Source organism: Somniosus microcephalus, chromosome 10 (assembly GCF_052327205.1).
Source record: "Somniosus microcephalus isolate GS21.2 chromosome 10, FLI_Smic_1.0, whole genome shotgun sequence".
NCBI classification, from domain to species: Eukaryota; Metazoa; Chordata; class Chondrichthyes; order Squaliformes; family Somniosidae; genus Somniosus; species Somniosus microcephalus.
The window spans coordinates 210,474,541-210,618,719 of NC_140996.1; the positions used below are offsets into that span (position 1 = coordinate 210,474,541).

Consider the following 144,179-nt stretch of genomic DNA (forward strand, 5'->3'; position numbering starts at 1 on the left):
CATGATCTCAGGATGCACCAATGTGCCTTACAGTGAATTAAACATTTTTGAAGTGCAGTCACTGTTGTAATTTAGGAAACTCGGCAGCCAAGTTGCACACAGCAAGCTCCCACAAATAGCAATGAAATAATGACCAGATAATTTGTTTTAGTGACGTTGTTTGAGTGATAAATATTGGCCAGGACACCGGGAAGAACTCCCCTGCTCTTCTTTGAATATTTTTTTAAAAATTCGTTCATGGGATGTGGGCGTCACTGGCAAGACCAGCATTTATTGCCTATCCCTAGTTTCCCTTGAACCGCTGCAGTCTGTGTGTTGAAGGTACGTTTTCAAATAGTGTCGTGGGATGTCTTACACCCACCTGAGAGAGCAGACGGGGCCTCGGTTTAACATATCATCCGAGAGACGGCACCTCCGACAGTGCAGCGCTCCCTCAGCACTGCGCTGAAGTGTCAGCCTAAATTTTGTGCTCAAGTCTCTGGAGTGGGGCTTGAACCCACACAACCTTCTGACTCAGAGGCAAGAGTGCCACTAGTGAGTCACAAGGATGGGGATGGAATCAATCGCATGGTGCGGAGTTTGTGGCTTCAGTTTTCCTGATGTTTAGCTGACAGCACTGTGTCAGTGAAGGGGTTGGCAGAGGTGGTGGACAGGTAGAGCTGAGCGTCATTGACCTACATATGAGCATTGATCCCATATCTGTGGATGATGTCACCAAGGGGCAGCATTGAAATGAGGAAGAGAAGGGGAACACCAGCACAGACCAGAGCGGAAAGAGAAGCCATTGCTGGAGATGCTCTGGCTATGGTTGAATAGATAAGAGTGGAGCCAAACAAGGAAAAAACCCATTTGTACATTATGTAGCACTTTAGCTTAATGTGATGGATTTCAGGATAGGGCTACCCATCTGTGGTAAATAGTTTCTACTAGCTCTACATCAATACATATTTGTATGGGAATAATGGCCCTGAATTCACACGGCCCTAGCAGTGTGCTCCAGGGACTTGTATACACTGGGTCCCATGCCTTTCCTGGGAGTGTAGAAGGGCCTTTACCTGTGGAGGATCTCCGACTGCCCCCAAGCATGTTCACCCATGTCAGAGAGGGGTGGACATTCTCTATGCTGGGCGTTCCCGCTTCCCCGACCTCAGTAGGACCCAGCCTAAGCTTGGAGACTGGTACACCAGTGGGAGAAGGCGGGAAAGCGGCCTAAACACTCAAAGAAGTGGTAACATTTTTTTATTATTGTGCAAAACTGCAGGCACAGGATCAGGAATATCTCCTTCACAAACCTCCTTATGATTCGAATTATGACATAGAATTGCATAAGAGTCTACAGCACAGAAACAGGCCATTCAGCCCAACTGGGCTGTGCTGGTGTTCATGCTCCACACGAGCCTCCTCCCACCCCACTTCATCTAAACCTATCAGCATATCCTACTATTCCTTTTTCCCTCATGCATTTATCTAGCTTCCCTTAAATGCATCTATAATATTCGCCTCAACTACTCCATGTGGTAGCGAGTTCCACGTTTTCACCACTCTCTGGATAAAGAAGTTTCTCCTGAATTTCCTATTGGATTTAATCGTGACTATCTTAGGAATTATGCTGAATTCCTATTCTTGTGTCAGCTGTGGCTCAGTGGGTAGCACACTCGCCTCTGAGTCAGAAGGTTGTGGGTTCAGAGTCCCACTCCAGGGACTTGAGCACATACAGCTAGACTGACACTCCAGTGCAGTGCCGAGGGAGTGCTGCACTGTCGGAGGTGCCGTCTTTCAGATGAGACGTTAAACCAAGGCCCCGTCTGCCCTCTCAGGTGGATGTAAAAGATCCCATGGCACTATTTCGAAGAAGAGCAGAGGAGTTATCCCCGGTGTCCTGGCCAATATTTATCCCTCAACCAACATAACGAAAAAACAGATGATCTGGTAATTATCACATTGCTGTTTGTGGGAGCTTGCTGTGTGCAAATTGGCTGCCACATTTCAGCAGTGACTACACTTCAAAAGTACTTCATTGGCTGTAAAGCACTTTGAGATGTCCGGTGGTTGCGAAAGGCGCTATATAAATGCAAGTCTTTTTCAAATCAAGTCCACCGCAGTTCTAACGTAGTGCCATGTTATATGTTATTTAATAACTGTCACCTCTGGATTGGTATCTAGAAATGAAAAGGATGATGATCTCCAATGAGCCAATGATGAAGCTGCTTTCTGATAGCTAATGTAGCCAGTGTGATGTGAGTGAGTGTCAAGGCTCTTTCCAGTGAGGCAGTGGAGTTTTAAATCGGCAACAATAAATTTTCCACATGGGTATGAATTTTGTCAGAAACTACAGGCCCAATTTTAATCTGGGGTGGGAATCGGGCGGGCACTGAACCATCCCCCATTCCTTCTCCGCCCCCACCCACCACCCGCCCCCTTAACCACGGCAGCGTGATGCCCTGACAATTTTAACTCCTGGGCCTCATCCTCACCCATGTTTCAGACGGGCAGATAACCGGCAGGCGTGAGCAGAATTTCAGGCAGCTGGCACCAAAGGGAGACTCGCCGATACTGAGGTAAATCGCAGGGAGGGGGGGTTTTTGGGGCGGGGTCTCGCAGGAGGGAAGAAGAAGAGTCCAGGGCAGGGGAGGCATAAACCTTCTTCGTGGGTTCCTGAGGTGCACTCCTGGCCCCACTAGGAAAGTTTAAAAAAAACGCACCTGTTTAGGCCTCTTCTTGTCCCAGATCCTCTTCCTGCCATCTTCACCTGGCTTCCGCACTCAGGCCGCGGTTAAAATTGCGGTCGGGGCCCGTGTATTAATCCGACCCCAATCTGCATAGTTAAAGGGCCCTGCCGGCTTACGACGGGTGTCCTTGTCGCCTGCTCGGAAGAGCACCTTATAATTGAAGATGGCTGGCTTCGTGTGGGATGTTGGAAGGCAAGTCAGCCCAACTTATTTGATGTGCCTGCCCGCCCGGTTTCTGACAGACGGGTAGAACATAAGAACATAGAAATAGGAGCTGGAGTAGGCCATTTGGCCCTTTCGAGCCTGCTCCGCCATTCAGTGAGATCATGGCTGATCTTCTACCTCAACTCCATTCACTGGCCCTATCGCCATATCCCTTGATGCCCTTACTAGTCAGAAATCTATCGACTTCTGTTTTGAATATACCTAGGGTTAAAATCATCTCTTACATGTCGTGGATATAGAAGAGGATTAAAAGAATGTTTAATTTCATATGAATAAATCTTTAAAGAAAAACTGCCTTTACATACCACTTCTCTCAGGAATGTCTCCGAGTGCTTCACACACAGTCAATTATTTCCAAGTGCAGTAACAGCTGGCATGTAGAAATATGGGCAACCATTTTGCCTACAGCAAGTTCTCACAAACTGCAATAAAATGAATGATCATTTAATTCATCTTTGCTGGTGTAGATTGAGGGACGAATCTTGGCCAGGAAAGTGGGAGACTGCTGTATTCGTCTTTAAGTAGTGCAATTGGTTCTTTAATATCTACCAAATTTGGCTTTGACATCGCATTCAAACAATGGCACTTCTGACAATGACCCGTATTTTCCAATGTACGCGCTGTGTACACACCCATAGGGATATCGGAAATGCCGGTTTCAGGCATGCGAAGTGCATGCGCTGAAAACCGGCATTTCCGATCTGTCAAGAATCCTCAGGGACGCTTGCGAACTGCCTGCGCCCCTGGGATACGTGGGCCCTGCGCATTTCGTTGTGGAGAGGCCCAGGATTGGAACTGGCCGGACCTCGGGAGCCCTCAGGTAAAGGAGTAGATTTTTTCCCGATAGGAGGCATCTGCACGCAGGAAGCCTCCTATTGGAAATTACGGGCCAATATATTACTGCCACAATAGTGCACTGCAGTGTCACGCATTTGAAATTTTCTCTTTGTGGAAAGAGCTCATCTAGTCAAAAATAATGTGGATTTAATATGCACGGGCATCAAAAATAACTTTACACCTAACCAAGATGTGACTGACCCATGACCCGCTCCATTGCCACATTGGCATTTGAACAGCCCTGCTCGTTGAGTTAATCCTTTAATCTCTTCACACTTTCTGAATGATATTTCTCCAGCCTTCTGTCTCATGTCTGTATTTGGCTTTCTTCCCCTTCTCTTTGTTTTCCTGTTTATATCTTTAGCCGTACATTCGTTTTTATCTTTATTATGATCCCACTGCATGTCACGCATTGTGTTCAGTTTGATAGGCCAAGCGAGCATAATAATTGGAAGCCTTTGCAGTAGAATAATATAATAGCATACCAAGAACATCGGAATGAATATCTGCTGACAGACCATTCTAGTGATATAATTAAAGGATAATTTGGATAATTATTCTTCACTATTGTGTAAAGAAACAATATTTCTGAGCAACTATTCATTTTTACATAGAATTACATAGAATTTACAGCACAGAAACAGGCCATTCAGCCCAACTGGTCCACGCCAGTGTTTATGCTCCACACGAGCCTCCTCCCACCCTTCTTCATCTAACCCTATCAGCATAACCTTCTATTTCTTTCTCCCGCATGTGTTCAGCTAGCTTCCCCTTAAATGCATCTATGCTATTGGTCTCAGCTACTCCCTGTGGTAGCGAGTTCCACATTCTAACCACTCGCCGGGCAAAGAAGTTTCTTCTTAATTCCTGGATTTATTAGTGACTATCTTATATTTATGGGCCCTAGTTTTGGTCTCCCCCACAAGTGGAAACATCATCTTCTCTACATCTGCCCTATCGAACCTTTTCATAATCTTAAAGATCTGTATCAGGTCACCCTTCAGCCATGCCTTTTCCAGGGAATAGAGCCCCAGCCTGTTCAATCTCTCCCGATAGGTACAACCTCTCAGTTCTGGTATTTTTATTTTATTTTGGCAGAAAGTCCACAATTTCTACAGTCCTGCTATTTAGTTTGAAAAGGACAGTGACGGATGTTTGCAGACACCTGTGTACCCAATACTTACATCTGCACAAAGCAAAATGCATTCCTTGGAAAGCCCTTGGAATTGTATTCATGTTGCATGTAGGTCTCACTGACTTGGTGTCTTAGTGTCGCAAAAAACAACGGGAGTAAATTTGCGGATCCCACGATACCAGTGGGGCAGTCACCCTTGAAAAGAGTGTGGGTCAGAGAACGGGGGCTGGGTGCTGTAGCCCTAACTGGAACCTGTGCTCCTTTTACGAGGTTGATTCCGGAGATGAAGGGGTTGTCTTATGAAGAAAGGTTGAGCGGGTTGGGCCTATACTCATTGGAGTTTAGAAGAATGAGAGGTGATCTTATTGATACATATAAGATTCTGAAGGGGCTTGACAGGGTAGATGCAGAGAGGATGTTTCCCCTCGTGGGGGAATCTAGAACTAGGGGGCATAATTTCAGAATAAGGAGGCACCCTTTTAAATCAGAAATGAGGAGGAATTTCTTCTCTCAGAGGGTCGTGAATCTTTGGAATTCTCTTCCCCAGAGAGCTGTGGAGGCTGGGTCATTGAATATATTTAAGGTGGAGATAGACAGATTTTTGAAAGGTAAGGGAGTCAAGGGTTATGGGGAGCGGGCAGGGAAGTGGAGTTGAGGCCAAGATCAGATCAGCCATGATCTTATTGAATGGCGGAGCCGGCTCGAGGGGCCAAATGACCTACTCCTGCTCCTACGTCTTATGTTCTTCTGTCCTTATGAGCATGGCTCTCTTGCTGGGAGTACAGGATCGTTGCTCGACAATTGAAAATGCCATTAACAGTCTTTTTCTCTTAATCAGGAGAATATGTCGTCATGACCGTGTACTTCGATTTAAGTAGAAGAATGGGATATTTCACGATTCAGACCTACATACCTTGTATATTGACGGTCGTCCTATCGTGGGTATCATTCTGGATTAAGAAAGATGCAACTCCAGCCAGGACCGCACTGGGTAAGTTTTGTGTCGCATTTAGTTGTCAGATTCTTCATTCATTGATTCTTCATTAATTGGCAAAAGAACCAGAGGCATCATGGGGGTGGGGGGGGGGGGGGGGGAAAGATTATGCAGCGAGTTGTTACAATCTGGAATGCACGACCTGAACAGGTGGTGGCAACAGGTTCAATTATAATGTTCAAAACGGAACAGAATTTTTTTTTAAATTCATTTTTATGGGATGTGGGCGTCGCTGGCAAGGCCAGCATTTATTGCCCATCCCTAATTGCCCCTGAGAAGGTGGTGGTGAGCCGCCTTCTTGGACCACTAGAGTCCATGTGGTGAAGGTTCTCCCACAGTGCTGTTAGGGAGGGGGTTCCAGGATTTTGACCCAGTGACGATGAAACAACAGCGATATACTTCTAAGTCAGGATGGTGTGTGACTTGGAGGGGAACTTGGAGGTGGTGGTGTTCCCATGCGCCTGCTGCCCTTGTCCTTCTAGGTGGAAGAGGTCGCGGGTTTGGGAGGTGCTGCCGAAGAAGCCTTGGCGAGTTGGTGCAGTGTATCTTGTAGATGGTACACACTGCAGCCACGGTACGCCGGTGGTGGAGGGAGTGGATGTTTAAGTGGTAGAGGGGCTGTCAATCAAGCGGGCTGCTTTGTCCTGGATGGTGTCGAGCTTCTTAAGTGTTGTTGGAGCTGCACTCATCCAGGCAAGTGGAGAGTATTCCATCACACTCCTGACTTGTGCCTTGTAGATGGTGGAAAGGCTTTGGGGAGTCAGGAGGTGAGATATTTGATAAATACTTAAATACTTAATAATTGATAAATACTTGAAAAGGAAAAATTTGCAGGGCAATGTGGAAAGAGCAGCTGGGACTAATTGGATAGCTCTTTCAAAGAAATGATAGGCCGAATGGCCTCCTTCTGTTCCGTATCATGCTATGATTCTATGATTCATGTGGCACGATCTTTTCACAGTTTCTTGATTTGGGCTCCTTCTCTTAGCCTCGGTGATGTTCTACATTATAGGCTTGGCCTTCGCCTAAACTTTCCAGTGATAAATCAAAGGGTAGTTGAGAAAACTGTTTGTAGATATTTACTTGCTAGGCCAATATTTAGAAACCTCTGTTAATACTGCAATTCCCACCACACACAGTCAGTAATTTAAGAGTGTACTTAAAAAAATGTTCATTGCAAGTAACCACATTCTAAATTTTCCTATGCTTCATGGTTGACAAGAAAATTCAAGACATTTTACTTTTTATTGAGGCAAAACTAGGCCATCCCTTCAGGCGAGCTGCACAGCATAATGTCTGCAGGCCAAATCCGGCTCACTTGATTCTTTCATCCTGCCCACGATGAATCTTCAAAAGAGCTGGGCCAACAGTATTCCCTGTAGGTTGGTAGGATGTTGTATCTGGCCCCCTGGTGCTCATTTTAATAATTATTGTCAATATTTAAGAATCTTTTGTTTGTATTTCAATTTAGCTTTTTTTTTGTTGCATTGCTGTGGCTACATTAAGGGGTCTTTTTCCGGCCTCACATTTTTGGCGGGGGACTTGCCCACCGGAAGCTCATATTTGGAATTTCAAGAAGGCACCTCCAACAGTGTAGTGCTGAGGGAGCGCTGCACTGTTGGAGGTGACATCTTTCAGATGAGACGTTAAACGGAGGCCCCGTCTGCGCTCTCAGGTGGTTGTAAATATCCCACGGCGCTATTTCGAAGAAGGGCAGGGGAGTTTTCCCTGGTGTCCTCGCCAATATTTATCCCTCAATCAACATAACAAAAAAAAACAGATTATCTGGTCATTATCACGTTGCTGTTTGTGGGAGCTTGCTGTGCGCAAATTGGCTGCCGCATTTCCCACATTACAATGGTGACTATACTCCAGAAGTACTTCATTGGCTGTAAAGCGCTTTGGGACGTCCGCTGGTTGTGAAATGTAAGTCTTTCTTTCCTTCTTATAATCTTGGCGTCACCATCCATTGCTTCTTGACATATCTCATCTTCAAAATGCAGTAGAGTTGGGGATTTCAAAATAAAGTTGGCTGGTAGGTAGATTTAAGGTGAGGGTTGCCAACTTTTGGTGGCATGCATTTCCGTGAGGTTTCATCATGTGACCTCCTGCCTTTAACTGCCCCGCCCCCCACGCTCCCGCCATTATTCAACTCGTTCATCCTCATGTCCTTCCCATGCCAATTGAAAAGCTGATTGGAGGTCAGTCAAAACAACCTTTTTCCCATCTTCAATACTTTTATTAAATAATAAATGAAAGTGTTCTAAAGAAAATGAGAAAAAAAACACAGGTTTATTTTTTTAAATTCCCCTATGATTTTTCTCCTGGGTTGCTTATGACAACTCCAGGACAATTCTGGAGGGTTGGCAACTCTATTTAAGGTACACAATTGACGGATTTTGTAGGCCCAACTGATATCCTAGTTTCCATTACTGGTCTTGTATTGTTATTTTCCACCTCTCAGTAAATGTTTGAAATGTTGAAGATTGACAGTCTGGAAAGGAAGCATTTTAGAAAGCCCTGATTGAAGTGTATAATACTAAATGGGATAGATAAGACAAACATAGAACATTACTTCAAACTAAGCTACAAAAGTAAGACCGGATGCCATAAATTTCAACTAGAGCATCAAGACGGTCCTGCACTTTGAGCCCAAGTCCATCACTTTGGTAAAATGGTGTTGGTTCACGTCTGCAGTTATAGATAAAACTAGAGGTCATAAATATAAGATAGTCACTAATAAATCCAGTGAAACTTCTTTATCCAGAGCGTGGTTAGAAAGTGGAACTTGCTACCACATGGAGTAGTTGAGACGACTAGCATAGATGCATTCAATGGGAAGTTAGATAAGGGAGAAAGGAATAGAAGGTTATGCTAGAAACATAGAAGATAGGAGCAGGAGTAGGCCATTCGGCCCCTCGAGCCTGTTCCGCCATTTAATGAGATCATGGCTGATCATTCAAATTCAGTACCCTGTCCCTGCCTTCTCCCCATATCCCTTGATCCCTTTAGCCTTAAGAAATATATCTAACTCCTTCTTGAATATATTTAATGGCCCAGAACTTGGTGTCGGGGGCTTGCCGCGCGTGCAAGCCCCCGATCTGCACTCACCCTGCGCGCTGACATCTGAAGCCCAGGCCTGCTTGCATTTTCTGTCACAGGTCCGGTTCAGATGTCAGCGCGCAGTGCTTACCTGATCCAGCGGCGTAGTTAGTGCGATGTGCCGGCTGGGATCAGGTGAGCACTGTACAACCAATCAGGGGAGGGGAAGGTTCATTCATGAGTTTGAGAGTAAGAACTGTCAAACTCATGAAAACTACGGGGGCCCAAAACACTATTTAAACTATAAATAAAAATTTAAAAAACATCCCAATTATTAAATTAAGTATAAATAAGTAAAAAAAAAATTTAAACAATTTTTTTTTGAAAAAAATAAAATTTTAATAAAACTTACCTTATTGTAGATTCTTTAAAATAATAAACCTGTGGAAAAAAAATTCAAAATTACACTAAAACACCACTTACCTGTAAAAATAAATACTTATGTGTGCTTTTTACAAGCGTAAAGACCGGAGGCCTTTAGACATGCGCAAATCCCCCAAAACAGAGGAAATCCAAGACGCACGCGCTGCCCCCTACAGTGCACGCGCTAGCCTCTTCAACTCTTGGGTTAGAGGAGAGGAAATGCCGGTTTTCAGCGCATGCGCTATGCATGCTGAAAACCGGCATTTCCTCCGGCCAGACGCGCGAGTACCCCTTCCGTACTCACGCGTTTGGGGAGGAATTACTGCCCCAATGAATTGGCCTCAACTGCCTTCTGTGGTAGAGAATTCCACAGGTTCACCACTCTCTGGGTGAAGAAATTGCTCCTCATCTCAGTTCTAAATGGCTTATCCCTTATCCTTAGAATAGCAGAGCACTTGGAAAACAGTGACAGGATCGGACAAAGTCAACATGGATTTACAAAAGGTAAATTGTGCTTGACTAATTTACTGGAATTTTTTGAGGATGTAACTGGTAGAATAGATAAGGGAGAACCAGTGGGTGTGGTGTATTTGGACTTTCAGAATGCTTTCGATAAGGTCCCGCATAAGAGATTAGCATGCAAAGTTAAAGTGCATGGGATTGGGGGTGAAGTACTGACTTGGATAGCGAACTGGTTGGCAGACAGGAAGCAAAGAGTTGGAATAAACGGGTCTTTTTCCGAGTGGCAGGCAGCGACTCGTGCGGTACCGCAGGGATCGGTGCTAGGACCCCAGCTATTCACAATGGCCTAGAAATTCGGTGGGCTGCGCCACCAGTTAGTGCCTAAAGAGGGCACTCAGTGGCTTTAGCGCCACTGGCCACGCCTCCCGCGATATTTAGCGGGGCGCTAATGGCGGCGTTAGCCTGTAGCACTGCGCCGCCACCGATGACGTCATCGGTGTGCGCAGTGCCCCGCTACCGCCCCGAGCACAATATTGGGTCGCGCCCCCCCCCCCCCCCGGAGCGCTGGTCGCAAATCGAAACCGGTTCACGGGGCCTACCTGTGGTGGTAGTGGCGCAAATTAAGGTGGAGGTGCGGGGCCGCCTGTCAGCACCTCCTCGCGCCGCCCCCCCCCCGGGCAGTGCCGGCTGTGTCCCGAGAGCCCGGCACTTCTCCTCGGTGCCGGGCTCTTTTGCCGACACTCACGATCGGTGATCGAGCTGGTGCTGGCCCCTCCCCCTTAAGAAGGGGAGGAAGGCCTGCCGTACTGCAGCGCGCCGTGCCGCAGCATCTGGCGCTGTGGCACGTAGCGCTGCGATATTCAGTTTGAGCGCCCCAAGCGGGACGCGGGGAGCCTCGAGCAGCGCCCCGAGTCCCTCTTGGGGCGCTCCAACTGAATATTGGGGGGGCGCAAGCGGCTCCGCCCGGAGCGCAAATTCCGGCGCCCAGGCGAGCTTGGCGCCCCAAAAGCGGCGCCACCGAATTTTTAGCCCAATATATATTAATGATCTAGACGAGGGAATTAGATATAATATCTCCAAGTTTGCAGCTGACACAAAGCTGAGTGGGCGTGTGTGCTGTGAGGAGGATGCCGAGAAACTCCAGGATGATTTGGACAGGTTGGGTGATTGGGCAGGTGCATGGCAGATGCAGTATAATGTGGATAAATGTGAGGTTATCCACTTTGGTGGCAAAAACAGAAAGGCAGATTATTATCTGAATGGCAATAGATTGGGAGAAGGGGAAGTGCAACGAGACCTGAGTGTCCTTCTGCACCAGCCACTTAAGGTAAGCATGCAGGTGCAGCAGGCGGTTAAGAAGACAAATGGTATATTGGCCTTCATAGCGAGAGGATTCGAGTAAGGAGCAAGGATATCTTGCTGCAGTTGTACAGGGCCTTGGTGAGACCACACCTTGAGTATTGTATGCAGTTTTGGTCGCCTTATCTGAGGAAGGATGTTCTTGTCATGGAGGGAGTGCAGCGAAGATTCACCAGACTGATACCTGGGATGGCAGGAATGACATATGAGGAGAGATTGGGTCGATTGGGCTTATATTCGCTGGAGTTTAGAAGAATGAGAGGGGATCTCATTGAAACATATAACATTCTAACAGGACTATGATGTGGAGATGCCGGTGTTGGACTGGGGTGGACAAATATGAGAAGTCACACAACACCAGGTTATAGTCCAACAGCTTTCTTTGAGATCACAAGCTTTCGGAGCGCTGGTCCTTCGTCAAGTGAAGTGAAGAGATGCATATAGGCACAGCATATATAGTCAGAGAACACTGCCAGATGATTACAGGTAATCTTTCTAACTGCCCTTTATCACACCTCGGCAGAGCGATAATCACAGCAATCAAAGGTATGAAAGGTGTCCAAACAGGTCAGTCAGGAAAACATTACATCAAAGAACAATGAGGTGGGATCACGAGGGGTCAAATATTGCAGATGCTGGGGTCTGTATGAAAAACAAACAAAAAACAAATTAAAAAAAAAAAAAGTTTTTTTGCTGGAAATCACAGCAGGTACGGCTGCATCTGTGTAGCGAGAACAAGCCAACGACGACTCGAGTCTGGATATGACTACGTCAGGTGGGGTTACATGTAGCGTGACATGAACCCAAGATCCCGGTTGAGGCCATCCTCATGAGTGCGGAACTTGGCTATCAGTTTCTGCTCGACGATTTTGCGTTGTCGTGTGTCTCGAAGGCCGCCTTGGAGAATGCTTACCCGATGATCGGAGGCTGAATGTCCTTGACTGCTGAATTGTTCCCCGACTGGGAGGGAACACTCCTGCCTGGTGATTGTTGTGCGGTGTCCGTTCATCCGTTGTCGCAGCGTCTGCATGGTCTCGCCGATGTACCATGCTCCGGGGCATCCTTTCCTGCAACGTATGAGATAGACAACGTTGGCCGAGTCACATAAGTATGTACCTGGTGGGTGGTGTCCTCACGTGTGATGATGGTATCTGTGTTGATGATCTGGAATGTCTTGCAGAGGTTGCCGTGGCAGGGTTGTGTGGTGTCGTGATCGCTGTTCTCCTGAAAGCTGGGTAATTTGCTGCGAACGATGGTCTGTTTGAGGTTAGGCGGCTGTTTGAAGGCGAGTAGTGGAGGCGTGGGGATGGCCTTAGCGAGGTGTTCGTCATCATTGATGACATGTTGAAGGCTGCGAAGAACATGGCGTAGTTTCTCCGCTCCGGGGAAGTACTGGACGACGAAGGGTACTCTGTTGGTTGTGTCCCGTGTTTGTCTTCTGAGGAGGTCTATGCGATTTTTCGCTGTGGCCCGTCGGAACTGTCGATCGACGAGTCGAGCATCATATCCCATTCTTACGAGGGCTTCTTTCAGCGTCTGTAGGTGTCCATCACGTTCCTCCTCGTCTGAGCAGATCCTGTGTATTTGCAGGGCTTGTCCATAGGGGATGGCTTCTTTAACGTGGTTAGGGTGGAAGCTGGAGAAGTGGAGCATCGTGAGGTTGTCCGTGGGCTTGTGGTAGAGTGAAGTGCTGAGGTGTCCGTCTTTGATGGAGATTCGTGTGTCCAAGAATGAAACCGATTCTGAGGAGTAGTCCATGGTGAGTTTGATGGTGGGATGGAACTTGTTGATGTTATCGTGTAGTCTTTTCAGTGGTTCTTTGCCGTGGGTCCATAGGAAGAAAATGTCGTCGATGCATCTGTTGGTTGGAGGTCCTGTGCAGCGAAGAAGTCTTGCTCGAACTTGTGCATGTAGATGTTGGCGTATTGGGGTGCAAATTTGGTCCCCATGGCTGTTCCGTGTGTTTGGGTAAAGAACTGGTTGTCTTGTGGTCAAGGATGAAGCGGATGAGTTGTAGGATGGCGTCTGGAGATTGGCTGTTGTTGGTGTTGAGTACTGAGGCTGTCGCAGCGATGCCGTCATCGTGGGGGATACTGGTGTAGAGTGCCGAGACATCCATCGTGGTGAGGAGTGTTCCTGGTTCAACTGGTCCGTGGGTGCTGAGTTTCTGTAAGAAGTCTGTAGTGTCGCGACAGAAGCTGGGGGTTCCCTGTACGATGGGTTTCAGGATGCCCTTGAAGTATCCAGAGAGGCTCTCACACAGGGTTCCGTTGCCTGATACGATAGGACGTCCGGGTGTGTTGGCTTTGTGTATCTTTGGGAGGTAGTAGAAGTCTCCCACGCGGGGAGTAATGGGATGAGAGCGCGTAGGATGCTTTGAAGGTCTGGATCGAAGGTCTTGATCAGTCTGTTAAGTTGGCGGGTATGTTATTTGGTCGGATCTGCGGGTAACTGTCTGTAGTGTTCCTGGTTGTCCAGTTGTCGGTATGCTTCTTTGCAATAGTCCATTCTGTTCTGTATGACGATGGCTCCTCCTTTGTCTGCTGGTTTGATGACGATGTTGCGGTTGGTCTAGAGAGCGTGGATGTCGTTGCGTTGTGCTCGGGTGACATTCTGGACTGTCTTGAGTGCGGCTGATGAATCTGGCGTTGATGCATCTCCTGACAGCTTGAGCATACATGTCAAGCTTAGGGCAGCGACCCTCCGGAGGGGTCCAATTTCACTCTTTCTTCTTCGGTTGCTGCACTGCGGATCCCTCTGTCTGCTGTTCTGGATCATTGATTGTCCCATTGGGTTCGCTGATGACATCCTGGGATTTGTGGAAGAATTCCCGGAGCCTCATTCTCCTGATGAATTCCTCAGAACCAGGGGTCACAGACTAAAGATAAGGGGTAAGCCATTTAGGACTGAGATGAGGAGGAATTTCTTCACCCAGAGAGTGGTGAACCTGTGGAATTCTCTACCACAAAAGGCAGTTGAGGCCAATTCATTAAATATATTCAAGAAGGGGTTAGATATATTTCTTAAGGCTAAAGGGATCAAGGGATATGGGGAGAAAGCAGGGACAGGGTGCTGAATTTGGATGATCAGCCATGATCTCATTAAATGACGGAGCAGGTTCGAGGGGCTGAATGGCCTACTCCTGCTCCTATTTTCTATGTTTCTATGTTATGCTTTGACCCCTGGTTCTGGACTCCCCCGCCATTGGGAACACCCTTCCTGCATCTAGTCTGTTTAGTCCTGTTAGAATTTTATAAGTTTCAATGAGATCCCCTGCCATTCTTCTAAACTGTAGCAAATACAAGCCCAATCGACCCAATTTCTCCTCATACGTCATTCCTGCCATCCCAGGTATCAGTCTGGTGAATCTTCGCTGCACTCCCTCCATGGCAAGAACATGCTTCTTCAGATAAGGTGACCAAAACTTCACACAATACTCAAGGTGTGGTCTCACCAAGGCCCTGTACAACTGCAGCAAGACATCCTTGTTCCTGTACTCAAACACTCTCGCTACGAAGGCCAACCATAACATTTGCCTTCTTAACCGCCTGCTGCACCTGCATGCTTACCTTCATTATGCTAATAGGGTGAGATGAAGCAGGGTGGGAGGAGGCTCGTGTGGAGGGTAAACATCAGGATAAACCAGCTGGGCCGAATAACCTGTTTCCGTGCTGTAAATTCTTTGTAATTATATGTAAGTTAGTTTCCCATATAGTTATTTCCCAAGCTCGGTCATGCCATCAGCAGGGAGGCACTGAGCTTACAGGCAGGGCAGGCAGACTACAACAAGCCACTCTTTACCACTTCTAGCAATTAGCTGAGGAGTGAACTTGACAGAAGTTCAGGAGCAGGTCATTTGCCCGCAGTTTTGATCACGGTGGATGCTCAGGGAGGGAAATTTAAGAAAAGGGAAAAAAATAAATGACTTTAAAAGAAAAAAATCCTATTCTTATGGTAAGCCACCATTTTTAGCACACACCAACTTGGGAATTCCCCAGCTGCGTATTCATATCCCCATCAATCTGTGTTCTGACACCATTTCCCAGAGAGCTCGCAGTGCCACGAGGCAGAGCCAATAAATTTGAAGCAGTCTGCATCATTGCACCTGACTCAAGATCTAAATGCAACACCTGACTGCTGTACACAGCAAAGCATTTAAAGTGTGCAAACCATATTTAGAAAAATTAAAAGCCTTTAAAGGCCTTACTATTAGCCTGCCAAACACGGTTCTCTACTTTGTATTGGAAATGGATTTTAAAATTGTTGGCAAGCTGAAAGTTAAGTATCCCGGAATGCGAGGGAATGAGTTCATGTCACGGTGAGCTCCCAGCCTTAGCTGAGCCATCGAGGTCAGGACTGAGCAAGTGCAGCAGGCTTCTCTGTACAACACCATCTACAAGGCACAAGTCAGGAGTGTGATGGAATACTCACCACTTGCCTGGATGAGTGCAGCTCCAACAACACAAGAAGCTCGACACCATCCAGGACAAAGCAGTTTGCTTGATTGGCACCCCATCCACCACCTTAAACATTCACTCCCTCCACCACCGGCGTACAGTGCCTGCAGTGTGTACCATCTGCAAGATGCACTGCACCAACTCGCCAAGGCTCCTTCAGCAGCACCTCCCAAACCTGCGATCTCTTCCACCTAAAAGGACAAGGGCAGCAGGCGCATGGGAACACCACCACCTCCAAGTTCCCCTCCAAGTCACACACCATCCTGACTGAGAAGTATATCTCCGATCCTTCATCGTCACTGGGTCAAAATCCTGGAACTCCCTCCCTAACAGCACTGTGGGAGTACCATCACCACACGGACTGCAGCGGTTCAAGAAGGCGGCTCACCACCACCTTCTCGAGGGCAATTAGGGATGGGCAATAAATACAGGCCTTGCCAGCGATGCCTACATCCCATAAACGACTTTTTAAAAAAACGACAGATTTCAAGTCTAAATATTTGCTTAAAACTATGTGGCTTGCAGTGCATTAGTGATGCTTATAAAACCAGAGTCCTACAGTAAACCCACAAACATGCTGAACATCTGGTCTGGAGTGGCCCTGGAGAGGGTTATAGAAACAAGTTAAAGTGAATTAAAATGAATCAACCTGTCGCGAAAGGGGGTATTGCAGATGGTAGATGCATCACAACACGATGCCAGGTATCTAATTTTTGTGTTAATTTAGTCGAAATTAATGGTTTTTTAAAGTAAACCTAATTTAATGTAAAAATTTGCAAAAAGAGATGTAGAAAAGGATCTCGGCGTGATGGTCGACTCCTCACTTTCAATGTCTGAACAATGTGAGGCAGCAATGAATAACGCAAATAGAATGCTGGATTATATACCAAGAATAGTAAGAGACAATTCTTCAGAGGTTATGTCTGGTGTTTACAATGCTTTGTTCAGACCACACTTTGACTACTGCATTTTTTTTTTGGTCAACACACCATGAAAAAAAAAGTTCAAGTTTTGGGCAATTGCATATCTGAATAGTACAGGCAAGGTAAGCCAGAATATTGCTTCCAGTTAAGCCAAGAAAATAGGACCAGAGGACATAAATTAAATGATGTCATGAAGAGCGATATTAAGATGAGCTTTTTTACTCAAATGAGGTAAAATGGCACTTGAGGTATTAGCATGCAAACCCGTTTAAAATAACTGGGTTAACTCTTGTTAATGCAATGAACAAGGGAATCTTATACCTCTGCGTAAAGCATTTGTAAGCGATTGCTACATAAGGTAGCACTCCAAAAGAGTAATTTGTAATAATCTACTGGTTGCATGAGTGAGTAGGAGAAGAAAAAGTGTTAGGGACGTTCAAAATCCACTTGGATACTATAATAGGAGAATCTTTTTTTTAATTCATTCACAGGATGTGGGTATTGCTGGCAAGGCCAGCATTTATTGCCCATCCCTAATTGCCCTTGAGAACGTGGCGGTGAGCCGCCGTATTGAATCTCTGCAGTCCAGGTGGTGAAGGTACTCCCACAGTGACTTTGTCATAGTGGTTTGGTACAACTGAGTGCCTTGCTAGGCCATTTCAGAGGGGCAGTTAAAAGTCAACCACATTGCTGTGGGTCTGGAGTCACATATAGGCCAGACCGAGTAAGGACGGCAGATTCCCTTCCCTAAAGGACATTAGTGAGCCAGATGGGTTTTTATGACAATCTGGTAGTTACATGGTCACCATTACTTGTACTAGCTTTTTTAAAAATTCCATATTTATTTAATTAACTGAATTTAACTTCTGTTGTTGTGGAATTTGAACTCATGTTGCTGGGATTATTAGTCTAGGCCTCTGGATTACTAGCTCAGTAACATAACCACTATGCTACCGTACCCATATCACTAGAGAGAGGAGCTTCAATGGGCTGAATAATCCTTTCTTGTAATCTTTTCCTACATTTTTAGTGAATATTACTCTAGGCATTTAACTCATCATCTGCACTCTTTTTAACCTCCAGTGCAGTGCTGAGGGAGTCCTGCACTGTCGGAGGGGCCGTCTTTCAGATAAGACGTTAAACTGAGGTCCCGTCTGCTCTCTCAGGTGGACATAAACGATCCCACGGCACTATTTCGAAGAAGAGCAGGGAGTTATCCCTGGTCTCCTGACCAATATTTATCCCTCAATCAAGATGACAAAAAAACAGATTATCTGGTCATTATCACATGGCTGTTTGCGGGAGCATGCTGTGCGCAAATTGGCTGCCGCGTTTCCCTCATTACAACGGTGACTACACTTCAAAAAGTACTTCATTGGCTGTAAAGTGCGTTGAGACATCCGGTGGTCATGAAAGGCGCTATATAACTGTAAGTCATTCATTCTTGGTGGTGCCTTGTACTATGGCTCTTGGTCCTTCACTGGTGCTTTACAGTAATAAAAAAACGTAACTAAGTAAAATAGAAATAATATTTTCAACATGCTTGCCTGAGGAGGACCGAACTTTTTAATATTTTGATTTGGTCCATTGTGTTCCTTTGTGTGGCCTTCACAAAGAACGAAGGATTTGACATCAACGTCATGATTTTTGTTAACAAAACTCTCAATAATGTTTACTAATAAAATCTGTAAATGGAGAAAAAGGCAGCAGGACATGATATGACATGCTATGTTAGCTGTTAATTTCCTGTAGTGTAGACCATTGGCTGCTGGTAACCAGCAGTAATAGGCCTCCTCTTTTCAAAACTGCATTGGTAGGCAATTTCTGCTCACCTCATATAATAATTCTATTAAACTCTCTTGGGTAGATTTTTACCCAAAGAGTAGTGAGAATGTGGAACTTGCTACCACAAGGAGTAGTTGAGATGAATAGCATAGATGCATTTAAGGGGAAGCTAGATAAGCACATGAGGGAGAAAGGAATAGAGGGATATGCTGATAGGGTGAGATAAAGTAGGGTGGGAGGAGGCTTGTGTGGAGCATAAACACCAACATTGACCAGTTGGGCCGAATGACCTGTTTCTGTGCTGTAGACTTTATGGGCTGGACTTTACTTACCAAGACGAGTTGGGGGCGGGACTGCTGCCTTTCCGGTTCTAGACCCACCCCCAGTGACGTCTAATGAACAGACGCTATTTTGCCCTGATTGGCCTTGTTAAGCCCGCCCTGCATTGAGGTGCTGTCAAACACTGACAGTCACTGTACACTGGTGAGCCCTTCACCCAGGCTCTCCAATTACTCTCTCCTTAGGATAAAACAGATGGCAGCTACAGCTGAGATTGCAGAAGCCATCTGTCACTTCTCCCAATGTGATGAGGCTACACAAACACTTCACAGCTTGTCACCTGCAGAAACATCTAACCACATTAAAAATGACTTTCCCAACATTTCCTTACCTCTGATACTAACCAGTGTCCCATTGTATCCTTCAGACCACTTCTGCAGCTGTCATCCAAACACCAACATAACAACAGACCCACAGCATGCCTCACTTACCCTGGCGGGGTTCCCCAATGTCGGGAAGTCCGCAGCAACAGTCGAAAAATTGGGAAACACCTCTTAACTGCCTGTTAACTACCTGTTAACAGGCAGATAAGTGCCTATAATCCTCTTGCCGCCGCTAGCAGTCGGGTCCCTGCGCAAATCGGGGACCGAATCCTGGGAAGATTGGTTGGAGGCAGGTTGGGAGTGGGTTCAGGACCCGCTCCCATTCTTTTTGACTTTCCCAGCAGTCCTGGCCTCCAAACCTGCCTCCTCAGGGCTGGTAAAATCCATCTCTATGTAATTCTATGTAGTGCACACAATTATGTCAGGCAAAATAGCTCAGAATTTGATGCCATCCAATGCAGGTTTGCAACATCTTATGCATTAAATCAGTTAACTGCAAACGTGATTATTCTTGATATGCACAAAAGAACAAGCCTAGTCTATAATCTGGTTAATGTAAGAAATCTTGAAAATTGATCAAGACATAATTGAATGTACCAGAATCCTGAAGTGGCGGTAAGTGTCTCGAATAGGCAGGTTTTTTTATTCCTAATTTGAAGGTTTTATAAAATTAGTCAGTATTTTTTAACTAATGAGAAACATAGAAAAATAGGAGCAGGAGTAGGCCATTCGGCCCTTCGAGCCTGCTCCGCCATTCAATATGATCATGGCTGATGCTCTACCTCAATACCATATTCCTGCTCTCTCCCCATACCCCTTGATGCCTTTTGTGTTTAGAAATCTATCTATCCCCTTCTTAAATATATTCAGTGACTTGGTCTCCACAGCTTTCTGTGGTAGAGAATTCCACAGGTTCACCACCCTCTGAGTGAAGACATTTCTCCTCATCTCAGTCCTAAGTGTTCTACCCCATACCCTGAGACTATGACCCCTCGTTCTAGACCCCCCCAGCCAGGGGAAATATCCTCCCTGCATCCAGTCTGTCTAGCCTTGTCAGAATTTTATACGTTTCAATGAGATCCCCTCTCATTCTTCTAAACTGTAGTGAACACAGGCCTAGTCAACCCAACCTCTCCTCATACGACAGTCCTGCCATCCCAGGAATCAGTCTGGTGAACCTTCGCTGCACTCCCTCCATGGCAAGTATATCCTTTCATAGGTAAGGAGCCCAAAACTGCACACAATATTCCAGGTGTGGTCTCACCAAGGCCCTGTATAATTGTAGTAAGACATCCTTGCTCCTGAACTCAAATCCTCTTGCAATGAATGTCAACATACCAATTGCCTTCCTAACTGCTTGCTGCACCTGCATGTTTGCTTTCAGTGACTGGTGTACAAGGACACCCAGGTCCCTCTGTGCATCAACATTTTCCAATCTATCACCATTTAAATAATACTCTGCCTTTCTGTTTTTCCTACTGAAGTGGTGGATAACTTCACATGTATCCATGTTATACTGCATCTGCCATGTATTTGCCCACTCACTCAGCTTGTCTAAATCACCTTGAAGACTCTTTGCATCCTCCTCACAACTCACAATCCCACCTAGTTTTGTGTCATCAGCAAACTTGGAAATATTACATTTGGTTCATTCATCCAAATTATTGATATATGTTGTGAATAGCTGGGGCCCACTGATCCCTGCAGTACGCCACTAGTTACCGCCTGCCACCCCGAAAAAGACCCATTTATTCCTACTCTCTGTTTCCTGTCTGTTAACCAATTTTCAATTCATGCCATTATATTCCCTCCAATCCCATGTGCTTTAATTTTGCCACTGACCTCTTATCAAAGGCCTTCTGAAAACCCAAATACACCACATCTACTGGTTCTCCCTTATCTATTCTACCAGTTACATCCTCAAAAAACTCCAGTAGGTTTGTCAAACACGATTTCCCTTTCATAAATCCATGTTGACTTTGTCTAATCCCGTTGATATTTTCTAAGTGTCCTGTTATCACATCCTTTATAATAGACTCTAGCATTTTCCCTACTACTGATGTTAGGCTGTAGTTCCCTGTTTTCTCTCTCCCTCCTTTTTTAAATAGTGGAGTTACATTTGCCACCCTCCAATCTGCAGGAACTGTTCCATAATCTATAGAATTTTGGAAGATGACAACCAATGCATCCATTATTTCCATGGCTATCTCTTTTAATACTCTGGGATGCAGATTATCAGGCCCTGGGGATTTATCGGCTTTCAGTCCTATTAATTTCTCCAGCACAATTTTTTTACTAATACTAATTTCCTTTAATTCCTCCTTCTCACTAGACCCTTGGTTCCCTAGCATTTCTGGGAAGTTATTTGTGTCCTCTTCCGTGAAGACAGAACCAAAGTATTTGTTTAATTGCTCTGCCATTTCCTTGTACCCCATTATAAATTCTCCCGTTTCTGACTGTAAGGGACCTACATTTGTCTTCAATAATCTTTTAGCACGCATTATATGACATTTGCTAATTGTTAATTTAAACACTGATGTATTTTAAATTTTGTTCCTTCAGGTTATTCCCCTTTTCTCTTCTTAAATGTTTGCAAGGCTGATTGTCCTTTTTTTGCACTTTGGCATTAGCTTAAATGGATGGAAAACTGTCTGGGCTCCATTTTGGGCCTGCAATTCGCTTCACCCAATTTTCCCTGTAAGCACATCACTCAGGAAATTATATAATACGCAAGTGCAAATGAGGAAAATCTGCCCAAAAGTCTTCATCAAAACAGGCTGACACAAGTTGGTTTTGACAGATGCTTTGTAAGTTCTCCTACATAAGGTTTTACAAGAAGAATGATAAATATTCTAAGACGTGTTACACAGTTTGCAACGGTGCAAATGAAGAATGTAAAATAATTCTCTCCTGGCATTGGTCCCATGTACATGAAGCAATCAACATCACCAAATTGTTGGCTGTGAAGAATATAGTCAACTTAATGTAAATTATGCAGTAATCCATTCTGTTTACATTGTTTGTTTGGTTTAGTCATCCTTACTGTTTGTAGGAAAATACCATCACTACAATTGAGTGCATGTTTCACAAATTGTTGATGGGAGGAAAATTGCCGGCAGCTGCCAGTTTGATTGGCAGCTGTTAAAGTATTGGGATAAGAAAACTTCTATCTAAAAAGCGAACATATACCTGCTAGATTTTACATGCTGTCATCTAGTGTCATCTAATTTTCATAGACTATCAGCTACATAGAAACATATTTTTGCCTGTGGAATTGCTTTGCAATATCTTGTAATTAAAGTGCTAGTTGAGGAAAATGAGTAGCTTGAGGCATTAGTTTGGTCCCTGCCCCTGCGTAAACATCAGGCAGATGATAAATCTGAAGCAACTTCCAGACCCAGCATCGCTCTGAGCCCTGCCAACATCCCCATTCTTCTGGCACACACACAAGAAATTGTGAGACTTTGCCCGCAATGCCGTTCGACTGAGTCTCATAAATTGGAAAATTGGGCATTGAGGTTAACGTTTTTGATTAACGGCACTCTGGATTTTCCAGCCATAATCAGGCACTGTCATCCCCATGCACAATTCTGAGACCTGCACTCCCACTGAGCAAGACTCTGCTCCGAGAATGGAGTCTCACAATTTCAGGATTACAAGAGCATGTCCGTCTACAAATTATTATCCTCTGTCTCCAAATCAGTATACAAGGAATGTTTCTTGTATAGCTACACTAAAAATCTTACATCTGCACACCAATGTTCCCTTTAATTTTTTTTGGGTGCGTGACCCCTTTAAGGGACTGCGCGGCCCAGTCAAAATGCCGCACATGCGCGGTTTTTCCTATTTAAAAGCCAGTGAGCCAGCTGCGCGGGAGCTGCAAGATATTGCTGCACACACTTCCTGGCTTCACAGTTTGACTTTTGTCACATATTTGGGGTAGATTTTCAACTTGCCACTTGTGCATAAAACTGGCATTGCACCCATAATAGAAACTGCCCTATTTTCATTTCCATTGTAACATCTGTATCCCATGACAAATTCCCATGTCCATGTTTATTATGCTTTTGTCTATGTAAACTTATAACCCTGTGCCGTTTGGAAATCGGGTTCTCACAAAACATTCAAAATACTTTCTGAAAGTTTTTTCATCTGCCAGTTTTTTTCTCAGTAACTGAAATTTCTAATAGCCAAAATGAGGGGGTAAACAAAATAAAAAATGTCAAAAATTACTTATTTGGCAATAACATGATTACCATTTATTCAGTCTTTTGTATCCCATAATGCTTCTGTTAAAGTTTTTACTCAATGGCTTCAGCCTCTCCCAAAGGCTTGAATTTAGACTTGATAATTTTGCCTAGAGCTATGACTCTGTGAATTGAATTTGGATTGTGCATATACATTGTAATTAATTTTCAAATATTCCTCAGTACCTTTCAGTCAGCAGTACCAATGTAATATTTTTCTTTAGCTTCCAGCACTTTCTACTCAGTAGCTTTTCTTCAAATAACTTTGAATAACAAGGGGATATATGTCCAAGGATTTACTGAGGTAAAATGAATATAGAGTGTTTTTAAGCATGGAAGCTGTGTGTGTGTGTGTGGGGGGTGGTGGTGCAAGAGAGCGAAAAATGGCTTGCATTTGTTGATTTATTTGTTCTATGAGCTTCAGAAAGTGTATTAAACTGAGGGAGAGAGTGACTGGCATCATTGAGAGTGAGAGCCAGGGACAGATTAGAATCAGAGAGAGTGAGTGTGAGAGAAAGAAAGACGAGGGTCAGCAAAAAGAGTGAGAAAGTGGTGGGGTGGGAGTTTTTTCATTTAATATTCAATTAAATATTTTTTTAGAAAGCAACTAGTTTTGTGTTTTGTTTGCAGTTAGAAAAGGTCAATATTAATCACTTCACTTGTGAGACAGAAGTTTGAATTTCTAACATCTATAAGTTGAGGGAGGGAGAAAGAAAGAGAGAACGAGCTAGAGGCAGGCAGAGAGACAGTTCCTTTCCACCTTCTAATCTGTTTTTTTTTTTAAAACACACAAATTTGTAGATTGGACAATTCCACTGATTATGGCAACAACAATATCCATAATGCTATACGGCGGGAGCACACGTTTATAAAATTGTGGCTTGCGTTTCATTTTATGAGGTAACAGGCAGGATAAAAAAATTAAAATTCATGGGATCCAAGATGGGGTCGGAAATTGTAAAATGATTAGAAGCTAAGAAAAGTTTTAAAAACTCAGAGGGGACAAGCTGATTAAGATGGTGGCTGTTAAAGAACTGGAAGTGATCAGGAGACTAATAAAGAGATTTGCTACACTTTGGAAACACTTTGGGGGCTAAATTCGGTTGATTTGCGCCTCCCGTTAGCGCCCTAAGAGGGCAAATCAACTGGCGCCTGGGCACGGCGCGGCTAACGCCTCCCGCGAAATTCAGCGGGAGGTTAGTGATGCTAACTGTTAGCGCTACGCTGTGCCGCACCGCCGATGATGACATCATTGGCGTGCGCAGTGCCCCGCTCGTGCCCCGGCTGTAATATTGGGTGGCGCCCCCCAACTTACCGCCAGACGCTATGTCCACCAGGGTCAGGGGGGCCACTTTTGTTGCTGGCCACCTGCCAGCACCTGCCCCCGTTGTTGTCCCTGGCCCCCATGAAGCCCCCCCCCTCCCTGCTCTCTGTGAGCCCGGCACTCCTCTTGAGTGCTGGGCTCGTTTGCCGGCACTCCCGATCCCTGGTGGACCAGCTGGGCGCCGGGACGCGCTGCACGAGGCTCCTCCCCTTAGCGCTACAGCACATAGCACCGCGATATTGACTCGCATTGATGCATTGGAGAATGCAACGGCCATCTGTCATCTCCAACGCGGAAGTCCGAGACTCTCCGCTTACACACCGACTGAAGCCTGCAGGAAGAAACAAAGGTAAGTACACTTTTTCTAACACTTTCCACTTACCTCAGATACTCACCTCTCCACTCTTGCACCCATCTTCACTTCACTTCACTTAGCTTCACAGCACACTTTTGCACCCCGCAGACCCCCTACTCGCCTCGGTGACTTGGCGGGTTTCAGAGCCTTCGGGAAGCCCGCACTTGTGAGGGCAAAAAAGGGGATAATCCTATTTTCTGCCTGTTAACAGGCAGTTATTAGGCTTTAATCCCTTCCCGCCCCCAGATTCTGCCATTTTCCAGGCAGTCCCGCCTCCAAACCCGCCTCCCCAGAGCTGGCAAGATCACGCCCTTACTTTGTAAAGATCCCAAACATATAGAATTGATTCAAAAGCAAATTACTGCAGATGCTGAAAATCTGAAATAAAAACAGGAAGTGCTGGAGATACTCAGCTGGTCAGGCAGCATCTGCGGAGAGAGAAACAGAGTTAACCTTTCAGGTCGATGACCTTTCGACCTGAAACCTGTTTCTCTCCAAGATACTCCCGGACCTGCTGAGTGTTTTCCAGCATGTTCTGCTTCTATTTATCTTGTGTTCAGTCCCTAATGTCTCAAGCTCATAAGTGCAGGGGCAAATGAGCCACGATCAAGAAGTAGTCCAGCCAGCAGCAGTTTCAGGTCAGGATAGATGAACTGCTGGCCACTATCTCTATACTCCATGGGGGAAAAATTCAGTTGTTTGCGCCTCCCATTAGCGCCTTAAGAGGGCGCTAATGGGGCGCAAAGCAACTAGCACCCGGGCGCGGCGATGTTTGCACCGCTCGCAAAATTAACTAGACATTTTGCGGCGGCGCTAAACACTACCGCCACCATCTCCTGCGTCGGCAGATTGTGACGTCAGTCGAGTGCGCAACGCCCCGTTAGCGCCCCGGACCGGATATTGAGTGGCGCCCCCTGCCTTACCACCTGCCGCTAGCAACGATGGGTTGAGGGGAGCCTTTTGCAGTCAGAAAGGGACTTGGGGAGCGCTATTTAAAGGCGACCGCTTCCTGCCTTTTTTTGTTGGTGGCATTTTTGCACCACGCATTCTGAGAGAGAGAGAGAGAGAGAGAGAGAGAGTCTTCTGGAGAGATTCAATGCTGTGTGAAGGAGTTTTGGGTACTGAGCAGCACTTTGCAGGTTTATTTTGATTTGCCCTACCGTGCTTCGCCAGCGCTCTGAGGTAGCGCCTCGCTCCTCGGCCTTTGCGCCTTAAGACAGGTGTGAAGCGCCTGATTTAGCGCTCCAATCACCTTCAGGGACGATAAAAGCCAAGTTTGCCGTCGGAGGCGATAATTAGCGCCAGGCGCTAAACTTTGCGCACGGCCGATAATGGCGCCCCAAACGGGGCGATACTGAATTTTTCCCCCCATATATTTCCCATGCAACATATTTTTGTAAATGCACATCCAGCCCTTAGCTTTATAGCGATGTCGCTTTGTTTGATAAATATTAATGAACATATGTCAAATTCAGTGAAGAAAATAGCAGAAGACTTGTAATCCAGTAGGTAATGATTTAAGCAAAACTCTTTTTGTATAACAAGCCCGTCTCTGCAGCATGTAAATTTGTGTCATACACCATGCAAAGAACTGACATGTACAAAACAATAGGGGGGAATTATAGTGTGTGCTGCAGCTTTGTGTAAAGCAGGATCTTGATGTATAGTTTGATTTGTGACACTGCTTTAGTATTGTTCCAGTGAGAGATGCCCAAGTGTCAGGGACCATGGCTCTCCAAAAGCACCCCCAACCTCTGCCATAATGGTGTAAGATTTTTTGGTAGTGGAGTAAGTGGAGCTTTCAGTTAATTTTCACCTTGACTGCTACAGGGTACTTTTCTTGGTTGTCTTAACTCATTGCCTCAAGTCTCACTGAACTTCAACCTTTGAAGATGTTCAGCGAAGAGCCTTCAAGCAATGAATTGAAAGTGTTCTGGAATATGCTGGTCATTGCGCTAAAGATAAGAATAAGGTTAACCCATGCAGGGTTGTTAGAGACATGTACATTTGGTATAAGGTCATGGATGCACTGCCCTGGACAGCTCTTAAACACATGTTTCTGAAGTTTTATTGTGTATGGTACCTACAAGATGAGTGTAGAGCTTTGGGACCTCATAACTGTCGGAAAGGGAATCCTGACCAATGTAGTGAAAATGGTGCATTCTGGTGGCACTGTAGATTGGTGGGTTACTTGATGTGCAGTGCCAAGGAATGTTACAAAGCAGGCTCTAATCTATGAGATCCAATGCTGGAGAAGATTCTGTTTATTAAAATATGTATTTACGATTCAGTTATGTCGATTGCACAGAGGAGATTTTTCCCCATCGTGACATCACAATGTGCCATCACAGGAGATGCCAAATACAGGTCAACATTCTAACTTGTTGCTTTCTAACTAAAGGTTTACATATAATTTACAGCACAGAATCCACACGAGCCTCCTCCCAACCTGCTTCACCTAACCCTACCTGCATATCCTTCTATTCCATTTTAAGTCAAGGTATGACAAAATGTACAGTTTAAACCAACCTGAAGAATTCACTTCAGGTTCAATCTGTCCACATTTTGGAATTGATATTATATCATTGCAAACCAATGGTGATGTTGGAATCTTACTTTGGTGGCAGTGGCTCAGCAAACCTGTACAGCTCAATTCCTCACATGTAAGCTCAGGTATTAACGTAGCAAGATATAGACTTGAAGTAAGGTAATGCAAAGTGGATTTGAGTCCCATCTTCACTAATGTTCACACTGAGTTTCCTCGGCGAGTTTGTCAGACGCGGACAGGCCACTCAAGGAGGGAGGGAACCTGGCTGCCATTTCCTCACAGGGTGGGAAGGAGAATCTAAGGGAGCGTCACCTGTCGTCACTCTAATGCTCCTCCTGCTTACAGAACAACATTATCAGAGGCCTGGGAGCACACATACTGCCCTCTGTCTTACTTTCTGAGTATGGACATTGTCAGAAAGGTTGGGGAAGACCTTAGCAAAAGAAAAGGGGAAAAAAATTAAGAAATAACTTAGTTTCCCTAAAAATTTATATCTCAAGATTATTTGATATAAGGATGATGTTATATGATTCATATCCCCCTACTTTAGTTATTCAGTTTAATGCCGACCATCTACAAGGCTCAAGTCAGGAGTGTGATGGAATACTTTCCCTTTGCCTGGATGAGCGCAGCTCCAACAACACTTAAGAAGCTCTACACCATCCAGGACAAAGCACTTCACTTGATTGACACCACATCCACCACCTTAAATATTCACTCTCTCCACCACCAGCGCAACGCCGGCCTGGTCGAATAGTCTGGAGACATGAGTTCAAATCCCACCGCGGCAGCTGGGAGATTTAAATTCAGTTAATCTGGAATTTGAAAAGTAAAGCTAGTATCAGTAATAGTGACCGTGAAACTACTGGATTGTCGTAAAAACCCACTGGTTCACTAATGTCCTTTAGGGAAGGAAATCTGCCGTCCTTACCCGGTCTGGCCTATATGTGAGTCCAGACCCACAGCAATGTGGTTGACTCTTAACTGCCCTCTGAAATGGCCTAACAAGCCACTCAGTTGTACCAAACCGCTGCGACAAAGTCAGCATTGTGGGAGCACCTTCGCCACAAGGACTACAGCAGTTCAATAAGGTGGCTCACCACCACCTTCTCGAGGGCAATTCGGGATGGCCAATAAATGCTGGCCTTGGCAGCAACACCCACAACCCGTGAACGAATAAAGAAAAAACGTGGCTGCAGTGTGTACCATCTACAAGATGCACTGCAGCAACTCGCCAAGGCTTCTTCGGCAGCACCTCCCAAACCCGCGACCTCTTCCACCTAGAAGGACAAGGGCAGCAGGCGCATGGGAACACCACCACCTCCAAGTTCCCCTCCAAGTCACACACCATCCTGACTTAGAAGTATATCGCCGTTCCTTCATCGTCGCCGGGTCAAAATCCTGGAACTCCCTCCCTAACAGCACTGTGGGAGTACCATCACTGCACGGACTGCAGCGGTTCAAGAAGGAGGCCCACCACCACCTTTCCAGCAACGCCCACATCCCGTGAATGAATGAATTTTTAAAAATCAGTATGCTATGAGTATTAAATAGTGGAACTGCATTTATTTTGGGCTCATTGGATGAGCTTACTTGAGGAATTCTTAAATAATGCGATAAGGGAGGAAATTTCCTCCCCAGCCATTTCCCCTTCGCAGATCACAATGGCAGACTGGTCAGAAAAGTAAAAGCCCATGGGATCCAAGGGAAAGTGGCAAGTTGGATCTAAAATTGGCTCAGTGGCAGGAAGCAAAGGGTAATGGTCGACGGATGTTTTTGTGACTGGAAGGCTGTTTCCAGTGGGGTTCCGCAGGGCTCAGTAATAGGTCCCTTGCTTTTTGTGGTATATATCAATGATTTAGACTTCAATGTAGGGAGCATGATTAAGAAGTTTGCAGAGGATACAAAAATTGGCCGTGTGGTTGACAGTGAGGAAGAAAGCTGTAGACTGCAGGAAGATATCAATGGACTGGTCAGGTGGGCAGAAATGTGGCAAATGGAATTCAATCTGGAGAAATATGAGGTAATGCATTTGGGGAGGGCTAGCAGGGCAAGGGAATACGCAATAAATGGTAGGACACTGAGAAACGTAGAGGAACAGAAGGACCTTGGAGTGCACGTCCACAGATCCCTGACAGCAGCAGGACAGGTAGATAAGGTGGTTAAAAAGGCATACGGGATACTTTCCTTTATTAGCCAAGGCATAGAATATAAGAGCAGGGAGGTTATGCTTGAACTGTATAAAACACTGGTTAGGCTGTACAGTTCTGGTCACCACATTACAGGAAAGATGTGATTGCACTAGAGAGGGTACAGAGGAGATTTACGAGGATATTGCCAGGACTGGAAAATTTTGGCTACGAGGAAAGATTGGATAGGCTGGGGTTATTTTCATTGGAACAGAGGAAGCTGAGGGGAGACTTGATTAAGTTGTATAAAATTATGAGGGGCCTAGATAGAGTGGATAGGAAGGACTTATTTCCCTTAGCAGAGAGGTCAATAACCAGCGGGCATAGATTTAAAGTAATTGGTAGAAGGATTGGAGGGGAGTTGAGGAGAACTTTTTTCACCCAAAGGGTGGTGGGGGTCTGGAACTCACTGCCTGAAAGGGTGGTAGAGGCAGAGACCCTCGCCACATTTAAAAAGTACTTGGATATGCACTTGGGATGCTGCAACCTACAAGGCTACGGGCCAAGAGCTGGAAAGTGGAATTAGGCTGCATAGCTCTTTTTCAGCTGGCACAGACATGATGGCTGGAATTTTCCAGGGTGTCAGCGGGCGGGATCAATGGCGGGTTGGGTGGTAACGTGGAACCCGCTGTCAACTCACCGCAACGCGCCTTTCCCAAAGTCAGGTCTGCCAGCGCTGAGCAGACCCGACAGGCAGTGGCGGGCGACCCAGTTAAACTAATTGTAATGTACTTACCAGACCCTTAACAGGCTTTTTTAGCTTACTTGTTAACTTTAACTTCATGGCCACGGGAATCACGCTGTTTGGGGACCACGGCTGTTAAGCTGAGGCGGGAGTTCAGTGGCCATTGCTCCAGCTGATTACTTGACAGCTTCAAATATACAGTAAAAGCTCCCACCTGACAGATCATCACTTTCCTCAGCCACAAGCTGTTCCTCACTGCACTTCCACAACAGATTCACCATGCTGCAAATCTTTCCACAAGTCTCTACCCAGTCTCACCTCATTACCTCTCTCACTAGTCACAGATTGCTTCTGTCATCTTCATTCACAAGTCACCTGCCATCTATTCCATCAGCATGGGTGCCCTTTATACTCCCTCACCTTGGTCCTCAGAATCCCACCACAATCAGCCCCAACACCAGCAGCACCAGGCACACCAGCAGCACCAACAACACCACCAACCTTCTCCACAATCACCTGATGCTGTACAGGATAGAGGGCATCAGCACCCGACCACATTGCTGCCCGGGAGGCCAGGGATGGCCTCACCATGGCCAGATTTACTTAACATTAGGCTGTACACCCTGGCTGCCACATGATGCGCCAGGTTGACACCACCCCACACCAACACCATAAAGCATCCCTACAATGCCCAAGACATTCCTTTCACACTCATCACCATTGTGGGGGGTACCGTTATGTCTCACCATTCACTGCAACTCACTAAGCCACTTCCAAAGGTGCACACAAATCTGTCCAAGAATGCAAAGTGTTGAAAATAAAGATTGTTACGTTTGACACCACATTAACAGAAACTTTACATGAACATTAGATAAAACACCCAAGTGGCTACCCTTATGTGTTGTTAGTTGCTATGATTGCACTAAGATGAGGGTGAGTGTGAGGGGTGGCTAGTGAGATGGGGATGTGATAATATCGATAGAGAGTATTGGGTGGAGGTGCAAGGTAAGTTGGTGTGAATAAGAATGTGCAGGAGTAGGGTAGGGAAGGCAGAGTGATGGGGATGTGATGAGAGGTACAGCAGGATGAGGTTGAATGTGGCTTTGTACTAACTTTTCGTGATGTAATGATATCATTGAAATGTTTACGCCACTGCATACAGGTCCTCCTGACCACATCCCTGCTTGTGCCCTCCTATGCAATGTGCAACCAGGCTGTTTTGGTGTCCTGGGGACGTCTCTTCCGCCCATGGGAAGGGAAGAGGACCCCCTTGCATGCTGTGTGACTCCCTCCATAAGCATATGGTGGGAGTCATAGGAGAACCTGGGTGCAGCCCTCTGCCTCTGTGCAGTCATTGTCAGTGCTTAATGCAAAATTTAACGTTGAAAAGTGCAAAGTGATATATTTTGGTAGGAAGAACAAGGAGAGGCAATATAAAGTAAAGGGTACAATCCTAAAGGGGGTACATAAACAGAGAGGCCTGGGAGTAGATGTGCACAAATCACTGAAGGTGGCAGGGCAGGTTGAGAAAGCAGTTAAAAGAGCATACGGGATCCTGGGCTTCATAAACAGAGGCATTGGGCTGGATTTTGTGAATGGAGGGGAGTTGGAGGCGGGACAGCTGCTTGTCGTGTCAATGTCCCGCCTCCATCCTCACCTGACCAACCAGAGGGATTTTCCCCTGATTGACCTTGTTAAGTCCGCCCTGCAGGCTCAGCAGGCCAATTAGGGAGGAAGTCACTGACAGGTCATGTCAACGTCAGACGTGCTATGTCAAGACTTCTTGAAAGAAGAAATGTCAGCGTTTGACAGCTCTGTGAAGCTGTCAAACACTGACATTCTCTGTAGTTTGATGAGTCCTTGTGTTGAGGACTCGTCAAACCTTTCACATTTGTCAATTTCACATGGCTATTGGAAAGGAGGTTCCAACAGCCAGTCTGTGAAATTGACAAGCAGGATGTCGGCTCTCCCGATCCACCGCGGCTAAAGGCTGTATGAAGATAACAAGGTAAGTGCACACTTTTTTAAACTTATCACTCACCTTACATACTTACTGCTCCACACTTGCGCCCATCACTCACCTCTACACCTTACTTCCAGGTGCCTCCGGCCACCGCAGACCTCCTCCACGTCTCCTCTAACCCGGCGGGGTTCTCCAAAGTCGGGAAGCCTTCACCTGTGAAGGTAAAATGGCACGAATTCTTTTATCTGCCTGTTCACGACCTGTGAACAGGCAGTTAAAAGGATTAAGTGCCTTTCCCGCCTCCAGGAGACGGGACCCGAAGCTGCACATCTTCCCGCCTCCTGGCAAAAGGGCATGGAAGCGGGATGGGGGCGGGTTTGCCATCCGCCCCCACTTTCTCCGATTTTACCGGCTGTCCCGCCTCCATGCCCTCCTCCTCGGGGCTTGGAAAATCCAGCCCATAGAGTACAAAAGCAAGGAAGTGATGATGAACCTTTATAAAACACTGGTTCGACCTCAACTGGAGTATTGTGTCCAATTCTGGGCACCACACTTTAGGAAGGATGTGAAGGCCTTAGAGAGGGTGCAGAAAAGATTTACGGGAATGATTCCAGGGATGAGGGACTTCAGTTACACGGATAGACTGGAGAAGCTGGGGTTGTTCTCCTTGAAGCAGAGAAGGTTGAGAGGAGATTTGATAGAGGTGTTCAAAATCATGAGGGGTCTGAACAGAGTAGATAGAGCGAAACTGTTCCCATTGGCGGAAGGGTCGAGAACCAGAGGACACTGATTCAAGCTGATTGGCAAAAGAACCAAAGGCGACGTGAGGAAAAACTTTTTTACGCAGCGAGTGGTGAGGATCTGGAATGCACTGCCCGAGAGGGTGGTGGAGGCAGACTCAATCGTGGCTTCCAAAAGGGAATTGCATAAGTACCTGATGGGAAAAAATTTGCAGGACTACGGGGAAAGGGCGGGGGATTGGGACTAGCTGAAGTGCTCTTGCAGAGAGCCGGCACGGGCTCGACAGGCCGAATGGCCTCCTTCTGTGCTGTAACCATTCTATGATTCTATAATTCTATGATTTGCAGCACCTCTATGGTGTAGAACACTGACAGCACAAAAGAAAGTTAGCCACGGTCCCTTTGAAGGAAACCGGCTGATGACGCGTCATGAATGACGTCAGCAGATCCGCTTCCTCTAATTGGGCCGGGAAACGTGCTGGGCGGGCTTAATAGGCCCCATTAAGGTAAGTTCATTTTAGGCAGCGGTGACCCGCCACCGACATCGTCGGCCCCGCCCGGACCCGCCAAGGTGTGCAAAATCCCAGCACATGGGTCGAATGGCCTCCTTCTGTGCCGTAAATTTCTATGATTCGATGATAACTGTGGCCGTGTCTGACAACTCGCTGGCTCGAAAAGTCAATGCGAACATCAGTCAAGTTCGAGATTTTAATCTGGGTCACCTAACTGACAATCAATCATCTAGCATTTTATCCAGGTGTAACATCCATGCCAATCCTCTGTGTCTCACACAGGTATTCAGCGTTTTGAACTCATTGTCTGCGTATTTGCACTTGTAGCTGAACGTCACTGCCTTCTCACACTCAGTCCTGGCCTCCGACCTTATGCTGCTGTCACTCCCGGGATGGAGCTGTGTGCAGGAATTCTCACGCTTGTTTTGCCAGATGAGGAATTCCCGCCCACAGCAGAAGTCCATTCCCTGGGAGCAGCAGCATCAGGTTGGAGACGGGAGCACACACTGAGGGGCAGAGCCATGAGGCGGGTGTGGGGGGGGGGGGGGGGTGGCAGGGAGAGGAGAGGAAAGAGCCAGTAGTAACTGGGAGAGCGGGTCCGCAAGCAGGATTCTGTGAACTGGGAAGAGAGGATGAGGATGCTTCCGTGTCACTGTGACGACTGCAAAAATATGTTTTCAACTAATTTAACAATCAAATTTAGCATCAGGGAGTGTCCAGAATATCGAACAATTTCTACTCGTTCTGAACACAAAAGGGAAGCCCACGCTTCCTATGGATGGAGCCAATCAAACAATTAACCTTTTACCATTGAGGAATGCTTGTTGAAATGGTATCGGCTGCAGTCCGTCTCCTTTTGATCACTTCGAATTGGCACACTGACAGACCATATAGGTTAGGCTAAAAACTTGTTTTAAAACATCCAATCAAAATTAGAACAGCAGGGGTATGGTGACATAGTGGTTATGTTACTGGACTAGTAATCCAGAGGCCTGGACTAATGATTCAGAGATATGAGTTCAAATCCCACAACGGCAGCTGGGGGAGTTTTAAATTCAGTCAATTAAAAAAAAACTAATATCAGGAATGGTGACCCTGAAACTGTCGGATTGTTGTGAAAACCCGTCTGGTTCCCTAATGTCCTTTGTAATGATATCAGCAAATAGTGATGATATTTGTCTGTGTTTGATTACTTATGCCTTACAGCATATTTGTCTGTGTTTTTGATTACTTGTGCCTGACCAGCAGAGGTCATGTGAGAGACAAGCAGTCCAGAGGAGTTTTACTTTCAGTTTCATTCTAGATGCATCACAGCATAGTGTGTTCTGTAAAAAGCTGTAGAAAGTCTTGAACAAGACTTTAGATTAAACAACATTCTCTTTCAGAAATGAGTCTTTATTGAACCCAAAAAGAAATCAAAACATGATGTCAGAAGTGGCTGAAAGAGAAACAATCTGAAGTTAGCAACTTGATGAGACAGTGAAAGCAGTTGTGGCAAGTAAGCGAAATCAGCTCTCCACATATTAGCAAGCCAGAAGAGAACATCGTTGCTTACCATTAGAGAATAGCTAACGAAGTGAAAAAATGGAAGGTTTACTCCCACCGGCGACGCTTCAATTAACAGGTAATGTGGCTGAAAATTGGAGAAGGTTCAAACAACGTTTAGAGTTGTATTTAGCGGCAATCGGAGCTGACAAGAAAAGTAATAAACAGAAATCGTCACTGTTCTTGCATGTCGTGGGTGATGAAGCGCTGGAGGTATATAATAACTTCACATTCGCTGTTGATGGACACAAAATGAAGCTAGATAAAATAATGGAACAGTTTGAGGCCTACTGCATACCTAAACGCAACGTGACCTTTGAGAGGCACAAATTTTTCACATGTGTACAGAAAATCGGTGAGACTATTGATCAGTATGTGACTGAACTGAGAAACCGGAGCAAATCGTGTGAATTTGGGGGACTCACAGACTCGCTGATGAAAGACAGACTGGTGTGTGGTATTCGAGATAATGGTCTAAGGGAAAGACTGCTAAGAGAGCAAGATCTAGACCTGGGAAAAGCCATAGCACTGTGTAGGGTTACAGAGACTGTGAAGTTGCAGGCAAAGGAGCTGTTCAGTGACAGTAGCTGCAACGTGGATGCAGTGAGAAAGAACGGATACAAACCGTTTAACAAAGAGAGCGCCAATGTGAAAAAAGAGACGTGGCCAGCAAACGAAAATGAAAGAGACAATCGGAAGTCATGTAGTCGATGCGGTACACAGCATCCACCAAGAAAGTGTCCAGCATATGGTAAAACATGCAATAGATGCAACAAAAATAACCATTATGCCCGTTGCTGTAAGAACCAAGCGCAACAAAGCAAGGTCCATACAGTAGATGAAAGCGAGAAAGAGGAATTCAATGTAGATGTTGTGTCTGAAAACAAAAAAGAAAGAGACTGGATGTTGACACTAAAAGTGAACGACATACACTTTCCATTTAAATTGGATACTGGAGCACAAGTTAATGTGATATCAGAGACCGATTTTAAGAGAATTAGACCCAGACCAAAGTTACATGGAATACAAGTGAAAGTGACCGGATACTCAGGTACTGATATACCAGTGAAAGGAAAATGCATTGTCAAAGTAACACGCAAGGACAGAGAGCACACGCTAGCATTAATCGTGGTGCCAAAGGATGTGCAAGCCATACTAGGTTTAAAAGCCTGTGAGAGACTGAACCTGGTAAAGAGAGTCCTCGTTGTGGAAAGTGAAAGAGAGACAGTCTATGATGAACTGAATGTTGCGTACACACCGGGTAAGCTGATGTATACAGCAGACACGTTGTCCAGAGCTGTTGACCCAAGTGAGCCCGCAAACACCACAATGGATGAAAAAGTGAACGCCTACGTGGACATGATCACAAGTGCACTGCCCATAGCAGATGCAAAAATGGAGCTCATAAAGACTGAGACAAACAAAGATGAAACAATGAGACGACTGAGAAAAAGCATCTTGGATGGATGGCCCAACATGAAGCAAGACTGCTCACCTGATATAGCAGAGTACTGGAACTGCAGGGCGGAACTATCAGTGGTCGAAGACATCATCTACAAAGGAAGTAAAATAGTTATCCCAAAGAGTCTGAGAAGAGAGATGCTAAAAAAGATCCATGGAGGACATCTGGGAATCGAAAAGTGTAAGAAAAGAGCACGAGAGGTGATGTACTGGCCACGAATCAACCAAGATGTGACAAATGAGGTGTCAAACTGCACAATATGCCTGAAATATCGAGCAAGCAATCCGGTAGAACCACTAAAGCCACACCCAGCACCAGACAGACCTTACCAGAAGGTAGGCGCTGACCTATTCGTATGTCAAGGGAAGGACTATCTTGTCGTCACAGACTATTACTCCCTGTATCCAGAGGTTTGTAGACTGTACACCACCACTGCAGAAGCTGTGATAAGAAGTATGAAAGCCATATTCTCCAGACATGGCGTGGCAAGCGAGGTCTTCACAGACAACGGACCCCAGTTTAACAATGCAAATTTCCGACACTTTGCCAAAGAGTGGGACTTTGTCCACACAACGTCAAGTCCTCACTATCCACAGTCCAATGGACTAGTGGAAAAATCGGTCCAGACAGTGAAAAGACTGATGTACAAGGCAAAAGACAGTGGAACTGACTTCTACCAAAGCATGCTTGTATACCGCACAACGCCGCTCGAGTGTGGTATGTCACCAGCCCAACTCCTGATGGGACGTCGGCTAAGGTCAAACCTACCCATCCCGGAGAACCTCCTGAAAACAAAAGAGGGGGAGAAAGTGAGGAAGTTCAAAGAGCAACAGAAAGAAAAGCAAAAGTACTACTATGACAGAGGAACACAAAACCTACTTGAACTCCACACTGGTGACCAAGTAAGGTTGAAAGACAAAACAAACACATGGACTCAGAAGGGAACTGTCCTGAGTGAAGTTCAACCAAGATCATACACCATTCAGACAGATGAGGGTGCTGTTCTGAGAAGAAATCGTCGAGATCTTCTCATGGGACCAGCCACAGCAGGTCAAGAGACTGATACTGGTGAACAACCTGATCACACAGCTGAGAACCAATCATCTGAGGCAACAACTCAGATTCAAGGACAATCAATCAGAAAATCCTCAAGACACGTGAAGCCTCCTGAGAGACTCATTGAGCAAATTTAAGGACTATTGTTAAAGAAGGAAGTAATGTTATCTTATTCTTTCTTCAAGTTCCAGTGTATTGACATATTTCATGTGAACACACAAAGCAAGGGTAAAAAACCTTGATCATGATAATGATAATGTAAGTTCATTAAATGTTGTTAGTTAAAAGTAAAATACTTTTGTTTTAAGAAAGGGAGATGTAATGATATCAGCAAATAGTGATGATATTTGTCTGTGTTTGATTACTTATGCCTTACAGCATATTTGTCTGTGTTTTTGATTACTTGTGCCTGACCAGCAGAGGTCATGTGAGAGACAAGCAGTCCAGAGGAGTTTTACTTTCAGTTTCATTCTAGATGCATCACAGCATAGTGTGTTCTGTAAAAAGCTGTAGAAAGTCTTGAACAAGACTTTAGATTAAACAACATTCTCTTTCAGAAATGAGTCTTTATTGAACCCAAAAAGAAATCAAAACATCCTTTAGTGGGAGGAAACCTGCCGTCCTCACCTGGTGTGGCCTATATGTGACTCCAGACCCACAGCACTCTTGCCTGCCCTCTGCAAGCCACTCAGTTGGACCAAACCATTATGACTAATTCCTCCTTCTTCTTAGGCAGTCCCTCGGAACGGAGGATGACTTGTTCCACATTAAAAATGAGTTCGCAGGTGACTGATGAGTCCAATGTGGGACCTACAGTCTCTGTCACAGGTGGGGCAGACGGTGGTTGAAGGGGTGGGTGGGGTGCTTGGGTTGACATGCGCTCCTTGCGCTTGGCTTCCGCTTGCTCCCGGCGAAGAGACTCGAGGTGTTCGGCGCCTTCCCGGATGCTTATCCTCCACTTTGCGCGGTCTTGGGCCAGGGATTCCCAGGTGTCGGTGGGGATGTTGCACTTTTTCAAGGAGACTTTGAAGGTGTCCTTGAAGCATTTCCTCTGCCCACCTGGGGCTCTCTTGCCATGCCGGAGCTCCGAGTAGAGCACTTGTTTCGGGAGTCTCGTATCGGGCATGCGGACAACGTGACCCGTCCATCGGAGCTGATCGAGCGTGGTCAAAGCTTCGATGCTGGGGATGTTGGCCTGAGCGAGAATACTGTCAACAAGGGCAGGCATCGATGACGAAGTCAAACACCGCCTTCAGTGTACCAGAGCAGCCTTCGGTCGCCTGAGGAAAAGAGTGTCTGAAGACCAGGACCTCAAACCCGGCACTAAGCTCATGGTCTACAGAGCAGCAGTGATACCTGCCCTGCTGTATGCCTCAGAGACATGGACCATGGACGACTAATTCACCACACGGACTACAGCGGTTCAAGAAGGCGGCTCCCCACCATCTTCTCAAGGGCAATTAGGGATGGACAATAAATGCCAGCCTTGCCAGCGATGCCCACATCCCATAAACGAATAAATGAGAAGAAAAAAATGAGATACTAACAATGGCCTGGAATTTGCGGTGGGTAACAACAGCAACCGAACAGTGTTCGCTGTAATTTTGTGCCATGTCAAATTTATTATTTTTAATGAAAATATTTCTTTTAAAGAAACTTAAATTTTTAAAAAATAAATATAGTGAATAATTGAAGTCCCAGCACAGATCCTTGTGGGACACCACTAGTCACTTCTTCCAATTCGAGTACATACCCATTATCCCTACGAACCAATCGCCGAATGAGGTCAATAATTTGACTTCAATTCTATGAGCTTTAATTTTAGCTAACAGTCTCTTATGTGGAACTTTATCGAATACCTTCTGGAAGTCCATATAAACTACATTCATAGACATTCCCCTGTCTACTACTTTTGCTACTTCCTCAAAAAATGAGGTTCTGGGTCCCAGACCTGAAACGTTAACTCTGTTTCTCTCTCCACAGATGCTGCCTGGCCTGCTGAGTATTTCCAGCATTTTCTGTTGTTATTTCAGATTTCAAGCATCCGCAGTATTTTGCTATTATAGACATTGATAATTTCCTGGCTTCTCTCTCATCTTAAATAATGGAGTTACATTTGCAATTTTCCAATCTAAAAGGACAGTTCCTGAATCGAAAGAGATTTGGAAGATTATGGCTAAAGCATCTGCAATTTCCTTACCTACATCCTTTAAAACCCCGGGGGTGGAAACGATCATGTCCTGGGGATTTGCCAGTCTTTAGTGCCATTATTTTTTCTCATGCTGTTCTCTCGCTTACGTTAATTCAGTGAGTTCCAGTCCTTGATTCATTATTAGTTTCCCTGGAATGTATATTACCCTCTTCCTCTACTGTGAAGACTGATACAAAGTAATTATTCAGCAAGGCTGCCATTTGTTTAGTTTCATTTGCAATATTATTCCATCTGTTTTTAGAGAGTCCACATTACCCTTGACTACCCTTTTTCTTCTGGTATAATTGAAAAAACTTTTTGTGTTAATCTTGCTATCCCTTCGCAAGTTTCTTTTCGTATTCCTTTTTGCAACTTTTATGATCTTTTTTGTCTTCCTTTGCTGTTCTTGGATAGAGAACTGGTTGGCGGACAGAAAGCAAAGAGTTGGAATAAACGGGTCGTTTTCCGAGTGGCAGGCAGTGACTAGTGGGGTACCGCAAGGATCGGTCCTAGGACCCCAGCTGTTCACAATATATATTAATGATCTGGACGAGGGAATTGGATGTAATATCTCCAAATTTGCAGACGACACAAAGCTGGGTGGGAGGGTAAGCTGTGAGGAGGATGTCGTGAAACTCCAGTACGATTTGGACAGGTTGGGTGATTGGGCAGAAAAATGGCAAATGCACTATAATGTGGATAAATGTGAGATTATCCACTTTGGTGGCAAAAACAGGAAGGCAGATTATTATTTGAATGGCAATAGATTGGGAGAAGGGGAAGTGCAAAGAGACCTGGGTGTTCTTGTGCACCAGTCGCTGAATGTAAGCATGCAGGTGCAGCAGGCGGTTAAGAAGGCAAGTGGTATGTTGGCCTTGGTAGCAAGAGGGTTCGAGTACAGGAACAAGGATGTCTTGCTACAGTTGTACAGGGCCTTGGTGAGACCGCACCTTGAGCACTGATGCAGTTTTGGTCGCCTTACCTGAGGAAGGACGTTCTTGCCATGGAAGGAGTGCAGCGAAGATTCACCAGGCTGATACCTGGGATGGCAGGAATGACGTATGAGGAGAGATTGTGTCGATTAGGCTTAAACTCACTGGAGTTTAGAAGATTGAGAGGGGATCTCATCAAAACCTATAAAATTCTGTCAGGCCTGGACAGACTGGATGCAGGATGGATGTTTCTGATGGCCGGGGAGTCCAGAACCAGGGGTCATAGTCTAAGGATAAGGGGTAAGCCATTTAGGACTGAAATGAGGAGGAATTTCTTCACCCAGAGAGTGGTGAACCTGTGGAATTCTCTGCCACAGAGGGCGGTGGAGGCCAGTTCATTAAATATATTCAAGAAAGAGTTGGATATATTTCTTAAGGCTAAAGGGATCAAGGGATATGGGGAGAAGGCAGGGACAGGGTACTGAGTTTGGATGATCAGCCATGATCTCATTGAATGGCGGAGCAGGCTCGAAGGGCCGAATGGCCTACTCCTGCTCCTATCTTCTATGTTTCTATGTTTCTAACTATCTCAGTCCCCTGGATCTACAGTATTCTTTGCACTTTTGTATGCACTTTCCTTTAGTTTTATGTTATCTCTCACCTCTCTTCTCGACCGTGCCTGTTTTATTTGGTAAGCAGAGCTCTCGCTCCTTAGGGGTGTATACTGGTCCTGCATTAAGCTAAATTCTTTTTTGAACACCTCCCACTGTTCATCTTTAGTTTTACCCAATAATAGATTTGACCAGTCCCCATCCACCACCACCCTCCTCCGCCTGGTTGAACTTGTTCTCACATTGAACAACTTCTCCTTTGACTCCACTCATTTCCTCCAAATCAAAGGTGTTGCCATGGGTACCCGCATGGGTCCTAGCTATGCCTGCCTTTTCGTGGGCTATGTGGAACAATCTTTGTTCCAGTCCTACTCGGGTCCCCTCCCTCACCTCTTTTTCCGATACATTGATGACTGTATCGGTGCGTTTCCTGCTCTCGTCCCGAACTTGACAATTTCATTCACTTTGCCTCCAATTTCCACCCTTCCCTCACCTTCACATGGTCCATCTCTGACTCTTCCCTTCCCTTCCTCGACTTCTCCGTCTCCATCTCTGGGGATAGGTTATCGACCAATATTCACTACAAGCCCACTGACTCCCACAGCTACCTGGACTACACTTCCTCCCACCCCACTTCCTGTAAGGACTCTATTCCATTCTCCCAGTTTCTCTGTCTCCGCCGTATCTGCTCCGACGATGCCACCTTCCACACCAGTGCTTCAGACATGTCTTCCTTTTTCTGTAACCGAGGATTCCCCTCTACCGTGATGGACACTGCCCTCGACCGTGTCAGTTCTATCTCCCACACTTCTGCCCTCACCCCTGCCCCTCCCTCCCGGAACCACGATAGGGTTCCCCTTGTCCTCACCTTTCACCCCACCAGCCTCCACATTCAACGGATCATCCTCCGGCATTTCCGCTACCTCCAAAGTGATCCCACCACCAAACGTATCTTCCCCTCCCCTCCCCTTTCAGCATTCCGCAGGGACCGCTCCCTCCGAGACACCCTAGTCCACTCCTCTATCACCCCAAACAGCCCTTCCCCTTCGCCTGGCACCTTCCCGTGCAAGCGCAGGAGATGTAACACCTGCCCCTATACCTCCCCCCCTTCCCACTGTCCAGGGCCCCAAACACCCCTTCCAGGTGAAACAGCGATTTACTTGTACTTCTCGCAATCTAGTATACTGTATTCGCTGCTCACGATGCGGTCTCCTCTACATTGGGGAGACCAAACGCAGATTGGGTGACCGCTTTGCGGAACACCTCCGTTCAGTCCGTAAGAGTGACCCCGAGCTTCCGGTCGCCTGTCATTTTAATTCAACGCTCCATTCCCACTCGGACCTCACCGTCCTTGGCCTCTTGTATTGTTCCACGGAAGCTCAACGTAAACTCGAGGAACAGCACCTCATCTTCCGATTAGGCACTCTGCAGCCTTCCGGACTCAATATCGAGTTCAACAATTTCAGATCATAACCTCGGCCCCCATTTCATTTTTTCTTGTAATTTTTCCACTCCTTTCCCCCCGCCCCCCCCCTTTCCTTTTGTTTCGCTCTCACACCTGGCAGCTATCCCTTGCCCTGCCAGTACACTTTACACCCAATCTCAGCCTATTACCATCTCGTCTAGCTTCTAATACCTTTTATTGTCTCTTTTTTTTACTTCTTTTGTTTCTTTTATTCTTTTGTCCGATCGCAGCCCTGCCTCCGATCTATCTTTTCTTTCCAGTTTTGAAGAAGGGGTCGACCCGAAACGTCAACTCAAATTTCTGTCCATGGATGTTGCCTGACCTGCTGAGTTTTTCCAGCATTTTCTGTTGTTATAATAGATTTGACCAGTTTGTTGTCATCACTCTCAGTCTCATCTCGTTAAAATTAGCCATACCAAAATCTAGAATCTTAGGGGGGAATTTTTCGGGGGTTTAGCAGGTGCATTCGGTGGCGGGTTGGGTGGGGAAAAAAAATTTTTGACAGCGGGTCAGGAACCTGCTGTCAACCCGCCGCCATGCGACTTTCCCAGATGTTGGGTCTGTCAGGGCTGAACAGACCCGACACGCAGCTGCAGGGAAGGCATTTCAGGTCATTATGACCATGTTACCAGCCCATTAAAAAGTATTTTGAGCTCACCTTTACATTTTACGAAGCCGCCCACGGGGTCCACGTTGCTCAGGGATCAGGTCAGGTAAGGAGGTTGGGAGTTGTATGACCATGGAATCATCTCATTACTTGACAGCTGCAAATGTGCTATAAAAGCTCCCATCTTATAGCTGTTCACTTTCCAAGCTCAGAAGCTGTTGCTTACTGCATTTGGAAGACAGATTGAGCTTTATGCAGGTTGCAAGTGTTTGGAGCAAACACTCTATCCAGTGTCACCTCATTGGAACAATCTCTCTCACCATTGGCAGATCACTTCTGTCATCTCAAATTCATCTGTCATCTATTCCATCAGCATTGTTGCCCTTGAAACTATCTCACCTTGGTCCTCAGAATCCCACCACAATCAGCCCCAACACCAGCAGCACCAGGTACACCAGCAGCACAAACAACAACACCAACCTTCTGCTGCACAGGGCACAGGGCATCAGCACCCGAGCACATTGCTGCCCAGGGGGCCAGGAATGGCCTCGCCATGGTCAGATTTACTTCACTTGATGCTGTACACCCTGGCTGCTACATGTTGTGTCAGGCTGGCACCACCCCACACCAACAACATAGAGCATCCCTACAATGCCCAAGCCATTCCTTTCCCACTCATCACCTTTGCGGGCAGTACCATTATGTCTCACCATTCACTGCAATTCACTAAGATGCTTCCAAAGGTGCACACAAATCTGTCCAAGAACGCAAAGTGTTGAAAATAAAGGTTTCAATGTTTGACACCACATTAATAGAAACTTTACATAAACATTGGATAAAACATCTAAGTGCAGAATGATGGGAATGTGATGAGTGGCACAGCAGGATGAGGTTGAGTGTGGCTTGGCAGTAATGTTTCGTGATCTACTGAGATCATCGAAAGGTTTGAGCCACTGCAGCCTGGTCCTCCTGACGACATCCCTGCTTGTGCCCTCCTGTGCAATGTGCAACCAGGCTGCGTTGATCTCCTGGGGAGGTCTCTTCCACCTAGTGGAAGGGAAGAGAACCTCCCTGCCTGCTGTGACTCTCCCTCCATGGAGGGAGTCATGGGAGAGCCTGGGTGCAGCCGTGCACCTCTGTGCAGTGTTTGTCAGTGTTTGCAGCACCTCAGTGCTGTAGAACACTGACAGCACAACTGTCCAAATCAATTTGTGCTTGGTCTCTTTAAGGATACGGGCTGATAATGCGTCATCAAATGATGTCATCAGGCCCGCATCCTTTAATTTGCCGGAAAACTCGCTTAACAAGCCCAATCAATGTAAAATCATTCTACAGAGCGGGCTGGAGCCAGCAGCAGGGTCAGGTCCCGCCACTGACGTCGCCCGCCCCGGACCCACCTCAGTAGGGGAAATTGCGGCCTTAGTACTGTAGCTGTGTTAAGTTTCTCCTTTTCAAACCTAACATTGAATTCAATCACATTATGATCACTGTTACATAAATGTTCCCTTACTGTTAGATTATTAACTAAGCCTGGCTCATTGCTCATTGCTAAATCTTGTATGGGCTGCCCCATGGAATCTTTTACGTCCGCCTGAGAGGGCAGATGCAGCCTTGGTTTAACGTCTCATCCGAAAGAATCGAAAAGCACAGAATCAAGGGAGATAAAACAGGAAAAGTGTGAATTGTTGGAAATCTGAAATAAAAAGAGGACGCATTGGAAATACGTGGCAGGTCCAATAGCAGGATTGCTGACAAGCATTCTGTATATTTGCAGCATTTTCTATTTTTACATCAGTCTATTAATACAAGCGTGTGACGCTTTGCCAACCAGGCAGTTTTCTTGGGTACAGAATACACCAAACTCCACCCTGCAGGCACAATATTTGCTGCTTATGCTGCACATCATTTGGTATTCGATCAACACATACTTTCAGACCTAATGACAAATCCTCAGGCCTGTTAGTACTGTGCTCAATTAGTATCCCAGATGCCACGATAGAGGAATACATAGACAGTGAAAGTAGAAGATAAAATCTGAGCGGCAGAAGGGAAGAGGAAAGTGATGAGAATAATCGACACTCCACAAACGTGTGCTTTTCCTCTTTAGCCTCCAGAGTTCAGATAGGAGTCTTTGCCCAAGTGAGGAGGATGTTTTTGGAGTAACCCACCGACCGACATTCCCCCTAAAGGTGCACAGACGCGCGGCCGGGCGTCGCTCCAAAAGTTCCGCGCAGGCCGCTCACAAGCCGTTGCCGCTGGAAGAGATACCACTCAGCCAATTTAAAGGGACCGCGCGCAAAAGAAAAAAATTAGAGGGAACATTGACCCCAATCAATGATCGGGATATCTCCAAGCCCTTGCCCTCTGGGTGTGACTTATTCCATTTGCCAAGCCACCCCTGATTGAACCCCCAGTGTACTACGGACAGAATCATTTGTTTCCCAGGGTGGGCTGCCCACGGGTATGTTTATTCTATCGATTGTATAAAAATGCAGAGACTGGCATGACTTATTCAATCTTGGCTTCGTGGTTGATTAAAAACATGCCTTTGGGGCTGCTGATTAGCCAGTCAAAATCCATTTTGTTGAGAGTTGTTCTCACCTACAGAAAGAGTCTGGAGAAAGCAGGAAGAAAATAGGTCACATTTTAAAATTAGTCTTTTTCGATTAGATAAGCAAAAAATAAAAGTTTACGAAAAACAGTCAAACTAGGGAAGAAGAGAGAATAGAGGGCAAAGAGATAATTGGAGGGCAGTACTGTTTAATCAAAATAATTTTTTAGTGTTTATGTTTATGATAAATGCTTAATGGCCCAGGTTTTCCTGTTAAAATAACAGTGAGGCTGTCACAGTTTTATGAGCAAATGGTACAGCAACTTCAGGCGAGGGGTAGATGCTCAGTTAAACTCAAATATCCAAAAGTTGCTGTCCGGGTTGCATCTCGCTGTGAATGGTGTGAGGTTGCTGTATTTGCCTGGCAGATATGAACTAAACTTGGCACAGTAAGTTAAGTCTTGTCCACTCCAGTCTAAGTACCCTTTTAACGATGTGATAAGTGTTAATTACTGCCAACAACCTCTCTGGCGCTGAAAATGAACAAGTGCCTCTTCAAATTTTAGTTGTTGTTGGAGATTTTTTTAAATGCTGAATTTGAAATTTTAATAACTGTGCTGCCTCATTCTATGATTCTATGAAGAACAACAATTTTGTATTTATAGATCTCATTGAAGCATACAAAATTATTTCAGGGCTTGATAGAGTGGATGCTGGGAGAATGTTTCCCTTGGCTGGGGATTCTAGAACCAGGGGCCACAGCCTCAGGATAAAGGGTAGGCCATTCAGGACTGAGATGAGAAGAAATTTCTTCACACAGAGGGTGGTGAATCTTTGGAATTCTCTACCCCAGAGGCTGTGGAGGCTCAGTCATTGGGTATATTCAAAACAGAAGTCGATAGATTTCTGACTAGTAAGGGCATCAAGGGATATGGCGATAGGGCCGGTGAATGGAGTTGAGGCAGAAGATCAGCCATGATCTCATTGAATGGCAGAGCAGGCTCGAAGGGCCGAATGGCCTACTCCTGCTCCTATTTCTTATGTTCTTATGTTCTTTAATGTAGAAAGATGCCCCAAAGTAGCTTCACAGAGCCGTGTTCAAAAACAAATGGACGCCAGGCCAAAGAAGGAACTATTAGGAGGGGGTGACCTTAAAGTTTGGTGAAAGAGATGGGTTTTAAAGAGGAGAGGGAGATGGAGAGGTGGAGGGGCTTAGCGAGGGATATTCCAGAGCTGGAGCAGCTGAAGGCACGGCCGCCAATGGTCGGTTAATTGAAAGGTTGTTAAAAGATTCATATTTCTCTACTTTTTTGACGTTTAATCCATTAACTAAGGTGAGTGTTGTTCGGATGAGATTTTTTTGTGTTGCTGAAAGTAAAATGTATTCCCCCGCAATGAGGGGAATTTTTGTGAGGTGCTTTGATGCTGATCTTGGACATTATGAGCAGAGTCAGTTGACCAGTCAGACGTGTCCAGACCATGGCGAATGAATAGCTGTTCAACACGGTCGAACAAAACAACCCTGGGCACCGCTACACAGTTTCAGCAAGAACTGAGGGAGAGAAAACGGTCCTGAAATTTCATGAAGGATCTCCCGGTCTCCTCCCGTAACTCTGACGAGGAAAACAGGCACTTGTCGTCATTTATGCCATTTCACTGTGTGCTTCCCCAATGTCTCCCGTCAGTGTTACAGTGGGAGGACCTCTGCAGAATGTCCAAACCAATATCTTTTATACTCACGTGAATATGTCAGAATAAGAAGGAAGGGAAGAGGGAAGAATAAACAAAAACAACAACTTGCATTTTTAATGGCCCAGAAATTCGGGTCGGAGGCTTCCCGCGGGCGCAAGCCCCCAACCTGCACTTACCTAGCGCGCCTGCCATTGTGTTGTGGGCCCATGTGGGATTCTGATCCTGGGCCTCCTCCAGCTGCTGGCACGCAGTGCTCGGGTATCCCGGGGTGCAGTTAGTTCAAAGCGTCCCCTGGGATCACGTCGGCCATGGAGAGCATATCGTAGCAGGGAATCTCCATTCATAAATTTGACAGGAAGACCTGTCAAATCTATGAATAGAGAATGGCCCCAAAACCTAACTTCAAATAAAAAAAAAATTTTAATCATATTTTTAAAATAACTATAAATTACATAAAATAACTTTTAAATAATAATTTAAATTAAAAAAAAAAAATTAATTACACTTTTTAATGGGGCTAAAAATAAACTTACCTTTAAAGTATTTTAAAATAATAAACTTGTGGAAAAAATGTTTTAATTTTACTTAATTCACCACTTCCCTTGTTAAAAGCAGGCCTTGCGACTGTTTTTTAAACGCGCAGCTGCTAGGGACTTACCCTCCCGGAGAAACCTGTAAAAAAAACAGAAGTTCAAGGTCTACGCGCTGCCTCTCCGGCGCATGCATTTGACCTCTGAACACCTTCCTTCAAGGGAACGGAAGTTCCGGTTTCCTGCGCATGCGCAGTGCATGCACGAAATCGGCACTTTCGTTGGGCCTACGGGTGAGTACTGTAGTGTCCGCGCCTTAATAATACACGGACTGCAGGAGAACAATAAAACAGGTATTTACTGAACAGAGGGTACTCTTTTATTTGGACCCAAAAAAAAAAAACCCAATTCAACTGTAAACAAACAAAAGTTCAACTAAAGCTTAACAAATCAAATTAAAATTTGGTTTTCTGTGTTGATGATGCACTCCAGTCCCCGCGGCGCCCATCGGTCGCGGAAATACTCAAGCGCACCGGCGGACACCGCGTGCTCCATCTCCAGGGCCACCCGGGCGCGAACATGGCCGCGGAAGAGATGCAGGCAATCCGGCTGGACGACCCCCTCGACCGCCCGCTGCCTGGACCAATTGATGGCTCTTTTAGCCAGGCCCAGGAGCAGGCCCACAAGGAGGTCCTCCAACCTGTCCGCTCCCCTCCGCACCGGGTGACCGTAGATCAAGAGCGTGGGACTGAAGTGCAACCAAAAATCTAGGAGCAGCCCCTTCAAGTAGTGAAAGAGGGGCTGCAACCTCTCACAATCCATATAAACGTGAAACACGGACTCCTCCAGGCCGCAAAAAATGCAGGCGGCCTGGGAGTCCGTGAACCTACTTAAAACCTTATTGCACGGGACCGCTCCGTGCAACACCCTCCAGGCCAAGTCCCCGATGGAACAAGGGAGGACTCCCGCATAGAGAGCCCTCCATTGGGGACCTCCGCTACCGCCGGTCGGCAAAACGCCACGCCAAGGCGTGTCTGGACGGTAGACGAAGATGGCAAAGTGGAGAGTGTGCAGGAGCAGCCCGTACAGGAAACCCCTCTGTGGTAAACCACTGTTTGTATTCCTGTTTGTCCTGTTTGTATTCCACTGTGTACATGCCTGGACATGCCTCGGCTGACTCCTCCCACAGGTCCTAGTATAAAGGTGACTGCTCCCCAGCCCTTAGTATCATGGACCGGTCGACCACGCGAGGCAGACCTCCATTCTGTTGTTAATAAAAGCCTTTGGTTACTCTTCTAACTCTCAGTCTTTTATGAGTAATTGATATAGCATCAATTTTATTAACAACATTTTTATAATGGAGAAGATCCTCACACCAGCATGCCTGGACTTAGATCATCGGGAGGCGGACTCATCCACCAAGTTTACTCACTGGCTTAAGTGTTTCGAAAAATTCCTGACCGCCTCCGAAGCAATCAAATCGGACGAGGACAAACTGGATGTCCTGACCTCCAAAGTGAACCACCGAGTGTACTCGGTCATCCAAGACGCGACCTCGTACGCGGACGCTATCAAGCTCCTCAAGGACCAGTACACGCGCCCAGTGAACGAAGTGTACGCCAGGCACCTCCTGGGGAGTCGTAAACAACAACCTGGGGAATCGACCGTGGAATACCTTCAGGCACTGTCTGTGCTTGGCCGGGCCTGTGGTTGTAAGGATGTAAAGGCCGCCGTGTACACAGAGGAACTTATCCGGGACGCTTTTGTAGCGGGCCACAGATCCAATTACACCCGACAGCGACTGTTGGAGCAGAGTAACCTCGACCTCAACAAGGCCTCTGAACTCGCACTATCGTTGGATGCAGCCTACCAGGGCATGGATGCCTACTCCTCTGCACCGTGGACGCCGCGGGGAATGACAGCCTGGGACACGGTAGGACCGCCTCATAGCGCCGTGCCACCCCAGCCACACCCCAACAACGGCCCAACTACCGCAGCAGTGTCCCAAGGCCAGACAGCAGTGCCCCAAGGCCAGAAATGCTACTTCTGTGGCCAGGCAAAACACCCCAGAGCGCGCTGCCCGGCGAAAAACGCGATCTGCTCGGGCTGCGGGAAGAAGGGACACTACGCTAGCGTCTGCAGGGCCAAAGCCACCCCGAACCCCAGCAGCGCCGCGTGTGGGCCATGCGGGCCGCCATCTTGGACCTCCCCGGCCATGTGCGAATCACCGGTACAGCAGCCATTTTGGACGCCTCCAGCCACATGGGGATCATGGACGCCGCCATCTTGGACGACAGCCGGGACGCAGCAGGCCCCCGACACCGCCTCATCTGATACCCGCAGCGACACACCGACCCCTACGCTGGCATCCGTTACACTGGACCAAGCGAGACCGCACCAACTGGCCAGTTCCACAATGGACATTAAGGTAAATGGTCACGATACAATCTGCCTTTTTGACTCTGGGAGCACGGAGAGCTTCATCCACCCCGACACGGTGCGGCGTTGCTCTCTCCCAGTCCTGCCTGCGCAACAGCGGATTTCTATGGCCTCCGAGTCCCAGTCGGCGGACATCGGCGGCTACTGCGTGGTGACACTCGTAGTAGACGGGACCGTGTACGATCATTTTAAACTTCTGGTCCTGCCTGACCTCTGCGCTGCCGTCCTGCTGGGGTTAGATTTTCAGTGCCACCTTAAAAGTGTTACGATGGCGTACGGTGGACCCCTACCCCCACTCACAGTCCGCAGCCAGCAGCTTCCAAACTGCCCGCCGTGCACCAGGTGCAACCTCTCCACACTCAGAGTCACCCCCCCCCAACTGTTTGCTAACCTCACCCCCGACTGTAAGCCCATCGCCACAAAGAGCAGGCGATACAGTGCCGGGGACAGGGTTTTCATTAAAACCGAAGTGGAGCGGCTCCTGAAAGAAGGGATTATTGAGGGCAGCACCAGCCCCTGGCGAGCCCAGGTTGTGGTCGTTAAGACCGGCGAGAAGCAGCGCCTGGTCATCGACTACAGCCAGACAATAAATCGCTACACCCTGCTGGACGCCTACCCACTCCCCCGTATAGCTGATATGGTCAACCAGATCGCGCAGTACCGCGTCTTCTCGACCATTGACCTGAAATCAGCGTACCACCAGCTCCCCATCCGCCCTGAGGACCGCCAGTACACTGCCTTTGAGGCAAACGGCCGCCTCTATCACTTCCTTAGGGTTCCCTTTGGCGTCACCAACGGGGTCTCCGTCTTCCAAAGGGAGATGGACCGGATGGTAGATCAAAATGCGTTGCAGGCCACTTTCCCATATCTGGACAATGTGACCATCTGCGGCCGTGACTTGCAGGACCATGACGCAAACCTCGAAAAATTCCTCCGCACCGCCCAACTCCTAAACCTGACATATAACAAGGAGAAGTGCATATTCCGCACAAACCGCCTCGCCATCCTTGGCTGTGTTGTGGAACACGGAGTCATCGGCCCCGACCCCGACCGGATGCGTCCCCTTATGGAACTTCCACTGCCCCACTGCCTCAAGGCCCTGAAGAGGTGCCTAGGGTTTTTCTCCTATTACGCCCAGTGGGTCCCCTACTATGCGGACAAGGCCAGTCCGCTGATCAAGTCCACCTCTTTTCCCTTGACGGCAGAGGCCCGCTTAGCCTTCCACCGTATCAAGGAGGACATTGCCAAAGCCACCATGCGCGCAGTGGACGAATCCATCCCCTTCCAGGTGGAAAGCGACGCGTCTGACTTTGCCCTGGCCGCTACCCTCAATCAGGCAGGGAGACCCGTGGCCTTCTTTTCACGAACCCTCCAAGGCCCGGAGACCAGACACTCCGCTGTTGAGAAGGAGGCCCAGGCGATTGTGGAGGCTGTGCGTCATTGGAGGCACTACCTGGCCGGAAAACGATTTACCCTGCTCACTGACCAGCGTTCAGTTGCTTTTATGTTTAACAACAAGCAGAGGGGCAAAATCAAAAATGACAAGATCTTGAGGTGGAGAATCGAACTTTCCACCTACAACTACGAGATCTTGTACCGGCCCGGGAAGCTAAATGAACCCCCGGATGCGCTATCGCGTGGCACCTGCGCCAGCGCGCAGATCGATAGACTGCGGGCCCTCCACAATGACCTCTGCCACCCGGGGGTCACCAGGTTCTTCCACTTCATCAAGGCCCGCAACCTGCCTTACTCTATTGAGGAGGTCAGGACCATGACCAGGAACTGCCAAGTCTGCGCTGAGTGCAAACCGCACTTTTATAGACCAGACAGGGCCCACCTGATAAAAGCCACTCGCCCCTTCGAGCGCCTGAGCGTCGATTTTAAAGGGCCTCTCCCCTCCTCCGACCGCAATGTGTACTTCCTCAATATTATTGATGAGTACTCCCGTTTCCCGTTCGCCTTCCCCTGTCCGGACATGACCAGTGCCACGGTCATTAAATGTCTGAACAACCTCTTCACCCTGTTCGGCTTCCCCAGCTATATCCATAGCGACCGGGTCTCATCGTTTATGAGCGACGAACTCCGTCAGTACCTGCTAACTAGGGGTATTGCCACAAGCAGGACCACCAGTTACAACCCCCGGGGGAACGGACAGGTGGAAAGAGAAAATGCGACAGTTTGGAAGGCCGTCCTGCTAGCCTTAAAGTCTAGGGGCCTTCCAACCTCCCGCTGGCAGGATGTGCTCCCCGATGCGCTCCACTCTATTCGGTCACTGCTCTGCACTGCCACTAACGCCACCCCTCATGAGAAAATGTTTGTCTTCCCAAGGAAGTCCACATCGGGGACATCGCTACCGCCATGGCTGACGTCCCCAGGGCCGGTCCTACTGAGAAGACACGTGAGGACCCATAAAACGGACCCCCTGGTCGAGAGGGTCGACCTCCTCCACGCCAACCCCCAGTATGCTTACATCGCATACCCGGACGGGCGGGAGGACACAGTCTCCATAAGAGACCTTGCACCCTCGGGGGCCGCAGTAACCCACTACCCACTATCACCCCCCCCCACGATCCGATATCCAGCCCCAGCAGACGGCAGGCCTGGGCCCCGCGACCCGCTCGACATCTACGAGGACGACACGCCTGTGCCACAGCCTACGCTGGACTCGACGCCGGAAACTTCACTACCCCTGCCGTCGCCACGCAGATCACAGCGGCAGACAAGACCTCCGGAGAGACTCCAATACACTAACTTTTAATACACTTCACCCCGCCGGACTCAATTTTAAACAAGGGGTGAATGTGGTAAACCACTGTTTGTATTCCTGTTTGTCCTGTTTGTATTCCACTGTGTACATGCCTGGACATGCCTCGGCTGACTCCTCCCACAGGTCCTAGTATAAAGGTGACTGCTCCCCAGCCCTTAGTATCATGGACCGGTCGACCACGCGAGGCAGACCTCCATTCTGTTGTTAATAAAAGCCTTTGGTTACTCTTCTAACTCTCAGTCTTTTATGAGTAATTGATAGCGCATCACCCTCCGCGCGGAATGAAAAGGCACTGAGGGTATTTCCTCGAGACGGCTCAAGTTGTGAGGCGCCGGTTCCCGAGGGGAGTTTCGGGGCCGGGCGCCGATGAGGAATTCCGTCCGAACGGGGGTAAGCTCGGACGGGATCGCCCCACGTGCTTGAGCCGCCTCGATACACCTAGTGGAGTCGGGGCCCAGTGCCGCTTTTACCGATTCGATGGTTTCGACCGCGAGCCGGACGTTGGCCCAGGACAGGCGCCGCGCCAGCTCCTCCGGCGCCATCCAGCCCGCTCCTCCGCCATCGAGCAGGTCCCCGACTCTGGTCACCTTGCCAGCCACAGCCCTACCCTCCGCCAGCCGCCCGAACCCGTGTTCGTGGAGGTGCGGATTCCTGAGCAGCGGCTCCCGAAGGAAAGCCGCCGCTCCTGACGGGGGAGAGCTCCACCTGGAAGCGACGTAGTTCCAAACCCATAGTAGTTCCTGGTAGAAGACAGGCAGCTCCCGCAGGCTGGCACGCCTGCTGCCCACTTTCGCAAACAGGAGCTGCGTGTCGTAATTGAGGCCATGCAGCTGGCGGAAGAAAAACGTCGCCAGCGCACACCATCTCGGAGGATTCTCGACGTACAGGTATCTCTGCAGCGTCTGAAGACGGAAAGTCGCAGCCTGGGTGCGAAGGCACACCAGCGCCTGACCGCCCTCCCTAAGCGGGAGACACAGAACCGTGGCAGAGACCCAGTGCTTCCTTTTGTCCCAGAAGAAGTCGATGAGCTTCTTCTGAATCTTGGCGACAAACGCAGGGGGAGGGATCAAAGTGACCAACCGGTACCACAACATGGCGGCCACCAGCTGGTTTATGACCAGCGCTCGACCCCTGTAGGACAACACTCGGAGCAGTCCTGTCCAGCGTCCTAGGCGAGCGGTGACTTTGGCCTCCAGCTCTTGCCAGTTCGCCGGCCAAGCGTCCTCGGCAGGGCTAAGGTAGACTCCCAAATAGAGGAGGTGCGTGGTGCTCCAGGCGAAAGGCCTGAACTCCTCCGGCAGGGAGTCCACCCGCCACTGACCCACCAGGAGTCCGGAACATTTCTCCCAGTTGATCTTGGCGGAGGATGCGTCCGAGTAAATCTGCTGGCATTCCCGCATCCTCCGCAAGTCAGCGGGATCCGTGACCGTGAGGAGCACGTCATCGGCGTAAGCCGAGAGGACCACATCCACGCCCGGCCCTTGCAGAGCCAGTCCCGTCAACCTCTTCCGCAAGAGGCGCAGGAAAGGCTCCACGCAAATGGCATATAACTGACCGGACATGGGGCATCCCTGACGCACCCCCCTCCCGAAGCGAAGGGGCGCCGTCAAGGACCCGTTAACTTTAATCAGCTCCCCTCCGCCTCAGACGCCGGAACGACCGGAGAAACCGGGGAGAGAACAATTTCCAGCTCCTCCAGTACGTCCGGCACCAGAGACGCAGCCAGGGGGCCATCCTCCTCCCCGCCACCAACCTCCGACCCAGCGGACGGGGGGTTTTGAATTAAAAGCTCTACCAGGACGAGCATCCCCTGGGAGACGTCCGGGTTGCATTGGGCGAGCTCATTATCCTCGAGCTCGCCCGACCCAGCCCCCAGGCTGCCCGACCCGGCGAGGGGTAACGGCACCGATAAAAGGTCAATTTCAATTACTGCCGCGGGTTGTTCCGCAACCCCCCCCCACGGGCAGGGTCTCATCCCCATCCCCGGGAGGCACGTGCTGGACAGACATCTGCCTCAGCCTCCCGAGGGACAGGCGACCCCTGCCGATCGCTGGTGATGACGACAGCGCTGGGGGGGGGGGGGGCGCAGTACCCGCGGCGGGCGACGACCCCCCCTGCTCGGAGGGACCTTCCTCCTCCCGGTCCTCCTCCTCATCCAGGGGGTCGCGCCTTTTTAGCACGGAGGGAGCGAGGGAGACCTCCATGTCTGCAAAGGCCTCCTCCTCGACTCCCTCCGGCGGAGCAGGTTTGTCGGGTTCCTCGGGCCCGAGCCCGGCCGCAGGTATTGGCATTACCGCTGCGGCGGTTGCGGCCACAGGCTCGGGCACGAGGCCCCTCCCGCTCACATCTGCCCTGATCAACTCCGCGAGGAGCGCGGGTGTAAGGGGCTCAAGGGGCAAGGGCTCGCCATCCACGGGGGGACCCGCCCTAAGGTGCTTCTTTTTTCCCCGCGCCTTCTTTCCGGCCGGACACGCTCCCTCCCCCCCGCCGGAGGCCTTGGTGGCATCGGCCCCCGACGTCAACCGCGCATCAGATGTACTTGACGCGCGGGCAGATCCGGGGGGAAGGGCGGCGGCGGTGGCGCCAGCCTCGGCCGCACGAGATGATCTGGCGGCCTTGGAGGCAGGGCAGTTCCTCCTGATGTGCCCCACCTCCCTGCAGGCATGGCACCTCACACCGTCCGACGTCCAAAAGGCGCGGTAGGCGGTCCCCTCGTGGAGGACGACGAACGCCCCGTCAGTGTCCTCCTCCCGCGCCAGCTGGATAAACAGCTGGCGCCGGAAGGAGAAGACGTGGCGAAGGCTGGCCTCCCGGAAGCCGAGCGGGATGGGTGTGATCCCCGACCTCACCTCCCCAAGTTGTCGCAAATGGGGAAGGAGGAGCTCACCAGGAACATAGGGCGGGACGTTGGAAATAATGATCCTCTGCGCGGTGGCCTCGAGAGGATCCACCGGCAGGAAGGTCCCGCCCACGGTGAGCCCCTTGGCGACAGCCAGGGACACCGCCCGCTCCGACCCCAGGAAGAACACAGCCTTCCCATACATTTTCGAGGCCGCGACGATGGCTGAGGGGCCGACAACCCCAGCCATGGCCTTGACGCAGGCCTTGATGGTCATAGTGGGGTGAGTGTAGCTCTTCACCCCAAGCTTTTTTGTTATTAATCGAAAAGGTGACGGGGCAGCAGGAACAGCGGGAGCAGCTGTGGCTGTGGCTACCACTCTCGCATAGGTCCCGGCTGGCCCCGCCACCGGCGAAGACGCAGTCGCCATTCTGGGGTGCTTTTTTTAAGGGCTACACTCACCCCAAGTCACAGGCCTGAAGGTGTTAATGGCCTCGGTGTATATATATTTTTTTTGTCCTCTATTGAGCAGAGGGAGCTGATTAAAATGAGGACACACCTCTCTCCTTATTGATTTAAATTGGGAGAGGGGCCCTCTCCCCTCTGCTCAATTGGCAATTAATAAAATAGATGAAACTAAGGTGCCTTAGAAAGACAGGCAGAGAGAGACAAAGAGAGAGAGAGAGGTGGGGGGGTGGGAAGGAGGGAGGCCGCAAAGGGCAGTGTTGCCACTCAGGATGGTGGGTGGGTGTTGGCAGGGTTGCACTCTCCGATGGAAAAAGTCTTTGGTGGTGGTGGTCTTCTGGCAGGGGGAGAAGACGTCTTCACCTGGAAAAGCTGGAGAAGCCCAGGCTCAGTCCTGCAACAGGTCTTAACGATGTAATTAAATTAAATTAAGGACTTCACCTTGGGCAGCTCCAAGCTCTCCCAGGGCAGGCAATAGAAGGGATGCTAATTAGTGGTGTGTGTGGCCTAGCTTTTAACAAGAGACACACACTACACCCCTTGATGATCCGGCCTTGCTTCTTCTTTTCTCCCCCCACCTAAAATACAAAGCCTTGGGAGAGTGCCCCAAATAACACCCACCTGTAGATGTTCCGGATGAAGTTTTCTTCCCTCCTTTCAAGCAGTTGGTTTCTCTCCCCTCTCTCCCTCTCCTGAAGTGGAGGCCAATTTGGGGAGGCAGTGATAGAAAAGGCCTCTCCCCTGGTTGATGTTGATGTAGGCCTCCTTTCTCCTTCTCCTCCCCTGTCCTCTCTCTCCAGGCACCTCAGTTGATGTAATGATGGTGGAGTTGGTGGTGGTGGTGGTCCAACGTTCTCCTCCTCTTCCTGGTCAGGGGACCACCACTTTAATCCACTCTCCAAAGTCTGGCTGCTCCCTCTGCTCGTGCTTGCAGCTGAACAGAGGGTAACTTAAGACTGAAGTACAGAAGCCTGCTATGGCTTTATATACAGGGGTGGTCACTGCCAGTACTGCAGTATAGAATCAGTTCTTCTCTTAAAGGCACATACACAACAATTCCTCCCCTTTTAGATAAACAGTACATAACATTTGTTTAACAATTAAATGATAACTAATTACAATTACAATTTTCTCTGCACTATATACATCAACTGAAATGATCATTTGTAAGTTCAGTCTTTGAGGAGGCTTCCTGATCCTGACTGGATAGCGCCTTTCTCGAGTATCCTGTTCTTGCGGCGGAGTTGATTCTGGCTCATTGTCATTGGTTGGTTCGTCAGCTTCCAATACCACTGCATCTGAGGTAGACGCAATCTGTACTTCGGGTTCATTACCAGGTGCACCTGCTTGTGGTATGGGTTTGGCTTGTTCCTGTGACTCTAGAATCTGGTCAGCATGGCATCTCACGATGCTCTCTCCAACGTCCACTGTGTACATTAGTGGTCCCTGCTGTGTGCATATCGTTCCTGGCTGCCATTTTTCTGTTCGGTAGTCGCAGGCCAAGACTGGTTGCCCTATCTTGAAGCTCCTGGTTGGTTTCTCATTTATGTGCTGGAATTGCTTATCCTCAACATCTCGTCTTATGTTTGGTTTGAGCAAATCCAAGCGACATCTTAGCCTTTGGTTGAAGAACATTATGGCTGGAGCTTGGTTGGTGACTGCATGTGTCGCATACCGGTAAGCAAACAAGAAATTATCCACCTTGTGTTGTAGTGGTATGTCGTCGTTATACATTGCATTTATTGCCTTTTTAAAGGTCTGAACAAACCTCTCAGCCAATCCATTTGTGGCTGGATGATATGGGGCAGATGTGTAATGTTTCACCCCATTATTCCTCAGAAACCTCCGGAAATCCTCGGACACAAACTGTGGCCCATTGTCGGAGCAAATCTGTTCTGGCAAGCCATTCCTGGCGAAGATGGTCCGTAGGACTGCAATAGTTTTCTCCGTGGTGGTGGAGGACATTTTGATGACCTCTGGCCATTTCGAATGGGCGTCCACAGCGATTAGGAACATTGAGTCCATAAATGGACCAGCAAAATCAATGTGTACCCATTGCCATGGAGATGAGGGCCACGCCCATGGATGTAGCGGGGCCTGTGGTGGAGCGTTTTGGACCTTCTGGCATCCTGTGCATCTCTTGGTCATATCCTCGATATCTTTATTGATTCCCGGCCACCACACAAACGCCCTGGCTAGGCTCTTCATTTTTACCCCTCCCAGATGACCCTCATGAAGCTCATTGAGCACTCTATCTCTCAACTTGGGTGAAATTACCACTCAGGATCCACACATCAAGGTCCCCCGGCACACTGACAGCTGTTCTCTCCTTGGCGAGAATGCTGGTAACAGTGAGTCGCCATGTGCTGGCCATCCCTTCACCGTCAAATCATAGACCCGAGAGAGTGTCAGGTCATTTCGGGTTTCCTTCTCTATACTTGAGTTTGTAACAGGTAGACATTCGACTATGGTCGCATGGAATATCTCAACAGGGTCCACTGCAGGTGCTTCCTCTACCGTAGGCAACGGTAGGCGCGACAGCCCATCAGCGTTTCCATGTTGTTTCGTACCCTTGTACTCTATGTCGTACTGATGTGCCCCTAGAAAAAGTGACCATCTTTGCAGCCGTTGCGCCGTCATCACCAGAACGCCCTTCTTCGGGTTAAAAATGGAGACCAGGGGCTGATGATCAGTCAGTAGGGTGAATTTCTGCCCGTGCAGATAGTGATTGAACTTCTTCACCCCCCACACCAGGCTGAGGGCCTCCCTGTCAATCTGGGCGTAGTTACGCTCAGCCGATGTTAACGAGTGCGACGCAAAGGCTATTTGCCTCTCTGAACCGTCAAGGAATTTGTGTGACAGCACCGCTCCGATGCCGTAGGGAGACGCATCACATGCTAACCGAATCGGTAGTGTTGGATTGTAGTGGGCCAATACTTCTTTTGAAGTGATTAGGCATTTACATTTCTGAAAGGCACGCTTACACTCATCACTCCATTTCCATGTTACTCCAGTTTGCAGTAGGGCGTTCAGTGGGTGCAGAATTGTAGATAAATTCGGCAAGAACTTATGGTAGTAGTTCACCAACCCGAGGAACGACCTCAGTTGCGACACATTTTCCGGTGCTGGAGCCTTGACTACAGCCTCAATCTTGTCCGGCGATTTATGCAACCCTTCCTCATCAATCATGTGGCCACAATACGAGATTTGTCTCCTGAAGAACTCGCATTTGGGGCGGTTGGCTCGTAGCCCATATTCCTGTAATCTCGTGAGCACCTGCTCCAGGTTGGCAAGGTGTTCACTGTCATTTTCGCCCGTAACCAGGATGTCGTCCAAATAACACTGGGTCCCCGGGATCCCTTGCAGGACTTGTTCCATCGCCCTCTGCCAAATAGCCGGGGCTGATGCTACCCCGAATACCAGTCGATTGTACTGGTAAAGGCCTTTGTGAGTGTTTATCGTGAGGTATTTCCTAGATGCTTCTTCCACCTCCATTTGTAGAAACGCTTGGGCCAGATCAATTTTTGTAAAGCGTTTCCCTCCAGATAGTGAGGCGAAAATATCTTCTATCCGTGGAAGTGGATATTGTACTGTGTGCAGGACTGGGTTCACAGTTACCTTGAAGTCCCCACAGATGCGAACCTTCTTCGGTTCCCCAGGCGTGCTGCTCAATGATTTCTTCATTACAGGAACGATGGGTGTAGCCCACTCTCTCCAGTCCACCTTGGACAGCACACCCGAACACTCCAGACTCTCCAGCTCTGCTTCAACGGCTGGGTGGATCGCGTAAGGTACCGGTCTGGCCTTAAAAAATTTTGGGTTTGCGTTATCTTCGATTTTTATCGTTGCCGTTACTCCTTTTAGAGTCCCAAGTCCTTGTTGGAGCACCTCTTTCGCGTCAGTTAGAATCTTTGACAGTCGGCCAGGTGTGACGTCATCATCCTTTATTATCAGTCACAGTTAGCGCCTGAATGGAATGCCAATCCAATTGTATTTTTCGGATCCATTCACGTCCCAATAATGGTGGTCCTCCATCTGGTAGTGTATATAGATACAGTTTCTGTGTTTCCTTGCCGTTGTATTCAACTGGCACCCTTATTTTTCCTCTGGGGTAGACTTTTTGCCCCGTGTAAGTCTTCAAACAATGGACGTGTCCTTCAAAGGTATGTGTGAGAATAGCCGCTCATAGTCTCATCGATTCATGACAGTTAGGGCTGATCCTGTGTCCAATTCCATCTTTACTGGGGACCCTGCTATCATGAGCATGACCCAAATGGTTCGGTGATCCTCCTTTGCGATCACGTTGTGTAACTTTAGACAACTTAGTCTCCTGCTCCCGGAGTGCTTATCACTCTCCTGATCTTCCAAACTACTGTCTGTCAATTTCTTTACTTTCTTGTACTTTTCCTTAGTAGTTCTTGTAGTGTTGGTTTTCTTTCCCGACCTGCAGACTCTTGCTATGTGTCCCATTTTCCCACATTGCCTGCATACTTTGTCCTTAAACCAGCAGTCCTTCTGATCATGGGTTGTTCTGCCGCAGCGATAGCACTTTTCTGCTCCATACACCATTTCGTTAGCGCTGTATTCTTGTGGTTTCTGTTGTATTTCCGCAGCTCCCCGTGCTGCTGCTTCGTAGGATACTGCCACGCTGAAAGCCTGTTCTAGCGTCCGGTCCTTTTCCGAAAGTAGTAGTTTCTGGGTTCCTTCACTCTGGAGCCCGCAGACAAACTTATCCCGTAAGGTGTCTGCCAGTCCTGCTCTGAACTGGCAGTGCTTCGATAACTTGCGTAGTTCCGTAAGATAGTCAGCATTGCTCTCATCTTTGTGCTGGTTTCTTTTATGGAACTTGAATCTTTCTGCTATCAGCAGCGGTGTAGGGTTTAGGTGTTCCTGTAAGATATTAACAATCTCTTCAAAATTTTTCTCCATTGGTTTAGCTGGGGTAATTAAATTCCGCAATAGGCCGTACGTTCTCGCGCCCATCAAATTTAATAATACCGATGCCTTCTTTCCATCGGCCACCTCATTTGCCTTGCAGTACAGTTAAATTATTTCCACATACGTGGTCCAGTCTTCTACCTCGTTGTCGAAAGCAGTGATACTGCCACTTTTCGGCATCTTAGGTGATTTAAAATGGCGCCTCCCGCGCTTTTTCTTCTTCACCAGTGGTTTAAAATGGCGCCTCCCGCGCTTTTCCTTCTTCCCCAATGGAATAAAATGGCGCCTCCCGCGCTTTTCCTTCTTCCCCTTGCTGCCACGCTGCTCCTAGCGTTCTGCAGGGTAATGGCGGCGACCCGCGGCTTCGGCGCGTCTCACTTTTCCTTCCCCTTGTTTTATTTTCGCTACGCTGCCCGGTTCTTGAGCACCGACCGCGCCCTGTGCACTCCACCCTCTCTCTCTTTTCCTCCCGACGACGCTGCACGGCCCCTTTTGCAGAGCCGCTCGATCGAGCTCGAGCCCTTCGCAGTCCGGAAGGGTCAGCGCACTACCTGCTACCAGCACGATTTGCTGGAACACCTTGACTGGGGAGCCAAGCCCAGCTCTCCACAGCCTCTCCTGCAACTCTCCGAACTCCGAGGGATCCTTGGGCAGTTGCCCGCGGTCGACGCCCGTTGCTCTGACTTCGACCTCCAAGAAGCTTCTTCTCAGGGAAAGATCCCCGTGAGGTGATGCAGTACTGCAGGTGAGTTCGAACCTGTTCGTCGCCACTGTAGTGTCCGCGCCTTAATAATACACGGACTGCAGGAGAACAATAAACAGGTATTTACTGAACAGAGGGTAACTTAAGACTGAAGTACAGAAGCCTGCTATGGCTTTATATACAGGGGTGGTCACTGCCGGTACTGCAGTATAGAATCAGTTCTTCTCTTAAAGGTACATACACAACAAGTACACTGCGTGTTCTCACCCGTGAAGACCCGAATTTCTGGCCCACAGTGTCTTTAGCATAGAAAAACATCTGCAGGAGCGTTCTCAAACAAAATTTGACACCGAGCTACATAAAGAGATATTAGTACAGGCGACCAAAAGCTTGGTCAAAGAGGTAGGTTTTAATGAGCCACTTAAAGGAGGAGAGAGAGGTAGAGACAAGGAGAAGTTTAGAGAGGGAAATCCAGAGCTCAGGGCCTAGACAGCTGAAGGCACGGCCACCAATGGTGGAGCGATGAAAAGCAGGGAAGCGTAAGAGATCAGAATTGGAGGAACACTGAGATCTAGAAGGGTTGCAGGGCTGCAGGGGGTTACAGCGATAGGGAAGGGCGAGGCCATGGAGGGATTTGAAAACAAGGATGAGAATTTTAAAGTCGTGTCGTTGCTGTACTGGGAGCCAATGTAGGTCAGCGAGCACAGTGGTGATGGGTGAACGGGACTTGGTGCGAGTTAGGATATGGGCAGCAGAGTTTTGGATGAACTCAAGTTTGCGTAGGGTGGAAGATGGGAGGCCGGCCAGGAGAGCTTTGCAATAGTCAAGGCTAGAGGTAATAAAGGCCTATATTTACATCTTGAACAAATATAACTCCCCTGTGAGACGTGGAGAAACAGAACCTAAATAGCTAAGAGGAGTTTTGGGGAAGGGAAACACACTGTAACTTGCATCTTAGCTAGTTTTGTGAATTGGTAAGCACAAAGTATTACAAATATATCTCTATCTTTCTACATCTAGTGAGTAATATTTGTATCTTAAGTTCGTCATGCGTTATATTGCTTTGGTAAATTTGCTGGAATATGGAGATGGTTGAACCACTGTTGTATTTAGCCTGCAGTGGGACTGTGGTTAACATCAAAAACCACACTCCAGGCTGCAGGCAACCCATGAACAAAACCGTAGGAGATCTGGCAGTCAGATCTAAAAATAAACAGTGTTATGAATCATTAGTGCAGGAAATAATAAGGATATTTAATCTTAGCTACTTATCCATGGTTATTTGTCAAAACGTTTAGCATTTTTATAATTACTTAATGCAAAGAAACACTGTGAGATGCAACTGGTATTCAAATATTTCTAACCTGTATTAAAAGAGCATTATTTTTTAGCATTTACCGGCTGCTTTTCAGAGAAACCGGTTCCCAGCAAAAGCAATTGAGTTTGAGGAGCTTAAATCCTTTAAAAAAAGTATCACTATCTGGTAGTGGTTATAGGGACAGATACAGACCGAGGTAGTTAAATGCACTATGGGACATGAGGCTTCTTGCATTTCTTGGGCCAGCAGATGGGGCCAATGTTGTCAAAAATCCAGGGTTGACTAATGAAGATGTGAGGTTGGATGAATATTCTGGAATGTTGTTTGATTGCCTTTAACAACAACAACTTGTATTTATATAGCGCGTTTAATGTAGTAAAACGTCCCAAGGCGCTTCACAGGAGCGTTATCAGACAATATTTGACGTAGGGCCAGATAAGGAGATATTAGGACAGATGACCAAAAGCTTGGTCAAAGAGGTAGGCTTTAAGGAGCGTCTTAAAGGAGGAGAGAGAGGGTTAGAAAGGTGAAGAATTTCAGAGCAACTGAAGGCGCGGCCGGCAATGGTAGAGCGAAGAAAACCGAGGTCAGATAGTGATGCAAGCACAGCTCAAATGGTGCCTGGAGCACTGGCACCAGCTGTGCCCACAGCCACCACGGTCAACCTAACCTCAAGTGTTTTTTTTAATCTTCTAGGGTGCATTGAAACGTGAGTATGGATCATGCAGTCCAAATATAGTTTGAGTTGCATCGGATTTCCATAGTTAAAGTGAATTCTCACCCAACAGTTTAGAATGTAATTGCCACTCAAACATATTGGCTATTGGATTCTGATGTGAAATTAACAAGGAAGTCTTTGGAAAAACAGATACCACAAATGGGATATTAAAGCTTTGATTTATTACTTATGGGAGCGATTGGTTGCAGTTCAATAGTTTGCCAAATAAAAAGGCCACTTTGCCCATCAAATCTTCTGCGTCCCTTACTGTCCAAGAGCTACTCGTGGACCCAAGGCAATTGCGAACACTCCCTTATTGAATCGGGAACTTATCAGGCAAACCTAAAGTAGGAATAAAGTTGCTCTCAAGAAGTGTAAACATGTGATTCCAACCCCCCACCCCTGCACACCACCTGCCCACAGATGATAACAGTAATACTCCCATCCAGAAGCAGTCGTGAATTTTTTTTTGGTTGCAACTTGGTGATAAAGCACTTCCAGCCCAAACAATCTGACATTCTTCTTCTCATCATTTAGTACAACTATGTTAGTTGGGTAAAATAGTGTGCAGGAAATAAAATATATTTGGAACTGATTTGTTAATACCAGAAAGAGGGATAAAAAATCGCCCAAGTCAAAATGGGAGATCAGGAAATGTTGGCTGGGAATTTCCATACTAATCCAAGTGGTGATTACACCATTGGGGTCAGGGAGTATCTATGCAGAACTTTTCAGTGGAATGTGAGGACGGATGAATATTCTGCAATGTTGCTTGATTGCCTGTAACAACAGCAACTTGCATTTATATAGCGCCTTTATCATAGAGCAGATTGTACGTGATTTATGGAAGGAGCAGACATAGATACATAGAAGGTAGGAGCAGGAGTAGGCCATTCGGCCCCTCCAGCCTGCTCCGCCATTCAATGAGATCATGGCTGATCATCCAAATTCAGTACCCTGTCCCTGCCTTCTCCCCATATCCCTTGATCCCTTTAGCCTTAAGAAATATATCTAACTCCTTCTTGAATATATTTAATGAATTGGCCTCCACTGCTTTCTGTAGTAGATAATTCCACAGGTTCACCATTCTCTGGGTGAAGAAATTCCTCCTCATCTCTGTCCTAAATGGCTTACCCCTTATCCTTAGACTGTGACTCCTGGCTCTGGACTCCCCGGCCATCGGGAACATCCTTCCTGCATCTAGTCTGTCTAGTCCTGTTAGAATTTTATAAGTTTCAATGAGACCCCCTCTCATTCTTCTAAACTCCAACGAGTATAAGCCCAATCAACCCAATCTCTCCTCATACGTCATTCCTGCCATCCCAGGTATCAGTCTGGTGAATCTTCGCTGCACTCCCTCCATGGCAAGAACAGCCTTCCTCAGATAAGGCGACCAAAACTGCACACAATACTCAAGGTGTGGTCTCACCAAGGCCCTGTACAACTGCAGCAAGACATACTTGCTCCTGTACTCGAATCCTCTTGCTATGAAGGCCAACATACCATTTGCCTTCTTAACCGCCTGCTGCACCTGCATGCTTACCTTCAGCGACTGGTGCACAAGGACACCCAGGTCTCGTTGCACTTCCCCTTCTCCCAATCTATTGCCATTCAGATAATAATCTGCCTTCCTGTTTTTGCCACCAAAGTGGATAACCTCGCATTTATCCACATTATACTGCATCTGCCATGCTTCTGCCCAATCACCCAACCTGTCCAAATCATACTGGAGTTTCTCAGCATCCTCCTCACAGCACACACGCCCACCCAGCTTTGTGTCGTCTGCAAACTTGGAGATATTACATGGGGTTATGAAAGGTTTTGATAGTGGATAAAGAGAGAATGTTTCCACTTGTGGGGAAGAGCATAACTAGAGGTCATCAATATAAGATAGTCACCAAAAAATCCAATAGGGAATTCAGAAGAAACGTCTTTACCCAGAGAGTGGCGAGAATGTGGAACTCGCTACCGCAGGCAGTGGTTGAAGCGAAAAGTATAGATGCATTTAAGGGGAGGCTCGACAAGCATTAGAGAGTTATGCTGATAGATTTAGATGAGGAAAGACGGGAGGAGGCTCGAGTGGAGCATAAACGCCGGCATGGACTGGTTGGGCCGAATAAGAACATAAGAAGTAGGAGCAGGAGTAGGCCAATCGGCCCCTCGAGCCTGCTCCGCCATTCAATAAGATCATGGCTGATCTGATCCTAACTGCCAATCCACTATCACAGAACCATCTCCTGAATCTAACAGAATTAGACACACGAAATAGGAGCAGGATCAGGCTACACGGCCCCTGGGCCCGCTCCGCTACCCACAGGGCCATGACCGATCCGAACCTAGACTCATGTCCAAATTCCTGCCCGCTCCCCGTAACCCTTAATTCCCTTTACTTCTAGGAAACTGTCTCTTTCTGTTTTAAATGTATGTAATGATGTAGCTTCTACAGCTTTTTGGGGCAGCATATTCCATGGACCTACCACCCTCTGAGTGAAGTAGTTCCTCCTCATCTCAGTTTTGAAAGAGCAGCCCCTTATTCTAAGACTATGCCCCCTAGTTCTAATTTCACCCATCATCGGGAACATCTTCCCTGCATCCATCCGATCCAAACCCTTCACAATCTTATATGTTTCAATAAGATCGCCTCTCATTCTTCTGAACTCCAATGAGTAGAGTCCCAATCTACTCAACCTCTCCTCATATGTCCATCCCCTCATCCCCGGGATTAACCGAGTGAACCTTCTTTGTACTGACTCGAGAGCAAGTATGTCCTTTCTTAAGTATGGACACCAAAACTGTACGCAGTATTCCAGGTGCGGTCTCACCAATACCTTGTACAACTGAAGCAATACCTCCCTATTTTTATATTCTATCCCCCTAGCAATGAAAGCCAACATTCCATTGGCCTTCTTAATCACTTGCTGCACCTGCATACTAACCTTTTGAGTTTCGTGCACCAGGACCCCCAGATCCCTTTGTACTTCAGTACTTTCCAGTTTCTTGCCATTAAGATAATAGCTTGCTCTACGATTTTTCCTGCCAAAGTGCATAACCTCACACTTTCCAGTATTGTATTCCATCTGCCAAATCTCTGCCCACTTACTTAGCCTGTCTATGTCCCCTTGAAGGTTTTTTTATGTCCTCCTCACTCACTACTTTCCCCCCCATCTTAGTATCATCTGCAAACTTTGATATGTTACACTCGGTCACCTCCTCCAAATCATTAATATAGATTGTAAAGAGTTGGGGACCCAGCACTGACCCCTGCGGAACACCACTAGTTACTGATTGCCAGTCTGAGAATGAACCATTTATCCCAACTCTCTGCCTTCTGTTAGATAGCCAATCCTCTATCCATGCCAGAATATTACCCCCAATCCCGTCATTTTTTATCTTAAGCAATAATCTTTTGTGTGGCACCTTGTCAAATGCCTTTTGGAAGTTTAAATACACTACGTCCACTGGTTCCCCTTTATCCACCCTATATGTTACTTCCTCAAAGAACTCCAGCAAATTTGTCAAACATGACTTCCCCTTCATAAAACCATGCTGACTTTGTCCTATTAAATTATGATTATCCAAATGTCCTGTTACTGTCTCCTTAATAATGGACTCCAAAATTTTACCTACCACAGATGTTAGGCTAACCGGTCTATAGTTTCCAGCCTTCTGTCTACTGCCCTTTTTAAATAAGGGTGTTACATTAGCAATTTTCCAGTCTGCCGGGACCATTGCCGAGTCCAGGGAGTTTTGGAAAATTATTACCAATGCATCCACAATCCCTACCGCCACTTCCCTCAAGACCCTAGGATGTAAGCCATCAGGTCCAGGTGATTTATCCGCCTTGAGTCCCATTATTTTACCGAGTACCACTTCCTTAGTGATTTTGATCGTGTTTAGCTCCTCCCCCCCTTTAGCCCCCTGTTTGTCCAGTGTTGGAATATTCTTAGTGTCTTCTACTGTAAAGACTGATATAAAATATTCATTCAGTGTTTTTGCCATCTCCGTATTTCCCACCATTAATTTCCCGGTCTCATCCTCTAAGGGACCAACATTTACTTTAGCCACCCTTTTTCTTTTTATATAACTATAAAAACTCTTAATATCTGTTTTTATATTTTTTGCTAATTTGCGAATGGCCTGTTTCTGTGTCGTATATCCTATGTATGTAATGTAATGACTTTGTGCATGAGTGTAAACCTGATGATAGCGAGTCGGCAGCCCGGTTTACATCTCTGCCGATTAATAAAAATCACACCATCGCTCATGGACTGCAGCGGTTCAAGAAGGCAGCGCTCCACCACCTTCTCAAATGCAATTAGGGATGGGCAATAAATACCGGCCTTGCCAGCGAGGCCCACCTCCTGCAAATGAATACAAATAAAGTCAAAATTACCCTCTTGATGACTAAATGACCTTTTATCTTTGCATGCTTTTCCTATTTCTTAAAATTATTAAAAGATGAGTCATGGCAATTGTTAGCTTGATGTACCTTGGCTGATAGCTATGTTTTGCTACTAAGATCAGGAAGGCCCAGGCTCTTTGCTGAATTATCCAATCTCAACCTGAACAGCATGAGGGATGTTATAATTGGATTAAGTTGCCTTGGGCTAGACAAGGGGATAATCAGCAAGGGTTCCCGTCCTTGCATGCATTCATGCTGGAAAAGGTAGTTGTTGGGTGAGGTCAGGATTGAGCTCAGCAGTGAGGCAGCCTGTAGGCACTCATTTGGATGTGGTTTCAGAAGTGGTTTAGATATGGCGGGGGGGCTGGTACCCCAGCATAGAATCTTACAGCACAGAAAGAGGCCATTCAGCCCATTGTGCCTGTGCCAGCTCTCTGAAAGAAAGAAAGACTTACATTTATATAGCGCCTTTCACGACCACCAGACGTCTCAAAGCGCTTTACAGCCAATTAGTACTTTTGAACTGTAGTCACTGTTGTAATGTCGGATTCGCGGCAGCCAATTTGCACACAGCAAGCTCCCACAAACAACAATGTGATAACGACCAGATAATCTATTTTTGTTATGTTGATTGAGGGATCAATATTGGCCAGGACACTGGGGAGAACTCCCCTGCTCTTCTTCGAAATATCCAATTAGTCCCACTCCCCGGCTCTTTCACCACAGTCCTGCAATTTTTCTATTTTTCAAGTGTATATCAAATTCCCTTTCGCAAGTTGCTATTGAATCTACTTCCACCACCCTTTGAGGCAGGGCATTGCAGATCACAACAACTCGCTGCGTAAATAAAATTCTCCTCTAGTTCTTTTTCCATTTACCTTAAACCTGTGTTCTCTAGTTACCGGCCCTCTTGCCGCTGGAAACAGTTTCTCCTTATTTACTCCATCCAAACCCTTCAAAATGTGAACCCCTCTATTAACTCGCTCCTTAACCTTTTCTGTTCTAAGAAGAATAATCCCAGCATAAATCAGGGCAATGAGATTGGAGTCGGTAGCTTTAGTTGACACAGCTAGCACTGGCACCGGCACGGTGAGTCTGGTCCAGAGCAAGCTCTTCAACTCAAGCGACCTGCTCGTATATCTTCATGTGCTGTAATTTCTATGAATCTAAATCAGTGACTTCAAGTGAGCAGAAAAGAAAAGTTTTCCTTTAAAAAGTCCTGGAAGAGCCATTTCCTTTTACGCAACAGCATAGTTGTTTCCCTTTACCGCTTGGGTGGTAAACTGGTGGAGCAGATCAACTGCCTGCTATAGAGCCCACCCGATTTTCATTTGGAAACCAGACAGGGGGCTCTGTAATGGTTGGGGGATTCTGTCATGGTTGGGGGACTCTGTAATGGTTGGGGGATTCTGTAATGGTTGGGGAATTCTGTAATGGTTGGGACGTTCTGTAATGGTTGGGGTGTTCTGTAATGGTTGGGGGTTTCTGTAATGGTTGGGGTGTTCTGTAATTGTTGGGGGATTCTGTAATTGTGAGTATTGTGTGCAGTTTTGGTCGCCTTCTCTGAGGAAGGATGTTCTTGCCATGGAAGGAGTTCAGTGAAGATTCACCAGGCTGATACCTTGGATGGCGGGAATGACGTATGAGGAGAGATTGGGTCGATTGGGCTTGTACTTGCTAGAGTTTAGAAGAATGAAGATCTCATTGAAACTTTTAAAATTCTGACAGGACTGGACAGACTAGATGCAGGAAGGGTGTTCCCGATTGTCGGGGAGTCCAGAACCAGGGGTCACGGTCTAAGGATAAGGGGTAAGCCATTTAGGACTGAGATGAGGAGGAATTTCTTCACCCAGATAGTGGTGAACCTGTGGAATTCTCTACCACAGAAGGCAGTAGAGGCCAATACATTAAATATATTCAAGAAGGAGTTGGATATATTTCTTAAGGCTAAAGGGATCAAGGGGTATGGGGAGAAAGCAGGGACCGGGTACTGAATTTGGATGATCAGCCATGATCGCATTGAATGGCGGAGCAGGCTCGAGGGACCGAATGGCCTACTCCTGCTCCTATCTTCTATGTTTCTATGGTTGGCAGATTCTGTAATGGTTGGGGGATTCTGTAATGGTTGGGCAATTCTGTAATGGTTGGTGTGTTCTGTAATGGTTGGGGGATTCTGTAATGGTTGATGGATTCTGTAATGGTTGGCTGATCCATTCTGTCAGTTTACCACCTTTGCGGTGAGTGCCAAATTTACCGCCGGTGTGCAGATGTATTTCACCAACGATATATTTGTCTTCTCTCACGATTAGCAAGACTTCTACAACAGCCACGTTTTCTGCTGAACTTCTGGTCTACAGTTGTTGCCAGGCTACAATGTGTTGCCAGGCAACTGATACATGCACTGCTGGTTCTGAATGTGATGTCAGGGTAACAATTCCAGCTTCAACTCTGAAAAGCAAATTAAAAATGACACAAGTTTCGAAGGAACTGAGCTCCTGATTACTATCTAGTGACCCCTGACCTTAGATAAGGACAGGACGAGCTTGGCTCATGGTCAAATTGGCTACATCATCCAGGTTCACATGTGCCTACTTAGATGAGGTGCTCGAGGGCTGCCAATATCTATGGTACTTTGTTCCATCATAATTCACCACACTCAGGAATGGAGGGGAGAAGATTGAGGGAAAATATAAATGAGAAGATTTCCTTTTTTTTTTGCAACATAGAGTGTGAACTTCAACATGCTCTTTATATACACATTTAGGATTTTGGTATGGAGGGAATTTTCCCCTCACTGGTATCCTGTACCATAGCATCCTTGCCCTCATGTTCAAATTCTTCCAAGACCTCATCTCACCCTCCCTCCGTGACCTCCTCCAGCCGCACATCCCCACATGTTCCCTTCATTCCTGCAACATGAGTTTGCTTCTTGTGTCTGTGTTCCCTTCATTCCACAATCGGCAGCCCTCCCTCTGGGAGTGTCATCCCAAAATCCTGCCGCTTCTATTCCTGGCTTTCAAATGCTTCCTTAAACATTGATTTTGTGCTGCATCCCGACTGTGTTTCCTGCTTCTCTCTCCTGCTCAGTGTCCACCTTTATGTAATGTGCTCTGAGGCATTGTTCTCCAGGCGAGGAGTAACTAGATGGACATAAGTTGTTGTATCATACTAATATTAACTGTAATGGATGGCAATAAGGATATATATAACACAAAACCTGTGGTTGTTATTTGTTGTAATCATACTCCTCAGATTAAGTTCCAGTACAAACCAGCTAAGGCTTCACCCATGGTTGCTCAGGGCTACAATTTGTGCTTTGTGAATCAGCAGTAAATAGATTTTATTGTGTTTCTTACAAACAACCCTCACTATTAAACCCAATTGATATTACGATCCAGAGTTCTGGGTCTGAGCATTCAGAAGCATGGCTTTCTGCTTGTGAAACCGCTCAGATTTGTACTGCAAGGTGGGCTCTTGAAAAGTAGGAGGAATAACATGGCAGTAATGTCCCCAAAAAACATGGCTGTAACGCCCAAAAGAAACATGGCTGCAATGCCCAAAAGAAACATGGCTGTAATGCCTAAAAGAAACATGGCTGTAATGCCTAAAAGAAACATGGCAGTAATGCCTAAAAGAAACAATGCAGTAACGCCTAAAAGAAACATGGCTGTAATGCCTAAAAGAAACATGGCAGTAATGCCTAAAAGAAACAATGCAGTAACGCCTAAAAGAAACATGGCTGTAATGCCCAAAAGAAACATGGCTGTAACACCTAAAAGAAACATGGCTGTATCGCCTAAAAGAAACATGGCTGTAATGCCCAAAAGAAACATGGCTACCAACAGTTGCCTTTCTCATAGCCTCTGGCTATGGCTCCAGCTTCCTGAATAGTGGTTTTAAAAGTTCATACTTTAAATCATAGAAAAACAATTAGAAATGTTTTAAATTGATGCATTAACACATCAGAGTCCATGCAACCTGTGCGTTGATCCAAATTCCAAATTTTTCGATTGCCTGAAAAGAAAGCTAAACTTAAATTGAGAGTTGTTAAAATCGCAACGTGAGAGGTTGGATCAGTATCAGGCTAGGAGGCACCAGTGCTGGCTCTGGCTATTTTTTTTTGACCATTGCAAATTGCCTGGTTGATCTAGTATCTGTGTAGCAACATCAGTTTGGCTCAGTTGGTAACATTCTTCTCTATGAGCCAGAACATTGTGGGTTAGAGTACTATACCAGGAAGACAGCACATGGTCTAGACTGACACTCCAGTGCAGCACTGAAGTAGTTACTGTCTTGTTCATGGTGGTAAACCAAGGCCCTGTCTGCCTGTTCAGGTGGGATGTCAAAGACCCTGTGGCATTTTTGGAAGGAGATATGCTTTGTAATGTTCCTCACTTAACCAACTGCCCCAAAAATGGATCGACAGTTTGCATAACTGTTGGTGGGAGCTTGCTGTTCGTAAAGTGACTGCTGTGTTTGCTCACGTAACAAATAGCATTCAATGGAGGTCATTAAAAGAAAGAAAGACTTGCATTTCTATAGCGCTTTTCATGACCTCAGGACATCCCAAAGTGCTTTACAGCCAATGAAGTAGTTTTTGAAGTGGAGTCACTGTTGTAATGTATGAAACATGGCAGCCAATTTGCACACAGCAAGCTCCCACAAACAGCAATGTGATAATGACCAGATAATCTGTTTTTGTTATGTTGATTGAGGGATAAATATTGGCCAGGACACCAGGGATAACTCCCCTGCTCTTCTTCAAAATAGTGCCGTGGGATCATTTACGTCCACCTGAGAGAGCAGACGGGGCCTCGGTTTAATGTCTCATCCGAAAGACGGCACCTCCGACAGTGCAATGCTCCCTCAGCACTGCACTGGGAGTGTCAGCCTGTTGTACACATCCTGAGAGATGTGGCCAGGTGCTGTATAACTGTAAGGTGTTTTATACCTGCATGGGGCTTCACAGTTGGAACCCCAACAAAATCGATGACTTTAAGGGCAAATTTCCACTTACACACTCCCAGCGCAAAGCCTCGCCCATTGGAACTGTATATGGGGGTAAACTGGGAAGCTGCATGCACGCAGCCCATGATTTTCTGCTGTGCACACGCTGTTTCCCAATCAGTGACCCTGGCAAGTAAGGATCCAAAGCAGGAACGCAGGAGTAGAAAGTGGAGCATTTACAAATAAGCGTAACAATGACAGATAAGTTTGTGATCAATAAAAGTGGTCTTTATTCACATTACAGTTTAAAATTCAAGCTTACATAGGTGCACCTTCGGCAATGCATAAGCCCGCAGTTTAATAATTCGCCCTGGTAATATATATGCCCACAGTTTCGTCAGACGTACATATGGTCCACAGTAACGTACATAAAAGCACTCCTCAGCAATATCTATGCTCTATGTCTGACCTTCATACATACATACACTCCTCCTCGGGTGATCAGTGGTAGACTGACAAAGTTGACTGGCCATTTCAAATGGCTCCCTCTGTCCTTCTAATTTTCCCGCTTCTGTGTCTCCTTTATAGTGACCTCCGGCATGGGCCCCCTTGTATTTCTCCATCTGCCTTCCTCTGATAGGTCAGTTTCACTCCCAACTGCCCTGATTGGAGTTCCTTCTGCATGACACGCTCATGTTCCTGTGATGTGTGTGGGGGCGGGACTTCCTCTTCATCCGGTGTTTCTCTTTCCTGTCCATGTGGTCTTCCAAACAAAGGACCATATGCTGACCACCTCCATTTTGAATCCTTACAGACAAAGGAACATACACTGACCTCCTCCATTTTTAATCCGTCTGCTATCATCTCACAATTTGTTCGCAATTTCGATCTCCACACGGTAGCAGCGGTTTTATTACATGTATAGCAGCTTACAAGGAGTGAAACCTTTTGAATCCCCATTGATTGCTCAGCTGCCAACACTTGAAGTTAATATTGTGTGATTATATATGTGTATGTGTTCCATAATGGTAGCTTATTGTTGTAGTTTAGTAGAATCCTAGAAATTCACTGCACAGAAGGAGGCCATTCAGCCCATCGTGTCCATGCCGGCCGAAAAAGAGCCATCCAACCTAATCCCTCTTGCTCCGTAGTCTTGTAGGTTATGGCACTTCAGGTGCATATCCAAGTACTTTACTGCTCTACAGTTCTGTATGCTGGCTTCTGCCTTGGCTACAGAACATTGCGTTGGACTACTCTTGTAGCTAATTGAGTGGTCAATGAATTAATAAAATTAACAGCGGGCATTTGTAAAATGTATTTGGAGTGTTCTTCACATGTTAATTGGCACCGGCATTTCTTCCTTTGACAACAGGAATCACCACAGTACTAACCATGACCACGCTCAGCAGCATAGCAAGAAAATCACTACCCAAGGTCTCCTACGTCACCGCGATGGATTTATTCGTCACCGTGTGCTTTTTATTCGTCTTTGCGGCGTTGATGGAGTACGCAGCCCTCAATTACTATACCTGCTGCAGGAAACCCACTTGCAGGAAAAAGAAAAGGACGGTAAGTTTGCCTGATGTTAATTCAACAAATCGCAGAGAAATGTGTGCTTCCTTGAACAATTTAAGAAGGGCGGAGGAGTGCTAACAGCGTTGCAAGCACAGCAAGGGAATTTCCTCTGGTCCCATTGTATTGTATGCACAGCAAGGGAATTTACTTTCGTCCTTACGTTTCAGAAACATCTCAAACATAGCAGGAGAATTTCCTCTTTCTCGCTATTTCTTGTGAAATTTAAAGCCTGTTCTTTTAGAAAGCTGTTATAATTTTACTAGAAACATTGAAAATCCTGGTGCATGGTTTGTGAAATCACGAGTGGAAACCTTCCCCTGGAAACAGCAGAATACTGCCCGGACTTTTCAGTGAGTGGTAATATTATAGGATTACATCGGATATACGGCACAGAAACAGGACATTCGGCCCAACCAGACCATGCCGCTGTTTATGCTCCACTCGAGCCTCCTCCCGTCTTTCCTCCTCTAAATCTATCAGCATAACCCTCGATTCCCTACTCCCTCACATGCATGTCTAGCCTCCCCTTAAATGTATCTATACTATTCACTTCAACCACTCCCTGTGGTAGCGAGTTCCACATTCTCACCACTCTTTGGGTAAAGAAACATAGAAACATAGAAGATAGGAGCAGGAGTAGGCCATTCGGCCCCTCGAGCCTGCTCCGCCATTTAATGAGATCATGGCTGATCATCCAAATTCAGTATCCTGTCCCTGCCTTCTCCCCATATCCCTTGATCCCTTTAGCCTTAAGAAATATATCTAACTCCTTCTTGAATATATTTAATGAATTGGCCTCAACTGCCTTGTGTGGTAGAGAATTCCACAGGTTCACCACTCTCTGGGTAAAGAAATTCCTCCTCATCTCAGTCCTAAATGGCTTACCCCTTATCCTTAGACTGTGACCCCTGGTTCTGGACTCCCCCGCCATCGGGAACTTCCTTCCTGCATCTAGTCTGTCCAGTCCTGTTAGAATTTTATAAGTTTCAATGAGATCCCCTCTCATTCTTCTAAACTCTAGCGAATATAAGCCTAATCGATCCAATCTCTCCTCATACGTCATTCCTGCCATCCCAGGTATCAGTCTTAGAAGTTCCTTCTGAATTCCCTATTGGATTTTGTGGTGACTATCTTATATTGATGGCCTCTAGTTATGCTCTTCCCCACAAGTGGAAACATTCTCTCTGTATCCACTCTATCAAATCCTTTCATAATTTTAAAGACCTCTATTAGGTCACCCCTCAGCCTTCTTTTTTCAAGAGAAAAGAGATCCAGCCTGTTCATCCTTTCCTGATATGTATACCCTCGCATTCCTGGTATCATCCTTGTAAATCTTCTCTGAACCCTCTCCAGTGCCTCTACATCCTTTTTATAATATGGCGACCATAACTGCACGCAGTACTCCAAGTGTGGTCTAACCAAGGTTCGATACAGGTTTAGCATAGCTTCCCTACTTTTCAATTCTATCCCTCTAGAAATAAACCCTAGTGCTTGGTTTGCATTTTTAATGACCTTGCTAACCTGTGGCGCAACCTATAGTAACCTATGTTGCTGTAAGTTTAACTGGGCTTACTGGTAGGAATCTAGCTGTGGCTGGGTGTGTTAACTACAGTATATGGTATTTAGGCCTAGAAATTCAGTTGGCTGCGCCAGCCGTTAGCGCCTTAGGAGGAGTAGATGTCGGGCGCTAGGCGGGTGGCGCCCGGGCGCAGCGCGAACTGCGCCTCGCCCCAACTTCAGTAGAGATTTAGCACCGGCGCAAAGTCTTTGCGCGCGCTCAGCTGCGCGCGCAGATCATGACGTCATTTCCTCGTGCAACACCCTTTGTGCGCCCCCAACCGGAACTTCAGTCGCGCCGCCCCATTGTGCGCCTGGCGCCCCTAGCGACTGTGAAGTGGAACGGTGCTCAGCCGATGCGGGGCGCGGGGGGCGCAAATTAAAGGGCACTCATCCTGCAATATAAAAGGCTGCCATTTTGCAGCACACCTTCTTGCGAAACGGATCTTTGGAGAGAGACCAAGGTAGATAGCTTTCTGCTTTGGCCCAACACTCGGACAGGTACTTCTAGGCTTCAGGCCACAGCTTTCAAAAAGTTTTTGCCTTCATTGACATCCCATTGTTTGCCAGCATATTATGGGGGCTGCAATGGGTGTCAACGCAGGCTTTCTCAATTACATCCAAAGGGCTCACAGACGCCGTGAGAGAGTGGCAGCCCTGGTTAGACGGAGAGGGGGCAACAGGCGTCGGCAAAGGAGGCCTTACCCACCCAGGGTATACCGCCAGCAGTTCTCCTATCTCAACATGTCTGAGGAGCAGTGTGTTCGGAGGCTGCGATTCAGAAGGGAGGTGGTCACAGAGATCTGCCAGCTGCTTGCCGTTGATCTGCAGCCACAGCTGAGGAGCAGGACGTCGCTGTCGGTGGCAGTGAAGGTGACGGTGGCTCTCAACTTTTATGCCACCGGTTCCTTCCAATCCGCTACTGGGGACATTGCCAACATCTCCCAGTTCGCCGTGCATTGCTGCATCCGCCAGGTGACCAATGCCCTTTTCAAAAGGAGACGTCAGTTCATCTCCTTCTCCATGGCCCTTGACAAGCAGCAACAGCATGCAATGGGCTTTGCAGCATTCGCGGGCTTCCCCATGGTGCAGGGCGCCATTGACTGCACGCATGTGGCTTTGCGGGCACCTCTGGAGAATGCCGAGGATTACCGCAACCGGAAGATCTACCATTCGCTGAACATACAGCTGGTGTGTGACCACAGGCAGCTCATCCTAGCTGTCAATGCCTGCTTTCCAGGCAGCAGCCACGATGCCTTCATCCTGCGACAGACTTCTGTGGCAGACATGTTCCAGGCACAGCCTCGCCCACGAGGATGGCTTATCGGGGACAAAGGCTATCCTTTGTGTACCTGGCTGATGACCCCGCTCCGTGCGCCCAGCACCCCTGCTGAAGAGCGATACAACGAGAGCCATCAAGCGACCAGGAACATCATCGAACAAACAATCGGCATCCTGAAGCAACGGTTCCACTGTCTCAATCGTTCCGGTGGAGCCCTGCAGTATTCTCCGGAGCGAGTCTCCCATTTCGTGGTCGTTTGCTGCATGCTGCACAACCTGGCTATCCGCAGGACTCAGCCACTGCCACCACAGATTGGAGGACCACCTCAGGAGGAGGAGCAGGAGGAGGAGGAGGAGGACCAGCACAGGAGGGAGGCACAAAGCGCAAGGGCCGCCCGTCGCCGGCTTATTGAACGTCGGTTCTAGGCCCCCTTTCAGGGACTGGCTTGTGCCAATGTCAGCAGATGAATGTAGCCGCTCCACAAGCCCTCAGCCGAGCAGGGCAACCAGGACTTAACCAAAAAACCATGCACACTGCAATTTAACAACAAAAATTTATTGAACACCTCTGCCCTTCCCACATTACATGCTCATGTGGAGAAGCCCCCTCCAAAAACACAAAACTACCAGTCTCGGCCTTACAAAAAGAAAGAAGGACACCAGTCTCGGCCTTACACAAATAAAGAAAGACACCAGTCTCGGCCTTACACAAAAAAAGATAGACCAGTCTCGGTCTTCATATATCAAAAAACACAACAGCCTCGGCCTTCATATATAAAAAAACCTTCTCGGCCTCATATGTAAAGAAAACACATGGCCACACCTTCTACTTTTTCTCCTGCGAGGGTGATCCACCTCGCTTCCGCGAGTGGCCCCTTCCTGCCCTGCAGCTCCTCCTCAATGGGACCCCAGCGGCTGCAGCAAGGCTGGGGGAAGGCTGCTGAGGGGCAGATGGCGAGACGGCAGATGCCCTTGGGGGTCAGCCTGCACCAGCTCTGGCCTTGGAGTGGCCGGCTGCTGACTGCTCCAACTCTGGCTGGGCAGCAGCAGTGTGTCCAGCAGCTCCTGGCAGCTGCAATGGCGGAGTGGCAGTGTCGGCTGCAGGAATGGTGGCAACCTGGCAGATCGCAGGTGCTCGCTGGTCGCCTGACACATTGGCACTCGCACGGGCCAGCACTGCAGCATGCGCAGCAAACAGCTGAAGGACAGACTGCTGGGCTGCTGCTGCGTGGCGAGTGCCCTGGCGATGCCTGGCTGATCCAGCGAGGGTGGCAGCAGTTAGTGCCCGTGTGGCCCTGGTCTGTGTCTGCATCACACCAGCCAGTGAATGGACGGCACGACTGAGCACTTGGCTAGAAGCCGACTGTGCTGCCGCGAAGCCCTGCAGACTCCTGGCCTGTGCTGCCACGATGTCCTGCAGACTGCTGGCCTGTGCTGCATTGATGTCCTGCAGACTCCTGGCCTGTGCTGCATTGAACTGTTCCAGACTCCTGGCCTGTGCTGCACTGAATTGTTGCAGACTCCTGGCCTGTGCTGCCCCGAATTCCTGGACACTCCTTGCCAGTGACTCTATGGAGTCAGGCATCCTTCCCACTGCAGCCATGAGCTCAGTGTGCCTGCGCTCAGCCTGGACGGCCATTTCCTCTAGGAGGCACACCTCCTCTGCGCTGACCGTCGCAGGACTGGAGGCCGCACTCACCCTCTGGGGAGAAGTCCGCCGAGCTTCCCCACCCCTCCCGCATTGCTGCAGGCCGCTGGGCCCCGGAGCTTCACTCTCCTCCGACCCTTCCCCCCCGGCTCCCCTCCAGGGAAGACATGTCCCCTACATCGCCATGGGCTGGCACGGCTGAGGGTGGCACTGATGGGCCGGCTTCCTCTTCCTCCTCCTCATCTTCCGAAGGGCTGACAGTGGCAGCTTGAGGGCCCGCCTCCTCACCTGGCGATTCACCATCTGAAAGCAGGAAGGCACAAGAGTAGCTTTAGAGTGAGGACAGGGTGGTAGCGAGGGAGGCATGACTGGTGCCATTCACCGCATTGGTCGGACAGTGGCAAAGGATGCTGATCTGATGCGCAAGTGGAACGAGAGAGGTCCAAAAGGGGATGCCCTTACCATTGGTGCCCAGAACAGGGTCGGCATCTCCAGTGGCGACGGGGCCAATCAGCCGGCCTCCCATAATGCGCTCCACACGCTGGTTGAGGTCGGAGAGCTCTTTGAGGTCAGGACGGCCTCCCCCGGTCTCAGTTTGGTTGCGCCGGTTGTGCGCAACCTTGGCCTGCAAGAGAAAGGACGGCCTCTAAGTACAGTGTGTAGCCCTGATCTTGTCTGCAATGCCTCCCATGGTCGAATAGCTTGGACAGTGTGTAGCCCTGATCTTGTCTGCAATGCCTCCCATGGTCGAATAGCTTGGACAGTGTGTAAAGTGCTGAATGTGCAATTGATTTTCATGCCAGGCCCATAGCTGCTGGATGAGGGCTGGCCATTAGGGCTTTCAGGTCCCTTTGCCCATAATGTGAGGTGCACATGCAGGGATGAGGAGGACACTGGAAAGGGTACTCACCCTGACAATCCGAGTGAGGTCGTTGAACTTCTTCCGGCATTGTACAGGAGTCCTGGCAACCACGCTGTTGGAAGACACCCTGTTGGACACCTCCTTCCAGGCTTTCCGGTAGGCGCTGGGCAGCGGCCTCTTGCCACCTTCTGGGTACAAAACATGGTGCCTGCGCTGCACTGCGCCAACCAGCAGCCTCAGGTCACCATCACTGAAGCGCTGCGCTCTCTCCCTGGCCTTCTCCATAGTCCTGGGCGTTGTACAGGTGAAGCTGAAGTGGTCAGGCCTAGGTTGAGGGCTTCAGTGTGCAGGGCGTGGCAGGCAAACAAATACACCCTCCCCCTTTAAGAGATGACCGGCGCCAGAGTGTCTGCCGTCAATCAAGAACTCGCCGCACCTGCGCTGCGCCCGGCCTCGGGGGTATCGCTCAGCACCGCCGGCTTAGCGCCTAAAGATAGTCGTGCATCGCCTGTTTTTGCGCAGCAGCAACCTCTTGGGGCGATGCGACTGAATATCGGCGAATGGGGCGCGACTTTGCGCCGGGCGCAAACTTTAGCGGCCGCCCGACTTTACCGCCCCAAAAGTGGCTATACTGAATTTCTAGGCCTTAGACTGTATTACCACCAGCGTAAGCAAACCTACACCGGCACAGGCAGGATGGGCCGAATGGCCTTCTTCTCTGCTGTATGATTCTATGATATGCACTGTACGCAAATGTGTACAAATGCTTTTCTCACAGTAACAAATCAGCTGATTTGCTTCTGAAGGCACTCTGCAGTCTTTCGGACTCAATATCGAGTTCAACAATTTCAGATCATAACCTCGGCCCCTATTTCATTTCTTCTTGTAATTTTTCCACTCCTTTCCCCCCCCCCCCCTTCCTTTTGTTTCTCTCTCACACCTGGCACACTTTACACCTAATCTCAGCCTATTACCATCTCGTCTAGCTTCTAATACCTTTTATTGTCTCTTTTTTTACTTCTTTTGTTTCTTTTATTCTTTTGTCCGATCGCAGCCCTGCCTCCGATCTATCTTTTCTTTCCAGTTTTGAAGAAGGGTTCGAACCGAAACGCCAACTCAAATTTCTCTCCACGGATGTTGCCTGACCTGCTGAGTTTTTCCAGCATTTTCTGTTGTTATTTCAGCTGATTTGCTTACCCAGGAAACCTAATGGCAGGGGAGTGGGGAGTGCAAAATATTTGCTTATTTTCTCCTTCTTTCAGACCTCCAGCGGTCTAATTGTCCCACTGCAGCTCGACTTTCTTTCAGTTCTCTGGTGGCTACTTGCTGCTCTCCCAGTTCTCCCAGTTCTCCCCCAGCTGCTTGTTAATCTCCCCACTCTTACACAGCAACTTGCGCTTCTCCCGTCTATCCTATGGCTGGTTGCTGCACTTGCAGACCTCTTATGACTTCGCCCCTCTGCCCTGCAGCTTCCCGCCGCTCATTTGGCTCTCTCGGAAGCTGCTCTCCTGCAGCACCTTGCCCCTATCTTCACTCCCCCACGGCTGTCCGTCACTCTCCTGGCTCTCCCCCCACCCTCCGGCTGGTCTTCCAGCTCTCCTGTGTTTTCTCACTCCTCTTCTCACTCTTTCGAACAGAGAGCAGTAGATCATTTAATTGACAACACAAAATTAATTCCCTAATGGTAGACTAGGGCTCAAATCCCTATTTGACATCTGGAGGTGGTTTCTAAACACAATGAGGTAACATTTTGAGGAGGTTTTTTTTTCCAATCTCTTGCCATAACTTTGGTGTAGATTGGCGCGATCCGCAGTGACACAGCAGATACGGTTACACGAAGATTGTGCCCTGGTGTCCACCGGTGCTGACTCTGCTGGAGTGTGTAGGTCAGGAGTGGGAGCATCAAATTAACATGTAGCCAATGGGTGCTCACAGCACTAAGGGCGCAACTTGATTGTCTGCCAGCCCACCCTGGCCAGAAAATACTGCACCTGCTTCTGTCAGCAGTGATACCCCATCGCTTCTCTCCTAGCCCGCTCCTGGAAAGGTGCATTTGTGTCCCCTTTTTAAGTTGCTATTCGCTATTTCCTCCATTTCAGAGTGTCTTCTCCTCTTGTAATTGCTGGGAAGAAACACAGTGGCCCTTAAATTCGACAGGGATCCCACCAGAGTTACGGCCATTTTTAGCCTTTCATGCCATTTTGCTGAGAAAGAAACAACTTTATAGCACCTTTCATCATCTCAAGAGGTTCTAAAGTGCTTCACAGCCAATTAAGTCATTCTTGTAGTGCAGAGAAACGTGGTAGGTAACTTGTACACGGTAAGGTCCCACAAACAAAAATGAGTAAATGACCAGATAATCTATTTTAGTGATGTTGGTGGAGGGATAAATATTGGCCAGGAGACCAGGAGAACTTATCTGCTCTTTGAGTAGCGCCATGGGATTTTTCGCATCCACCTGAGAGGGCAGTCAAGATCTCGGTTTAATGTCTCATCTGAAAGATGACACTTGTCAGCACTTGTTCAGAACTGTACTGAATGTCAGCCTAGATTGTGTGCTAAAAGTCTCTGGAGTGGGCCTTAAACCCAAGGCTTTCTAGCACAGGGACGAGCGTGCTGCCACTGAGCTAAGACTGTGGGTTCCATCAATCGTCTTCAGGAGTGACAGCAGGAGACTGGTAGAACCTCCAAGGAATTTCAGGTCCAGTAAATCTTGTAATTTATTTCAATTTAGCTGTGTTCTTTTAATCAATTAATGACAAGTTAAGGATTCAATCTCTAAAGGCACTCAAAATGAATAGGGTTTGAATCCTCCACCTACCAGTGGTATAATAGAAAGTTAGCAGTCTTGCTCATTTGCTATTTCTTTGCGTCTGTTTCCATAGGAACTTTGATATTGATTATGTGCCATCAGTGGTAGGAAAATCGTACTGCTGTTGTGTGTTGCCATTTATCTGATGAGAATAGAATGATTGTTGAAGTTACATTTTCATTTCAAAGGCCGTTATCATTTTCACGGAGCCTATAATATTTTTGAGATTCTATTTTGTTAACCACATTTTAGCTAAACTCCGTCATTGACTTGATATAAAGGGTAAATTTCAATGGCCTGTATTTTCCGGGGCCTATGACCGCGTACGCGCCCGTGAAGGCCCCGCAAGTTCTGGGTCTCCGCGCACAAAGCTCATGCGCAAAAACTCAGAACTTGCGATCTGTCAAGAATCTTGACAGATCGTAGCCGTCCCTGGGAAATGGACATCCCCGGGCGGAGAGTTGGGCTATTTGACCAACTACTGCCCAGCGAATGCCCGTGAAATTCTTCCGTCTGGTAAAAGCAATTCCATGTGTAGGGAATCCCCATAAGCATGAATGGAGACCCCCCTTCTTTCATTGGTTGGGCCGGCCCATGTGATCCCAGGGGCGCTTGCGAACTGCCTGCGCCCCAGGATACGTGGGCCTCTATGCATGTCTATGCCTAGAGACCCAGGAGGGTGAGTCTCTGTGGATCCCGAGGCAGAAGGTAGGCGCAGATTTTATTTGCGGATGGGAGGTATTTCCCCAGGGGGAGCCTCCGACTGCAAATTCAGGCCCACAGTTTTGTGTTCCCAGTGCAGAAATTCGCCTAACGGGAGCACATTTTTTTGGTCACTAAAGGAATCAAGGGATATGGGGATCAGGTGGGAAAGTGAAGTTTTCCCACTATAGTGTGTAATATTCCTGTATATTTTTGGTATATTGACCAAAATGTCATCTGCTCCCATGTCTGGATTAAGATACTGTAGTGACCGAACTCTCATAACTCGAGTGGAAAGATTTAGGGGGAATATTCCAGGGGCTCAGCGGGCGCGATCAGTGGTGGGTCGGGTGGGAAAATGATTTTTTGACAGCGGGTTGGGACCGCACTGTCAACCCGCCGCCACACGTCTTTCCCAAATGTCGGGTCTGTTAACTCTGAGCAGACCTGACACGCAGCGGCAGAGAAGACAATTCAGGTCATTATGACCTTGTTAACAGAGCATTAACAACTATTTTCAGCTCACCTTCAGAGTTTACCAGGCTGCCCACGGGATCCATGCTGCTCAAGGATCATGTCACGTAAGCAGGGTGGGAGTTGAATTGCCATGGACTCATCTCATTACTTGACAGCTGGAAATGTGCTATAAAAGCTCCCATCTCACAGCTGTTCACTTTCCAAGCGCAGAAGCTGTTGCTTACTGCATTTGGAAGACAGATTGAGCGTTATGCAGCTAGCAAGTGTTTGGAGCAAACTCTCCATCCAGTGTCACCTCATTGGAACAACATCTCTCACCATTGATAGATCACTTCTGTCATCTCAAATTCACCTGCCATCTATTCCATCAGCATCTGTGCCCTTGAAACTATCTCACCTTGGTCCTCAGAATCCCACCAAGATCAGCCCCAACACCAGCAGCACCAGGCACACCAGCAGCACCAAGAACAACACCAACCTTCTCCGCAATCAGCTGATGCTGCACAGGACACAGGGCATCCTGTCCATCACAAAAAACATCTACTCCCACTCCATAAAATCATCCCAGCCATCACTTCTGTGTTCCCTGGCTTACATTGACTCTCAGTCTCCCAACGCCTCAAATTTAAAATTCAATGTCCTCATATTTAAATCCCTTCATGGCCCTACCAACAGCCCCTATATACCACCTCCCCCCCACCCCACCACCCCCATCTCTAAAACCTTCTCCACCCCTTCAAGAACTATGCATTCCTCCCAATCTTAACTCTTGTGCATCCCCCACGCCCTTCGACCTACCATTGGCAGCCGTGCCATCAGCTTTCTAGACCCTATGCTCTGGAATTTCCTCCCATAACCTCTCTGCCTCTCCATCTCCCGCTCCGCCATTAATACCATCCTTAAAACCCACCTCTTGACCAAGCCTTGTCACCGCCCCCAGTAGTTCCTTCTCTGGCTTACCACTAATCTCTCTTTGATTGCGCTGCTGAGAAGTGCTTTGAGATGTTTTTCTATGTTAAAGGTGCTATATAAATGCAAGTTGTTGTTATTTTGGTTAATATTTATTAAATAAAGTCAGCCTGATTTTAAGTCTATAAAGAGACAATGGGGTAGATTTTCAATTGATCGCTTCCACCAGGTGGGACATGGGCAAGAAGGGCCGCGAGATTTCACCTCAGGCATTATGTATGCATCTGTCCTTACCCTAGGGTCTATATTTATAGATCCAGACCTACCTGGACAAGTCAGATGAGACCCTTCCTGCTTCGGCTTCACAAGGGAGGCAGTCACAATTCTGCATCATCTCTCAAAGCCAATCTGTAGACTATGTCTATCATAGGGCTGGCTCTTCCCTTGGCTGTGAAGATCACTACTGCATTAAAGCTTCATCAGCTAAGGTGGCTCTTTCCTCAGAATCAGAAGGTGATGGGTGCAAGCCCCTCACTTCAGGACTTGAGCACACAATCTAGGCTGATGTTTCAATGCAGTACTGAGGGAGTGAGTGCCGCACTGTCAGAGGTGCTGTCTTTCAGGTGGAATGTTAAACCAAAGACATGTGTTCCCTCTCGGATGGACATAAAATATCCCATGACTCTATTCAAAGATGAGCAGGGCGGTCCTCCCCGTCCCTTGGCCAATAGTTATCCTTCAATCCTCATCACTAAAACAGATTATCTGGTCATTTATCTCATTGCAGTTTGTGGAACCTTATTATGTGCAAACTGGCTGCCGCGTTTCCCTATACTACAACAGTGACTACACTTCAAAAGTACTTCATTGGCTGTGAAGCACTTTGAGATGTCTGGGGTTATAAAAGGCGCTAAAAAAGTGTAAGTTCTTGTGCTGCTATATATATGCAGGCAGATTTAGGGAGCTAGGAGTCAGTTTAAAAAGCAGGACCTCAAAGGTAGTACAGGAAACTTTCTGGTATCCGGCACCGACGGGACCGAGCTGGTGCCGTTAGATCAAAACTGCCGTAGAAACCAGCGCTAATGTTGAAACATACGGAGCTCAGAGCTCCGTGTGAAGCAACAAACCCTGTTGCTTAGCAACAGCTTCAAAACAGTCGGCGCAGCTTGCAAGCGTCTAGCTGAAGCTGTTGCTTAGCTACAGAGATGCTTGCAGAGCCAGGACTGGAGAAAAGAAGCAACAACAAGAAAAAAAATGATCTGAACCGACTCCTGAATTTTGCCGGTAGATAGAGCTTACCGGACATTTAACCTCCGGATAAACGAAAGTTTCCTGTAATCTCCGGATTACTCCCAGTGCCACGTGCTAGTGAGTCCAGAAATAGGAAGATAGAGCAGATGAATGCGTGGCTTGAAAGACGGTGCAGGAGGGAGGGCTTTAGATTCCTGAGGCATTGGGACCATTTCTGGGGGAGGTGGGACCTGTACAAGCCGGACGGGTTGCACCTCAACAGAGCTGGGACCAATATCCATGTGGGGGGGAGGAGCGGGGTTGCTAGTACTGTTGGGGAGGGTTTGAACTAGCTTGGCAGGGGGATGGGAACCTAAGAATAGAGTCAGCAGGGAGGGAAGAGAAACTGGAATTGGAAAACATAAATGTAGAAAGTACAGGAAACCTTTTTTAATCCAGCACCGACGGGACCGACGTGGTGCCGGTTCATCAAAAATTCCAGATAACCGAAAGCTATAGTAAAAGATACGGAGAGCCGAGAGCTCCGTATAAAGCAACAAACCCTGTTGCTTAGCAACAAGTGCAGAACAATGGCCACAAGTTCCAAGCATCTCTGTAGCTTAGCAACAGCTGCAGCCACACCCTTGCACAGCAACAGATCCAAGGAAGGCAAGTACAATATGAAGTAAAACTTACCTGAACCTACTCCTGAATTTTGCCGGTTAACTGAGATTTCCGGTTATTTAGGTGCCGGTAAATCAAAAGTTTCCTGTAAATTGGAAGGACAGAGGAATCAAGAGCTAGATAGTAGTCAACAAGGAGGTTTGCCTGTACTAAATGGTATATACTTCAATACAAGGAGTATAGCAAACAAGGTAAATGAGCTGAGGGCACAGGTAGATACTTGGGACTATGCTATTATAGCTATTACAGAGAGGTGGCTGAAAGAGGGGCAGGTATGGCAGCTGAACATTCCTGGAATTTCAGACGGGCTAGAGAGGGAGCTAAAAAGGGAAGGGGGGGGGGGGTTGTGGTATTGATTAAAGAAACTATTACAGCTGTAAGGAGGGATGATATGTTAGAGGGATCATCAAACGAGGCCATATGAGTCGAATTGAAAAACAAAAAAGGAGCGATCACACTGCTGGGAGTGTACTATAGACCCCCAAACAGTGAGAGGGAGACGGAAGAGCAAATATGTAGACAAATTTCTGAGAAGTGAAAAAAACTATAGGGCAGTAATAGTAGGGGATTTCAACTACCCTAATATTAACTGGGATAAAATTAGTGTGAAGGGTATAGCGGGTGCGGAATTCCTAAAATGCATCCAGGAGAACTTTTTTGGCCAGTATGTAGCAAGCCCAACAAGGGAGAGGGCGGTTCTGGACTTAGTTTTAGGGAATGAAGCTTGGCAGGTGGAAGGCGTATCAGTGGGGGAGCATTTTGGTGCTAGTGACCATAATTCAGTTAGTTTTAAGGTAGTTATGGAAAAGGACAAGGATAGACCAGGAATAAAAATTCTAAATTGGGGGAAAAGCAAATTTTACTAAATTCAGAGGGGATTTAGCCATCGTGGACTGGAAACAGCTACTTGAAGGTAACTCAGTGTCAGAGCAGTGGGAGGCGTTCAAGGAGGAGATTGGAGGGTTCAGACCAAATATGTGCCCTTAAAGAAAAAAGGTGGGACTAACAAATCTAGAGCCTCCTGGATGTCTAGGGACATACAAGGTAGGATAAAGAAAAAAAGGGAGGCGTATGACAGATACCGAGAGCTAAATACTGCAGAATCTTTAGAGGAGTACAGAAAGTGCAGGGGTGCAATTAAAAAGGATATTAGGAAAGCAAAGAAAGAGCATGAAAAATTATTGACAAGTAAAATCAAGGAAAACCCAAAGATGTTTTATGAATATATTAAGAGTAAGAGGATAACTAAAGAAAAGGTAGGGCCTATTAGAGATCATGATGGTAATCTGTGTGTGGAGGCGGGAGATGGCGGTAGGGTTCTTAATGAATACTTTGCGTCTGTTTTCACAAAGGAGAGGGGCAAAGCAGACATTGCTATCGGGGAGGAGGAGTGTGAAATATTAGATGAAATAAACACAGTAAGAGAGGAAGTATTAAGGAGTTTAGCAGCTTTAAAAGTGGATAAATCCCCAGGCCTGGATGAAATGTATCCCAGGCTGTTAAGCGAAGCAAAAGAGGAAATAGCAGAGGCCCTGACCATCATTTTCCAATCCTCTCTGGCTTCAGGTGTGGTGCCAGAGAACTGGAGGACTGCTAATGTTTAAAAAGGGAGATAAGGATAGACCAATTAATTACAGGCCAGTCAACCTAACCTCGGTGGTGGGAAAATCATTGGAAAGAATTCTGAAGGACAGGATAAATCTTCATTTAGAAAGACACGGATTAATCAAGGATAGTCAGCACAAATTTGTTAAGGGAAGGTCGTGTCTGACAAACTTGATTGAAATTTTTGAGGAGGTAACAAGGAGGGTAGATGAGGGTAGTGCGTTTGATGTAGTGTATATGGACTTTAGCAAGGCTTTTGATAAGGTTCCACATGGCAGACTGGCCACGAAGTTAAAAGCCCATGGGATCCAGGGTAAAGCGTCAAGTTGGATTCAAAACTGGCTCGGAGGCAGGAAGCAGAGGGTAATGGTTGATGGGTGTTTTTGTGACTGGAAGGCTGTTTCCAGTGAGGTTCCGCAGGGCTCAGTACTAAGTCCCTTGCTTTTTGTGGTATATATATCAATGATCTAGATGTGAATATAGGGGGTATGATTAAGAAGTTTGCAGATGATACTAAAATCGGCTGTGTGGTTGATACTGAAGAAGGAAGCTGTAGACTGCAGGAAGATATCAATAAATTGGTCAGGTGAGCAGAACAGTGGCAAATGGAATTCAATCTGGAGAAGTGTGAGGTAATGCATTTGGGGAGGGCTAACAAGGAAAGGGAATACACATTAAATGGTAGGACACTGAGTAGTGTAAAGGAACAAAGAGATCTTGGAGTGCATGTCCACAGATCCCTGAAGGTAGCAGGCCAGGTGGATAAGGTGGTTAAGAAGGCATACGGAATGCTTGCCTTTATTAGCTGTGGCATAGAATACAAGAGCAGGGGGTTATTCTTCAACTGTATAAAACACTAGTTAGGCCTCAAGCTAGAGTACTGCGTGCAGTTCTGGTCACCAAATTACAGGAAAGATGTGATTGCACTAGAGAGGGTACAGAGGAGATTTACAAGGATGTTGCCGGGAGTAGAAAATCTTAGCTATGAGGAAAGACTGGATAGGCTGGGTTTGGTTTCCTTGGAACAAAGGAGGCTGAGGGGAGACCTTATTGAGGTGTATAAAATTATAAGGGGCCTAGATAAAGTAGATAGAACGGACCTATTTCCCTTAGCAGAGGGGTCAAAAACCAGGGGGCACAGATTTAAAGTAATTGGTGGAAGGTTTAGAGGGGACCTGAGGGGAAATTTCTTCACCCAGAGGGTGGTGGGGGTCTGGAACTCACTGCCTGAAAGGGTGGTAGAGGCAGAAACCCTAACCACCTTTAAAAAGTACTTGGATGTGCACTTGGGATGCTCTAGCCTACAGGGCTACGGACCAAGAGCTGGGAAGTGGGATTGGGCTGGATAGTTCGTTGTTGGTCGGCGCGGACACGATGGGCCGAAATGGCCTCCTTCCGTGCTGTAACTGTAGGGTATGTGCCTTTAAGACAGAACTACTTTTACAGCTCCTGTATACTATAGTACCGGCAGTGACCACACCTGTATATAAACCTTGCGCATGCCTCTGTACCCCCAGTCTTGAGACTACCCTCCTCCAGTAAATACCTGTTTATCGTTAAGTTACAGCATCCGTGTGGTTATTGAAAAACAGCATACTCTCAGAATCACGGATCTAACAGTGGCGACGAGTGTCGATTCGAATCTACCTGCAACTCTGCATTTCCCTTCGAGGATTCGCTCCGGGAGGGCGGTGTAACAAAAAACAAAAAAAAGTCGAGGCCAGGAACACGGGCGTCAACCACGAGCAACCGCCCAGTCGTTCGGCAGGGAGTGAACATCGCAGGGGAGGCTGTGGAGAGCCGGGCTTGGTTCCCCAGCCACGACGATCAGCAAGAGACTGACGACAGGTCCAGCGCAGACCCTTCCCGGACAGCGGCGGCTGGAGCCGACCGACGGCGGAGAGAAAGCCGAGCAGCGTCGACGGGGTAAGACAGAGGGTGAAGCGCACAGGGCGCGGCCGGGGGTTGAAAACCAAGCGGCGTCGAGAAAAAAAAAAAAAACAATCCGGAGAGAGAGAGGGTAAAGCAACAGCCGGGTTCAGGACCGAGCGGCGTCGAGAAAAAAACGCGCAGAACACAGCCAGGGCTCAAGGGCTGAACAGTGTCCACAGGGAGAAGAAAGGAGAGCGCGGGAGATGCCATTGAGCCGCGGAGAAGAAGGAAGAGCGCGGGAGACGCCATTTTTAGAAGCCGCAGCGGAGAAGAAGGGTGAGCGCGGGAAGGAAGGAAAGCACGGGAGACGCCATTTTGTGCCAGCGGAGAAGAAGGGGAAGCGCGGGAGATGCCATTTTTGACAGTTAAATCACACCCAGGGATGCCGAAGAGTGGCAGTATCTCTACGTTCGACAATGAAGTCGAAGATTGGGCGACATATGTGGAACGTATTGCGGTGTACTGCAGGGCGAATGAAGTGCCAGATGCTAGTAAAGCACTGGTTTTGTTAAATTCCATGGGTGCAAAAACTTATGGGTTACTGCGAAATCTAATAACCCCAGAGAAGCCGGTGAACAAGAATTTCAAAAGCATAGTAGAAATCCTACAGGACCACTTAAACGCCACACCGCTGCTGATAGCAGAATGATTTAAGTTCCATAAAAGGAACCAACACAAAGACGAAAGCAATGCTGAGTACCTAACGGAACTGCGCAAGCTATCGAAACACTGCCATTTTGGAGCGGGACTAGCAGGTACGTTAAGGGACAAGTTTGTGTGTGGGCTACAAAGTGAAGGAACCCAGAAACGGTTTCTATCAGAAAAGGATCTTACGCTGGACAAGGCTTTCAGTATGGCAGTATCACACGAAGCATCCGCAAGGGGAGCTACAGAGATACAACGGAGGCCGCAAGAATATGGCACCAATGAAATGTCCTATGGAACAGGGAAGTGCTATCGCTGTGGCAGAACAACACATGACCAGCAGGATTGTTGGTTCAAGGACCAATTGTGCAGACAGTGTGGAAAAGCAGGACACATAGCAAGAGTCTGCAGGTCTGGGAAGAAAACCAACAGTAAGAAATCTCCACAGGAGAAGTACAAAAAGGTACACCAGGTGATGGACAGTGGTTCAGATGAACAGAAAAGTGACACAGACTCCGGAAGCAAGGAGCTGGGTTGTCTGAAACTACATAAGGTAACCAAAATGGAGGATCACCAGACTATCTGGGTTACACTCAAGATAGACGGAGTTCAAGTGAAAATGGAATTGGACACAGGGTCAGCCCTAACAGTCAAACCAAAGGGACTACAAGCGGCTATTTTCACATATACCCTTGAAAGCTACAGAGATTGTCTTGAAGACGTATACGGGGCAAATAGTCTACCCCAAAGGAAAAATAAGGGTGAAACTGATATATAAAGGCCAGGAAATACCTAAAATGGATATATATGTATTGCCAGATGGAGGACCACCACTGCTAGGACGTGAATGGATCTGGAAGATACAATTATATTGGCATTCCATACAGGCACTGAAGGTTGAGGCCAAAAAGGATGACGACGTCACACCTGGATGACTGTCAAAAATGCTAACTGATGCAAAAGAAGTGTTCCAGGAGGGACTAGGAACACTAAAAGGCATAACAGCAACGATTAAAATAGAGGAAAATGCAAGCCCACAGTTTCTTAAGGCCAGACCAGTGCCTTATGCGATCAGACCAGCTGTCGAAGCAGAGCTGGAAGGGTTGGAACGTTCAGGAGTACTGTCCAAAGTGGACTGGAGCGAGTGGGCCACACCCATCATTCCTGTAATGAAGAGGTCGTTGAGTAATACGCCTGGGGAACCAAAGAAGGTCCGTATCTGTGGGGATTTTAAGGTGACAGTGAACCCAGCCCTTCACACGGTACAATATCCGCTTCCACAAATTGAGGATATTTTTGCCTCGCTATCTGGAGGTAAACGCTTCACCAAAATTGATCTAGCCCAGGCGTACTTGCAAATGGAGGTAGAAGAAGCTTCGAAACAATACCTTACGATTAACACTCATAAAGGTCTCTATCAATACAAGCGGCTGGTGTTCGGGGTAGCCTCGGCTCCGGCTATCTGGCAAAGGGCAATGGATCAAGTCCTGCAAGGGATTCCAGGGACCCAGTGTTATTTGGACGACATCTTGGTCACGGGCGAAAATGACAGTGATCACCTCGCCAACTTGGAGAAGGTACTCACCAGATTAAAGGAGTATGGGCTACGAGCTAATCGCCACAAGTGCGAGTTTTTCCAGAAACAGATCTCGTATTGTGGCCACGTCATCGATGAAGAGGGGTTACATAAGTCCCCTGAAAAGATTGAGGCAGTAGTCAAGGCTCCAGCACTGGAAAATGTGTCACAACTGAGGTCGTTCCTCGGGCTGGTAAACTACTACCACAAGTTCTTACCAAATTTGTCCACGGTATTACACCCACTGAACACCCTACTGCAAACAGGGGTACCATGGAAGTGGGATGACAAACGTAGACGAGCTTTCCAGAAGTGTAAAGAATTGATCACATCAAAAGAGGTGTTGGCCCATTTCAACCCAGTGCTACCAATTCATTTGGCATGTGATGCATCACCCTATGGTATTGGAGCGGTGCTGTCGCACAACTTCCCAGACGGGTTGGAGAGGCCAGTAGCCTTTGCGCCTTGGTCACTAACCTCAGCCGAGCGCAACTATGCCCAGATTGACAGGGAGGCCCTCAGCCTAGTATGGGGAGTAAAAAAATTCAACCACTATCTGCATGGGCAAAAGTTCACCTTGCTGACTGACCACCAACCACTTGTCTCCATCTTTAATCCGAAGAAGGGCGTTCCAGTGATGACTGCACAACGGTTACAAAGATGGTCCCTGTTTCTAGGGGCGAATCAATATGAAATAGAATATAAAGGCACGAAACAGCATGGGAACGATGATGGGCTATCGCGCCTGCCACTGCCTACTGTGGAGGAAGCACCAGCAGTGGACCCTATCGAGATATTTTATTCGTCAATAATTGAACGATTGCCAGTAACGAACGCAGATATAGAGAAGGAGACCCGCAATGATCCGACGCTGTCTCGGGTATATGATTTGACGGTGAGGGGATGGCCAACACATGGCGCCTTACTGTTGCCAGCATTCTCATCCAGAAGAGAACAGCTGTCAGTATGCCAGGGAACAGTGATGTGTGGATCCAGAGTGGTGATTCCACCCAAGTTAAGGGAGAGAGTGCTAAATGAGCTACATGAAGGTCATCTGGGGGGAGTGAAAATGAAAAGCCTTGCTAGGGCTTATGTGTGGTGGCCGGGAATCGATCAACAAATCGAAGACCTAACTAAGAGCTGCTTAGGATGCCAGAAGGTCCAAAATGCACCACCACATGCCCCTCTACACCCATGGGAGTGGCCCTCCTCTCCATGGCAACGGGTGCATATTGATTTCGCTGGTCCATTCATGGACTCAATGATCTTAATAGCAGTGGATGCTCATTCGAAGTGGCCTGAGGTGATAAAAATGTCCTCAACCACTACAGAGAAAACGATTGCAGTCCTACGGACCATATTTGCCAGAAACGGTTTGCCAGAGCAGATTTGCTCTGATAATGGACCGCAGTTTGTGTCCGAAGAGTTTCAAAAATTTATGAGAAGGAATGGGGTAAGGCATTACACATCCGCCCCGTATCATCCAGCCACAAATGGATTGGCTGAGAGGTTCGTACAAACCTTTAAGAAGACGATAAAGGCCATGTGCGACGATGAAACTCCACTACAGCATAAGATGGACAATTTCTTATTAGCCTACCGAAACGCGACACATGCAGTTACCAACCAGACCCCGGCCATGATGTTCTTTAACCGAAGGTTGAGATCTCGTCTGGACTTGCTCAGACCAAATGTGCGAAGAAATGTTGAGGACAAACAATTCCAGCACATCAATGAGAAGCCGACAAGGAGCTTCAATGTAGGACAACCAGTCTTGGCCCGTGACTATCGAACAGAGAAATGGCAACCCGGAACGATATGCACAAGGCAGGGGCCATTAATGTACACAGTGGATGTCGGGGAGAACATTGTGAGACGCCACGTCGATCAGATCTTAGCGTCACAGGAACGCGTCAACCCCATGTCTCGAGTACCTGGGGATGAACCCGACATACCGGTAGCATCTACCTCAGAACCAGTAGCAGTGGAACCCGATGAACTACCCGATGAAAAGGGGTCAGAATCGCCTCTGCACCAAGAACAAGAACCTCTGGAAAGGCGCTATCCCGAAAGGGTCAGGAAGCCGCCCCAAAGACGGAGTCTATGAATGGAATATTGTTGTTTAATGTACATGTTAAAGTGTTAATCGTTATTTGAATATTAGGGTTACTACTAATCTAAAAGGGGAGGAATTGTAGTGTATGTGCCTTTAAGCCAGAAGTACTTTTACAGCTCCTGTATACTGTAGTACCGGCAGTGACCACACCTGTATATAAGCCTTGCGCATGCCTCTGTACCCCCAGTCTTGAGACTACCCTCCTCCAGTAAATACCTGTTGATTGTTAAGTTACAGCATCCGTGTGGTTATTGAAAAACATCATACTCTCAGAATCACGGATCTAACAGTAACTTTCTATGATTCTATGATCTTTCCAAGCCACCACTGTCGACATATGCCAAGTCAGTGAGCTGGCTATTCATAGATGCATTAGGAATGAGTGACCTTGTTTGCAAATGATAAGACACTCATCTCTTTCCTTCTGCAAAGCAGTAGCATGTATCTTTTCCTACATGTCAGGCCCTCAGTACTGTGGGGCATCATAGATGGAATCTATTTGCATAGATATTATATTCTGAATATTATGACTTTGGATAACCCCAGTCACTAACTTTCAGGGGCTGATTCACTTTGCCATAATCATTTACCAAAATGTAATAGATGTTTATTTCTGTTAGCCAACACTTTTTTTTTTAGAATAAACATAAACAACTCCGTGTCGACTCCAAATTTAAAATATTAAAAACACTAGAAAGCAGTGATTATCAAAATTGCACGCCAATGTTAAAAATGCATTGGTCTAACAGTGCCTGTTTATTAAATGATTAAACTTGTACTATATTCGTATTGATAACTGTAAAATGTCAGATACTGACAGTTTCGCCCTTCAAAGAAATTCTATGGCTCTAATATTCAGCCATAAATCCCAATGAACCATAAAGTTACCTATCAATACCTGTCAGGTCTCCAATCCTGTCGGTGGCCTCAAGTACAAAGAGGTGAACTGGGCTGGGAGATCGTTGACTACATCGCACATAACCAAGCTGTTTACAAAGGCTGTTATTATGTTGGTGCGTTATGGGGCATGTCAACATAGCACAGGGATTTTGAATCCTGCAGATTTGCAGGTGCAAACACCGTGCATCTGAAGCACACTCTGGGCGTGAAATTGGAATCGGTAACGCCCGTTGTTTGTTGATTTGACTAGTCTTCCATGCCTACAATGACTGAAAAGGCACAACTGTTCCCCAACATACCCACAAACAGAGCTTTCATTGCAAGGCAATGCGAATAATGTTTTATAGTCGTTCCTGGGATGTGGGCGTCACTGGCAATTTATTGCCCAACTCTAATTGCCCTTGAGAAGGTGGTGGTGAGCCGCCGCCTTGAACCTCTGCAGTCCATCTAGTGAAGGTACAAGATATAAGCCTATGTAGGAGTGAGTAATAAGGGGACAGAAGATAACAGCAGAAAGATATTAAGCCTGACTTGTCTTTCCCTACTCCTTCCATGCTCTGATGTATGAGAATATCCTGGGTGGCCTCCACCAAAGGAGTCAAAGGCTTGTGACGTGTGAACGTTTCTCCGATTTGGATCTGTCCACTTGAATGTTGTCACACAACCAGAGAAGTAGTCTTGAAATATTGTAAGTTGAAAGAACATATTTGCAGTGACAGATACGTGCCCAACCTGCAGGTCAACTGATATATCAGTCAGTGACCTGTTGCATCTTGAATTCGTGCCTTGTTAAAGTATGAGTGCACATGAATTACAATGGAAGAGCTGTAAAGCTGTACGAGGGCTGGCCATGGGGGAACAGGTCATGTGGACTAAGTTGACAGACAACATATTACAACGCAGTTTTGAGCCTTTGACGTGGCACTGTTTCGTAGTCTTACTTTGCCACATTTGTTAAAGTGTGCTATATTTGCCCGCTTCAATTCCCAGGTTCTGTAGGTACTGTACAGCACAGATCAGTGAGTCTGGTTGGAATCTACTGACAGGCAGTGTGTCCTCTGGTTATACTCTGGAGTTCCAAACCATGCAACCTTCCTCGCCCCCCACCTCATGCAGAAACACATCGACTTAAAATAGGGTGCTGCACCGTTCCATCACTTGCTCACAGACTCCATTTGGGGTCTCTTCACTGCATTTTTTGATTGACATTTTTCCACCTCCTGCAGTCTTGGCAAAGGCTGAAAGATATTTGAAATGCCTTTAAGTTTGAGCTGCAGTCTTTTGAGAACTGCATTTAAGCCAGATTTCCCACCTCCGCCTTTAGACTAGTTCACAGCTCAAGACCAGAGCTTCACGGGGATATCAGGGTAAAATTGTGCAAATGAGCTGACTCCGGAAATTTGCAGTCAGTCAGCTCACTGGGCTTTTGACTAGCTCTTTCAGCTATCCCCGTGTGATTCCCAGCTCCACAGCCAAAACTGCAGAATGCACCTGCTTGGCTCAGTTGCCAGCACTCTCATCTTTGGGTAGATGGCTGTGAGTTTGAGTCCCACGCCAGGACAAGAGCACATAATCTAGGCTGGCACGCCAGCACAATACTATGGGACTGCTGTCGTTACAAGTGATACAAATTGCGGTCCCTTCTGACAGTTCAGGTGGACGCTGAAGATCACACAGCACCCTTCAAAGAAGAACAAACAGCTCTCCCCTGGTCCTGGACAACATTCTTCTCTCAGTATTACCAAAAAATATCGATTAACCAGTCAATTTCAATTTTCAATTTTTTTATTTGTCACATAACCAAATACAACAAGTGAAATCCAGTCAGTGAAATGCTTTTGTCTTAACGAGCCGAGCGCACCAAGCAGCAAAGGACACTTAGCTGCTTGGTACGCACGGAGCCCACAAGGACGGCAGCCATCTTCATCGGCGCCATCACAATAGGGTCCGCTCTCGCCTCGCTCCGCCTTTCCCGCACTCCTGCCCGACAATCTTCAGCCGCCGTGGTACCGATGTCCCGGGGCCTGCTTCTCCCTGGCTCTCCTTCCACCCGGTCTGACCTCCGAGCCTCCCGCGGTGTCCGACCTTCCAGGGCCTGCTTTTCCCGACCTCGGTACGCTGGTCGCATTCCCTCCTACCAGTTCGACCTCCGAGCCTCCCGCCGAGAAGCTGCCGGCCGCCGTGCTACAACGGGTCATCTTAATGCTGTTTGTAGGGTATTGGTGGTGCAAAATGGCTGCCACATTTATCCACATAACGGTCCCTGTAGGAGGACATTTGAGGCAATTACATAGCAATGATGAACCACATATAAATCCAACTATCCTTTTTTGTAATGAGCAAGCAAATTCTCCTCTTATATAGCCAGGTATCTGTTGTTCATACAATTGTGCCATATACTATGACAGGTAAATAACTGGTCAACTTTGTACTAAGTACTACAGAGAGATGACAGTGTGTGATAAATTTCAGCAGCAAATATATTCCAGATTTAGTGGTCATGGAAACTTAAGGCTCCAGCTCTATATCCCTCATTACAACAACTTGTATTTATATAGCGCCTTTAACGTAGTAAAATGTCCCAAGGCACTTCACAGGAGCGTTATCACAAAAATTTGACACCGAGCCACATAAGGAGATATTAGGGCAGCTTGGTCACATAGACATAGAAGATAGGAGCAGGAGTAGGCCATTCGGCCCCTCGAGCCTGCTCCGCCATTCGATGAGATCATGGCTGATCATCCAAATTCAGTACCCTGTCCCTGCCTTCTCCCCATATCCCTTGATTCCTTTAGCCTACAGAGGTAGGTTTTAAGGAGCATCTTAAAGGAGGAGAGAGAGGTAAAAAGGCGGAGAGGTTTAAGGTGGGAATTCCAGAGCTTAGGGCCCAGGCAGCTGAAGGCATGGTCGCCAATGGTGCAGTGATTAAAATCGGGAATGTCCAAGAGGGCAAAATTGGAGGAGCGCAGAGATATCGGAAATTGTAGGGCTGGAGGGAGTTTACAGAAATAGGCAGGGGCGAGGACATGGAGGGATTTGAAAACAAGGATGATAATTTTAAAATTGAGGCATTGCCGGACTGGGAGCCATTGTAGGTCAGCGAACACAGGGGTGATGGGTGAACGTGACTTGGCACTAGTTAGGATATGGGCAGCAGAGTTTTGGATGAGCTCAAGTTTGCGTAGGGTGGAAGATGGAGGCCGGCCAGGAGAGCTTTGCAATAGTCAAGTCTAGAGGTAATAAAGGCCTGGATGAGGGTTTCAGCAATAGATGAGCTGAGGTAGGGGCAGATTCGGGCAATGTTACGGAGGTGGAAGTAGGCAGTCTTGGTAATGGTGCGGATATGTGGTCGGAAGCTCATCTCATATCAAATATGACACCAAAAAAAAGAAAGACTTGCATTTCTATAGCGCCTTTCACAACCAATTAACATCCCAAAGCGCTTTACAGCCAATGAAGTACTTTTTGAAGTGTAGTCACTGTTGATGTAAATGCAGCAGCCAATTATTTGCACACAGCAAGCTCCCACAAACAGCAATGTGATACTGACCAGATAATCTGTTTTAGTGATGTTGGTTGAGGGATAAATATTGACCAGGACACCGGAGATAGCTGGATGTCGGACAAGCAGTGTTACAAATCAGGGACCGTGGCGGGATCGAGAGAGGTGGTGAGGTAGAGCTGGGTGTCGTCAGCGTGCATGTGGAATCTGACATTGTGTTTTTGGATAATGTCACCGAGGGGCAGCATGTAGATGAGCATTAGGAGGGAGCCGAGGATAGATCCTTGGGGGACACCAGAGGTAATGGTACGGGGGCAGGAAGAGAAGCCATTGCAGGTGATTCTCTGACTACGACTGGATAGATAAGACTGGAGCCAGGTGAAGGCAGTCCAACCCAGCTGGACAACGGAGGAGAGACTTTGGAGGAGGATGGTGTGGTCTACCATGTCAAAGGCTGCATTCAGGTCGAAAAGGATGAGGAGGAATAGTTTACCATTATAAACAATGGTCTGCATGCAGACAATTCACTGGAGCCTGGAGCTAGTATGAAAGCAGCATGATAGGCATAATAATGGTGAGAGTTACAAGATTGGATGTTTGATTGACAGCATTGTGTTCATCGAGTGGCAGAAGTGGAATTGATTACTTTTTAATTTTGAATAGATTTTATTATCTTACTAGCTGGGGAGCCCGGCGTTGCCGGGGCTGTTTTGGGGCAGGCGGTTTAAATCGAGTGCCAGGCTTTGGGGCCCTGTCTGTGTCCCTTTGTGAATCTGGTGCTGGGCAACATTTTAAATCGAGTGGCAGGCTTTAGGGCCCTGTGTGTGTCCCTGTATGTCTACCTTTTAAAAGGTTGAAAAATGAAAGTGAAACTACTTATGGCTTTGGGGCCCTGTCTGTGTCCCTTTGTGAATCTGGTGCTGGGCAACATTTTAAATCGAGTGGCAGGCTTTAGGGCCCTGTCTGTGTCCCTGTATGTCTACCTTTTAAAAGGTTGAAAAATGAAAGTGAAAGTACTTATAAAACGTTTTTGGTAAATCTTATGTTATTTTTAAAAGAGAAACTAACTTTGAAAGTCGTTTTAGCTGGAAGGTGAAGTCATTTGAGCTGGAAGCTGGTAGTCAAACAATGGCTGGCAGCTCCCCGAGATGAAAACGAATAGTCCCGCCCACACACACACCGATTGGCCAACCATCAGGGGACCGTACTGTAGGATTGGTCAATCGTGATGGAACAGGATTGGTGGAACCTTGATGTCAGTCAATCAATGCTAGCAGATAATGAGTTTAATTTTGAAGGTTTTTTGCATAAGGCGCGAACAATTTTCGTCCGACCGAAAAGTAAATACGCTTAAAACCGTCTCTGAAGCATAAGCTTTCTTTGGAGGTAACGCGCGCGTAGGTACGCCCTGTAACTTTCGAGTGCATACCCGTAAGGCGCACAGGAAATGACAGACAGATAGACAGACAGAATGACAGAAGTACCGCTTTATATATATAGATAAGGGTACTTTTTCATTTATAGCACCCATGGTGCTCGGAACTCTGTGCTGGAAGCATTCAAGACAAACATTTACCCCACAGTTACAGTGGAGTCCTCCTGCAAAGCAGATTTTGAGCAGTTAGATGAAATCCTTTCTTACAGTATATGCTCTAGTACGCATATTGGATTTGCTTAACAGTCAGCTTGTACCCAGATTGGCAATGCGCAGCATGGAGGAAAAAAAAGGAGCTAAAAAAAATTGGCCCAAAAATTGCTGTCAAAATAGCAGGCTAATATCGCTCGCTGCTATTTAAGTGCAAATGCCAAGGCAACTTCAGGCGAGGGCAAATGTGGAATTCGAGAAGTTGCTGTTAGCTTCATAAAAACGGCATCTCGCTGTCTGGCTCCCTATTCAAATGCATTGAGCGGCATGAAGTTCCTGTACTTGAATGGTAGATATGAAGTAAACTTGCCACAGGAAGTTAAGTCGAGTCATTTCAAGTCTACCTACCCTTTTAACGATGTGATAAGTATTAATTACTGCCAGTCAACCTCTCTGCCACTGAAAATGAACTATTACAAGTGTGGAGTCTCATTCCTTCAGGTTTTAATTGTTGTTTGAGATATTTAAAAAATTAAAATTTTCACTTTTTCTTTGTCTCATTTTTCTCTCTCTCTCAATCCAATCTTTCTTTCCCTCTCTTTATTTCTCTGTCTGTACCTGTTTTGACATTGAATTCACGTATTCTAACTTACACTTGCTTGTTCAGACCTTGCGCAGCTCATTTCACAATCCTTCAATCTGATTGGTTAAGGCGATACACAGTTGCTTGTCCTGTTCACTGAGATCCCAGATGCCCAGTAGAGGGCGCTGCGCTGTTTCCCCCTTGCACTTCCAGCAACTTGCTGGGCAAAATATCTTGGAGTAAACGGGCAAGGGCAACTCTAACTAACAGCGGGCATCGTTCGTTGGCCTGCCACAGCAATTTCTGGGCCATTAGTTCATTCAAAAGAGCTGCACTTATAACTAGTACATTTTAGGAGTTAACACTGCTGGTCCAAAGCTTTGTGGCAAAGGAGTGTGTGGTAAACCACTGTTTGTATTCCACTGTGTACATGCCTGGACATGCCTCGGCTGACTCCTCCCACAAGTCCTAGTATAAAGGTGACTGCTCCCCAGCCCCCTTTGTATTCTGGACCGGTCGACCACTCGAGGCAGACCTTCATTCTTTTGTTAATAAAAGCCTTTAGTTACTCTCTTAACTCTCAGTCTTTTATGAGTAATTGATAGCGCATCAGAGTGCACATCGGGACTTTTGGCACAGAGATCTGCAATACCGACAACAACTTGTTGTTGTAGATCAGCAATGCCCAATTTGCCTGCTCATTACCTCCGTTTCTGAAAAGTACCCTTTTGTTGCACAAGTGTGGAATTTTTTTTCCCATTTCTTTGTCATCCAAATGACCTCTGAGAGAGATTGTTATTTTAGTTCGCACTTACTGTGAATTGTTGGAAGTCTTGGGTTCAGATCCCGCCATGGCCCCGCCCCTCCCAATCTCTGTTACTCCTCCAGCCCTACAACCTTCCGAGAACTCTATGTTCCTCCAATTCTGGCCTCTAACGCGTCCCCGATTTCCTTCGCCCCAACATTGCCGGCTGTACCTACAGCTGCCTAAGCCATGAGCTCTGGAATTCCCTCCCTAAACCTCTCCGCCTCTCTACCTTGCTCTCCTCCTTTAAGACACTCCTTAAAAACCTACCTTTTTGGCCGCCTGTCCTAATATTTCCTTACGTGGCTCAGTGTCAAGTTTTGTTCGATAATCGCTCCTGTGAAGCGCTTTGGGACATTTTACTATGTTAAAGGCGCTATATAAATGTAAGTGGTTGTCTTGCAAGTGTCTTGTGGGACCACGGCCAGTAAAAAGCTGGGTTGAAATCACTCAGACTCTTTTCATGTAGGGCCCCTGCAGCTGGCGACGGAGGAGTGACATCACGCCGAGGTGTATTTAAACCAAAGCTCTGGAGGTAAAAGGACAGTTTGCTTAACCACTGCGATTCCATTGCTAGGTCTAATAACTGTGTTGACTATTGCTCAAAGTTGTTGGGATATTTTACCTGCACATGGAAACATTTTTTTGCATTCCCAGCTCCCGGATGCTGCCCTCAGCTGTAGAGTTAAACCTAATTCTCACTGTCATGGGTTCCCGAGTCAATATGAGCAGGACTGGAAAGGGGAGCGCAGACGTGAATGGTTCTTCACCCAGCAGAAAGGATCCCAAGAGGTACTTATCCATAACAATTGCAGCTTTGATACAAAGTACAGGGTCTGTAATCGCCTAAGAAGCCACGGCCTTAAATCAAAATGGCAGAGTGCTGCCGGCAGATGAAGGCACCTGCGGAGATAGATGCAGGAAACGAAGTCTGGCAAATAATTTAATGCTTCCCAATTTGGGGCAGAGTGCAGGAAAATAACGGGGCTGGTAGGCGGTGATTGAGAGAGAAACATTGTGAGAAATGTCATTAGTGTGACAGGCCAAGTAATGCCAAGCAAACCAACACATAGTCAGGCTCAAGAATGTTAAGTTTCTTTCCTTAATGAGTCTGTCAGACGAGTGGCATTTCCATCTACAGCTGCCCTCAGTCACCACTTGTCAACCCTATCAGTGTGTCATATTCTTGACTCTCAGTGGGATCATTTGCATTCTCTGTCAGACTTGCACCTTCCTTTGGGAATTCTATGGGCAGTCATTTTGACTTTGGGCGACAACGTAAGTTGGGTGTGACGGATTCAGCCGCCCGTCATACATATCTCCCAATTTTCATTTCATTTACTGCCAGCTGATTAAACTACAGCATTGACAATAATCATGGAGAAATCCAAGACTAGAGCTCTCCTGCCAACCCGACAGAAAGGGGTTGAACTCAAAATAAGGAAGGAAAAGCTGGCGAAAGGAAAATCAAAACACAAAAGCCAACAAACCATGAATCACGTGCCCCAGGCAAAGCCATTGCTTTCCAAATATCAAGTCAAGTGATTGCTCTGCTCTGTAATTGCTACTTGTTTTGCCTTTCTGTGAATGAAGACAATCTGATGAAATAGCACTCTCCAGTCCCACGCTCTCGGCAGGGAAGCCATGCTCGGAGGGCACATGAGTCGCTGATAGGACTGCAAGGTTGTAGCTCCCATTCGCCAGCCCGCACTCCTCAGCAGCACAGCTCCCTCCTGGGAGAGTGGGATTGAAGAATCACCCCTTATACCGCTAATTTAATCAATGGTAAGAGAAGGCGGGGGAGAAACAATTTGCTTTCAATGCAGACTGAAGTATGAAACGTAATGTGCAACAAGGGCAATGTCTTCAGCTTCCCCGGGAAAAGCTTGATTTGCTTATAAACTCTCAGAATGTCTTATAGCCCATAATGCTATCCTACTCACGTTGTTTGCTATCTGGGAGTTTGGTGAGTGCAACTCGAGTGCATTGCAATCACCATTACTTTCTTGCATCTGTGGGCACTTCATTTGCGGCAGATGACAAGAAAGAGGTATTTTGCAGCATTGTAATTGAAAGCACTCAAGAAAATGGTCGGGATTGAAACAGATGCTTTGCATAGGATATATTGATCTGCAAATTGCTAAGATTTTCTAGATGACGTGTATGTATTATATATATCTATATATATTAGAACTGCTTGTGATTACATTTTGCTAGAAATCGGAAATATTTTTGGAAAGGGTAGCTCCCTGTTCTATTGACAGTGTTTTAAATCTCGTTTTTCTCTTCATTCTCCAGAACTATTCTGTACTGAACCTGGGGCCGGCCTCTTCAGTTATTACCATAAACAATTCTATGTACTGGCAGGACTTTGAGGAAGCCTGCGTATATGAATGCCTGGATGGTAAAGACTGCCAGAGCTTCTTCTGCTGCTACAAGGAATGTAAATCAGGCTCGTGGCGCAAAGGACGGATCCACGTAGACATTTTGAAATTAGACACATATTCACGCGTGTTTTTTCCTACAACATTTTTGCTATTTAATCTCGTCTACTGGGTCGGATACCTCTACCTTTAAGCTTCTGCCTGTACCAGTGAAGACTTCTTTCGTTGACACTTGTCCTGTAACTCTGATATATATCTCTGGATGTTGTCAGAAAAGTGAAGCTACCTGGGATGAAGTAAAAGCATTGGTTATTTTTTTTTCCCCCCATATACAAACTGCGAATTCGAAACAAAAGGGTGGAAGGAGAAAGGTGCGGAAAGTGTACATAGCTGACAAGGCATCGCTCCAAGGTCATCAGTTGAAATATTTTTTGAGCATCTTGAAGAGTATAGAAGGATCCTATTGACTCCATGAACTGTATTCTCGGTTTTGCAACCAGCAGCATTGTTAGAGTAACTATTCACAGGTTTGCTGGATAGTCAGAAAAGCCTCGATTTTTAAATAGTTGCATGAAGAAAAGTAAAGAGTTAGCTAAGAGCAAACTAGACCGAAGCATATTCCTCTTACAGAGCTAATTAGAATAAATTAAGGCATTTCTGGCCATAGCAACCCATGAAAAGGTTTTCTTTTCTTTCTAAATTAAAGACAATTCATGCGAACCCATTTGTGTTTGACATGACGGACTAAATCCAGAGGTGTAGACAGGTCTTTTGAAGGAATGCAATGTTTTCTTTTGGGGAAAAAAAAACCTAGGAGTGTCTGTGTATGCTGTGTCTTTTCATTAATTGAAATTTCAAAACAGTGTTGGGTGAACAAAGTGTTAGACTGTTTGGAAAATTATACAGCACTTCATATTTTTATGTGGGGTTTCTCTTGTAGTATGATGTTAGAGGTGACTGAGATAAACTAGCTGAAAATATTGATGAAACATTAACTAGGTACAAGGTGGTTCATTCTTCATTCATCCATCCTTGAAAATGATCACAATTCTCGTTAGCCCTTTGAGAACTGAGTTAGTGTTTTGTGTGCCCAAATTTAAGAAAAGCCAAATCTAAGTCTTACGTCTTGGCTAATTCCCATTCACCAGCTTCGCCAGTGGCACATTTGCCTGTCTCACCCAGGAGAGTATAGGGGCGTTTCCCACATCACTAAAGTGTACCCTCCGGTAGGTCGAAAGAGTGGCATCGACGGCGTCTGCGGAGGTATCTGCAAGTTTGACCGTTCCATCCACTTGAACAAGGGGAGTAGAAAACAGGGAAAAGAATGACACAAAGCCTCCATATATAGTCTGCATGCTGTGATGACACAACGGTCAAAAATGTGGTCATTATATTGGCCACCAACTTTGAACCAGGTATCACCACTTGGAAAAAAATATATCCTGCAAGATCTCACACTGATTCTGCCATAAACAAAGTCGCAATAAAAAGGAACAGAAATTCACATCAAATAAAAGTGGAATTTGGAGGAAACATAGAAACATAGAAGATAGGAGCAGGAGTAGGCCATTCGGCCCCTCGAGCCTACTCCGCCATTTAATGAGATCATGGCTGATCATCCAAATTCAGTACCCTGTCCCTGCTTTCTCCCCATATCCCTTGATCCCTTTAGCCTCAAGAAATATATCCAACTCCTTCTTGAATATATTTAATGAATTGGCCTCTGCTGCCTTGTGTGTCAGAGAATTCCACAGGTTCACCACTCTCTGGGTGAAGAAAGTCCTCCTCATCTCAGTCCTAAATGGCTTACCCCTTATCCTTAGACTGTGACCCCCTGGTTCTGGATTCCTCCGCCATCGGGAACATCCTTCCTGCATCAAGTCTGTCTAGTCCTGTTAGAATTTTATAAGTTTCAATGCGATCCCCTCTCATTCTTCTAAACTCTAGCGAAAAAATTGGACGAGAACACGGTGTCAATAACAAAAATAATAAGAACATAAGAAAACATGAAGGAATAAACTCATGCTCTCCAGTGACGTAGTAGTTACATACATGTGATGTCCTGTTGAGCCATATAAACTAAGAGAACGTAAGGCTCAATCTCTGGCTTGTGCTGAATTAGCTGATCTAAGCCTGGCTATGGGTGAGCATACTACAATTTTGTGTGGCTTATATACGATGAATGGCCATTTGGATAGTGTACCAATTGTCTGTCAGGGCCCGTGCACCATACTCCAAAGAACTTATTCTTCCCATCCACCAGCAAAGGGCAGATAAAGGCAGAGGGGCGCAAAATAGAAAAAACATTCTCTTTGAAATAATCATGTCAACCTGCTCCATCATGGATTCTGACCGACTCCTGCTGGAATCTGTGTGTGTGTGTGGGTGGATGGTGAATGAAGACAGGACCTATCCACCCATTTAATCTCCACCTACAGCCCATGTACACTCATTCCCCACCTCCCCCCACCCCACCCCAAGAGAGGAAAGTTAAAGGACATTTGCCTAATTTTACGTCCTAAAATATTCATCTCTAACCGGTTGTTTTTCATAGCATTACTTTTCCATGGATCCAACAGCTCAGTATGTGCCTCCAATACATTGTCCAAGTGCCCATTCTTCGGGCGTGTACCAGTATGTGTTAGCAGGTTATTTCATGTGCGGACATTGTAGCTAATGTGCGGACATCTCCTAATCCTGTCTTCATCCACTATACAGATGCACACACATACAACCAGATAGCAATCGATTGCAGGAACCTTGGCTGACTTTCCAATCCTTTGCCCAGTTGGTTTTAGCACCTCAACTGCTGCCCCAACTGAGATACGAACATACAAACATGTCGGACAGGAAAAGACCAGCTGGTCCATCCAGCCTGCCCCAATGTCATGATGCCTTATGCATCATGATACGGACTCTCCCTACCCACCCGGAGCCATGCAATCTCCTAGGAGAGGTGGGACAGCAGATTAAAAACCTAGGCCAATTAGAGGGGGGAGGTGGGAGGGAAATCTGGCAAATTGCTCTCTAGCTCTTTCGGCTAGTCCAGGAGACTCTTGTACAAAGTGATCTCCGCTCCGGCCAGAAACAGGTCCAGCTCACCTTTGAAGATATGGCAGCACTCGCCACACAAGTTGGCACAGGTCGTCTATTTTCAGGAAAAAATAAAACAGTGACAGAGATTACTCCATTTATCATCACCTGCTACTTTCTATTTCCAAGCCAATTCCAATTCAAGCTGCTAGTTCACTATTATTTCCATGGGTCTCATTTTCATATAGTCTCACAAATAAAACTGTATAAAATGCTTTTTGAAAATGCAAGTACACTACATCACCTAGACAACTCTCAATTACTAATTTGTCATGTCTTCAAGAATTCACAAGATAGCTTCAGATGAAGAAGACACTTTGGACCATTACAATAGAATCATAGAACAATACAACACAGAAGGAGGCCATTCAGCCCATTGTGCCTGTAGAGCTATCCAATTAGTTCCACTCCCCTGCTCTTTCCCCGTAGCCCTGTAAATGTTTCCCTTCAAGTATTTATCCAATTCCCTTTTGAAAGTTATTATTGAATCTGCTTCCACTGCCCTTTCAGGCAGTGCATTCCAGATCATAACAACTCGCTATGTAAAAAAAAAATCTCATGTCGCCTCTGGTTCTTTTGCCAATCACCTTAAATCTGTGTCCTCCGGTTACTGACCCTTCTGCCGCTGGAAACAGTTTCTTATTTACTCTATGAAAACCCTTCATTATTTTGAACACCTCCATCAAATCTCTTAATTTTCTCTGCTCTAAGGAGAACAACCCCAGCTTCTCCAGTCTCTTCACATAACTGAAGTCCTTTATCCCTGGTACCATTCTAGTAAATCTCCTCTGCACCCTCTCTAAGGCCTTCCTAAAGTGTGGTGCCTAGAATTGAACACAATACTCCAGCAGAGGCCTAACCAGTATTTTATAAAGATTTACCATAACTTTCTTGCTTTTGTACTCTATGCCTCTATTAATAAAGCCAAGGATTACATATGCTTTTTTAACAGCCTTCTCAACTTGTCCTGCCACCGTCAAAGATTTGTGTATATTCACCCCCAGGTGTCTCTGTTCCTGCACCCACTTTAAAATTGTACCATTTTGTTTATATTGCCTCTCCTCATTCTTCCTGCCAAAATGTATCACTTCACACTTCTCTGCGTTAAATTTCATCTGCCATGTGTCTGCCCATTTCACCAGTCTGTCTATGTCCTCCTGAAGCCTGTTACTATCCTCCTCATTGTTTACTACATTTTCTAAGTTTCGTGTCATCTGCAAACTTTGAAATTATGCCCTGTATACCCAAGTCCAAGTCATTAATATATATCAAAAAGAGCAGTGGGCCCAACACCAACCCCTGGGGGTCACCACTGCATAAAAACAACCAGTCTGAAAAACAACCATTCATCACTACTCTCTGTTTTCTGTCCTTTAGCCAATTTCATATCCACACTGCCACTGTCAATTTAATCCCTTGGGCTTTAATTTTGTTTACAAGTTCTATTATGCGGTACTTTGTCAAACAGCTTTTGAACGTCCATATACACAACAACCGTATTACCCTCATTAACCCTTTCCGTTACTTCATCAAAGAACTCAATCAAGTTAGTCAAACACAATTTGCCTTTAACAAATCCGTGCTGGCTTTCTTTTATCAGCCCATAATTTTCAAAGTGCCTATTAATTTTGTCCTGGGTTCTCTAAAAGCTTCCCCACCACTGAAGTTAGGCTGACTGGCCTGTAATTGTCGGGTTTATCTCTCTCCCCTTTTTGAACAGGGGTGTAACATTTGCAATCCTCCAGTCCTCTGGCACCGCTCCCATAACTAGTGAGGATTGGAAGATTGTGGCCAGAACCTCCGAAATTTCCACCCTTACTTCCCTCAGCAACCTAGGATGCATCCCATCTGGACCGGATGACTTTTCTACTTTGAATACTGCTCCACTTGCCCACTTCATTCCCTGGAACGAAATCCAGCACTGCTTCCTTCCTCTTGCGGCTGGAAACACAGGGAAAACAATAGCTCTCTTATACACATTTGAGGAATTCCTCCCCTTCTTTGCTCTTTATGCTGTTACTAACCCAGTCTATTTTAGGATAATTAAAGTCCCCCATTATCACTACTCTATAGTTCATGCATTTTTCTGCCATTTGCATGCAAATTTGCTCCTCTATCTCCTTCCCACTATTTGATGGTCTAAAGTATACACCCACCCTGAATATCTTGTAGCCAGGAATATTAAGTTCCCAATCCTCCACTTCTTTAATCCAGGTCTCAGTTATTGCCGTTATATCATAGTCCCATGTGGCGACTTGTGCCTGCAGCTCATCAACCTTATTTACCACACTATATGCATTTATGCTCATTCACTCCAATTCCATCTTTGACTGTCACGCATTTGCCCCGCTGTTTCATTAGTCCTATTTCTGAACTATTCTTCACTCTAGTGCTATTTCTCCCAGTCCTCTGTGCACCTTGTTTCTTCCATCCCCCTGCCAGATTTCACCCTTCCACATTAACAATCTTCCATTACTGCATCCAGCCATTTCTTAAATGAGTCTGCTATACATTGGCCTCAACCACACACCCTGGCAACCCATTCCAGCCATTAATCACTTTCTGCATAAAGAAATGCTTCCTAATTCTGTCCTAAGCTTGCACTTAACGGGGGAGAAATTCAGCATCAATATGTCTGCTTTCTGGGTGTAAAATCAATGTTGGGCCAACCAATTTCAGGTCGCTATCTCTTGCGCTCGATCTGCCCCAGAAGTGTACCAGCTGCCAATTTGGAAGTCGGGGACTTCTAGGTATGCTGGGCACCCGCCTGAAACAGATGTTAGGCACATTCAAATCGGGTTCTTAACGCCAGTTGTATGACCAGATCGAAATTGGCCTGCAAATGGCCGGAGCTTGCGCTGCGCATGCTTTGCCTAGTGGTCCGGGTCTTGAGCGGCCTAACCAGCGGTCCTTGAAGGGACAGGCCTTCTCCCCTTTTCTTCAAGACTTAACTGCAGGCCAGCTCAGACGGCCTAAGAGCCAGCCGGAATTGGCGAGTCCCAGGCTGGCAAGCTGCAGCAGGATGCCCAATTGGAGCAGAGCTCTCATGGTTAATGCAAGTGAGGCCCAAGGCCCAATTTTGGTCAGGCCTCATGCTGACATCTTAAGATGCGCATTCTGATCACGCCACCCATTTTTCATTGGATGAATCGCTCCCCCTACAACTCTGAGCCTGAATTCTCTCATCCTTCTGCCTGCCACAGCTGAACATAATATTCCATGTTTACTTTTGCAATCCCATTAAGTATCCTATGTACCGCTACAAGTTCCCGCCGAGATGTTTCATCTCAAGGTTGATCAAGCTTATCAAGTTATTTCTCATAGTACATGCTCCTGACACTGGGGAATCAGCCTCTGACTTGATATTAATAACCACAGCCTTCAAAAACCTACCTCTTCAACCATCTACCCTGATTCTTCTGCTACTACTGCTCATGCAGTGTTATGGCACATTTATGGCCTTGAAAAGTTTGCTTCTCCCCAAAGGGAGCAACCCGGGATTTACAGGCAACTGCCAACTTGTACAGAAACTTCCCTCAGCGACAACAATTAGCTTCTGAATTGACCTCAGGATTTGCTTTCTCATGGCACTTAGATTTTGTAGCCTTAACTGGAAAATCAGTTTAAACTTAGAAACAGACAGCTTTCCTTGAGGAAATTGCCTCATGACTATATGGAAAAGGTTGTCAAGATATAAACATTCCCCATATTGTTATGCAGTGATACGTATTGCATTACATATTATAATGCTCTTGTCATTAAAGAACAATGCATCTTCTGCCTTACTGTGAGCAGCACTATGGGAGCTTTTAGTATTGTCAAATACTTCTGCTTAACCTTTAGGTTAAATCTAACCTTTTTATTCACCCACTGTTACCTGGGGCATGTTATGTTTATCTTTCTACTAATTTATTCTCTACAAGGTCCTTTAATATAGTACTAAAACAAATTATCTGATCATTATTACATTGCTGTTTGTGGGAGCTTGCTGTGTGCAAATTGGCTGCCGCATTTCCTGCATTACAACAGTGACTACACTTTAAAAGTACTTCATTGGCTGTAAAGCGCTTTGGGATGTCCCGTGGTCATGAAAGGCGCTACATAAATGCAAGTCTTTTATTCAAAATTAACTTTTTTCCATTGATATTTCGCACTTAATCCACCCTTGAGTTCTTCCTAAGTTTGCTCTTTGAAAGATTTGCACACCCTTATTAAGTAGGTTTTAACTTCAATGTCAATTATGGTGTCAAATTCAGTTCGACGGGAACCTAAATATTCACTCATTTCCAGATTGCTTTCCATTGTGGTGGACAGCTGGAGATGAAATCTAACATGACTGTCTGCCCCAGATGTTGTGTTAAGAAGCAGCCACTGCTTACCTCTAGAGTTCCATTGCTTCTATTTTGCTCATCCCTGATCTGTTCACATTATCTAAAGAATATTGAAACCCCATCATTATCACACTGCGATTCGCTCTAACTGCTGTTTCTTCTGTAAGCAGCTCTCATTAGGGGGAAGGTAATGTTAGTAGCATTATCATAGGAATGCTTAACGTGCTCCTGCTAAATGGCTTTGTTATTTTAACTGAGACATTAAACTGTAATGGGTTAATGTTTCTGTTAAGATATCAGAGAGAGGAATTTCATATGACCATGTTAAGCACTCATATGATATCATCACCAGCAGTAATTTCTACTCATGTCTATTCATCTTGTACTGGCAGTCAGCCATTAACTGGTCCAGGCAGCGGGCGGTCAAGGGGGTCGTTCGGCCCGACTGCCCGCCTCTCTTCCATGGTTACGTTCACGCCCGGGCGTCCCTGGAAGTGGAGCACGCGGTGTCCGCCGGCACACTTGAGGCCTTCCGCAATCGGTGGGCTCCGGAGGGACTGGAGTGCTTCATCACCCCCAGAAACAAAATTGTGATTTGATTTGTTAAGTTTCATTTAAATTTGGTTTAATTTGCGGTTTTTTGGTTGTGCCCCGTTAAAAGGGGGCACTTGCTTACTGTCTTATGGGTGATAGCCATCAAGCACCGAATTTCAACATAAAAGGTGTACTGGCAGTCAGTGGAAGCTGTCAACTATTACTTGTTTTCCTGATTACCAATTTCATCCCATATTGTTTCTGCTCGTTCCCCTTTTGCTGCTATATCCTCCTTTTCGATAGTTGTGATATCACGCTTTGGCCTGGAAAATAATCGACAACATCACTAACTTTTCTTGTTCTGTATGACCCACCGTTTACTGTTTAGTCCCTTATTACAATCATTTGACTATCTATATCCTGCACTTCCATCAAGGTGGAGTTGAGGTCGAAGATCAGCCATGATCTTACTGAATGGCGGAGCAGGCTCGAGGGGCCGAAAGGCCGATTCCTGCTCCTATTTCTTGTTCTTCGATGCCATCAGTTCTTTTGCTTCACTTTCCTTCTCCTCCATGTTTTCGGCCACACTGTCAGTCATTGTAAGTGGATGTTTTTTGGCTAAAAGAAACATTGTGAGTAATTTTAATCTAACTTGGCGGGCGGGGAGCTCACGGGTTCGAGTTTTACATCCCGCTCACTATTACTCTTCATTGACTTCAGTGGAGGGTAAAATTGGGCGGGGTGTAAATCAAGCATTGCACCTGAACCCATCAGTTTTCCGACGGGTGGTTAGGTTAAAATTACCCCCATTGTTCTTTATTTTAAACTAATAACTAATTAAATCTGGTCTCAAATACATTTCATTTTAAAACCATTATTGGATTTTTATTGCTATTTAATACCACCATTGAACAAAGCAGGGGTGAAGGGGAATTATTACTCTGGTCACAGTTTCGCTAGAACTACCAACCAGAAGAGATCATTGTGAACAAATTTATAATATTGTTATACATAGTGGCAAATTTTCCCCCCAACAGTTTATCATTGTACCCTTGGCAGCATGCAGTAGAGTGATGGCTAATATGGACACCTTAGCCATGTTAATGATCATTAATAAATCACCGGAACTCCATCTATAACAAGTTTCCAATTTTGTGGGACAACGTAGAAACTTTAACTGTCACACACTGCCCCTCCCCTTCAGAAGATCCAATTTTAAGTGCTAGTCTCATCTACCATTTGAAGGTGGCTACATTCTCTGATTAAATTGTGTGTATTGTCGAGTAAGCTATCACCAACTCATAGAGTCATAGAGTTATACAGCACAGAAAGAGGCCCTTCGGCCCATCGTGTCCATACCGGCCATCAAGCCCTGTCTATTCTAATCCCATTTTCCAGCACTTGGTCCGTAGCCTTGTATGCTATGGTGTTTCAAGTGCTCATCTAAATGTTTCTTGAATGTTGTGAGGGTTCCTGCCTCTACCACCCTTTCAGGCAGTGAGTTCCAGATTACAACCACCCTCTGGGTGAAAATGTTAATCCTTAAATCCCCTCTAAACCTCCTGCTTCTTATCTTGAACCAATGCCTCCTGGTTATTGACCCCTCTAATAAGGGAAAAGTTCCTTTTTATCTACCCTATATGTGCCCCTCATAAATTTGTACACCTCAATCAGGTCCCCCCTCAGCCTTCTCTGCTCTAAGGAAAACAACCTCAGCCTGTCCAGTCTTTCTTCATAGCTGAAGCACTCCAGCCCAGGTAACATCCTGGTGAATCTCCTCTGCACCCTCTCCAATGCAATCACATCCTTCCTATAGTGTGGTGACCAGAACTGCACATAGTGTTCCAGCTGTGGCCTAACTAGCATTTTGTACAGCTCCATCATAACCTCCCTGCTCTAATATTCTATGCCTCGGCTAATGAAGACAAGTATCCCATATGCCTTTTTAACCACCTTATCTACCTGTTCTGCTGCCTTCAGGGATCTATGTACATGCACACCAAGGTCCCTCTGATCCTCTGTCCTTCCTAGGGTCCTACCATTCATTGTGTATTCCCTTGCCTTGTTAGTCTTCCCAAAATGCATCACCTCACACTTTTCAGGGGTAAATTCAATTTGCCACTGTTCTGCCCATCTGACCAAACCGTCTATATCATCCTGTAGCCTGAGGCTTCACTCCTCGCTATTTACCACTCCACCAATTTCCGTGTCATCTGCGAACTTACTGATGATACCTCCTACATTTATATCTAAATCATGAATGTACACTGCAAACAGTAAAAGACCCAGCACCGATCCCTGCGGTACACCACTGGACACAGACTTCCAGTCACAAAAACAACCTTCGACCATCACCCTCTGCCTCCTGCCACTAAGCCAATTTTGGATCCAATGTGCCAAATTGCCCTGGATCCCATGGGCTCTTACCTTCTTGACCAGTCTCCCATGCGGGACTTTGTCAGAAGCCTTACTGAAGTCTATGTAGACTACATCAACTGCACTACCCTCATCCACACACCTAGTCACCTCCTCGAAAATGCAATCAAATTGGTTAGACATGATCTCCCCCTGACAATGCCATGCTGACTATCCTTGATTAATCCTTGCCTCTCCAAGTGCAGACTGATTCTGTCCCTCAGAATTTTGTCCAATAATTTCCCTACAGGCTCACTGGCCTGTAATTCCCTGGTTTACCCCTACTACCCTTCTTGAACAATGGTACTACGTTAGCTGTTCTCCAGTCCTCTGGCACCTCCCCTGTGGCCAGAGAGGTTCTGAAAATTTGTGTCAGATCCCCTGCAATCTCCTCCCTTGCCTCACACAGCAGCCTGGGATACATCTCGTCAGGTCCTGGGGATTTATCAACTTTTAAGTCTGCTAAAACCACTAGTACCTCCTCCCTCTCAATACTAATTTGTTCAAGTATATCACAATCCCCCTGCCTGATTTCTATGCCTACATCGTCCTTCTCCATAGTGAACACAGATGCTAAATATTCATTTAAAACCTGACCTACATCTTCCGGCTCTACACACAGATTGCTACTTTGGTCCCTAATGGGCCCTACTCTTTCCCTAGTTATCCTCTTGCCCTTAATATAGTTATAAAACTGATGGTGAGCTGTTCCAATAGAGGGTGCGGAGGGAGAGGAATTATCAACAGAGAGCCTCCCCTTCATTGAGAGCGCCCCTTAGGTCAGCCACTGTAGATTAGCATTAATAATGGTCGCAGAGATATATCTGGAGCTAATCATCCTCGTAACTAATGGTAATGGGGAGTGACAGAGCATGCGAGAAATACAAACTTTTATAATGTTTCTGATTCCTCAAGGAGCATTGAACAATGTTGCCCTGTACATGTCTCTAACGTTTAATATTCAGCATAACAGCTCCACACAATTATGATCCTGGGATAGGGAGGTAACATTTATGAAGGGGCAAAAGAGATTCAGTACTCAAAGGGTTAATGAAGCATTTCTGTATCAAATGGCGAGGCAACTGTACAGGTCATTAAGCCACTGAAGAAAATCAACCTTTGTTTTTATCATTTCTGTTTAAGAATTATTAACTTTATCCATGCACTTTATAAGTGTTTTAGTGAAATGTATTTACAACAAATAAAACTATTTTATGAGTAGAGATTGTATGCAGTATGCTTTTGTTTCAATATCACATGTGCGTCTGATTCAGTAGTGCTGCTGGTCAAACACTAGGTCCCCTCAAAATTCTTTTTAGAACAACTATAGAGTTCTGGTCGCTAAATAATTGAAGAGATCTTACTGTCCTTGAGATAGCACAGAATGAGCTATCAAGCGCATCAGGAAGCTAAATTATGAGGGAAGGATTGGAAAGTTGGGTTTGCTCACTGTAGTGAAGAGAAGACTTCAAAAGTGACCTAATTGAAGTCCACAACATTACACGGAGGATTGGCAATATTAATCCAGACAAACTGTTCACTACTGAGGATTGCTCAGGTAGGAGTAAGGAGTGCAGTCAAGTTTTACAAAAAAAAAGGAAAATAAAGGTTTGGTGGTTCGATTAAACAAGTTATAGCTACAGTAGATTAGATCAGGTAGAAAAAAAAGTAAAATCAAAGTAAAAAAGGAGAGTTTTAGTCAGGAATTTGCCTGGAGCTGCTCCCGCTCCATCGCTGTAACTTCACCGGAAGTGTGGCAGAAACCCCGCCTGCACATGGTGGCGAGGGAGCAGCTCCAAGGGGTTTCCAGGCTCAGGTTTTGTGCTCCTTCCAATTATTTCACTCTCCATCTCTACTTTATGGTTTAGTGACTCTCAGGGGCTCAATGACGAAGAGACCCTGGCAGCGCCATCAGCACAGAAACCTCAATATTAACCTCCCCACGATGGGCGGGAGCGGGTCCGTGGGGATTAAAATGTGCCATTCGTGTAACCTGACCTCAACCCACCACGTATGGCGGCGGATATTGGGGCGTCCAAGTGTTCCATTGTGGCGAGGCGGGAGGCTTATTAACACATTTAAATTGGGCTCCTACAGTGCAATTGGGAGCCCGCTTTGCAATTACCAGGTACTGAATGGGTTTCCCGGGGGGGTCGGGAAATTTAGCAGTGAAACAGAGGCGGGAACTGCTGGATCCCCAAGGTAAGTGGCTCTTTCAACCTTCCTTCTGGGCCAGGAGGAGCAGGAGTGCTCCTTCCCAGACCCCTCAATGAAGCCATTGGACTCCCCCATTCCCGATCTCTAGCCTCCCCCCTCCTCAGCCTTCCCGATCGTGGCCGCCTCCCTTCAGCCCTCCTGCCCCCCGGCCAGACTGTCCATTTGGCCGACTGCCAGGCGGGACGCAGACCTACAAGGTGCAAGTGAGGCCTTGCAGTTAAGATTGGCAAGACCTCCGCGTGCCCAGCCTTGACAGGTTCTTCCGCCATTTTCGGCCTCACCCATACCCTTCCCACCTCCCCGCAAATATCGGGCCATGGCTCCAAAAATTATTCTCTGCTGTGAAATCTTGATATAAAGAAGAAAGACAGAATTGGCATTTATATTACGCCTTTCGTGACCTCAGGACATCCCAAAGTGCTTTTTCACCCAATGAAGTTGTTTTGAAATGTAGTCACTGTTGTAATATAGGGAAATGCAGCTGCCAAATTGCTCACAGCTAGGTCCCACAAACTGCAATGAGACAAATGACCAATTAACCTGGTTTACTGATGCTGGAGTGGTTGGTATTATATTATAGTGGATGTTAAAATGCCAGCTTGACTCGGTGGCACTTGCACCTCTGATATGAGAAGGCTATGGGAGAGAAATTGGGCACCTAAGCGCCTCCCGGTAGCGTCTGCGGGGGCGCTACCGGCTTTGCGCCCAGGCACGGCGATAGTACCAACGCCCGCGAAATTGAAGTGGACGTTTGCGGCGGCGGTAACCACTAGCAGCACGCTCTCCTGCAGCAGGAGATCGTGACGTCATCCGGGTGCGCAGCGCCCCGGCTCAGAACTTCCCTCTCGCCCCCTGCCTGAGCGCTTGCCATTAGCAACGACAGGTAGAGGAGGTGGAGCGCAGTCGGATGAGCGCTGGAGGAGCGCTATATAAAGGCGTCAACTTTTTTTTAGTTGGCAAAGAATGCTGCCTTGTCAGTTTGACAAACTGTGGTATCTTGAGGTGGCCATAGATGGAGACAGACACAGGTTAACTCCTTAACATGGTTTAATCAACACTTGCACATAAAAGCTTCTGCCATGAGGCAGCAAAAACAAAGAGTACAACCAGTACAGATCAGACTTAACTCAGGAGAGCAATTGCCACAGCACCACCTGGTGGATCAGGTTACTCATAACCTCCCAGGTTACTACACTCCTCCCCCCTTAAGATTGCCGTATGCAATTCTTAAACAATAACCCTTACTAGGTACTACATTTTAATTAACCAGTATGCTCTAACCATGGTTAACCCCTGACTAATTTAACTGGTTTGTATAAGTCTTTCTGGTTGCTTGCGAATCCTTTGTGAACGTCTTAATTCCACTTGTGGTGGATTCTCAGATTCATTCGCACTTGAGATTGGAGTAGTCTCTGATGTTGGTATTACTCTGTCCCGCTGTGGCCTGGCAGTACCAGTGTCCACTGGCACCATATAAGCCGTGCTGGGTCCTGGAACAGCCTCCTCTACTGCCCTTTGTTCCATCTGAGGCAGTTCCCCCTGCTGCCGGCTGAAAAGCTGATCCACATGCCGACAAACCCCTCGACCATCCCCTAGTAACACGGAGTACGACACAGGTCCTGTAATGTCCTGGATTAGTCCTGGTATCCATTTAGGTCCATAACCGAAGTTCCGGGTGTACACAGAGTCCCCTATGGCGAAATGGTGAGCTTTAGTATGTTTTTCATGGTACGCTTTTTGGTTTGTTTGTTTTGTCTCAACCTTGCTTTTGAGATCTGGGTGTATCAGGTCTAACGTGCACTGCAACTTTCTCCCCATCATCAACTCAGCCGGAGAAAGCCCCGTGGTAGCTTGGGGTGTTATACAATAACTAAACAAGGCTCTATTGAGCTTGGTCTCCAGGGTGTCACCTGAGCTCTTCCTCATGAGCTCCTTAAAAGTCTGCACAGCTCGCTCGGCTAACCCATTTGAGGCTGGGTGATATGGAGCCAAGGTGACATGTGTGATTCCATTTCTTACCATGAATTCTTTGCTCCCTTCACTAACAAAACACTGTGCATTGTCGGATACAATCATTTCTGGAATACCATGCGTGCTGAAGCTGTTCCTGAGACAATTCAGTGTGGCATCAGTCGTTGCAGAGCTCACTGGATAAACGTCGATCCACTTTGAGTGAGCGTCAACCAGCACCGAAAACATTTTGCCCATAAAAGGTCCCGCATAGTCTATGTGAATTCTCCTCCAGGGTTTGCTGGGCCACTTCCAGGGATGGAGTGGTGCCCCGGCAGGTGCTTTCCTCTGTTCCTGACATATAGTGCATGACTTTACCTTTGACTCAATTTCAGCATCCAAGTTAGGCCACCACAGGTAGCTCCTAGCCAGTCCTTTCATTCTAGTCATTCCTGGGTGCGATTGATGCAACTGTTCCATCAAAGTAGAGCGTCCCCGCTCTGGGACTATGATGTGTGCTCCCCATAACACACATCCATCTTGGACACTGAGCTCGTGCTGTCTCTGTACGGCGCGAACTCCGGTCCCTCACGGTGATCTGGCCAGCCTTTTAACACATACTCACGGACCCTTAACAGAACGGGGTCCTTGGCTGTCCAGCCCTGGATTTGCACTGAAGTCATCAGGGGACTGATCTCCTGATCCAGCATCAGGACGTGCTCCTCAGGGGAAGTACTGCGAGGAGATTTTGAGAGGGGCAGGCGGCTGAGAGCATCTGCGTTCCCGTTTTCCTTGCCGGCTCTGTACGTGATCACATATTCATAGGCTCTTAGTATTACTGCCCATCTCATTATTCTCTGTGATGCCATTTGAAGCACCACTTTCATCTCATTCAGTAAGCTAATAAGAGGCTTGTGGTCAGTACTGATTACAAACTTCCTCCCATATATGTACTTATGGAATTTCTTTACTGCAAATATAATGGCCAACCCCTCTTTATCAAGCTGTGAATAGTTCTTTTCCGCAGCTGTGAGCATGCGTGAAACAAACCCGATGGGCCTTTCCGCTCCATCTGGCATGCGGTGGGCCAACACTGCCCCCACTCCATAGGGTGATGCATCGCAGGACATTATCAGCTCCTTCTTCTCGTCGTAATGCACTAACACCCTGCTGGACTGAAGTAGCTCCTTTGACTGCTGAAACGCTTTCACTTGCTCTGGCCCCCAACGCCATGGCTCCTCCTTTCTCAGCAGTTTGTGCAGGGGTGCCAGCAGCATCGATAAGTTTGGAAGAAACCGGTTATAATAATTCAGGAGCCCCAGATAGGCTTTCAGTTCAGTCACTGAGGTGGGTGCCGGTGCATCCTGCACTGCCCGCACTTTCCCTGGTAATGGATGGAGGCCTGTGGCATCCACCCGATGTCCCAGGAATGTAACTTCCTTCTCCATGAAACTACACTTACTCTGTTTCAGGCATAGCCCCGCCTCTTCCAGCTGCTGTAGCACTTTGTCCAATGTTTTTAAGTGATCCTGATCGTCACTTCCTGTTAGTAGAATATCATCTAAGTACACGGCCACCTTTGGAATGCCCTGCAGAATGCCTTCCATAGTCCGTTGGAATATTGCTGGGCTAGAACTGACACCAAATGGTAACCTGGCATACGTGAACAGCCCCTTGTGCGTGTTCACCATGACAAACTTTTTTGATTCTTCATCTAGCAATACCTGCTGATACGCATGACTCATGTCCAGTTTGCTGAATCTTTCTCCCCCAGCGAGCGATGTTAACATGTCCTCCATTCTCGGAATGGGGTACTGTTCCAGTGATGATACTCTGTTCACTGTTAACTTATAGTCACCACACACCCTTACGTTACCGTCGGGCTTCAATACCGGGACTATTGGTGCCGCCCAATCTGAAAATTTCACTGGTTCTATTACTTTGTCCTTTAGCAGGCGATCTAGTTCCGCCTCAACCTTGGTTTTCATTGCAAAAGGTACCGACCTTGGTTTAAAGAAACGAGGCGTGACATCACTGGCTACATGAATCTTGGCTGTGGCTCCCCTTAAGGTGCTCAGTTCGTCCTTGAACACTAACTCATGCTTCATCAGCACTTCTTGCAGTGCCTCTGTACTGTCCTCCATTTTATTCGTTGCCTGCCAGTCCACACTCAACTCACTGATCCACCCTCGCCCTAACAGGTTTGGCCCTGACCCTGCTACCACTACCACCGTAAGCTCTTTGGTGACTCCTTTGTGTTCCACTTGTACTTCGGCCGCCCCCAAAATGTCCACCTTCTGTCCTGTGTAGGTTTTGAGACTAATGGGGCATGTACCTAGCTCTGGTACTTTTGCTTCCCCCCATAGCTTGGTGTACTCAGTCTGCGACATTATGGTTACACTACATCCGGTGTCAATCTCCAACTTTACTTGACCTCCGTTCACTATCAAATACTGAGTGAGAGGGGGTACGTTGGGCCTTGAAGTGTCTATACTGTATATAGTGAAAACCTCCTCACTAGAGTCACTAGACTCTTCCTCTTGTATGTAATTTGCCCGCTTTGTGTACTTCTCCCTCCCCCCTTTAGCATGCTTTGCCCTTTCAGCACTGCTTCTCTCACTCACTGCCCTTTTACAGACTTTCTTTAAGTGCCCTATTTTTCCACAATTGTGGCACTTTATCTTTGCAAACCTGCAGTCCTAGCGCTATATAAAGGCGTCAACTTTTTTTAGTTGGCAAAGAATGCTGCCTTGTCAGTTTGACAAACGCAAACAGGCGTTTTGAGCGATTTGAGCATTCTCAACTTAAAGGAGTATTCTGGCTCCCAAAAATGTATCGCTTTCATTTGGGTTACATTTGATAGTGCAATATTTCCATCATTTAATGGGGGCTGTACTGGTACTGGACCTCGCCCTCTAGCGGAGGCAGAGAGAAAGATTGCAAAATGTGGCCAAAGGAAGGAGGGCCAACAGGGCTCTCAACAGGAGGCCGTACCCTCCCAGGGTATTCCGGCAGCATTTCTCCTACATCAATCTCACTGAGGACCAGTGTGTTAGAAGGCTCGACTTCACCAAGGACGTGGTCACAGAGCTCTGCCACCTCCTGCAGCCAGACCTCGAGCCTCACATCAGGAGCACCATGGCTCTCTCAGTGGCAGTCAAGGTCACCATCGCCCTCAATTTCTATGCCAATGGATCCTTCCAGTGTGCAACAGGAGACATATCTAACATCTCACAGTTCGCCGTCCATTGCTGCATCCGCAAGGTCACAGATGCTCTCTACAGAAGGAGAAGGGACTACGTTTCCTTCCCCATCACCAGAGAGAAGCAGCGCGAGCGTGCTTGAGGCTTTGCCAGGATAGCGGGCTTCCCCATGGTGCAGGGCGCCATTGACTGCACCCACGTCGCTTTGCGGGCATCTCGTAATAATCCTGAGGTATTCCGTAACCACAAAGGCCACCACTCACTTAATGTGCAGTTGGTGTGTGACCACACACAGCACATCCTTACCTTGTCTTTACCATAAAGACAATGGCTAACATTTAAGGAACGAATGCATGAATTGCAACAGTTATACATTCCTTTCTGGTGCAAAAACACAAAAGGAAAAGCGGCCCAACCATGGCTAACAAAAGAAATTAAGGATAGTATTAGATCCAAAGAGGAGTCATATAAAGTTGCCAGAAAAAGTAGCATGCCTGAGGATTGGGAGAAGTTTAGAATTCAGCAAAAAAGGACCAAGAGATTGATTAAGAGGGGAAAAATAGAGTATGAGAGTAAACTTGGAAGGAACATAAAAACAGACTGTAAAAGCTTCTACAAGTAAGTAAAAAGAAAAAGATTAGTGAAGACAAATGTAGGTCCCTTACAGTCAGAAAAGGGAGAATTTATAATGGGGAACAAGGAAATGGCAGAGCAATTAAACAAATACTTTGGTTCTGTCTTCACGGAAGAGGACACAAATAACTTCGCAGAAATGCTAGGGAACCAAGGGACTAGTGAGAAGGAGGAATTAAAGGAAATTAGTATTAGTAAAAAAATAGTGCTGGAGAAATTAATGGGACTGAAAGGTGATAAATCCCCAGGGCCTGATAATCTGCATCCCAGAGTATTAAAAGAGGTAGCCATGGAAATAGTGGATGCATTGGTTGTCATCTTCCAAAATTCTATGCCTTATGGAACAGTTCCTGCAGATTGGAGGGTGGCAAATGTAACCCCACTATTTAAAAAAGGAGAGAGAAAACAGGGAACAACAGACCGGTTAGCCTAACATCAGTAGTAGGGAAAATGCTAGAGTCTATTATAAAGGATGTGATAACAGGACACTTAGAAAATATCAACGGGATTAGACAAAGTCAACATGGATTTATGAAAGGGAAATCGTGTTTGACAAATCTACTGAAGTTTTTTGAGGATGTAGCTGGTAGAATAGATAAGGGAGAACCAGTGGATGTGGTGTATTTGGATTTTCAGCAGGCCTTTGATAAAGTCCCACATAAGAGGTTCGTGTGCAAAATTAAAACACATGGGGGGGAGAAATTCAGTATCACCCTGTTTGGGGCGCTGTTATCGGCCGTGCACAAAATTTAGGGCCTGGGTGGAGATAAGGAATAATAAGTGGAAAAAAACACTAGTGGGCGTAGTCTATGGGCCTCCGAACAGTGGCAATTCTGTTGGACGGAGTATCAATCAGGAAATAGTTGAGGCTTGTAATAAGGGAACATCTATAATTATGGGGGATTTTAACTATCATATTAATTGGACAAATTAATTTGGGCAGGGCTGCCTTGAGGATGAGTTCATTGAGTGTATTAGGGATGGGTTTCTTGAGCAGTATGTAACTGAACCGACCAGGGGGCAAGCAACCTTAGATCTGGTCCTGTGTAACGAGACAGGATTAATTAAAAATGTCCTAGTAAAGGATCCCCTTGGAATGAGTGACCATAACATGGTTGAATTCCATATTCAATTAGAGGGTGAGAAGGTTGGACCTCAAACAAGCGTGCTAAGTTTAAATAAAGGAGACTATGAAGGTATGAGAGCGGAATTGAGTAGAGTGGATTGGGAAAATAGATTAAAGGGTAAGACGATACATGATCAGTGGTGTACATTTAAGGAGTTATTTTACAACTTCCAAAAAAATATATTCCACTGAGAAGAAAAGGGTGTAAAAGAAAAGACAGCCATCCGTGGCTAAGTAAAGAAATTAAGGATAGTATTCGACTAAAAACAAGGGCATATAAGGTAGCCAAATCTAGTGGGAGGATAGAGGATTGGGAAAACTTTAAAAGACAGCAAAAAATAATAAAAAGATTGATTAAGAAAGGGAAGATAGGTTATGAAAGTAAATTAGCAAAAATATAAAAACAGATAGTAAGAGTTTTTATAGTTATATAAAAAGAAAAAGGGTGGCTAAAGTAAATGTTGGTCCCTTAGAGGATGAGACCAGGAAATTAATGGTGGGAAATATGAAGATGGCAAAAACACTGAATGAATATTTTGTATCAGTCTTTACAGTAGAGGACACTAAGAATATCCCAACACTGGATAAACAGGGGGCTATAGGGGGGAGGAGCTAAACACGATCAAAATCACTAAGGAAGTGGTACTCGGCAAAATAATGGGACTCAAGGCGGATAAATCACCTGGACCTGATGGCTTACATCCTAGGGTCTTGAGGGAAGTGGCGGTAGGGATTGTGGATGCATTAGTAATAATTTTCCAAAACTCCCTGGACTCAGCAAAGGTCCCGGCAGACTGGAAAACTGCTAATGTAACACCCTTATTTAAAAAGGGCAGTAGACAGAAGGCTGGAAACTATAGACCGGTTAGCCTAACATCTGTGATAGGTAAAATTTTGGAGTCCATTATTAAGGAGACAGTAACAGGACATTTGGATAACCATAATTTAATAGGACAAAGTCAGCATGGTTTTATGAAGGGGAAGTCATGTTTGACAAATTTGCTGGAGTTCTTTGAGGAAGTAACATATAGGGTGGATAAAGGGGAACCAGTGGACATAGTGTATTTAGACTTCCAAAAGGCATTTGACAAGGTGTCACACAAAAGATTATTGCTTAAGATAAAAAATCACGGGATTGGGGGTAATATTCTGGCATGGATAGAGGATTGGCTATCTAACAGAAGGTAGAGAGTTGGGATAGATGGTTCATTCTCAGACTGGCAATCAGTAACTAGTGGTGTTCCGCAGGGGTCAGTGCTGGGTCCCCAACTCTTTACAATCTATATTAACAATTTGGAGGAGGGGACCGAGTGTAACATATCAAAGTTTGCAGATGATACTAAGATGGGAGGGAAAGTAGTGAGTGAGGAGGACATAAAAAACCTGCAAGGGGACATAGACAGGCTAAGTAAGTGGGCAGAGATTTGGCAGATGGAATACAATACTGGAAAGTGTGAGGTTATGCACTTTGGCAGGAAAAATCGTAGAGCAAGTTATTATCTTAATGGCAAGAAACTGGAAAGTACTGAAGTACAAAGGGATCTGGGGGTCCTGGTGCACGAAACTCAAAAGGTTAGTATGCAGGTGCAGCAAGTGATTAAGAAGGCCAATGGAATGTTGGCTTTCATTGCTAGGGGGATAGAATATAAAAATAGGGAGGTATTGCTTCAGTTGTACAAGGTATTGGTGAGACCGCACCTGGAATACTGCATACAGTTTTGGTGTCCATACTTAAGAAAAGACAAACTTGCTCTCAAGTAAGTACAAAGAAGGTTCACTCGGTTAATCCCAGGGATGAGGGGATGGACATATGAGGAGAGGTTGAGTAGATTGGGACTCCACTCATTGGAGTTCAGAAGAATGAGAGGCGATCTTATTGAAACATATAAGATTGTGAAGGGGTTGGATCGGGTGGATGCGGGGAGGATGTTCCCGATGATGGGTGAAACTAGAACTAGGGGGCATAGTCTTAGAATAAGGGGCTGCTCTTTCAAAACTGAGATGAGGAGGAACTACTTCACTCAGAGGGTGGTAGGTCCATGGAATATGCTGCCCCAAAAAGCTGTAGAAGCTACATCATTACATAAATTTAAAACAGAAATAGACAGTTTCCTAGAAGTAAAGGGAATTAAGGGTTACGGGGAGCGGGCAGGAATTTGGACATGAGTCTAGGTTCGGATCGGACATGGCCCTGTGGGTAGCGGAGCGGGCCCAGGGGCCGTGTAGCCTGATCCTGCTATTTCGTGTGTCTAATTCTGTTAGATTCAGGAGATGTTTCTGTGATAGTAGATTGGCGGTTAGGATCAGATCAGCCATGATCTTATTGAATGGCGGAGCAGGCTCGAGGGGCCGATTGGCCTACTCCTGCTCCTATTTCTTATGTTCTTATCGCCTCCGATGGCAAACTTGGCTTTTATCGCCCCTGGAGGTGATTCGAGCGCTAAATCAGGCGCAACACACCTCTCTTAAGGCGCTAAGGCCGAGGAGCGAGGCGCTACCTCAGAGCACGGGCATAGCGCAGGTGCTGTCAGTTACCAATTGAACACAGGCACACCGGCGCCGGTCAGTTCTTAAAGGGGAGGGTCGATCTTGCTCTCCAGCCACACCCTGCTCATTGGAGCCTTGAATCTTGGCCTGGACAGGTCTGTGGCTAAGTCTTGCAGGCAAGGACTATGGAGAGGGCCAGGGAGCGAGCACAGCGCTTCAGCGAGCGGGCCTTGGAGGCTCTGGTTGGCGCGGTGGAGCGCAGAAGATCTATACTGTACCCAGAGAGTGGCAGGAGGCCTTTGCCACGTGAGTACAGAAGAGTGTGGAGGGAGGTGGCTCAGAGTGTCTCCTCAGGGAGCATGGTGCCCAGGACCCATATCCAATGTAGAAAAAAGTTCAACGACCTCACTCGGGTCGTCAGGGTGAGTGGCTTCTTTTCAAAACCTCTCCATCCCTCCATCTCAACCTCACTCTATGGCCAGAGTGTCTTAAAAGCCCCAATGCCCAACACTCATCCAAGACCTATGGATCTTTCATCAAACACACATGCATATTCCACACTTTGCATACAGTAAGGGCTATTCAACTATGGGGTGCACATCAGGCAAGACCATGGCTGCATACAGTAAGGGCTATTCAAATATGGGATGCACATCAGGCAGGACCATGGCTGCATACAGTAAGGGCTATTCAAATATGGGATGCACATCAGGCAGGACCATGGCTGCATACAGTAAGGGCTATTCAACTATGGGAGTCACATCAGGCAAGACCATGGTTGTATATTTACTCAGACGCCGTCTTTTTCTTGCAGGCCAAGCTATCTCATAATAGGAGACAGCAGCAACGGACGGGTGGAGGGTGGCCTCAGCTCCAACCCCTCAGCGATCTTGAGGTGCGCGTCCAGAGGATTGTGGCAAGCCGGGTGATCGGTCCCGTCGCCACTGGAGACGCCGACCCCGTTCTGGACAGCAATGATAAGGCCATCACCTTTTTGTCCTCTCTCCTTCCACTTGTTCCTCACAACACCAGCCTTTGACACTTTCAATCCAACTTACTAAATCGCTGCACTCATTCCTCCCTTACTGCCACCCTGTCCTCACGCTAAAGCCACTCTTGTACCTCCCTGCTTTCAGATGGTGATTCACCAGTTGAGGAGACGGGCCCTCAAGCTGCCAGTGGGAGTGAAGCTGCAGGCGAGGAGGAAAAGGAAGCCAGAGCATCAGCGCCACCCTCTCCCGAGGAAGCCCATGCCCACACTGGGAACACGCCTTCCCTGGAGGGGAGCAGGGGGGCAGGGTCTGATGAGGGTGAAGCTCTAGGACCCAGTGGGCTGCAGCAACGCGATGGGGGTAGGGAAGCTCGGGGGCCTTCTCCCCGGAGGGAGAGCATGCCAGCGAGTCCTATTGCACTGGACGCAGAGGAGGATCAGCTCCTCGCTGAAATGAGCGCCCAGGTGGTGCACAGGCACACTGAGCTCATAGGTACAGTGGGAAGGGTGCCCGAATGCATTGAATCACTGGCAAGGAGTGTGGAGCACTTCGCAGTAGCACAGGCAGATGCCACGCAAATGCTTAGTGCTGCAATGCAGTCACTGGCTGCCATGAGCCCATCTCTGGCTGTTCTCATGCAGACTCAGATTGAGGCCACGCGAGCACTGACTGCTGCCATCCTCGCTGGTTCAGACACATTTCCTCAGGGCTCTCACTGTGCCGCAGCAGGCCAGCAATCTGTGCTCCAGCAGATTGCTCCGGATGCTGAAGTGCTGTCCCGTGGGAGTGCCAATGTGTCGGTCGAGCAGGGAGTTGCTGTCCTCTCTCAAGATGACAGCATTTCTGCTGCCACCACTGTCACTTCTCCACTGCACTTGCCACCACCTGTAGGACAGACTGCTGCCGCCCATGCAGAGTTGGTGCAGTCTGCAGCCGGGCCCTCCAGGCCCAGAGCTGGTCGAGGCCGTCCTTCAAAGGCATCTGCAGTCTCAGGTTGTGACAATCAGCAGCCTTCCACCAGCCTTGCTGCAGCCACTGGGGTCCCATTACAGAGGAGCAGTAGGGTGGGAAGGGGGGAAGTGCGCAAGGGAAGGAGATCACCCTCGAAGGGCAAAAAGTAGGAGGTGTGACAAAATGTTGTTCATTTTTTTATTAAAGGCTGAGGCTCGTGGTCAATTTTTTTTTAGTGTTTTGGACATTATCTCCAGGTTGTGAGAGCCAGTTATGTTAATGACTGTTTTTTTTGTGTTTCTTTCTATTAGTTTGCCATGCGGAAATGACACACACAGAGTTTGTAAAATAAAAAAAGTTTTTGTATTCAAAATGTACATGTTTGGTCTTTGCAATCATTGCTGCCTTGGCCGGCTTAGGGGTTGCGGGTTAGTTTCATTCATGTTGTTCTCAATGGCAGAAGCCATTTCCTCAGCAGGGGCCTAGAAGCGGCTTGCTATCAGCCGTTGACGGACGGCCCTTCCAGTTTCAACATTGTGTGCCTCCCTCCCGCCTTGGTGCTGCTGATCATCATCCTCCTCCTCTTCCTCCTCCTCCTCTGGTGGTGCTCCAAGGCCTGGTGGCATTGGCTGGGTCCTGAGGATTGCCAGGTTATGCAGCATGCAGCACACAACAACGAAGTGGGAGACTCGCTCAGGCGAGTACTGCAGGGCTCCTCCAGAATGGTCCAGACAGCGGAACCGTTGCTTGAGCATGCCGACTGTATGCTCAACGATGTTCCTGGTAGTGAGATGGCTATCGTTGTACCGTAGCTCAGCAGGGGTGTTGGGCGTACGGAGCGGTGTCATCAGCCAGGTGTGTAGTGTCCGAGGATCAATAATACTCAGACTGCAGGAGAACAATAAAACAGGTATTTACTAGAACAGAGGCTAACTTAAGACTGAAATACAGAAGCCTGCTATGGCTTTATATACAGGGGTGGTCACTGCCGGTACTGCAGGATAGAATCAGTTCTTCTCTTAAAGGCACATACACAACAATTCCTCCCCTTTTAGATAAACAGTACATAACATTCATTTAACAACTAAATAATAACTAATTACAATTACAATTTTCTCTGTACTATATACATCAACTGAAATAATCATTTATAAGTTCAGTCTTTGAGGAGGCTTCCTGATCCTGACTGGATAGCGCCTTTCTCGAGTATCCTGTTCTTGCGGCGGAGTTGGTTCTGGCTCATTGTCATTGGTTGGTTCGTCAGCTTCCAATACCACTGCTTCTGAGGTAGACGCAATCTGTACTTTGGGTTGATTACCAGGTGCACCTGCTCGTGGTATGGGTTTGGCTTGTTCCTGTGACTCTAGAATCTGGTCAGCATGGCGTCTCACGATGCTCTCTCCAACGTCCACTGTGTACATTAGTGGTCCCTGCTGTGTGCATATCGTTCCTGGCTGCCATTTTTCTGTTCGGTAGTCGCGGGCCAAGACTGGTTGCCCTATCTTGAAGCTCCTGGTTGGCTTCTCATTTATGTGCTGGAATTGCTTATCCTCAACATCTCGTCTTATGTTTGGTTTGAGCAAGTCCAGGCGACATCTTAGCCTTCGGTTGAAGAACATTATGGCTGGAGCTTGGTTGATGACTGCATGTGTCGCATTCCAGTAAGCAAACAAGAAATTATCCACCTTGTGTTGTAGTGGTATGTCGTCATTATGCATTGCCTTTATGGCCTTTTTAAAGGTCTGAACAAACCTCTCAGCCAATCCATTTGTGGCTGGATGATATGGGGCAGATGTGTAATGCTTCACCCCATTATTCCTCAGAAACCTCCGGAAATCCTCTGACACAAACAGTGGCCCATTGTCGGAGCAAATCTGTTCTGGCAAGCCATTCCTGGCGAAGATGGTCCGTAGGACTGCAATAGTTTTCTCCGTGGTGGTGGAGGACATTTTGATGACCTCTGGCCATTTCGAATGGGCGTCCAAGCGATTAGGAACATTGAGTCCATAAATGGACCAGCAAAATCAATGTGTACCCGTTGCCATGGAGATGAGGGCCACTCCCATGGATGTAGCGGGGCCTGTGGTGGAGCGTTTTGGACCTTCTGGCATCCTGTGTATCTCTTGGTCATATCCTCGATTTCTTTATCGATTCCCGGCCACCACACAAACGCCCTGGCTAGGCTCTTCATTTTTACCCCTCCCAGATGACCCTCATGAAGCTCATTGAGCACTCTATCTCTCAACTTGGGTGGAATTACCACTCGGGATCCACACATCAAGGGCCCCCGGCACACTGACAGCTGTTCTCTCCTTGGCGAGAATGTTGGCAACAGTGAGTCGCCATGTGCTGGCCATCCCTTCACCATCAAATCATAGACCCGAGAGAGTGCCGGGTCATTTCGGGTTTCCTTCTCTATACTTGAGTTTGTAACAGGTAGACATTCGACTATGGTCGCATGGAATATCTCAACAGGGTCCACTGCAGGTACTTCCTCTACCGTAGGCAACGGTAGGCGCGACAGCCCATCGGCGTTTCCATGCTGTTTCGTACCCTTGTACTCTATGTCGTACTGATGTGCCCCTAGAAAAAGTGACCATCTTTGCAGCCGTTGCGCCGTCATCACCGGAACGCCCTTCTTTGGGTTAAAAATGGAGACCAGGGGCTGATGATCAGTCAGTAGGGTGAATTTCTGCCCGTGCAGATAGTGATTGAACTTCTTCACCCCCCACACCAGGCTGAGGGCCTCCCTGTCAGTCTGGGCGTAGTTACGCTCGGCTGAGGTTAACGAGCGCAATGCAAAGGCTATTGGCCTCTCTGAACCGTCAGGGAATTTGTGTGACAGCACCGATCTGATGCCGTAGGGAGACGCATCACATGCTAACCGAATCGGTAGTGTTGGATTGTAGTGGGCCAATACTTCTTTTGAAGTGATTAGGCATTTACATTTCTGAAAGGCACACTTACACTCATCACTCCATTTCCATGTTACTCCAGTTTGCAGTAGGGCGTTCAGTGGGTGCAGAATTGTAGATAAATTCGGCAAGAACTTATGGTAATAGTTCACCAACCCGAGGAACGACCTCAGTTGCGACACATTTTCCGGTGCTGGAGCCTTGACTACAGCCTCAATCTTGTCCGGCGACTTATGCAACCCTTCCTCATCAATCATGTGGCCACAATACGAGATTTGTCTCCTGAAGAACTCGCATTTGGGGTGGTTGGCTCGTAGCCCATATTCCTGTAATCTCGTGAGCACCTGCTCCAGGTTGGCAAGGTGTTCACTGTCATTTTCGCCCGTAACCAGGGTGTCGTCCAAATAACACTGGGTCCCCGGGATCCCTTGCAGGACTTGTTCCATCACCCTCTGCCAAATAGCCGGGGCAGATGCTACCCCGAATACCAGTCAATTGTACTGGTAAAGGCCTTTGTGAGTGTTTATCGTGAGGTATTTCCTAGACGCTTCTTCCACCTCCATTTGTAGATACGCTTGGGCCAGATCAATCTTTGTAAAGCATTTCCCTCCAGATAGTGAGGCGAAAATATCTTCTATCCGTGGAAGTGGATATTGTACTGTGTGCAGGACTGGGTTCACAGTTACCTTGAAGTCCCCACAGATGCGAACCTTCTTCGGTTCCCCAGGCGTGCTGCTCAATGATTTCTTCATTACAGGAACGATGGGTGTGGCCCACTCGCTCCAGTCCACCTTGGACAGCACGCCCGAATGCTCCAGACTCTCCAGCTCTGCTTCAACGGCTGGGCGGATTGCGTAAGGTACCGGTCTGGCCTTAAAAATTTTGGGTTTGCGTTATCTTTGATTTTTATCGTTGTTGTTACTCCTTTTAGAGTCCCAAGTCCTTGTTGGAACACCTCTTTCACGTCAGTTAGAATTTTTGACAGTCGTCCAGGTGTGACGTCATCATCCTTTTTATCAGTCACAGTTAGTGCCTGAATGGAATGCCAATCCAATTGTATTTTTTGGATCCATTCACGTCCCAATAATGGTGGTCCTCCATCTGGTAGTATATATAGATACAGTTTCTGTGTTTCCTTGCCGTTGTATTCAACTGGCACCCTTATTTTTCCTCTGGGGTAGACTTTTTGCCCCGTGTATGTCTTCAATACAATGGACGTGTCCTTCAAGGGTATGTGTGAGAATAGCCGCTCATAGTCTCGTCGATTCCTGACAATTAGGGCTGATCCTGTGTCCAATTCCATCTTTACTGGGGACCCTGCTATCATGAGGGTGACCCAAATGGTTTGGTGATCCTCCTTTGCGATCACGTTATGTAACTTTAGACAACTTTGTCTCCTGCTCCCGGAGTCCTTATCACTCTCCTGATCTTCCGAACTACTGTCTGTCAATTTCTTTACTTTCTTGTACTTTTCCTTAGTAGTTCTTGTAGTGTTGGATTTCTTTCCCGACCTGCAGACTCTTGCTATGTGTCCCATTTTCCCACATTGCCTGCATACTTTGTCCTTAACCCAGCAGTCCTTCTGATCATGGGTTGTTTTGCCGCAGCGATAGCACTGTTCTGCTCCATACGCCATTTCGTTAGCGCTGTATTCCTGTGGCTTCTGTTGTATTTCCGCAGCTCCCCGTGCTGCTGCTTCGTAGGATACTGCCACGCTGAAAGCCTGTTCTAGCGTCAGGTCCTTTTCCGAAAGTAGCTGTTTCTGGGTTCCTTCACTCTGGAGCCCGCAGACAAACTTATCCCGCAAGGTGTCTGCCAGTCCTGCTCCGAACTGGCAGTGCTTCGATAACTTGTGTAGTTCCGTAAGATAGTCAGCATTGTTCTCATCTTTGTACTGGTTTCTTTTATGGAACTTGAATCTTTCTGCTATCAGCAGCGGTGTAGGGTTTAGGTGTTCCTGTAAGATATTAACAATCTCTTCAAAACTTTTCTCCATTGGTTTAGCTAGGGTAATTAAATTCCGCAATAGGCCGTACGTTCTCGCGCCCATCAAATTTAATAATACTGACGCCTTCTTTCCATTGGCCACCTCATTGGCATTGCAGTACACTTCAATTCTTTCCACATACATGGTCCAGTCTTCTACCTCGTTGTCGAAAGCAGTGATACTGCCACTCTTCGGCATCTTGGGTGATTTAAAATGGCGCCTCCCGCGCTTTTTCTTCTTCCCCAATGGAATAAAATGGCGCCTCCCGTGCTTTTCCTTCTTCCCCTTGCTGCCACACTGCTCCTAGCGTTCTACAGGGTAATGGCGGCGACCCGCGGCTTCGGCGCGTCTCACTTTTCCTTCCCCGTGTTCTATCTTCTCCACGCTGCCCTGTTCTTGAGCACCGACCGCGCCCTGTGTGCTCCACCCTCTCTCTCTCTCTTTTCCTCCCGACGACGCTGCACGGCCCCTTTGCAGAGCCACTCGATCGAGCCCGAGCCCGCCGCAGTCCGGAAGGGTCAGCACACTATCTGCTACCAGCACGACTTGCTGGAACACCTCAACTGGGGAGCCAGGCCCAGCTCTCCACAGCCTCCCCTGCAACTCTCCGATGGATCCCTGGGCGGTTGCCCGCGGTCGATGCCCGCCGTTCTGACTTCGACCTCCAAGAAGCTTCTCTTCAGGGAAAAGATCCCCGTGAGGTGATGCAGTACTGCAGGTGAGTTCAAACCTGCCCATCGCCAGTGTAGTGTCCGAGGATCAATAATACTCAGATTGCAGGAGAACAATAAAACAGGTATTTACTAGAACAGAGGGTACACTTTTATTTGGACCCCAAAAAAAAACCCAATTCGACTGTAAATAAACAAAAGTTCAACTAAAGCTTAACAAATCAAATTAAAATTTGGTTTTCCGTGTTGATGATGCACTCCAGTCCCCGCGGCGCCCACCGGTCGCGGAAATACTCAAGCGCACCGGCGGACACCGCGTGCTCCATCTCCAGGGCCACCCGGGCGCGAACATGGCCGCGGAAGAGATGCAGGCAATCCGGCTGGACGACCCCCTCGACCGCCCGCTGCCTGGACCAATTGATGGCTCTTTTAGCCAGGCCCAGGAGCAGGCCCACAAGGAGGTCCTCCAACCTGTCCACTCCCCTCCGCACCGGGTGACCGTAGATCAAGAGCGTGGGACTGAAGTGCAACCAAAAATCGAGGAGCAGCCCCTTCAAGTAGTGAAAGAGGGGCTGCAACCTCTCACAATCCATATAAACTCCTCCAGGCCGCAAAATATGCAGGCGGCCTGGGAGTCCGTGAACCTACTTAAAACCTTATTGCACGGGACCGCTCCATGCAACACCCTCCAGGCCAAGTCCCCGATGGAACAAGGGAGGACTCCCGCATAGAGAGCCCTCCATTGGGGACCTCCGCTACCGCCGGTCGGCAAAACGCCACGCCAAGGCGTGTCCGGACGGTAGACGAAGATGGCAAAGTGGAGAGTGTGCAGGAGCAGCCCGTACAGGAAACCCCTCCGCGCGGAATGAAAAGGCACGGAGGGTATTTCCTCGAGACGGCTCAAGTTGTGAGGCGCCGGTTCCCGAGGGGAGTTTCGGGGCCGGGCGCCGATGAGGAATTCCGTCCGAACGGGGGTAAGCTCGGACGGGATCGCCCCACGTGCTTGAGCCGCCTCGATACACCTAGTGGAGTCGGGGCCCAGTGCCGCTTTTACCGATTCGATGGTTTCGACCGCGAGCCGGACGTTGGCCCAGGACAGGCGCCGCGCCAGCTCCTCCGGCGCCATCCAGCCCGCTCCTCCGCCATCGAGCAGGTCCCCGACTCTGGTCACCTTGCCAGCCACAGCCCTACCCTCCGCCAGCCGCCCGAACCCGTGTTCGTGGAGGTGCGGATTCCTGAGCAGCGGCTCCCGAAGGAGAGCCGCCGCTCCTGACGGGGGAGAGCTCCGCCTGGAAGCGACGTAGTTCCAAACCCATAGTAGTTCCTGGTAGAAGACAGGCAGCTCCCGCAGGCCGGCACGCCTGCTGCCCACTTTCGCAAACAGGAGCTGCGTGTCGTAATTGAGGCCATGCAGCTGGCGGAAGAAAAACGTCGCCAGCGCACACCATCTCGGAGGATTCTCGACGTACAGGTATCTCTGCAGCGTCTGAAGACGGAAAGTCGCAGCCTGGGTGCGAAGGCACACCAGCGCCTGACCGCCCTCCCTAAGCGGGAGACACAGAACCGCGGCAGAGACCCAGTGCTTCCTTTTGTCCCAGAAGAAGTCGATGAGCTTCTTCTGAATCTTGGCGACAAACGCAGGGGGAGGGATCAAAGTGACCAACCGGTACCACAACATGGCGGCCACCAGCTGGTTTATGACCAGCGCTCGACCCCTGTAGGACAACACTCGGAGCAGTCCTGTCCAGCGTCCTAGGCGAGCGGTGACTTTGGCCTCCAGCTCTTGCCAGTTCGCCGGCCAAGCGTCCTCGGCAGGGCTAAGGTAGACTCCCAAATAGAGGAGGTGCGTGGTGCTCCAGGCGAAAGGCCTGAACTCCTCCGGCAGGGAGTCCACCCGCCACTGACCCACCAGGAGTCCGGAACATTTCTCCCAGTTGATCTTGGCGGAGGATGCGTCCGAGTAAATCTGCTGGCATTCCCGCATCCTCCGCAAGTCAGCGGGATCCGTGACCGTGAGGAGCACGTCATCGGCGTAAGCCGAGAGGACCACCTCCACGCCCGGCCCTTGCAGAGCCAGTCCCGTCAACCTCTTCCGCAAGAGGCGCAGGAAAGGCTCCACGCAAATGGCATATAACTGGCCGGACATGGGGCATCCCTGACGCACCCCCCTCCCGAAGCGAAGGGGCGCCGTCAAGGACCCGTTAACTTTAATCAGACACTCCGCGGCGGCGTACAGAAGTCGGATCCGGGCGACGAAATGCGTCCCGAACCCGAATGCGCGCAGAGTCCCGAAGAGATACTCGTGATCCACCCTGTCGAACGCCTTCTCCTGATCCAGGGAAAGGAAGGCGACCGACAGACCAGCCCTCTGGGAGTGGTGGACCAGGTCCCGGACCAGATGGATGTTATCGTGGATGGTCCGGCCCGGGACCGTGTAGGACTGGTCGGGGTGGATCATGTGGGCCAGCACGGTGCCAAGGCGAGCAGACATGGCCCTGGCAAAGATTTTATAGTCCGTGCTGAGGAGGGAGACCGGGCGCCAGTTCTTAAGGAGGCGGAGATCGCCCTTCTTAGGCAGCAGGACAATGACCGCCCTGCGCCAAGAGAGGGGCATCTCCCCGGTCGCCAAACTTTCCCCCAGGACCCGCGCGTAGTCGCCCCCCAAGACGTCCCAGAACGCCCTGTGGAACTCCACGGTCAGCCCGTCCAGCCCCGGGGACTTTCCCCTAGAGAGCTGGCGGAGGGCGCCGGTCAGCTCCGCCAGACTTAGCGGAGCGTCCAATTTTTCGGCGCCCTCCGGGCCAACCTTCGGCAGGTCCTCCCACAAAACTCTGCGCGCATCCTCGCTGGACGGATCCGGAGAGAACAGAGCCCCGTAATAGGCGCGGGTCTCCGCGCTGATTCCCTCCGGATCCGAGACCAGAGATCCGTCGTCGGCCAGCAGCCCCAAGAGCTGCTTACGGACCCCCCGTCTTTTTTCCAGCGAGTAGAAGAAGGGGGAGCCGCGGTCCAGGTCCCGCAGGAGCTGGATCCGCGACCTCACGTACGCGCCTCGGGACCCGACGAGCTGCAGGTCCATCAGCGCGCCCTTCTTCTCTTCGTACACCTTCCGCAGGGCCGGGTCCTCGACGACCTGACCGAGACGGGACTCCAGGTCGAGCACCTCCTTCTCCAACCGCCCGACCCGGGCCTCCCGCCTCTTGGTCGACCCCTTCGCGTACTCCTGACAGAAGAGACGGATGTGAGCCTTGCCCACATCCCACCATAGCCTCAAGGAGGGGAAGCCCCCCTGCTTCCTTCTCCAGTCGGCCCAGAATCGACGAAACGAATCCCGGAACCGTGCATCCTCCAGCAGCAGGTTGTTAAAATGCCAGTACATGGACCCCCCCCGCGCGCGCAGCGGAGCGAGCTCCGCCCACACCAGGTGGTGGTCCGTGCACGGCACCGGCCGCATGGAAGCTGCCGGAACGCAGGAGACGAACGCCCGGGAAATGTAGAGGCGGTCGATTCTGGACCTTCCTCCCCCAGACCTCACGCTAGTGAAGGCGCTGGAGTCGGGGTGGAGATTTCGCCAGACGTCCACCAAGTCGAAGGACCCAACCAGGTCCCTCAACTTCTCCATCGCCGCCGGGCTTCGCGGGGGACCCGAACGGTCCCTCGCCTCGAGGGTGCAGTTAAAATCCCCCCCGAGGATGACGCACTCGCCCACGTCGATGGAGCCCAAGAGAGCGGACACTTCTTCGAAGAAGCGCACTTGCTGCGCACTGGTCTGAGGGGCGTACACGTTCACTAGATGGAGCGGCACGCCCCCCAGGCGAACAGTGACATGGAGCAAGCGGCCCGGCACGTGCTCCTTGACCCCCAAGATCTCCGGCTGAAAATGCGGGGCCAGCAAGATAGCCACCCCGCTGGAATTGTTGGAGAGGTGACTCATGCTGACCCCTCCTTGCCACTCCAGGAGCCACGTGGCTTCGTCTCCCGGAACGGTGTGGGTTTCTTGCAGGAAGCACACCGCATACTTCCCGTCCCGAAGGACCGAGAAGTTATTGAATCTGCGGCGCGCCTCCCTGCTGCCGTTGATGTTGAGGCTGGCTATGGTTATCTTCATGTCAGAAGCATAGTGCAACCTCTACCTACACCTAACGGGGCGAGGAAGCGCAGCCGCTGGTCCGCCGCCACTTCCTCAGCAGCCCAGTGAGAAACGTTGTGAGCCGACGCAGCTCGAGCGGGTTCACACCCTCGTCCGCGCCCAAGATCTTAACGGCGGCGCGGACGGAATCGATGAGCAGCGCCAGCTCCGACCACCTGTCGAGGGCCAGCCGGACCTTATTGCGCTGACCCAGGCACGTGGCCATAAAATCCCGGAGTTCCCTTACGGAAATGAGGGGAGACTCGGCAAGGGGCACGAGGTCATCCATCGCCACGTCGGCGCTGGAGTCTGAATCGTCCTCCGTGCCCATCACCGAGTCCCCATCCTCCTCCAGGGGGTCGTCACCAGCGGCCAACCCGTCCGCCACGCAGTGCGAAGCGAACGACTCGGCCGCGCCAGCCAGCCCCGCCTCCGCCCGGATCCCACCCCCAGGATCGGCGGCAGAGGATTTCTCCCTGGGCTCCTCTAGGGGTGCCGGGCCAGAAGACGGCGGCGGTTCAGAGCTCCCCTCCGCCTCAGACGCCGGAACGACCGGAGAAACCGGGGAGAGAACAATTTCCAGCTCCTCCAGTACGTCCGGCACCAGAGACGCAGCCAGGGGGCCATCCTCCTCCCCGCCACCAACCTCCGACCCAGCGGACGGGGGGTTTTGAATTAAAAGCTCTACCAGGACGAGCATCCCCTGGGAGACGTCCGGGTCGCATTGGGCGAGCTCATTATCCTCGAGCTCGCCCGACCCAACCCCCAGGCTGCCCGACCCGGCGAGGGGTAACGACACCGATAAAAGGTCAACTTCAATTACTGCCGCGGGTTGTTCCGCAACCCCCCCCACGGGCAGGGTCTCATCCCCATCCCCGGGAGGCACGTGCTGGACAGACACATCTGCCTCAGCCTCCCGAGGGACAGGCGACCCCTGCCGATCGCTGGTGATGACGACAGCGCTGGGGGGGTGGGGGGGCGCAGTACCCGCGGCGGGCGACGACTCCCCCTGCTCGGAGGGACCTTCCTCCTCCCGGTCCTCCTCCTCATCCAGGGGGTCGCGCCTTCTTTTTAGCACGGAGGGAGCGAGGGAGACCTCCATGTCTGCAAAGGCCTCCTCCTCGACTCCCTCCGGCGGAGCAGGTTTGTCGGGTTCCTCGGGCCCGAGCCCGGCCGCAGGTATTGGCATTACCGCTGCGGCGGTTGCGGCCACAGGCTCGGGCACGGGGCCCCTCCCGCTCACATCTGCCCTGATCAACTCCGCGAGGAGCGCGGGTGTAAGGGGCTCAAGGGGCAAGGGCTCACCATCCACGGGGGGACCTGCCCTAAGGTGCTTCTTTTTTCCCCGCGCCTTCTTTCCGGCCGGACACGCTCCCTCCCCCCCGCCGGAGGCCTTGGTGGCATCGGCCCCCGACGTCAACCGCGCATCAGACGTACTTGACGCGTGGGCAGATCCGGGGGGAAGGGCGGCGGCGGCGGCGCCAGCCTCGGCCGCACGAGATGATCCGGCGGCCTTGGAGGCAGGGCAGTTCCTCCTGATGTGCCCCACCTCCCTGCAGGCATGGCACCTCACACCGTCCGACGTCCAAAAGGCGCGGTAGGCGGTCCCCTCCTGGAGGACGACGAACGCCCCTTCAGTGTCCTCCTCTCGCGCCAGCTGGATAAACAGCTGGCGCCGGAAGGAGAAGACGTGGCGAAGGCTGGCCTCCCGGAAGCCGAGCGGGATGGGCGTGATCCCCGACCTCACCTCCCCAAGTTGTCGCAAATGGGGAAGGAGGAGCTCACCAGGAACATAGGGCGGGACGTTGGAAATAATGATCCTCTGCGCGGTGGCCTCGAGAGGATCCACCGGCAGGAAGGTCCCGCCCACGGTGAGCCCCTTGGCGACAGCCAGGGACACCGCCCGCTCCGACCCCAGGAAGAACACAGCCTTCCCATACATTTTCGAGGCCGCGACGATGGCTGAGGGGCCGACAACCCCAGCCATGGCCTTGACGCAGGCCTCGATGGTCATAGTGGGGTGAGTGTAGCTCTTCACCCCAAGCTTTTTTGTTATTAATCGAAAAGGTGACGGGGCAGCAGGAACAGCGGGAGCAGCTGTGGCCGTGGCTACCACTCTCGCATAGGTCCCGGCTGGCCCCGCCACCGGCGAAGACGCAGTCGCCATTCTGGGGTGCTTTTTTTAAGGGCTACACTCACCCCAAGTCACAGGCCTGAAGGTGTTAATGGCCTCGGTGTATATATATTTTTTTTGTCCTCTATTGAGCAGAGGGAGCTGATTAAAATGAGGACACACCTCTCTCCTTATTGATTTAAATTGGGAGAGTGGCCTCTCCCCTCTGCTCAATTGGCAATTAATAAAATAGATGAAACTAAGGTGCCTTAGAAAGACAGGCAGAGAGAGACAAAGAGAGAGAGAGGTTGGGGGTGGGGGGGGGGAAGGAGGGAGGCCGCAAAGGGCAGTGTTGCCACTCAGGATGGTGGGTGGGTGTTGGCAGGGTTGCACTCTCCGATGGAAAAAGTCTTTGGTGATGGTGGTCTTCTGGCAGGGGGAGAAGACGTCTTCACCTGGAAAAGCTTTTGGAGAAGCCCAGGCTTAGTCCTGCAACAGGTCTTAACGATGTAATTAAATTAAATTAAGGACTTCACCTTGGGCAGCTCCAAGCTCTCCCAGGGCAGGCAATAGAAGGGATGCTAATTAGTGGTGTGTGTGGCCTAGCTTTTAACAAGAGCACACACACACACTACACCCCTTGATGATCCGGCCTTGCTTCTTCTTTTCTCCCCCCACCTAAAATACAAAGTCTTGGGAGAGTGCCCCAAATAACACCCACCTGTAGATGTTCCGGATGAAGTTTTCTTCCCTCCTTTCAAGCAGTTGGTTTCTCTCCCCTCTCTCCCTCTCCTGAAGTGGAGGCCAATTTGGGGAGGCAGTGATAGAAAGGCCTCTCCCCTGGTTGATGTTGATGTAGGCCTCCTTTCTCCTTCTCCTCCTCTGTCCTCTCTCTCCAGGCACCTCAGTTGATGTAATGATGGTGGAGTTGGTGGTGGTGGTCCAACGTTCTCCTCCTCTTCCTGGTCAGGGGACCACCACTTTAATCCACTCTCCAAAGTCTGGCTGCTCCCTCTGCTCGTGCTTGCAGCTGAACGGAGGGTACTCTTTTATTTGGACCCAAAAAAAACCAATTCGACTGTAAATAAACAAAAGTTCAACTAAAGCTTAACAAATCAAATTAAAATTTGGTTATCCGTGTTGATGATGCACTCCAGTCCCCGCGGCGCCCACTGGTCGCGGAAATACTCAAGCGCACCGGCGGACACCGCGTGCTCCATCTCCAGGGCCACCCGGGCGCGAACATGGCCGCGGAAGAGATGCAGGCAATCCGGCTGGATGACCCCCTCGACCGCCCGCTGCCTGGACCAATTGATGGCTCTTTTAGCCAGGCCCAGGAGCAGGCCCACAAGGAGGTCCTCCAACCTGTCCGCTCCCCTCCGCACTGGGTGACCGTAGATCAAGAGCGTGGGACTGAAGTGCAACCAAAAATCGAGGAGCAGCCCCTTCAAGTAGTGAAAGAAGGGCTGCAACCTCTCACAATCCATATAAACGTGAAACACGGACTCCTCCAGGCCGCAAAAAATGCAGGCGGCCTGGGAGTCCGTGAACCTACTTAAAACCTTATTGCACGGGACCGCTCCGTGCAACACCCTCCAGGCCAAGTCCCCGATGGAAACAAGGGAGGACTCCCGCATAGAGAGCCCTCCATTGGGGACCTCCGCTACCGCCGGTCGGCAAAACGCCACGCCAAGGCGTGTCCGGACGGTAGACGAAGATGGCAAAGTGGAGAGTGTGCAGGAGCAGCCCGTACAGGAAACCCCTCCGCGCGGAATGAAAAGGCACGGAGGGTATTTCCTCGAGACGGCTCAAGTTGTGAGGCGCCGGTTCCCGAGGGGAGTTTCGGGGCCGGGCGCCGATGAGGAATTCCGTCCGAACGGGGGTAAGCTCGGACGGGATCGCCCCACGTGCTTGAGCCGCCTCGATACACCTAGTGGAGTCGGGGCCCAGTGCCGCTTTTACCGATTCGATGGTTTCGACCGCGAGCCGGACGTTGGCCCAGGACAGGCGCCGCGCCAGCTCCTCCGGCGCCATCCAGCCTGCTCCTCCGCCATCGAGCAGGTCCCCGACTCTGGTCACCTTGCCAGCCACAGCCCTACCCTCCGCCAGCCGCCCGAACCCGTGTTCGTGGAGGTGCGGATTCCTGAGCAGCGGCTCCCGAAGGAGAGCCGCCGCTCCTGACGGGGGAGAGCTCCGCCTGGAAGCGACGTAGTTCCAAACCCATAGTAGTTCCTGGTAGAAGACAGGCAGCTCCCGCAGGCCGGCACGCCTGCTGCCCACTTTCGCAAACAGGAGCTGCGTGTCGTAATTGAGGCCATGCAGCTGGCGGAAGAAAAACGTCGCCAGCGCACACCATCTCGGAGGATTCTCGACGTACAGGTATCTCTGCAGCGTCTGAAGACGGAAAGTCGCAGCCTGTGTGCGAAGGCACACCAGCGCCTGACCGCCCTCCCTAAGCGGGAGACACAGAACCGCGGCAGAGACCCAGTGCTTCCTTTTGTCCCAGAAGAAGTCGATGAGCTTCTTCTGAATCTTGGCGACAAACGCAGGGGGAGGGATCAAAGTGACCAACCGGTACCACAACATGGCGGCCACCAGCTGGTTTATGACCAGCGCTCGACCCCTGTAGGACAACACTCGGAGCAGTCCTGTCCAGCGTCCTAGGCGAGCGGTGACTTTGGCCTCCAGCTCTTGCCAGTTCGCCGGCCAAGCGTCCTCGGCAGGGCTAAGGTAGACTCCCAAATAGAGGAGGTGCGTGGTGCTCCAGGCGAAAGGCCTGAACTCCTCCGGCAGGGAGTCCACCCGCCACTGACCCACCAGGAGTCCGGAACATTTCTCCCAGTTGATCTTGGCGGAGGATGCGTCCGAGTAAATCTGCTGGCATTCCCGCATCCTCCGCAAGTCAGCGGGATCCGTGACCGTGAGGAGCACGTCATCGGCGTAAGCCGAGAGGACCACCTCCACGCCCGGCCCTTGCAGAGCCAGTCCCGTCAACCTCTTCCGCAAGAGGCGCAGGAAAGGCTCCACGCAAATGGCATATAACTGGCCGGACATGGGGCATCCCTGACGCACCCCCCTCCCGAAGCGAAGGGGCGCCGTCAAGGACCCGTTAACTTTAATCAGACACTCCGCGGCGGCGTACAGAAGTCGGATCCGGGCGACGAAATGCGTCCCGAACCCGAATGCGCGCAGAGTCCCGAAGAGATACTCGTGATCCACCCTGTCGAACGCCTTCTCCTGATCCAGGGAAAGGAAGGCGACCGACAGACCAGCCCTCTGGGAGTGGTG

The 144,179-nt window shown here is 48.0% G+C and overlaps 1 protein-coding gene across 1 annotated transcript; it reads left to right on the top strand.

Moving 5' to 3' along the window:
* The first annotated feature begins 5,770 nt into the window (after window positions 1–5,770).
* Window positions 5,771–108,106, top strand: gabrg3 (gamma-aminobutyric acid type A receptor subunit gamma3). Its single transcript, XM_085999551.1, has 4 exons — window positions 5,771–5,917; window positions 75,147–75,343; window positions 103,418–103,552; window positions 105,059–108,106. The coding sequence occupies exons 1-4, from the start codon at window positions 5,779–5,781 to the stop codon at window positions 105,335–105,337; spliced, it is 750 nt and encodes a 249-aa protein (XP_085855677.1). The 5' UTR covers window positions 5,771–5,778; the 3' UTR covers window positions 105,338–108,106.
* The last annotated feature ends 36,073 nt before the right edge of the window (window positions 108,107–144,179 follow it).

Coding starts and splice junctions, on each gene's coding strand:
- gabrg3 (XM_085999551.1), top strand. CDS start 5,779: ATGACCGTGTACTTCGATTTAAGTAGAAGAATGGGATATTTCACGATT. Junction 75,344..103,417: donor GCAGGAAAAAGAAAAGGACG/GTAAGTTTGCCT, acceptor TTGCATTCCCAG/CTCCCGGATGCTGCCCTCAG. Junction 103,553..105,058: donor AGCAGAAAGGATCCCAAGAG/GTACTTATCCAT, acceptor TTCATTCTCCAG/AACTATTCTGTACTGAACCT.